This window comes from Calypte anna, chromosome 4A (assembly GCF_003957555.1).
Source record: "Calypte anna isolate BGI_N300 chromosome 4A, bCalAnn1_v1.p, whole genome shotgun sequence".
NCBI classification, from domain to species: Eukaryota; Metazoa; Chordata; class Aves; order Apodiformes; family Trochilidae; genus Calypte; species Calypte anna.
The window spans coordinates 27272969-27408075 of NC_044248.1; the positions used below are offsets into that span (position 1 = coordinate 27272969).

Sequence of the window (135107 nt, forward strand, 5' to 3'; positions counted from 1 at the left end):
TTGGAGCTGTCTTTTTGCAAAATGCAGCGGGAAAAGAAATTTCCCAAAGAAAAATATTCCTCACACACTTTATAAACAAAACTACCAGACCACCAGAGTTCTTTCCAAACAGGGCTTTTCCAGGGAGCAAAACGAGTCCTGGAAACACAGATACTCCCTGGGAAACACTTAAATGGGCAGCATGGGAATAAGCGTAATACACTTTTATTACATCTACTTACAAAAACTTAAAATTATTCATACTAAAATTCATTTGCAACTAACTGAAAAGGTGTCCAAATTCAGAGAAATCAGCATAATATACTCTCATTCCCACCTCTGATTTTTATCCCTGCTTATAGCCAGCACTGGGCTGATTTCCATCCACACCAGGCTCCCAGCTTTCTCCTGCAGCAAAGCACTGCCCTGGAACACTCTGTACTCCCAAAGGATAATCTCAGTTAAGGCACAGACTGCCATGGCCAGGATCCACACCAGAGTAGAATTTCTGTAAAAAAAGCAGAGCCAGCACCATGCATTTTGTCACCATGAAAAGGCAAGGGTGTCTTGTTCTGACAGCAGCTGCCTGCAGCTACCTACTCCCTGCCTTTTAAGTTGCCATGCTTATAACAGCAGTGGCAAAACCCACTGTGCCTGACACTTCTAATCAGAATTAGATGTACAACCATACATCTTTCTCTCTGCTGTCCCAACTGCCCATCTCCAGCAGAGAGGGTAGAATACTCTGCTGGATGGGATGACCATGAGTAGGTAGGCTCAGTTTCAAGAGGTTTGATTCTTCTAAGCACCTGTAGCTCTTACCTACCTCCTTGCTGAGGCAGCAGATGGGACATGTCTCTCTTACAGAAACCCTGGTTCACTTCTGGTAAGTGAAACTGTACAAGCACTGAGACATTAAGTTGTAAACTGAGGCAGCTGAGCACAAATACTCCTTACAATCCTCCTATTGGAAGCAGCTCCAACAGATGGAGAACTGCAAATTCTTATAAAGCAACAACGGAATCAAAGCAATGTGGACTAGAGAATGCAAAAATTACAGCTCACAGCTAAGGTATAATTATACTTCTCTATCCACATCACCAAATATATCCAGAATGGCAAAATAAAAGGAGGGCCAAATTGCAAAATTAATATGAGGACATACGCTTCACCCCCAAGACCATTTTCTCATTAGTATATAATACTTCAATTCCACTTAAGAAACTCATTATATGGTTTTTTTAAATCAGATAATTTGATTAGCTATATTAATCCAAAATAACTTCCTCGGAAATGCTGTTCAATGTAATGCTCAACCTCTTGATTAAATGTCCGTTCGGTAACTAACTCAATGCATAGCACGGCAGAGGGTGCTGTAGCAGAAGTCTGGTTAAAGTAATTACAGTTTTTTTATTAATTTAGTTTCAAAAAATTGAAACAGTCTCAAAGTATTGGAATTAAAGTACCGCATGATCTTGTTGGTGAAGCCTGTTCTTCCTGCCCAATGCAAAATGAGGCATCTGTCCTGCAGCAATGTTCTTCTGCCTGTACAACTTCAGTAGCCCACTGCTTCCCACTCCTCCCAGCCTCCTCATGCTGGGAAAATATAACAGCAAGACACATTTATTCCAAGGTTTATTTCCTCTTCCCCCATTCTGGCTGATATGCTTTGCTTTCTGAGAAGACACCTTCTCCTTGGATCCTGGATGAACTGATAATTTCTTGCTGGAAACAAGATGTTATTTTTTTTTCTCCTAGTCTAGCTTGGCAGTGACTGAAAGACATAGTTCTTGAAGCCCAACCTCTGGCTCCTTGCTGGAGAAGAGAACGTGTCAGTCACAGGCAGAAGTCAGGACAAACAAAGGGCTGTTTGTACAGCATCTCCCATCAGCCCTCCCTCTTCTCATCCCCACCAGTTCTCACTCTCTCTGGGTACATCTAAAAACATACAGCTGCCTGGAAAGTGAAAGGGAATCAAGAAGAAGATACAGGTATGTCTTGCTCCTGAAATTATCCTCATGCATTTGTTCTGCTGCTATTCACAGAATTTACAGAGTACAGAATTAGGAATGTATATGTGAACATGCAGGAGAAGACTTGGGAGATGCAGATACATTGTAAGCAAGAGATGCTGTTCAAGACAAATGCATGGATATGAGCCAGCTAAAGATAATTCTTTCACTGTCTGGCTATTCTTCACAGTAGGAATGCTGCATATTAACGTCTGAAGTCATTAAACATACTACATTGCCTTCCAGTGCTCAATATTATTGCAAAATTGGTGAATGTGGAGAGGTGTGTTCACAATGAATTGCTGTCTTTAAGAAAACTAAATGGGTTTTAATGAGAACTCAGTTTCTGGAAAGAATCATGGTATTGATGGTAATGACAAAGCACTAATTCACTGAATTCATCCTCAGTGGAATAGCTGCTGTCCTTACAATACATCAACTGTTCAAGCAAAACAGATTTGAAGGACATTTTTTTTAAATGGAAAAAACTTCTTCCTAATAATATCAGTTATATAGGTCTTGTGTCATGACTTCTTAGGAATGCACTAATAAACCTCACAATTAGCACTAACACACCAAAATATTAAATTATTAGCTTAGCATTTTACAGGTGTTTCTGGAATGGAAACTTGAAAAACAAATAAACAATAAAAGACATTTTATTTTGAATAGGTATTATTAGCTCTTGAACTCAATGCCCATTAAGAAGCAAATACATATTAAATTTGCTTCAGTTGGAACTTCTTAACCCAGCAGATGCCACTGGCAATGATCACACACACTGACTGACAAAGATCACACACCAAAAGTGTGCAATTAATGTATTCCTTGTTTTCAACATTAAGCAACTGGAGATGCAAACTTTCAAATTATACAATCTCGATAGAGCAGCTTTGTCAGGTTTACCACGACTGACACTACTCGTTTTTCAGATGTTATAAAATAAGGTAAGGAAGTGCTTGCTGGCAATTAGTCTTTAAGTCACCTTGGTAATTGGATTGACTCATCACATTTCCCTGATTTGTTTCTGCAGGATAAAAAACCAGATAAGGTCTTTGACACACATTTTGAAATAAATATGCATGTACTAGCTCTGCTCTTTACCTAGGCAATCAGTAACATTTCATCATCTGTGCAACCATATTCAGGAAAAGAAGTTGCAGCAATATGTCAGCAAAAGATGCTGCAGCTGAAAAGCTTGCTGAGTTTATCAGCATTGATCCTGTGCAGGGAGCTAATGAAACACTTCAGGTCCTTGGGTATCTTTCATCTATAAATAGGCATCATTCTCTCACAGGAAAGGAATACCTTTCAAAGAAAGGCCTTTTGACTAAAAGCTTATCTTTAGTCGCTGAAAAAAAAAGCAACCCAAAACAACAAAACCTAAAACAAAACAAAAGAGGAAATATTTAAGTAGAAATAAAACTATCATTAAATGAATACATTATTTTTCCTAAATAGCAACAATGCTGAGCAGGCAAGATTCGTAACTTACCTGACTGAAGCTGTCTATCTGTAGCTCACCAGCACATTGACTTTGCTAATACTAGTTTCAGCACCTATCCACAGAAATCCTCTTGAAAATGCACTACAGCAATATCTGCCTTAAATTGTAGGTCATGATTTGGGGATCCAGCAATCTGACATTTCATAGAAAATCTGCTTGTTTCCAGGACAGAGGGAGTTCCTAGAAATTTTGATCAGACAAACAGCAGGCAACAGAATCAAATGAGCACTTTAGCTGAACTCCAAGCAGGAAAAGATCACCCAAATTACTAGGCATTTAAAAAAAAAAAAAAATGTTCACAAGAGCAATATACAATGAATGCCTCAACTTCAAGGGAAGAACTGATAGAACTACCCCATCACAGGAAACAAAGGCATAAACTCCCTGCTTCATAAATTTCTCTCCTATGGAAATTTTCTTCCATTAAATATTTAAATAATTAAGCTCAAGTATTTGAACACAGGAATGTTAAATTTACTCCTTGACATTGGCATTTATCAAGGTATAGTATAAACACACTTCTTCTATTTGAGCATTAGATTTTTTTTAGCATTTAGCAGAACCCCCATAACTGTAGTGTTTATATTCCTACAAAATAAAACCATTATTAGAATAATACGCATTCTTTGCTTGAGTCTAAAAACAACAGTAGGCAAAGTTAGAACAAGGTTTACTTTATTTGAGAAGTAGTTCTGAGGTCTAAAACTAATAAAGACAGTATGATATTAAATACTGCACTCTAAGGTAATTAAAAAATAGATCCCCAAGGCTCTATTACTACTAGTTTATAGGAGTCTCCTACTCAAAAGTTCACATACAAGTTCATGGAAACTAAAACTAATCATTCAATTAATTTTGTTTCTACAACAGAAGTTAAGAAATACTCAAGAGCGTATTTTCACTTCAGTCATGTTCTTTAATATATTGGCCAGTTTTTAGTATCATATTGGTTAGTGGTGGTCAAGAAACAAGTTTGCACAAAATCTCATGGAAAAATATAAACAAAGAGAATTGAGGTATAGTATTTTATCCCTAATATGAATCAAAATTCCCAGATTTTTGTATAGTCTCTGGTGTGTCATTCATTGTCTAGAGAAATGGAAGATCAGAAAGATAGTGATATAACTATCCAGGAGTAATTACTAAAAAATATAGTAAATTTATACAAAAGCTTATTGTTTGTTAGCCAAGGGTGACCTCAGGAATTTTACAAAATAACACAAGTTGGAATCTATTAATTGATTTCTATAGCTGGTATGTCTTATTATTTTTCTCATCTAGATAATGACTCTGCTATCTTTACTTGTCCTGTGATAGTCTTTGATTAGACATGGCCTTGTGCCTAGTTATCTGGGGGGAGTGTTGAGCCATCAGAGGCCTCTATTATGCACCCCTACAAGAAATCCTAAAACCAGCCCACAAAGTGCCACTGGGGGATTGCTTCTGCAAAGCACCAGCAGGACACAGGCAGCAAGGTTTTCTTTGAGGCTAACACAAGTAAAGTGCAGAGCAGTCAGAGGAGCAGTCTACCTTAATGGGCAGATCTGAGCATTGCTTTACATTACTTTTCAGAGCAGAATTCCTATTTAAATTCAGTAAGGTACCAGATTCCTTTCATTCAAGCATGAGAAATGGTAAAAAACCTACTGTCTCTCCTAATACCAATAGGGTGAAGCAATGTTCAAAATGCTAATTTAAAAGTGAATGCAAGTTCAAGGATCTTATCTAAAGCTTTGTGGCCAGACTCTGTGCAAAGCAGGACAGGATAGCAGAGATAGAACTCAAAAAGCTGACACAGAGGTTTAGAAAGCCTACTCACCACCAGCAGTTTTGCAAAGGGATAATTTATCCTATCTTTTCAAAAGCAGCATCGATTAAACCGTAATGACCTCCTGTAGTGAGACTCAGCTACGAAGTCTGCAGTACTAGAAAAAAAAGAAAGATTAAAAAAGAGAAAATTCTCAGCAATGCTGTATCACAGCAGAACCTGCAGTCCAGGACAGCAACACCTGGCAGCACTGCAGAGAGCTTCAGCATCCTTTGCTGTTTAGCAATTCAGTTTCTCAAACAGTGCATGACACAAGATTCCTTCACCAGACAGTTTTTGCACAGTTTTGTGGGGGAAAAATAATTTTGTGTGAGTGACTCTTGTTTTGACAAGCAAAATGACCACAAAGGCAAGGAAACATGCCCTTGGTTTGGTAGCAATCAATACATTCACTTACACCACCAGGAGAACACAGCCAGCTGAAAGCAATTTTCTCAAGGTGAGAGGCCGAAGAAACAACAAAATTGCCAGCAACAGAAGCCTCTATTCCCGATGAAAGGATTCCCAAAGCTTTACAGAAAGTAATGAATATCAATTCTACTGCAATACTATTTATCTCCTAGGAGAAAATGCCCTCCAGCACTCAGGCTCTAAGCTCCAGAAGTTCACAGGAAAGAAAAGGAAAAGGAAAGTGAGAAAGCAAATTGAGGAAAGAGATTTCAACAGCTATACCTGTGTCACATACCTGATTTCTTTTTAGCACCCTGCTGCAGAAAGCTTTGCAAAAAATGAAGAGGATTTCCGTGCTGCTTCTGCTGAGCACCCTCCTGGGAACGCCAGCGGTACCTTCCCGGCGTCCCTTGTGTTACAAGAGGGCCCTCAAAGGCCACAGCTGTCACAACATCCCTGAAGGCATGGAGAACCTCCAACAAATCGACGAAGGTCTACAAGATCACTTTTGGGAAGGGAAGGGCTGTGAGGTGATCTGTTACTGCAACTTGAATGAACTGCTCTGCTGCCCAAAGTAAGATTATGCTCATTTCATACACACTTCTATATGGTCACCCACTCTATTTTACAATTTCCAGTGGAAGAATAAGCTATCATTTGAAAGAAATGCATCACTTCTGATGGTTTGAAATTGTATCAAGATTTAGCCAATCACCTGATGTGCTGCCACTTTTCAGTCTTTGTTTTTCAGGGGCTCGGCCAGAATTTGCTTAGTGTGTTTTGTAAACCTGCATGTCCTATTATGGGGGACTTCAGTATTTAAATCACCTCACTTTGAACACTTTTCTTTGATCAAAATTTGGTATGAGAACTACATCAAGTCCTCATTCACAGCACTTTGCAATGAAGGCATTTTCAGGACCATAAGCAAAACCATTTGATTTCTGGTTCACATAAAGAATGGTTTTGTGATTGTAAGGTGTATGCACATACATCAGTTGGCTCCATGATTCTGTAAAGAGAGTTGGTTTGAAAGTAGGAAAGCAAACAGGGGGCAACAGAGGTTCATAAATGCCTGTGAGGGAGGAAAAAGTTTTAGCTCATGAACACCAACAGTACTGCTGACAAAGCAGAATGAAGAAGTTCCCACTGAACATGCATTTTTTTGTTGTTGTTTTACAGCACATCTCAACAAATCTGACACTGAGTTAATAAACACTACCATCTCATCCTGGTTTGAATTAATAAAATGTCTTAGGAGGTATTATGTCATTTAGCTTTCCAGGAACATCTTTTCTGCAGAAAATTTAGATTACAAATATCAGCAACTCAAAATGCATCAATACTTCAGGGACACTGAAATGTGATGGCATTATATAGGCAGCACACATGACTTTTTATATGTTCCCATCATTACCTAAGTTTTTCATGTCCCCTAAAATCCAATAAAAGGCAACTTTTCATCCCTTCCATAGGAAACTAGATTTGAACCAAATGGGAATGATTTCTAAAATGAGAAATCTCACATTCAAACCAAGAGCAGGCGTTTTTTCACTTTCCCCAAAAAACAAACATAGTGTCCTCACCCTGAAGAACACTTTGGGTTTCCAGCTTCAACCTCTGAGCTTTGAGCAGCCTAAGAAAGCCTCTTACTTTGATATAAATACATAAGGAGGCATTCCTTAAACTATCTTCAAGTAGTGAGGACCTCTTTTGCAGGCCTTCTCTCAGGATAAATCACACTAAGCAGTATGTGTGCACATATGGCAGCTCTTTATTTTTCTAAAATTACGTATTGGGTAAGTTTACTTTCTCAAAGCTAAAATAGCAGGGTGAAGACCTGGCACTCTGGTCAGTCAATAAAAGTTTTGCCATCACTTCCAAACCAGGCCAGCACAGGTAGAAATACAGTATCTTCACACTGACCTACAGTTGCATTTGAATTGCTCACGGGACATCCTACAGACAGATTAATGCCACATAGACACCATCAAAAATTAACATTCAAACAACACTCTCACAACTGGAAAAGAAAGTAATGTTAAATTTCCGACAAAGCAATAATCTAATTATTTAAATATCTGGTAATATCTTTCAGGGATATTTTCTTTGGATCAAAGATATCTTTTGTGATTCCCTGCAACAGCAACTGATGGACATCGAGTTTGCCAGTGAAAACAATGGACTTCATTTACAATCATGTAATAATTGCTTTCCAGGGGAAAAAGAAAACCAATGACAAAAAAAGCTTTCTAAGAACAAGACAGTACCAGTGTCGAAAAAATCCATTTCCATACCTTTATGGAATCTCAAATATGTAAGAAATTATCTTTTCAAATTTGGTAGCTGCCTTAATTTCCATAATGGTGTAAAAGACTGTACAACCCTTTAATGCATCCAAATACACTCCCCTTCAGCACAAAAAAAAGCCTAAATTGTGTCACTCATACAACATTCTCAACTAGTTTTGATGAAGAAAACTACAAACTTAAGCCTTCTTCTGGTTATGAATGTGATTCTTGTAGTAACCTACTGCAAGCACAGCTTCCTGTTTCTTTACAGCCATCATACAAGATGTGTGTGTGTTATTTTAAGCTGAAGCTACTCAGTCCCTGGTATTTGTGCAAGCAGGATCCTATTTAACCATCTTAAAATACACGCCCATACAAAAGACACACTTTCACCATTCATATTTTAAAATTCTACTGGAAAAAAATAATTCAAAGCTCACATTAATAGTACTGTAGCACACTTAGGTCTTAATTATGTCTAACTGTTCGTTGCATAAACCATGCAATCTGTGAAACCCTAGATTGCTTAATCTTAACATTGAACATTTAAAACACTGGAACAGTTAAAATATTGTGCATTTATAGTCAGAAAAATGTCTAAAGAGGATGGAACTGATGACTCTTAAAGCAACATAAAAATCCCCACTTTCGTAGCACTTTTAACCAACCTCAAAATTAAAACTTTGTAGAAACTATTTTTAGGCTAGTCCTGTAAGGAAATAGCTAAGGAATAGCTAAGGGTATCTCAAAATACTAGCAGCCACCATCTTAATGCTTAGGAGTTATCATGATCTAGGCTGCAGATGCACAGTTGCCTCTCAACATCTGCCAATACCAATTGCAGTCAAGAGAAAAACATCCAGAAATTGATGTCCTTCTTTACGTTTAAAGAGATCCACCTGAACAAGCCATGCTTACAGGCCTTGGCTTCCTGTCTTGCATATAGAAACTCTTTAGCTATCAAATCAGTTAGATGAAAAGTCAGATGGAACGTGTGCAGTAGTGAAGTAACTATTTAGTCTTTTCCACTCAAAAAGTGCAGTTAAGCTGATATTCTTAAACCATTATCCCACAAAAACTACCACTAGTTAACCAGACTAACTTCACATGCAGCATGAAATATGATAACTTCTTGTCTTCCTGTTAATGAATGAGGGTTGGCTGGTGGGGGAGGGGGCTGATTATACATAGCTAATAATAAATGTTTCAAGTGAATCTGTGTGTGCTATTTTTGCCAAGTAATTCTTAGGCTACTGACTTAAACAAACACTTTGTATCGCCAGGGTTTTTTGTGTAATTATTCCTGAGTAATTTGGGCTTCCTACCAAACCAGCAATTAAGGGTGAAAAAACACTATAAATCTGGCAAGCCAGAATCAAAATATCCAAAGTCAGTGCTGTGCTAAAAAAAAGAACAACATAAAAATGGTATCTACTCTGATGCAAAATCCTCTATAAGCTTCTAGCAGTAATAAGGGCATGTAACTTCTGTTGTTTTTGCCATCTCGTTTCAACACAAATCACACTGCATATGCCTGGCATTCACAGCTTTCCATAGAAGCAGCAGCAAACAAATTTAAGGCAGATGCAAGTCTGGGTTGTAAAGTTAGTAGATGATTTTCAGTTACTTTCCTTCAACCACTCTTGGTTAAGGTAAATCCAGCTCTGAGGAACTTGGGGTTGATAGTAGAGCAGAAGCTTGACATGAGCCACCAATGTGGACCTGCAGCTCATAAAGCCAGACAGGTCCTGGGCTGCATCAACAGAAGAATAGACACAGCTGAGGGACGTGATTCTTCCCCTCTACTCTGCTCTTGTGCAACCCCACTTGGAGTACTGTCTCCAGTTCTGAGTCCCCATCACAAGAAGGACATAGAGCTCCCTGAGAGTGTCCAGAGGAGAGCAACCCCCCATGAAGACAGGCTGAGACAGCTGGGGTTGTTCAGTGGAGAAGCCTCTGAAGGGACTTCATAGGCTTTCCAATTCCTGAAGGGGGTCTACAAGAAAGTTGGGGTAGGACTTTTTGCATAGGTATGTAGCAAGAGGACAAAGAGTAATGGTTTAAAACATGAAGAGGGGAGAGATTTAGATTAGAAGTTAGGAGGAGATTCTTCACTGTGAGTGTGGTAAGGCACTGGAACAGGTTGCCCAGAGAAGCTGTGGGTGCCCCCTTGCTGCAAGTGCTGAAGGCCAGGCTGGATGGGGCTCTGAGCAACCTGGTCTAGGGGGAAGTGTCCCTGCCCAGGGCAGTGGGGTTGGAACTAAATGATCTTTAAGGTCCCTTCCAACCCAAACCATTCTATGATTTTATGATCTACAATCTATCAGTGAAAAAATTTGCCACTTTTCACATGCAGAAGGATGGGCTCAACTACTACTTCATGACTGACTTGCTATAAAAACTTGTTTTTATTTCTCTCCTAACTCTTTCCCTCCCAGAGCTGCTTGTACAGGTCCTGACAGGCCTAGGTGAGAATATTCACCCCAGCCACACACTCAGAAAAAGTCTTTCTTCTTCAGATGTCCCATCCACCACCAGGCTCCCTGGCTGCTTCTCCAACTAGTACTTTGAAGATGACAAGCTGCATTTTTGGAAAGGATATTCACCAAACAACTTGACAGTCACTCTAATGAAATGGACACTAACACATCTCTGAAGGAATCCAATCTTAGCTGCCACGAGCTAGGTATCACTGTCTTGAACTTAAGCCAACATTATAGAACTTTATTGTGGAACCAAGGCACTGCAAGTGAAAAAAATATCAGGGCACTGCAAGCTACTAGGAAGAGACAGTCTGAGGTTAGGGCTTATCATCATTCAGTTTTATGCAAGTATCACAGTGCAAAAGAGCAAAGTGGAGCATCTAAGTTGCAGTGACACCAGCAAAGAAGTAGTTTTCAAAAACTTCATGAGATTAACATTGAGCAGACTAGACAATAGAAATATTGCTTTCTTATTTTTCCCAAAATAAGAAAAAAACTTTCAACATCTTGTAAGGTTAAGAGTTGTAAAAAACACTAACTGAACAAGTTGAAACCGTGTTCTCCTCTGCGCTAAGACAAGGCCTCCTCTTCCTCTGTCTCCCTTCAGCCTATATACACAGCTTAAAGCAGAAAGAAATAATTCCATACACTACACATTTAGATTGGCACAAGAGTTAAACAGCAATACAAGAATCCATTCATAATATCATATTCAACATCAGGCTTTACTAAGATATTAAAATCAAAACATAAGTTTTGCTGCATATTTTTCTCATGTGTCACCATAAGTTTTGGATTGGCTTTGTTTCTTTGCATCTTGTTTTGAACAGGCCTGAGCTAATGCATTCAGTAAGAAAGAACAGTATGTGTATTAAGAGCTACAATATTGACTCAGCACAAACTCTGGCTTCCAATCTCCAGTTAAGTTCTTAGCCACAGTCTATATAGATGAATGGAAAAGCCAGCAGCTAAAGGATTTCTTACCAAGTGGAAGGATTTCTCAGCACAGTAAGCTGCAGCAGTCTTTTCATCTGTACTTAAAGCTTTGAAATTCAAGAGCTTTTCTTCATTTTAATATAAGAGCAGGAATGCCTTGGTGCACATATCCCAGCAAAGACAAGATGATTTAAAAAAAAAAAAAAAAAAAAAAGTATCAGAAAAGCCTCCATCAACTTGGGTTTCCAAAGGGGGAAAAATAAAATGCTATTCAGCCATTTTCTGCACAAGCTAATGGCTGGAACTGTTATTTAAAGCCTTTTACCTATTATTGCCAGATCTCCTACAGCTTTTGGTTTTTTCTCTCTAAAGACATTGCATCATGGGAAATTGGAAGTGCTTTCATAAATACATCTTTGGCACACTTTAATTGAAAAATATTTTAATATTATTACATAATCGGTCAAAGCTTAACTATTAGGTACAAGTAACTCACTAAATAAGTTAGACACACCCACTTGAGCAACAATATCAGTGATATTTATTTAAAATACTTTTGCTGAGGAAATTTGTTTCATATGAGATGTTTTTCAAACAAATCAGCAAGGTTATGAAAAATAAAACAGAGACAAGTCTCTGGGGAGAAAAAATTACAAAGAAAGCTTTTGTATATCAACAAAAACCCTCAGTCTTTTAATTGTGGCCTGAGTCTCAGTCCCAACCTTTGCCATCTAATGAACCCCACTATCCATTTTTAAGTCTGGTTTGTTCTTGTCATTCTTCACTGAGTAGATGAAATATGTTAAGGTGTCCTTTTCATTCACTGGAATAGTCCTAAAATGGCAGCCAATTATCTATAAAGGAAGAACATACAGAAATTAAATAAACACTTGCACAAGCAGAAAACAAATATTCACATTCAAATCAACTAGATTAAAGCTCAAAATCTTGATGAGGACTCAAAAAAAAAAAAAAAAGCTACCTCTACAAAAGTCTTTAATAACTATAAAAAAAGGTTTAAAGGAACAATTTTATTGAAAACTATGAACTAAATAGAACAGATTGTACCTTAGTTTTCTAAATAAAAAGTCAAGAAAAATTTCAGGGGGTCGGGGGGATGGACGTTCTCAAAACTATCATCATAGTAAAATTACATCTGGGTATTTAAAACTTGACTATAAAGCAAGTAATGACTATAGATTATCAACAGAGCTACAGTACAGAAATGAACACCTACTGCTCATTACTCAGTATGTGTGTCTGTATCAAGTCAGGTGTGCAAGCATGGAAGACAGTGCAAAAATATTTGTAAATTATAATTGAACATTTAACTCTTCAAAACAGAGCTATCCATGAAAAGTCACCAAGTTACTACCAGGTTGTCCACTACAACATGACAGCTTAAAACATGACAGAATCCTAAACAGTTCTTTAATCACTTTTGGCATTCCAGGAGCCCTTGTCATCAAAATGAAACCAGCTTTTTTTTTTTTTCTTTTGTTTTAAACATTGCACCTGCCTGAGTCTATTCTCTGGCTTTTTGTAGAATATTTTGATAGATTAAAATAAATCAGTGAGAAACATGTGACTGCTCATTTAACTACCATAGGATAGAAGCATAAGTGTTTAGCCTAGTCAGGAAGTTAGAAAACTTTCTAAATCTTAGCTCCCCAAAAATCACCGAAACAGTCTGACAGAGTCCACTGAAGTGGGCTTTAAGTACCAGCTAGAGGAGTGTCTGTTGTATACCAGGGAAGGTTACAAGGAATCACACACGCTGCCTCACAAATAACTACAAAAAGCAGCTTTGCCTATTTTCATAAACTAGTGAAAATATCTCATGAGAGGTACCTAAAGCAGGGCCTTAGAAATGCCAGTTCTGCAAAACAAAACCTGCTTGTGCATTTTTCAAGTCACAATTCTGCTAATTCAAGAGCTAGCTATACAACTCACACACAGAAAGACAGCTCGTTTTACATTCTTACTGGTAGTGGCAGCAGCACTATTTTACACCTGAGCCTTGAGATCCACCACACATCAAAGAACCTTGCCTTTAATCCAACACAAACATCTGCACTGAAGAACAACAGTTCACAAAACTGCAGTGCACAAAAGTGAAACACAAGGAGAGTTAAGAGGAGATCACTGGTTCTCCCATATATTTACATGAGCATGCTGTAGCTGCATCTTTGCAGTGCAGGGGTATTCTTATAAAATTACACTCGCATGCAGCAAAGACAATCCATGCAGCTGTACTAACACACTGCTTCAGTGCTTTTAGAAATATTGAGAAAAAAATGAATTTCATAAAGTTCCAATTTTCTGATGACAGATCTGAGTGGGTTTAATTAACATAATTGTCGATTGAAGACTCTTTTTCAGGTTTTAATACGAATGTAGGTGTTTCTGTGTATGTAACTACCATTTTAAACCAAAGTCTGAACCTTGATAAAACTTCACTGCCACTTCTCAGTTTCTAATTCTTTTCAGGAGGACACTTTGAGTGGAGGTGTGATTGATGCACTGAATGTAAGCCTGTGATTCCAAAATATTTAGGGGCATTCAGATCATCTCACTGTTATAACTCAGAACTTGATGTTTTTAAGCAGCACACGCTCCCTTTGGAAGTTAAGTCTTTCTGCCGGAAAGAACTTTTACTTTTGATTTACTTGGCGCAGGAGCTGCAGTCAATGAAGGAAGCTAGATCAGCAGTTACCTTTTGATCTCCTAAAATTCAGATCATATATGCTCTTCAGGCAAGGATCACATTGTATAGAAAATCATATGCCATAGCAAGTTGCATTTTCTATTATGGAACAAACACTTATACGTACTTCAACAAGCTGTGCTTTGTTAAGTCCTGGTCTGGTCTGTAGCTTGAAGTGTCTTTTGTACCTTCGAAGTGTATTTACTTGTAACTGATATAAATCAACCTAGAAGAAAAGGAGGGGAAGGGAAGAAACATTCTAAAGTAACTGAAAAGGATACAGTCATTAATAGTTTGCCTCTCAAAAACATTTTGGAATCTTACAGATATGTTAAGTGTAAACTATCTGCTCAGCAGATCTCAGTTTGACAAAAACCAAACTCCATCCCACAACTTGCAATAAAAAGGAAAACAGCCCAGCTCAAAGCTTTTTATTTTAATCGAGAACGACTCTGTCTTCCTTTAGCTGTGGACAATAATTGGAACTCATTCTATTTTAGTCAATTCTAAATTGTTCCCCAGTCCAAGCGGGGCAACAGAAAGCCCAGTAACAACTTTCATATAACTTCTACGAAAGTGTTGATTCAAAGGAGGCCCCTATATTGTGATTTCAGCCATTAAATCCTACACAAGTTGCAGGCAAGATAAAGCACATCGGCACCATGAGATACCACATACTAGAACTGGGAAAATGTCTAGAACAAAAATTTTCTTGGTTTGAAGAGAGAGAACAAAACAGCTGCTCTTGATCTCCAAACATGTATCCCTGCTACATGAGCACAATGCAGGCGTTATGTGCATGGCCATAGCTGTCCAAAATCACTTTTCAGCACGAGTTGACAGTTGAGAGAATTGCACAAGATCCTCTTAAGGATATAAATATACAACTTTAACCCACTACTCCTTCAGTTTTGTATCCCATGAACTCACAAGTCACTTCTCCCAGCAACAGCTTACCCTCCCACCCTCCTTGACAATGTAAGAGAGCTTAAGCAGATGACTGAGTGGGAAAGCAAGCTAAGGAAGGAAATTGAATGAGAAATTCTGATAGATCAGTTGCAATTACAGTAGTATGCTCCAAATTTACTGCATTAAAAATTGGTTAAGGCATTCACTTCCACTTTAAATTCATTCAGCAGTCTCAACCATAGAGTATTTAAACCATCTCAGAGCTAATGCATACTGGATAACCTGGGTAACCTTGATGCAATGCCACCTCGAGTGACAGAGGATGGGTATCCCTTAGCATTCATTTATCACAAATTCCAGTTCCCTAGAGCATCATGCAGAAGAGTAGCAGCAGCTTGCAACAAAGTCCCAGAGGCTACCAGCAGTGTAGATTCCTCTTCCCCTCCTGCAGGAATCACTGCTAACAGGTAATAATGGTCATGGCTGAGAAAGAAATTGGAGAGCCCTACAAGTTTTCAGAGGAAGGCTATTTCTTTTTATCTTAGTAAACTAGGTAGCACTTGAAAATAAAGGTAAAGAGCTGACAAGCATCTAAGGCATACAGTAATCTCAATGGATGAACATATTGCCATTGTCCAAATGGCCAGCTGAAACTCCTCAAAAATACTTCCTAGGCAGTTTTGTTTCCAGCAGTAGTACCATAACAAAAAGGCTTGCTTCCTTGTTCCAGATATCCATCAGTAGTGACATGTTTTATAGTTCTTGCATGAGAAAACAAAACAGGCTTGCAGGAGAGCTGCAATTACTACTGTGCCAGATAGCTACCTGAAGCCACATAGAACATTAATTTTAGACAGGACTTCCAAAGAAGTAATCCTACATATTGAACAAACACCACAGCCCAGCATCAAATTACTCCAAATCTCCTAAAATCCTCTTAGCCAGAGCCTTCAGGCAGAAGCCATGTGCTTTTAGGTAAGGACATTTGCACAAAGTGTCATCACTTATGCTGCTGGTATCTACAGATGCAGACCATAAGGATGACATTAAATGAACACTTGCAGAGCACTTTCTGAAGAATGCTTTAAAAAATCCCTCTTAGAAGGGACCAGGTAGGCATGACAGCCTCTGCATAAAATTAACACACCAAACAGCATGCGCCTGGCTGCAGCAGAAATAATCCAGAGCACATTTAGGAAAAAGAGCCTTAGGTGCAGTTTCTCCCTCTATACTACACAAAAGGTTTGAGAGTTGCAGTTTGCTTTTAGAATGGGTGATGTTTCACTGGTCTGCAGTTGAAAAGAACAGTCACTATCCTTTTCCACTCCTCTAGAACAGGTCCCCAGACGTCTCCTCCAACAAGGGGTAAGAACAAAGAGACATAATTAAACTTTCCTCATTAGACCAAGGCAACACAATAACTGCAAGAGCCATCTGCGACACATTTAGGATCAGAGTGATGGGGCAGTGGAACATTTATATCACAAGTCCCATGTGCAATTCCCTTCAAGTTGTCAACTCCTGCAGAAGTCAGAGTTTGCTGATAGGTAGCACAGCATGACTCTGTACAGGAAGCATTAAGAAGATGAAAATTGGAATTTTCTGAAAGAACTAGCAGACACTTAAAAAGATTGAGAATCTTGTTCACTTTACTCTGAACCATTAATACAGAAAAATCACCTCAAAATTCAGTTAAGTTTTGTGTGTTAGGAACTGAGTGAATCAAGAATCTTCCTTTCCCACATGGCCTCAAGTAAGAAGAACTGCAAGAGTTGGAAAGTGGTATCCATGCAGACTTGGCAGTCATTAAGAACAAGCTTAATGCAACAATTAAGAAACCCCAACTATTTAGCTACCTCTGGAGTGTCGATGTCTTGCACTGGTGAGTCACCATCATCATCGCTGCCTTTCCTCTTTCTTCTATTTCTCACACTCTGAATTAAGTTTTTGTGGAAGTCACAAATATACAGATGTCTTGCCTAAAAGAGTAATACGGTGTCTTTCAATCAAATCCACATAAATATCTCCCGGACTTATAATATAAATGCACGTACAGAGACAACCCATCAGCAACTACAGTAACATTAATCGTGTTGGGGAAGCTTTTCTCCTAGATCCTTCTAAATAAAGAACGTGCTGCGCTACAGAACAGTGCTACCGGCTTGGCCCAGGGGACAGAGAGTGCTGCCATCGACTGATTCCATACTAACAGGCTGCAGAGAGACAGAAGCACGGCGCTCCCTCCGGCCACCTATCGCAAACCGGGAATCAAGAAGCAAACAAAAAAAAAAGCTTTCAGTTGTTCTTTGAAAGGCAAAAAAACCCCAGGCTCTCGTTTCACGCCGGCTCTCATTCCCCATCTGTATCCTCCGCTCCCTGTTTTTTACTTTCGCTACTTAGTCGAGGTCAAGCAATGCACTTTTTCTTTCTTTTTTAAGTTTCCCTTTGTACAGACATGCACGCTTTGGGAGAACTCCTCACGTACAATTTCAAAGCTGCGCGGTTTCATCGCAAGGAAAGCACGGAGCTCCGTTTAGGGGACCACGCCTGCAGGGCGAGGACTCCCGGGGTAGGAGGCTGCAGGGGTCCCTCTGAGCCCACGGAATTCTGATCGAGGGCGGAGCAGTCCCGCCGGCTGCCGCTCATTTTCATCTGCATTGCCCCAACGCCGCGAAACCCTCTGCGGTACCGCGCAGGACAGGCAGCTCTCCGAGACGCCCGGGCAATTCGTTCCGCGCCCTCCGTCGGAGCCTGGGAGGGGTGTCTGCTCCCCCTGCCCGGCGGAACAGTGCCAAGCCGAGCCTGATGGCTGCCGAGCGGAAGATACAGTGGCAAAGGGAGACGTGCAACATTGGAACACGAGGCGGAGCAGCCGAGCGCTGCCCTCGCCAGGAACAGACACAAACTACCGCTGCGGGAGCCATGCAGGCTCCACTCCGGGGAGGAGGAGCAGCGCTTCCCGACCACATTTCTTCCCCCTCCAGCTACAGAGGGGGGACAAGCAGCCAGGGCCTGCGGCTCTTGGGGGGATGGGAAGGGACCCCTGGAACGGGCAGGAGGGGCGGACGCTCCCCTCTCCCGCCCGTTCCGCAGAGGGCGAGCACTTTCAGGCCGTGCTGTTGCAGCGCCAACTAAACTCCACCGTGCTACGGAAAAAGTGGGAGGAAGGGGAAACAACACCTCCTCGCCGCCAAAAAAAGAAAAAATTCCTAAACTTTATTAAAAGCCCCCAAACCAACCAAGCCATTGGAGCAACGAGCCGGTGCGCAGCGGGGCTGGCGCCAGACACAGACACAGACTCAGTGCCTGGGCACGCACCGCCGGGACCCATCGGCAGCTTTTGTCTGCTTGCCCCGACAGCGGCGGGAGGGGCGGCGGTGGCCCCATGTTTGTGTCCGCCTCTCCTGGGACTTACGCTCTTGTCCAGCTCGATCTTCACCTTCTTCTGCGAGATGCTCTTCTGGATCCGCTTGCTGAAGCTGGCGTTGCCGGCGGCGCGGCCGCACCGCTCCCCCTCCTCCCTCAGGCAGCACAGCTGCCCGGCTCCGGGGCCGCCTGCACCCCCGGTGCCAACCGCGCCCGCGGCGGCGGCCGGAGCCAGCCCCGGCAGCGCTGGCGGCGGCGGCACCTCCACGACGGAACCCGCATTGCTCACCACCGCGGCGGTGGCGGCGGCGGCCGCGGGGTCTGCCCCGCGCTGGGTCACCTCCTCGGGGACGAAGCCGTTCATGCCCGGTGCCACCTCCGCAGCAAGCGGGACGCCCGGGGGAGGGCGGCGGGATCCCGCCCCGCACCAAACTTCCCCGGCGAGACGCCGCGGCCCGGCGGGGCGCTGTGCTGCTCCGCTCCCTGCCCGCCTCCCTTCAGCGGCGGCACGGGGACGCGAGCCTGTCCTCAAGGGCGGGCAGCCCGCAACACCGCAGGAAGGAGCCTCCCCGCCGGCTGCCGCTACCCGCGACTCTCGGCTACCGGAGCGGGGGCGGCAGCGCCCCGCTGGTCGCCCCACTTCCTCCTTCCCCCCCTGTCATGTGGAGACTCTTCAGCTGTTTCCTATGTAACAACAGCAACCTGCCCGCCGCCCCGCCCCGCCGCGCATGCCGGGGCCCCCACCCTGGGGCGCCATGGGAAATGCAGTTCTTTCGCCCCTGCCCCTCGGCGGTGGGGGCGGCGTTAGAACTACAGCTCCCGAGGTGCCGTGCGGCGGCGGGAGCGCGGGCAGGGGGGAGCTCGGCGTGCCGCTCTGCGGCGCTCAGGCCGGCGCTGCTGTCCGGCGGTGGCGGCGGGGGAGCCGCTGCTCACGTCCGCTGCAGGACCCGCGCTGCGCTCCCGTTTCCCCGCCGCCAGGAGGCCGGGGGCGCCGGGCCAGGCCTGCGGCAGCAGCTCAGCCCACTTTTAAAAGGCCCCGTCCCTCTCCACTATCGCTCCGCCCCGGCGGCGCGGCCGTTGGGATTTGAAAGGCGGCCGGGCGGCGGCGGCTGAGCCCGGGCCTGTGGGGGCGGAGGCGGGAAGGCACGGATGGCGGGGAGAAGTAGGGGGAGGCTGGGCAGCTCTGGAGGGAGCGCGGGACGGGCAGCGTCTGCCCCGGGCCAGCGATTGCTCCTACCGCTCGCTCGGCCGAGCGCGTAACTGCTTCAGCGCAAACAAGTCCCGCTCCCACCTTTCCTCTGTCCCGTCCCGGCTGCACCTCTCGCCTCGGCACTGACACCTCCGCCTCTCTCCCTTCACTTTTGTAGCGGTAATGTCTCTGCCTGCGGCATCCGGTTCAGAATTTTCTATGACTTGTTTGCTTTTTTCAAATCTGCCTTGCATCTGGGTCTTGTGCCTCCCCGCCTCTCTGCCTTCATTCCTGTCAGCCATGGCCGGAGAACGGGTCGCGCCGGTCGGTGAAAGCACGGGAGGAGGTCCCGGTACCCGCCCCCACCGGCAGGAGGGAGCTCGCTCGCTGCCAGCTCCAGCGCTGCCTCCTCTGGGGTCTCTGGACCGAGATCCACCGAAAGTCGGTCCTTTGTTAAAGCTGCTTTTAAAACACGTTGTCGTCAGGGGGCTGTGTCGCGTTCTTTCAGTGAAGGTCTTTGAAGGCAAAGACGACTCGCAGTGCGAGTTTCCAGTTTAGTAATTTAAAAGGACTTTTTATTAATAAAGGTGACTTTAACAACAAAAAAGACTGAGAATGATGTGCTGGACAAGCCCGTGCTGTGCACACAACAAACTAAAATAGATACTGTGCAAATACTTGATAAAAGTAAGCAATTTTAGTTCTGAGACTTAGAAATTACGTATGAGATTCATTTGCATTAAACCACTTAACAATTCACTTGCAGACAGCAGAGCGGCACAAGCAGCAAGCTCTGACCTAGTATTTTTCTTCAAGCACATGCAAAGCACACGTACTGAAGGGTGAGGGTTTGCTTTCCTTTTGAACTGCCGTGAAGAGTCCTTTAAATCTCAGGAACTGCACCCGAGCCGACAGTGCTCAAAGCGTTAATGATTTAATCACAGAAATATTTGACCATATCGCTTGCCATGTGTTTCCAGCTTGCAGAAAGAGGAGAGGAGTAACGGGGAGGCCAGTGAATGATTAGAGGAGACACAGATCCTGCGTAAGCCAAAATTCTGCCTGAGCCGGGAACGCGATTATAGCGCAGCTCGGTTTGGGCTGCAGATGGTTCCTTAATCTGATTGCATAACCTGGCATTAGAGAAGAAAGCTCGGTCCCACTTCACGCTCCCCACAGCCGCGACTGGATGAAGGGTACAGTAACTCAAGCTGATCTGAGCATAAAGGCAGCGAGCAGTTACCGAGCAGGCAGGTTTCAGTGATTACGGAGGGGAACTGGGTAAGAGTTGGAAAAAGCACCCAACTCTTGTTTTGTTACTAGCCAAGTTGAAAGCTGTGAGAAGTGCCTGAGTTTAATTCCACTTTCTGCTGCTGTATAATCTCAGATGTTTAACTCACTTTCTGAGCTTCTTGTGATTTCACACTTTAAAGAAAAATGTAATAATGTTAAAATAAAACCCCAATAACAGTGACAGCAGGCCTCAAAGAAGAACATAGGAAGCACAAACTGGGAAAAGGGGGACAAGGGTGAGTTCCAGGAATTCTTCTGGGTCATGAGTAGCAATTTCTAGTCCCTTAGGCTATGTCTTTTTGAGGTCCCTTTTATTTCTTCAGATGGATTTGGCCTTATTGTGAGCATAAAATACACCAGGCTAGGTTTGGCTGCTGTGATCTGGTGTCGTGGAAAGATCACTTGTGCATTTTAAATATACTTCTGATCTTCTGTGGCCTCTTCTGATCCTCTAGTTTGTTAGCTGTTAAGGGCCCAATTATGTTACCCAGACATGCTTGCCAATATGTTCATTTTTAAGCAGGATTTTAGGTAGTGTCATAGTTTCGTGATTAGATCATGATAATTCAGTAGTGGGGTTCAGAAAGAAGGTCCTGCTTCTGCTGTATGCTGCTCATTTTCACACCTGTGCCTGTAAAAGCATTTCTGTGGCTGCACAGCAAACTGGATTGGGTTACAACTAGACAAGCAACAAGAAAATCAGTTAAGTTTAACCCAGATCTGCTTTACCATTCAGTTGTGTTATGTCCCAGAATACACAAAGGTCCAGTAGAAGGGCAGGGGAATGACCATCTCATTTGGTATGAAAGCCTGCTTACAGTAACAAAGAAATCATGTCACTTTTAATCTTGCATCATACATCATACGTGTTGTCAAAAAATACAAAGAGCTGCAGCTAGATGGGATTATCAGGCAGTACGAAGCTTACTACAGGGTTGGTTTGGAAACTTTCACAAAAGAGTATGTTACTTAAATTATGATTTTAGAACATAAGCTCTTGCAGTAGCTCGTAGAAGAATTCAGATCTAGCTAAAACATACATAGTGATTTTAAATAAACATAAAAACATGCAATATTGCAACAATACACTGATTAGAGTAAAACTTAAAAAATGAAATCAGTCCAAAGGAAACAGCAGCTCCAAACCAGCAATTCTGTACATGAGACTTCACTAGCACTTACAGGCCATGCACACAAGCAAAGCTGAATCGTATGGAAGGCAGCAGTAACCTACACCCCTCAAGGATGCCATAAACACAGCAGGGTATCAAAGTGGCATGCAGATTAGTAAGTGATATGTAGAAGGAGTAAGAGCTACAGCATCCTGAAAAGCGTGCCTGAATTCCCTGCTCCTAGGCTCCAAAGTCAGTGGGACTCAGTGGCCCCTCCTGGCACTGAAGTCGGCCAGGCACAGGTGGGAGATGAGCAGCTTGTGCCTCTCTGAGATACCATATGTCCCATCTCTTGTTAGCTTTTGACTGATGTGTTTTGTAATTTGAGAGAGATGAACAGTAATTGGACGCATCACTTTGGATATACTTGAATATAAATGCAACAGCTGCAAATGTACAACTAGTAATTAATCTTAGAAAGGAAATGTGGCTTGTAACTGTGAATACATCTCCACATGATAAGGTTCAACTAGGGATGACCCTCCAACAGGTACCATTCATCTGAAGTCTAAGTGTACTCTAGTGTGCTGGTGTGCAGCACTTGAAATCATTCTGCTAGCAAATGGGATAATAAGGAAAACTATTGGTATATATTTTTAACAGGAAATATACTTTTTCTTTGTTTTGGCTTCTAACTAGCTCAATGAAAAATCAAATCTTTTAAAGCACTTTTAAAATTCTGCACATTCCACCACAGACCCTGCTGTTTTTTTGATAAAAGAGCAACTGGCTGTGATAAAGAACAGTGACCAAAACACTCCTTTCCTATCGGAAACAAGTCTCATTCTTTTCATTGCACTTTCTTTCCTCTGATCTTTTAAGCTCTGATCTTCCTTTGCCACTCTAGCACCAACTAATCTAGCTACTGTCTGTTGCTCTGCATCCAATTTATTGTCCAAATGTGTTAAAGCATGGAGCCCAAAGCACAGAAATACTGGGAGTTACCTACAAATTAATTTTTTTAACTTCTTTATATGTTTTACACTACCATAGTTAAAATGTAACCAGATAGTTAATTGTATGACAAAACTTAGCCTCTGTTAGCACATGTAGAGATTATTGCATATGATTCAAGTATTATAGTAAGAAAAAAACCCCATACCTTTAACTAAAGTAGTGATATTGGTGCAAAACTGGTATTTCCAGGTCTTTGAGTAATCCAGCTGGAGCCAGTGTTATTTTTTCAAGCATTCTGCCTGATGCAATGGACACCAAGGGTGTATGAAAGACTATGTAACACGGTTTTATTAAAAGATTTAAAGTGGTAAACAGGGTCCAAAAATAAACACCATGTTTTAAGAATAATCTAGATGTTATGGGATTAAAACTGATAAGCCAGTGTACTGTAAAAGCTTTAAAGATTTGTAATACATGCCCCTTAACTGTTTGTGCCAATTCACTGTTGCAATAAACCACTAGTTACAGGAGGTATCAAAGGACCTTCTGTTGAACAGCTTTTGTTCTGATATGCAGAAATAGAGAAACGTTTCTGCAGAAACTTTAGAAGGCCTTTGTTGAATGTTCGTGACAAATGGTTTGCCGGGGGACTTAAACAGTGAAGTGTGACACCTACTTCTGGTTCACAAACAGTAAACGCAGCGTAAGGCAGAGCTCAAACAGAGCAACTGCAGAGAAGCAAAGAGAGAAGCCAACCCCCAGCTTTGCACCGAGGTACTCACTAGGTCCCAACTCCCCTCCTCCTTACAAGCCCCTGTTCAGCCAAGTTAGAAGTGCACATCCCTTTGCCTGCTTCAGTCACCCATCATTTTTCTACCCAAGCTGCTCAGATTAATGCTTTGTTTCACATTATATTATATCCCACAGTCAGAAAGAGACCCAACAGAAACATCATCTACTGATTTTCTGGAATGCAATGCAGTGATCTGGAACACATAACGAAAAAGTATCACCCTCAGAGGTTTTGTTTAGTCACACAATACAAATTTAGCTATGAATAACAGGCAGAGATTTGTAGTATATTGCTTAAGAGTTACTTTTTAATCCATTGGAAAGAAATAAAAAGCTTGCTCAGCTCTTGTTGTTAGTAAGAGAAACAGTCGTAGCTTTTCTAAAAATTTTGCTGCTGTCAAATGCACTCCTGATGCCACAAAAATAGCACTGTATACTCTTTATTACAGTCTTATTGGTGAGCCACTATTGTCTGCATATAGATAGGCAGCTTTGACACTGTCTTTAATCACTCACTTTTTGCTTTGAATAACATTTATTATATTATCTTCACAGTTCTGTCCTGGGATCCTAGAAACCACAGGGCTTTTTAACACCACCACGGCCTCTTCTTACCTTGGTTAATTTTACAGAAAGGAAAATGGGAAACTTCTGTATTCCTGAAGCCTCTTCCAGCACCCTTGTCTTTGCAGTACAGTTAACTCTAAGAATTTCTAGGTCTGACTTAGCTCTTGCTGAAGTTATCAGCAGGTTTTAAGTGCTTCCTGGGAGCAGGTGAACAGTTCTTCCACCTGAATCTCTAATGCATTGTTTAGAAGGTCTTTAGTGGGTATTTGGATTGTCAGTAAAACCAAAACAGAGATTGATAAAAATTGTGGGTTTGGGGCTTAATTTTTCTCCTGATTTCCTGCAGAGCTCTTTCTGGTTAAAAACCATAGGCTTTTATTCCAACATACTCAAATACAGTGATAGTTTTGAACCGCAGTGTTTTTTTGTTGATGTTACTTGACAAAAACCCCTTAACTAAGAAATATTACAAGCAAAGTATCAGACAAAATGTTTTGCAATTTGGTTCACAAAAAATAGCCACTAGACAGAATGTACCAGGTGCTATCATTCATTCAATATACAGCAGCTAATCAAAACCACTGCTTCTTCAGTATATATTGACATTCATTTTTAATGCTCCCCAAGCCTCAGCTCTCTTATTTGAAACATTATGTTGAAGTCTCAGCTTTCATACTGATCAAGGTTTTTTGGTTTTTGTTTTTTTTTTTTTTTTAGATTTTACAGTCACAAAGGTAAGTTGGAAGTCTGGTCAAGCACAGAACACAAAAAGAGACCACCACCCTCCAGTTTCAACATTGTTTTTTCAACAGATATCGTTTTAGAGGGTTTTTTTATACAAGTATTTGGTTGTTAATATTTCTAAACATTATAAAAAAACACTGATGAGACCTGATTCTGCTATTACAGCTATCCACAGCCACTAATATACTCTTACCTCTCCAGAAGTGACTGCTGAAGCAAGATTTTATATGATTTTACACTATCGTGTAAATTATTTCAGAATTAGGAAAATAACAATATTGATCTTTTACCTCTTTAAAAATTTTAACTTCTTTGATTTTTTGTGTTTCTAGTTAAAATGCCATTAAAGCTTGTTCCAAAAATGAATTACATCTTTACAAACTAAATTTGTAACTACTAGAACAGCAGAATGGTGGTTTATGCTTTTAATATTTGTACATATTTCAATAATTTAGCATCACAAAAATGCTAATTAGTAATATAAAATATAGTTACATAAAAACTGCACAATGTGATCAAGCCTACCATTTGAGTGTATTCACCAAGATAGTTTCTCTCCTGAAGATTTACGTTGAGAGAGAGTTTAGAGGTTTTAAGGATATATATATTTTTTTTTTGTATTTTAAAAACTAGAAAAGACATCTTGGGCTGCACTTCAGTTTCTCCTTAGCTTTGAGTAAGCCGTCTTTTCTTTGATACAAAACAGCTCTACCTGAGATATCCTTGTTTGTTTCTTCAAATGCACTACTGTGCCACTCCCCATTTCTTTTTCCTTTGCAGTAGGTGTTTATCCCTGCCAGTGCTCAGGGAAAGGTTCTAGTTAACTTCACACATGGTCACACTAAATGATGAGGATTAATTATAGGTCCAAGGATTCATTATCGAAGTTTCTTAGGATCTTTTTTTTTTTTTTTGCAAGAGTTGGGGCTGTGGAGTAGCAGCATTAGCTTTTGACCAGTCTAGCAGACAGACACATTTTCTAAGTAGCACAAGATCACTGAAACAACTTTCCTTGTTACTGTATAACAGTTGGCAGTATAGAGTAGGATATACAGAGGGATCTTCTAGAGAAACTACACTTTTATATCATCAATGGATGGAAAAATCCCACAGGATTCATGACTGAAAATATGACTGATGAATCAACAGTTTCACAATTTCCTGGGCATTTTCTTTCTAGTTTCAGATTATCTGTGTATCCTATAATCATTTCTACAGCACCCATGTCAGTATTATTGGCTAAAAATAAATTCATTATTCTACTATGACAACATCTACATTAGCAACTGCACAGGATGTACTTACTCCATTTAAAACTGGAGACCCATTTAAGTTCCCATTAAATGAGACACATTGAAATTCATTTAAGTTTTTCTACTACCTGGACCCAGGGCCACTGTGTTGACAAGCATCACAGCACTTACAAGGAACCAGGCTGTCACCAGCCAAAACTACCTCCTCCTCTGACTTTTGAGGCAGGAGAGCACAATTCCTCCTCCCTTTCATGGCTCATGGCACCCAGCCTTGTCAACTCATCCTATTCTTTCCTAATTAGAGCTGCAATTACATAGGAAAGAGCTTCTACTGACAGGTTCAGCTCAGTTTTAGATTTCTGGTCCTCAAGACTGTGGTAGACCACAGTCCCTCGGAATGGACAAGCTACAAACAGAATGTTCTGGTCTGTTCTGTAGAAGATGCAACATTTTTTAGTGGGTTGACACTTACTTGATTGTGGCAGCAGTGAGCACCTCACATGGGTGCCTGGACTATTTGGGAGATGGAAAGTGATCACAGTCTCCTGGGGTCTGCTCACTGGTGTCACACCTCCACAGCCAGACAGACACAGGTCTTACTGCTTAGAAGGAGAAAAAAAAAGAATCCTGGAACTATGTTCTCCAATTCTCAAATGACTCAACTATTTTAGTAGTAATTTCTTAAGTCATGTATACATTTCAGGTAAAGTACCAATTTGAGAGTTTGGGGGGTGGTGACAGAAGGATAGAAACTTTTTTTATCCATTTCAATTGATCTCATAGCGTAAATTAAAGCTCTACATATTTTAAAGCCTCTATAAAACTCCTGTGAAAATATCTGATGTATGAAATATGTTAAATTACAGTTTTCTTCTCATATCTGTAAAAAGGGATTAACAACAGAAAATATAAAGAAGTTCTATTAAGTGCTTCAGGGAAAAAAATATCACGAGTATTGTTTTGAATGTAAATATGAAATAAATGAAAGTGTGGTCTAGGAACAGAAGAATAAAAGAGGAAAAGCACATTAACCCAATGCAAGTGGAAAAAAGTTCTTGACAAATTAAGATTTTAAAAGTACAGTTAACAATTATTGTGTCCAAGAACAGCTGGTGTTCCTAATATTATCTGAGAGATTTGTTGTATTTATTTCCTATCATATGACTGCTGCAGCTCAGTCTCTGCTCCGCAGCTGTCCTGGGTAGTGTCTAATGTAGGCTGCCTTTGTTTTAGGTATTTGGTACACAGCACAAAGTCAAAACAAGTTCCTGAGCTTTCTGACATTGTTTTCTGATGAGCTGCTTAACTGGTTATGCAGGCTTTACAATAGCACATATAATAAAACTGTAATGTTTAAAGGGTAAATATATTTCATTTTTATAAAATACATATTATTTTCATGTTATACAATAACAGAAAAAAATGGGATAAGTTATAATATCTTCAAATGCCATTATTTAATTTACTAAAGTTTTGTGAACTTCTGGGCAGTTGCAGTGTTTTTACCAAAGTATAAAGGAAGTACCTGCTTATAACCGGAACACTACAGTAAAATATGTTTTGTTTTGGATTTAGGTAAGCAGTAACCTAGGTAGTTATGTTTTTTGCTTTTCATCATAAAGCTCTTACCATGTATCTTATATGAGATACTCAGGTGAAATAGGTCAAAAAACATAGTTGCTGTCTGTAGACTTGGTAACTCACATTAAAAGAGTTTTTTTCTTTTTAGAGCAGTGACCCATTTAAATGCTTTGTGTGTCTTGGATTTTAATCTTTTTCTATAGCAAAAAATTATTATTCAAGCCAAATTTCCTTTGTCTTTCATCATCTTACATTACTATTAGTGAAGTTAGGTGACATTAAATTTAGAGCAGCTCTAACTCACTTCATTATTCTTCTGGTAAACACCAGCTTCTCAGGTCCGTAAGACAGACCCTTTCAGCAGTAATCAATCAAGAATGATCACTTTCCAAAGCAGAATTTTATTGCCATTAAGGCTATATAAAGGTATATTTCATACAGGAATTTGGATAACAGCAATCTCTGGGGAGAGACAGAAGAGCTTCTTGATTGAGCTGACTGAATTAAACCTGAGTGTCACCATCTAATGCACTTACACCAGAATGAAAGTTTGGTCAGTCTTAAGGTCATGCAACTGCAGTTTGCAATTTCCACATTTGAATGGTATCTGTTGCAATGGATCTGCTGGTGGACACATTAATTCAAACAAAAGGTCTTTGTGACTTTCTTCCACACTGACACCAGTATTTAGAAAAGCTGCAGAAGCTGCCCACAGAAGCCAAGAGTACAGCGTGATGTAAAGTATTAGCAGTGCAATCACACATTTTTGTTGGCCATAACATTTCCTTAAACCCATTTCTTAGCTCTGCAACCCACCTGGTCTTGTCCTTCCACCCAGCATTTCTAGTCACTACATTGCTTATCTCTCCTCACGCATCTTACTAAGGATTAAATGAAATTAAAAATAGCACCCAAAATTGTTATTGTGGAGCAGATTTGAAACTCAAAAGGCCTTGAAGCCAGGGAGCTATAAAACTAAACAGTCATTTCATGAGCTGAATTATTCAAGCAGAAGTAAGCTTCAAGTCTTGGAGTTTATGCTTCTTCCCCACAACTGTCACCCACATGTGGTTAATAAATTAACCACACGGACCGACCAAAGTCACTGCTGCTTTAGAAGAGTAACAATGACTGAATCTCTCGAGACAGAATTTGTGGTTTTGTCTAAAAAGGAACAGTGTAGTGTAATGAAAAAACAGTGACAGCTTATTGTGGAACCGGGCACACAGAGAAGCACTTTTCCAGGCATGAGAGTGCTGGGAGGAAAGCACAGCTTTAGGACTGACAAATTTCTAACATCACTGTTCTTGTGTGGAGCTTTCAGCATCAGCAATGCCATGGAAAGCTTCCAGTATCATGTTCAAGCATGGAAAATTTTCAATACTGCCTTGCTTGTTGGAGGACAGACATGTTAAAGAGTACAACTGTTTGGTTTCTTATGCTGCCCTATGTTACATGACATTGCATATCATAACCCTCTATGCATGTATTTAATTGTACAAAAGCTTTCTCTGAAAGAGTACAGAATCTAGTAAAACAGTATCTTTAAAAGAACCTGATTTCTTTAAAATATTTGATTCAATAATTTTAAAGGCAGGTCTCATTTTTTTCCCATAGCAGTATTTACATTTTCTTACCCTACCTGCTTTTCCACAATCATTTGCTTCATATTCCAAGAACAGATATGAAAACAGATGCGACACAGGAAGCCTCACTGCAATTATATTCCTGAATTTCAAAAGACTGTTTCAAAGTAATTTTTCCATGAATTTGGCACAATAATGTTAAAAGGAAGAGTAAAAATATGCTAATAGTAAGTTCACATAAAACTTCCCCCACCACTTTTTTTTTTTTTTCAAGAACTGACCAAGAATGGATTTCAAAGGGTAAAATGAGAAAAAATCTCTTCGCCTTTCAACTGCTAAAAATCCTTTCTGGTTCCTGCAGTCATCCTGATAACTTTTCAGTGACAACCTCCTAGCAGTTATGATTTGCTATTTTAACAGTACTGACACACAACTCTTTTCCTGAAAACTAGCGGACCACTTCATTGTTCTTTCAAGTGTATCAGTGAGGATTCAGAGGTAAAACTGATTTTGATGGTGTTAACCTACATTTTTACATGGCTGCAAAAACCACAGAAGGTACCTAGGAATTTGTTTCAACTAAGTGATGTGGAAAACTCTAGGTAAGTCTGATGGACAAAGCATGGTTTCACACCAAAGATACTAAAGGCTGTACTAGGATTCTTTCAGTACACACTAGTATTGTATCTGTTACAAACCCACCGTCATAACTAGAAAATACTTTGCAAGAAACTGTCATATACAGGTGGTTTACCACAAAGTGAATGAGTAACCTATCGGACATCTTAAGGTGCCAAACAAAATAGTGCTTTCCAAGTAACATACCAAGTTAAAAGGCATTTTTAAAGCTACATAATGAACTAAAATAACTTGCAAAGTGGCTAGGCCTTCACAGAATTCAGTAACATTAATCTGCTACTGAGAGGTAATGAAATAGTTTAGAGTAATAAAGAGCCAAACTTGGAACACTGAATATCCTGCTGTGTAAATGTTTATTTTAGAAGATAAGTGTAAGCTTTGTTTGTAGGTTAAACACTATTAAAAGGAATGGCCACAGAAGTTAGCTGATATAAGAATTCAGATAATTGGCTTCCAACAGGCTTTGACATCTGCAAAGGGAATATGTATCTCTACATTGCTTACTCAATTTACCTCCCAGTTACTCTCTGTTCATAGAAGATTGTGACTAACTTTTTCCAGTTTACATTTATGTCTCTCAGGGCTGCAGTTCAGGCAAACAATACATTAAGTGAAAAATTAAACAGGGATAAAGGATAGGCATACTACCATATTAGTGAACTCTTTTGCATGAAACCGCCCTTATGTGATGGAAAAAAAGAGCTTGAAGGACTGGACCTGGCAAGTGCTTACTCAGTGCTCCTTACACTGAACAACTGTGGAACAGAGCAGACTCTAGAGATCAAAACATTGACTGCTCTTATGCCTGCAGCTACTCAATAACCTCAGACAGCTCAGGCATTCTTTTATTCCTGCTTTTTTATGTGTTTGTTTTTAGTGGGTTTTGTTTTAACCACTACTGAAGGCATAGCATCTTCAGTAAGCAAAGTTATAGCCTGCTTTTCACCAGTGCTCTAACCTATACCTGAAAGTGTTAAGAAACTGGTTAAATTACTGTTTGCCTAAGCCGATGTTAACTGAAGACCTGGATGAAAATAAATCAAGCCGAAGAAAACCAACATCTGCGAAACCCGTCTTTTTCAGACCAGGGTCAAACCATAAAACAGACCAAGTGTGTGTACGGGAACTTGAGTGTTAACCCCGAACCCAGAGGGTCCGATTCACCGCCCGCGCTTCACCTGACAGCAGTAACGCAAACCACCCCCAGCGATACAGCTGCGGCTTCTGCCCCGGGCCTTCCGCTGCTCAGCGGCCACAACACGGGGAGAAGCTTCCCCTTCCCAGCCTCCCTACGTCTAATCCGGCCTGGGAGGGAAAAAACACCCCTCACCCAGCCACGGCCTTCCCTCCGACACCCCGACACCCGAGATACCCCCCCGGGCGTCTCTCCACCGCAGGGCTGCTGCAGGCCCAGCCCAGCCCCACACCGAGGCCCCGCCGGCGTCGTCGTCGCGGGGGCAGGGACCGAGGGAGGTCGCTGCCCCCGCCGTCACCCCTGGGCGGGGTCCACAGCCACCGCCCGCTCCCCCCAGCCGCGATGTTCGCTGGGGGCTGCTGCTGCCAGGTAGCCGCCGGCCCGCCGCCCCCGCAGCGAGAGGGAGAGAGCGACAGCCGCGCTCACCGCCGCGGTCCGCTCCTGGCTAGGGGAACGGGGAGCCGAGGGGCCCCCAGGCTCGCTGGCGGCCAGACCACTCCCGGGGCAGCTGCCGGCACGAGCCGGGCAGACCCCACCCGTCCCGTCGGCGGCTCCTCTTGTTTTGCCCGCCCCGCCGGCCTCTCCCCGCCTTTGTATTTTTAAACCACGCTACAGCATCCCGCTCCGCCCAATGAACACACACACGGTCCCCGGCGACCAATGGGGAGGGCCCCGCGGTTTTTTAAACCGGCCCTCTCCGCCAATCACCACCCAGCACTTTGAATTCTGCCCCCTCCACTCTCCTCACCCCAACCGGTTCCAGCGAGTACGAGCGCCAACCACCCCCTCACGCTCGACCTGGCCCGGGAGCTGCGCGGCCAATGACGTCGACACGGCAGGCAGCGAATCCCCGGCGGCCCCGGCCGTAGGGGGTGGGGCCACAGACGGTTTGAACCGGCGCGGCAGCCAATCGGCTGAGGCGGGGGGTGGGCCGTGCGCGCGGCGGGTCAAGTTGCTGTGGCGGGTAGGGCTGCGGAAAACAAGAGGCTGCAAGTGCGCCGCCGGGAAACCACTGAGCAGCAGCTGCAGCAGCAGCGGAGGGAGCAGAGCCCCGCGCCGCCGCCCGCCTCACCCACGCACCCAGGCAAGGCCCTGCGCAGTCCTCGCCGGTGGCGGCCGCCGCAAGGCAGGGGAGGGTGCCGAGGGGTCGGGAAGAAGGGGGGCGCCGCCGCGGTCTAGGACACGAAGGGAGCGCGGGGCCGGCGGGGCGAGCGGCGCGCCCGGCGCTGAAGGGGAATTCCCGCCGGGCCGGTGGCCGGGTGGGGCCGGCGGCGCGGGGAGGGCGGTGGCGGCCCCGGGGGGGAGGGCGGGCTAGTGCTGGGGCGCGGACGGTGGCGCCACTTGGGTCGGGCGGCGCGGGGGCGGTGGAGGTGCCTGGCGGCGGCAAGGGGAAGTGCTGGGGGGCGGGCGGGAGGGAGGGCCGGAGAGGGGCAGCGGCAGCGGGGGGGCGTGTTTGGGCGGGAAGGAGCCGGCGGGCGAGAGGCGGGAGCGGCCTGAGGCGCGGCCCCGCCCTCACGGCACTGCTCCTCTCCCATCCCCCGCAGGGACCCTCCGCAGACCTCGCCATGGGCAAGGGCGACCCCAACAAGCCGCGGGGCAAGATGTCCTCCTACGCCTACTTTGTGCAGACTTGCCGTGAGGAGCACAAGAAGAAGCACCCGGACTCGTCCGTCAACTTCGCTGAGTTCTCACGGAAGTGCTCGGAGCGGTGGAAGGTGAGCGGGGCCGGGCCAGGCCGAGCTCCCCCGGGCCGGCCCCTACCCCTGACGCAGGCTGCTGGGAAAAGATCCCCGGTGGCAGCTGCTGCTTAGACATTACTGGGACACCCGGCGCTTTGTCTGATCCCGACCCTCCTCCTTTCCCCTCCGTGTGTCCGCAGACAATGTCCAGCAAGGAAAAAGGGAAGTTTGAAGAAATGGCTAAAGGAGACAAAGCTCGTTATGACAGGGAGATGAAAAACTATGTTCCTCCCAAAGGTGAAAAGAAGGGAAAGAAAAAGGACCCCAACGCTCCTAAAAGACCACCGTGAGTGTTTCTGTGACCAAAAAAAAAGAAAAATGAAAAAACCCCACCAACTTCCTAATTCTGATAGTCTGACACTTAATTTTAATCACCGTCTCTCATTTTAGATCAGCATTCTTCCTTTTCTGTTCTGAACACCGTCCAAAAATCAAAAATGATCATCCTGGCTTGTCTATTGGAGATACAGCAAAGAAATTAGGTGAAATGTGGTCTGAACAGTCGGCCAAAGATAAACAGCCATATGAACAGAAGGCTGCAAAGCTAAAGGAGAAATATGAAAAGGTACAGTGAAAGTTAAAAAAGTGATGGTTAAAGCTGTAAAAGTCACTGTAAATGTGTTGTTACTTGTTTTATCAGATCATAGGTAGTTCATAATTACAAGTGTTTTATGTCGACCATTGTCAGGCTTCAGAATGCAGGGAAAGGTGTGTTGTGGAAGGTTTCTGGAACTCTTGGTGTCTCTAGATTTAACAGTACAAAAGACAATCTGAAAACAGGTCACCTGTTTAGTAAAATAGACAGTTATACTCCAAAGCACTGCGCTAATCAAGTTCTTAAAATGTGGATCATGTGGTCTCTTGCTGAATGGTGTAAGCATGCAAGTCCTAGGTTTAATATTCTACTTTTCTGCACACACTGTGTTTGATCTGCACAGTACAGTATTATTAAATTATTGAAGCAGTATAAATTAATCTTCACAGTTACATTGCCAGCACCTAAACAGCATTTATCTTGTAGGATATTGCAGCATATCGTGCCAAGAGCAAGAGTGACGCAGGAAAAAAGGGCCCAGGTAGGCCTGCAGGCTCTAAGAAGAAAGCAGAACCAGAAGAGGAGGAGGAGGAGGAGGAAGATGATGATGAAGAGGAGGAAGAAGATGAGGATGAGGAATAGGTGAATGTCCTGCTGTAAAGATTTATGCTCAAAATCCAATATTTTGCTAAGAATGTGAACTCAAGTGCAGCTCATTGTTAGCTTCAGTATAAAAATCTGTACAGAATTGTGTATAGGTAATGTGGTTCTTTGTAGGGAGACCTCTATTTTTAATGTAAGTAGTAGCCAAGAGCTGCTACAGTTCGGTTTTCAAAAGAAGAAAGTTGTGGAATGTTTCTGCATATTTAATGGTTTTGTTGAAATTCAGTGACTGATAGCCAGTTGTTTTTAATAGCTAAGTAAGAGAAAGGAGGTAGCTTAATAGCTGATCTTATATTTTGTAGTATATTGCATTGTATTACTTTTTTAACAATTTTGTAATAAAATGTTGTACATGATTGTTGTTTTATTTGTGGTATTTCTGAGAGGCTGGGTACTATAGAATGCTGAAGCCCTGCAGAGGGTATTTGCATTGTTCTTTGGCTATGGCTGTTACTGCAAGACTGGCAAGTCATAAAAAGTGTTAACTCTTGAAGTTTATACTAGATATTAAACTTTTTTTTGCTCTTCAGTCACAGTTCTCTCTCCTACCCATACTATCCTTAGTGGCAATTAATGTTTTCCTTATGCTAGCATTTTCTTATGGTACCTTCTGAGTATATCTCTTCTGAGTATCTCTTCAGTACTGGAGTTGTTAATTCCTGAACTGTTTTGTTTTTTCTCCCTGAAACTACTGAAGCAGAAGGTTTTAAAGTTTTGTCTTGGTGGTTTATTAGCTGATAGAGACTGAATCTCAGAAACTTTCCCAGAGGTCAGGTTCACTGGTCAGGTTCACAGATGTGGTTAGAGGTATGCCTTCCGTGATGTTCCCTACTCCTTCCCTCTCTCCTTGGCCCCCGTATTTCGTGGCTTCTCATAAAATACAGAGTTTGCAGAACAGCATGAAAAATGCTGGAATGTTATGTCCGCACATGCCAATAAATTCCTGCAGGAAAGAGAAGGAGGCATTTGTAAAGAACCTGTGATCCTGATATATTCTGTTTGTGCACCAGTTAACGCTGTTCAGTTGCTTTACAGATGTAACTCAGCCTTTAGTGGATTTAGATGTCTAAATCTAGATACCTAACAGTATTTGTAACTGGGGAATTGGTGATCCCACAGCAGAACTGATAGCTGAAGTTCAATTTGTTGAGATAAATCCTAGGCAATAGTTTCTAGTAGCCCTTGAAAGCCCAGTACTGAAAAACAGCTAATGTCTAATATATTAAGTATTATAAATGACAGCTTTCCACTTCTTTTTCCTTTAAAGTGTCTCCCTATTGTCCATTGACTTCTGAAATAAATTTGCATACATTGTATGTGTGTAAAATGAAAAAGGGATTTCAGCACCATAACCATGGTAAAGTGTCACTTCAGTGAACATTTTCTCCTTTAGAAAGTTTGCAGTGCTAGAGCACCTTTATCCTTGATTTAAAAATTCTTCCAGGTAGAAGAAATTCCTTTTCATTTCATGCAGCCCCGACCATGCTGATCTCTCAGGTGTTTAGCATATTCTGTGCAAATCTCCCTCTTGGAATATATCACCTCCTCTTAATTCTCAGACCTTCCCTGAACAGAATGGGGATGTTTCAAGAAGTCTTTCTGATTAGATTTAAATTTGCAGTGAAGCAGTAGCATCAGACTAAATTGACTAGTCAGATTATTTGAAATGTTTTTTACTTCTGCTCAAGTGCCTTTAAATTGAAACAAAATATAACCAGATGAAAGCTGTTACAGAATTTTAAATACTGTGTCAGAATAAGAGCCTACCTTGAGATAATTCAGAATAAAGGAACTCTGATATTTTCCATAGTGAGGTAAAACCACTTGGGTTCAATTTCATTTTACCCTTTGGCTAATTTAGCTTGAGCACAACTTCTGCACAAATTGGTGCAGAACTGCCATGTCAGCATGAGCTGCAGCAAGACACAGCAGAGCTCTGCATCAAGTTGATCTATCAACTGAGAATGCTGCCATGACCAAAGAAAAACAGTATTTTGCCCTTTCGATAAGAGTGATGAATATATTAGAGGCATATGGGAAAGAGCATATGGAAATTACTACTTTCAAATTAAGCTTTAATAAGTACAGTATGTCTGGTCAGAGGGGTTCAGATAGTGCCCATCTGTAAGCACTGAAGGAACTATCAGTGGAAAGGACTAGCGAGTGATCAAAGTACAATGGAACTGTTCAGAAAAGATAAGGCAATAGAAGAAAACCTGGATTATTCACATACATGTTCAATACGGACAATGTTAGGAAATTACTCATGGGAAAGTTTTCACTGGAGATGAACTGGGAGGTCTGCCTCAAAACAAAATTAAAATAGACATCCAAAATAGTTGCAGGTAGTTGGGTGACTTTTTAGCATACCACCCAGTATAGCAGACTAGGACCACAAAAAAAAAAAAAAAAAAAAATGTTGGTAAAGAGCAGGTATGAGAGAGCAACGAATGTAGGAAGATGGTCTTTAAAAAGTTGAAATTATTTCTAAACTGGTATACGAGAGGAAACCTGCACCCTGACACAGGCCACAAGCACCAATGTGTAGCAGAGGAAAAAACAATTAGAGCAATGCAAGAAAACAGAGATTAATGAGAACTGACAACATCAGAACCAGGTTTGCTAAGCAGTCCTAGGGACAATAAGTGATTACGATATAGGAGCAATGCCTAGAGAAGATCTCAGGAAAAGAGAACTTTTTTTTTTTTTTTTTTTTTTTTAAACCTTGTAATAGAGCTTCAGGAAGTTTTCATGATAGAACATTTTAATGGGAGAGGCATGGTGGAGCATCTGTCTCAAATCCAAGGGTAAAAGGTTCTGAAACAAAATGACAGAACAGATGGTATTCATCCAAGAGTTCTAAAGAAACTCAAGGATGAAATGGCTAAACTATGAGCCATACTTTGTAATTTTTCACTTAAAACTGCCTTAGTACTAGAGGAGTGGAAGGTCACACTATTTGTCAGAAAGCATTCTGTGGAAACACAGGGAACTTCAGTAATGCCCATATGGCAGGCTGGTAGGAGCCACAGTACAGCTGTGAGTTGCTGGACAAATGGATAAATAGGACTCTGTGTTTCACAAGAGGAAATCCTGCTCCACAGATCTGTAAATATTTGAAGAAATCAGTGAACACAAGGGTAAAAGAGATCAGGTAGTTCTAGTCTGCTTCAATGTGGCCTGCTTCTCATAAAAAAGGTAAGTTATCATTAATGGCCTTGCAAGATTAAATAGCTGGTTAACAATACAGGATCATAATAGGAATTTGACATCAATTTCACCAGTGGAGGAAAATCACCTATGAAATCCCATCGGTTATTTTTGGAGATGGGGTTAATGGCTGGTGAAAATCGTTTAATATATACATAGGTGACTTAAAAGTGATGAATGGTGCTGCAAGAAAGATGAGAGCCAATAGTGAAGAACTGCAAAGACAGCCTACAGCCTGAAGTGACAGGATAATAAAACCAGCAGGTAAAATACAGCATTAATACGAAGTGTATTATATGTTAATATGTGCTCCTTCAACACATGTGAAGGGGAAAAAGCAGGCCTAACATTTATGCCACAGATAGAGTGGGTGGAAAAGTATGTTACCTTAGCCTGGAGGAGATGCTGGAACTGTAAGAAATAATTATGTGAAGATATAATAGATGCTTGCTAGAAATAGCATGTTAGGTATTAGTAGGTCAAGAGATAAGAATACAAAAAGTATTTAATAATTTCCTTACAGTCTTCCTGAAGGAATATAACATACCTTTTTCTTGGATTGACTTTTTGTAACATCGGTCTTATTTTTCCTATTCAGAATTTTAAGTATGTCTATTCTGATTATTTTGTTTTGGCTTCTTGTTTGGTTTTGGTTTGGTGTTTTTTTTGTGTGTGTTTTCAAAAGGAAACGATTAGGACAGCAGCAGACAAGGGAACTGACTGCAGTATATACAGGCTTTTCAATTCAAATAACAAAAAAAATTGCAAATGATTGTGGAGAGAAAACCAGAAATTAGCTAATGCTCTATTGAAATGTTTCCTAGCAGTGTATCTATCACAGGCTTCTCATATATAACATCAGTATATAATTGGGCTATATTGCTCAGTGATGGATCACGTGCTGTGCTGCTGCCTGTCACTGATTCTGCTTCGCTTGCCTTACCATCCTTAGAATATATTTATTTTTCTGCCTGTTTTCGTGTTTTGGCTTGTATTTCTTTCCATGTCTTAAAATATGTGTTTTGTCAGCAGCCCCCGCATTTCCAACATTGCTGGGCCTCTTGTGTGAGCTGCATCACAGACAGCCCTGTCTGCTTTTCTGTGCTCTCATTTGAATCCAGTGTCCAGAATCCCATAACAGAGCCCAGATGTCGAGCTCCCTGCTGCATTCTCCAATGCACGCAGCCCTTGAGGAACACATAACTCTGCTGGGAGATGTACAAGAAATTCAGACCTACCCAGTAAAGGACTTGATGCCAATCAAATTTCTCTTCATCAGTGTGGTTAAGTAATTGTCACTGGCCAGCACCAGTTAATTGGTGGACCTGTAAATTGCTCTAATTATCCTGATATTCTGAGATCAATGATCCCCTCCAGCCTCAGCGCTGGAGAGGTTTTTGATGCTCCAGGGCTGAATATGGAGTCAGTCACTAGAAAAATCTTTACATCCACAAGCTTTTTGGCTATTCTATATGTTTCTTGGCTCAGACACGTAATAGGAATGTTTGTACCCATAGATCAGTTCTCCAGCAGAGCTGAAGGGATGATGTTTTTGTGTGGACAAGACCACATCCTTCTAAAAGGTCCTTTGAAAAATCTGCTGTCATGAAGTTATTGTCAGTGCTGCCACCTTGAAGCCAATTGCTGGCTAGCTAGACACAGTACTGACCTAGAATTAAGACCTTTATGAAGCCTTCATAAGTCTCTTATATCACACTGACTTCACAGTAGAGGAGTGAACTGCACAGCCATCGTGCCTCCTCAGACACCTTTAAACTTTTGCATAATCAGATGTGATGGATGACCAAAGTCTGCATAGGTTGAAGGAGCGGTTGAACAAATTCTGGACTATTAAATAGAAAATACTATCTCTAGCTCAGAAAGTGCTTGATTTGTGTATTTCTGGAAATAGGGACAATGTTAATCAAGTATCATTGCCCCATCCTTTCACTCTGCCCTGAACTCCTTGATCACAAAGATCCTACTGAGCACTGAGGGGACAGGCTACTGAGCTAGGAGGACCTTCTGACTGATCGTCTACACACTTTTAAAGTTTTTATCTTAGTCTCAGTTCTTACCCTAAGTCAAAATAATTTCCAGCTTTGTCCATCAGAGACAAAGGGTCCTGCTATTTCAGGAGTGTGGACTCCATTCCTCTCATAGCTATCACATAGAAGATAACGGGATACTGTAGCAAGGGCAAAAAAAGAAGCAGGATGAGTGGTTCCTATCTCCAACTGGGAATAGTCCACTTCAACATTATTTTACCCCCAATAGGTTTAATATCAGTAATCAGTAATCAGGCCCCACTCTGCCACAAGATTACAGAACTGTTTTCCTCAGTGGCACCTCACACCATCTTACCTTCACTCCCAGACGGCAGGACAGGCAGCTTTCCCTTCTGTCACGAGGCTGATTAGCTTTGTCTCTAGAAATTCCTTGGCACCGTCAGGACATGCAGGACTTCAGGGCATTTGTTGGTGCAACTGAAAGAGTAATATGACTAGAAATACTTTCAGAGCATGGTGTACTTTTTCTCTTGGTCAGCCATTCCCAAATCTTCCTTATGAATCCACAAGAATCCTCCAGAGGACCCTCAATCATTGTTCCTGCTGCCTCAGAAATAAAAATAAGAAAATTGCGACTGTAGCTGCCTGGTGGGCAACTGTGATGACCCTGAGGACTCTGGCAAGAAAGTGTAACCCTGCTGTAGGCTCAGGCTAGCAAGACATCTATTGCCAGGCAGGGCAGGGGGTCTCCCAGGCCCACCAAAGAGTAACACAGAGGTTCCCCAGTGGAATGAGATCCCTGTCTGAGTATAAGCACAGCTTGCAGAAGGCACATTTTCACTCATCAGCCCTCAGAAACACAAGCATCAGCATTCATGGCTCTGGTGCAGCTGTTATTAGAAGCCTTAATGCTGCATCTTCTGACAGGCCTAACCCAGAGAACATGGACCTGCACACAGATCCAGAGGACTCAAAGATCCACCACTGACTAGCATCAGGGGTTGTTCACAGATCCTGGCCTACACTAGTTTCCTGGGAAAATCCTCCCACAAATTTCAAGGGAAAGAGCTGAATCGTGATTCCTATTTCCACGGCAGTGCCTTCAAGTGATCCAGAAAGCCTATTTGAAGCAGGGCTTCTTCATCTTCTTCATCTGAAGACTCTGCTTTACCAACAGTGTGGGCCCACTGCTTCCTTGATACTATGCCACCAGCAGTCCTTTCCTGGAGAGTAAAGTGTCATCTCTTCATTCATTTTCCATTCCTCTTTCAGGACCCCCGGGATGCTCAGCCAGAGGGCTGCCACTGCCACCATGCACATCCCAGGCATTAGGTTGTTTAGTTTTGTTTTGAATACGAGTTGGTGCTACGCTGCCTCTCTCAGCTTCCCGCTCCTTTCTTGTGCAGGAGACTCAACCCTTCCCCAAGAAGCACAGCAGAGTTGTTGGACCTGGCAGCCCGCTGGCATCAGTTCTGCTTTCTCACTGAATGATGGCATTGATGAGATCTATGGGAACCTCCTGGTTCTCAGCCCCGGTCCACCTGCACTCCACTTCAGAAGAGGCACAGCTCTTGTCCCTAAAGCAATTCCATTTCTTTTAAATTTAAAAGTATTAGTGAGAAAAAGAGGGGATCTAACATGCAAACATACCTTTTCATCTTGGTATTTGAATAGCACCAACTCTTCTCCTGACAGGCTTTGATCCTTCAGGTCCCTTTCATGGACCTGCTAACTGAAGGAACTTGGATTTTTCATCAGTCAGTTAAGGTCCATCAGACCCTAAGCTTTGCCACTTACCTTGCTGGAGTCTCCATCTGCACTGCTGTTCAACAGTGCAATGCAGTCAAAAGCTCAAGTATTGTGCAGACTACTTTTTTCTTTCACTAGGACTCCTGTTACATGGCAATGGAGAACACTTCATTTGTTTCTCAGAGTAAAGAACAGACCATGTTTTTAAGATTTAGAAAACAAAGGTCACTAACCATTAATGGGCTAATGCTATGTCTAATTGACACAAACACCTCTTCCCACTTTTGCTGTGCTCCATACTAGCTAACAGAGCCATGGGTGTGATGAAGGAGGCAGCACAGACACCAATGCACAGACTCATGGCAGAAGCATGTGAGGGAAGGTGGCCAGAGGCTCTCCAGTGAAAAGGGGGAGCAACATTGTCTTATTCTTCAGGGGTCACCCACAGTTTACATACTTTAAAAAACAAACAAACAAACAAAAGTTAAAAAAATCTCACCTACAGTTCTTGGTAGCCTATTGCTTTTCCTACTCAGACCCATTCCATATAGAGCACTACTATACAGTGCCAGCCAAGCTACACAACTCACCATTCCAATACTACAGGAGTTCAGAGGAAGCTTGTAGGGTAAGTAAAGGAACAACCTGAGGACTAAATCCTGGCAACCACTTCTGATGTTCCCAGAGAGTAAATAGTATGTTGGAGATAACCACTGCAGCTTCTCAGCGATTACTCTCATAACTGTAGCAAGGTAAGATAGCAGAATGCTGCCAGTCCTAGCATTCCCATGCCTTTTATAGCAGGGAAAAGAACAACCAAAACCAGAAACACTGCTAATTTGTTTCTCCTGAGCTGCTGCTTTTCACCTATTACAACTGACAGATCTAAGCTCACCACCAGGGAACAAACAATAAATGCTTTTACAAAAAAACAGCTTGGTTTTTTTAATGGTGTAGATAATATCTTCTGCATGTTCTGAAATTCCTTTGTCTCTATGGATCTTACATAAATTGACCTTCTTTAATCTGAACAGAAAATCGTGTTTGATATACAGCAACATCTTGCAAAGCATCTTTTGTGTCTTTGTAGGTGGCTTGTGTGATTTTTAAATTTTTTAAATTTTTTTTTTTTAATCCTTGCATAGATCAGAGACATAAGCATAAAATTTTTAGATCCCTGGCATGGCATGGCATAATAGATCTTGGGCTTCTGGGTCTAGTTTCAGAGCAGTAAATTGATCTTGACTTTAGGAACTGCAATTTGGAGGTACAAAAGAAGCAAAGAGTAAAGGAATAAAGGTGGCTGACTGATATTAGAGAATTAATTGATTCTAGGATGCTGTCAATAGGATGGTGTCTTTGGTATTGTGGGTTCTCCTGGTGCTAGGATGTCTGGTAATGAGAAAGATGTCACTTCCTTACAATCAGTCCTTGCTTCTATACATAATAGGGTATTCCCTACAGGAACCTGCCACTGCTACACCCCTGGGTTTTGCCAAAGGAGCCTTCTGAAATCTCGATATACAAAAGATCACTGACAGACACAGCTGGGAAACAAGAATCCCAGCTGTAAAAATGTGCTGGTTTGTTCAGCATTTAGGCTTGCTCTTCAGAACTTGTGTCTTCCATGTCCTGATTTAACTACATACTTTTTGCTAAAAAACCTTCTCAGGAAAGAAAAAAAAAGGTTGATTGAGACATGTTTGTTGGTGGAAACATACACGGACTAAGATGAAATACAGAGTCCAAACACTACCAACTAGTCCTAACATTTGGTTCTACTTTAGAATTAATTCTTAAGTTCATTTCTATTAGTATATTAAATCTACCTGATTACATCAGGGCAAGTGACAAAAAAAAAAAAATCCAAATGTGTCCATGTGGCAGCTCTCAGTGGGTATTTCATTTTTCACTTTACTGAAAAAAATCCTGAGTCCCCACAGATACAATAAAGGAAAATAAAATACTTTTAATATTTGCAAGTTTGCAACACTGAAGTTGTATTGAAGAGATATGGGGATGCTATAAAGACAATAAACCATTTTTACTCTGTAAAAGTATAGTAAACCCAAAATTTCAAATATTTTATTTACCTGACTTAAAAAACAAGCAACCCATAAGTAAGATATACATAGGTTTCCCAGATTTACCCCTAATAAATTTAAAGATTTATACAATTTCTACAGAAACATACAGTGTATCAAAATCTGCATAAATCAAATTTATAAAATATGTAGAAATGCATAGTGATATCATCAACTTACAAAGCAAGATTATGGGAATTATTTTTTTCCAAGCCAACTATAGTAAGAAAAAGTCATTAGAGCAACATCTTCTTATGATCTCATGTTTTGTAAGGTTTCAGTCTCACATACAGATTGGTATTCACATACAGCATCAGTTTTCAATGAATTGCACAAAATACCCATTTAAAATATACACCTGCACAATTTATGTGCCACCATTCTTTCTCTTATGCATAGTTGTATGATTAAATTAATCTACCCAAAACACAAAAATGGAGTCAGTTTTCATACACACAGGGAACAAGTACCGGTACACAACCTTATTTTCCTTTTTTTCCAGTTTCTCCCTCCCTTATTTTCAAATTTTTTGTAGCTCTGAAAGGATAGATGAGAATTTTAAAGAAACTAGGAAAGATCCCAAACTAACAGATCAGTGAAATCAGCCCTATAAAGATCAAACTCTGTCACCAAATATGATACATAACCCTTGCTAACATCAGTGGAAGATGCATGCAATGCTGTTCTAGATTTGGTCATATTTAGTAGTGTGACATGTTATGGGCATAATGCTTGTGAAATCACTACTCTGATGGCAACATTTAACAGTCACAAAATCTGGACTAAGGAAGTGAGGATAAACTGTTTCTTCTCCACCTCTCTTTCTTTCAGAGTAAATACTTACACTCCTAAGGGAGTTTGCATCAACTCCATCGCAGAACTTTTTTAGAAACATTTTCTTTCTTTTAGAAACATTGTAGTCTGTACTCCATAGCACCAAGTGGTTGTATTTATGTTCATAATCCCTCAGGGAAAGTTTCCAATGACAAAAATAAGAAGAAAATTAGCATGAATAAATGCGGCTTCAGTATTTCCATTTCTCTTTTCAAATCTAAAGCTGGCATCCAAACTAGTTGACAGATGTCCTTGTAACACATATGTGTTAAGAAGCTGGATGTTTTTTCCTAATTAAAAGTTTTAGTCCACCTATAAGTGATTTACATTTAAAATGACAAGGTAAATGAAGCACTGGTTTCTTTCTAATTTTTACATAATTGTGCAGCTTAAATTTTATTTTTTTTCATTTTTAAAATTATTTTTATGTAAGGCATGGCTTAAACAAGCAAGTTAGTGCTTATATGTTCTTAACTGGAATCGTGAGGGTGCTTCCATGAAAATGTACCACATGAGTGCTAACACTCAGTACACAGTGTCCAGTTGAAGTAAAGCAGCCAAACTGTCAATAGAAATTGGTCTTCAATAACACAGTAATTACACAGGGGAGGTACAGTTGGTCCCTAGCTCTGGTGACAGCTCAGAAAAATCCCTTGTATAATCTCCAATGAATGTTTTTCTTGCAAAAGACGGAAATGAAAGAGGCACTAAATATGTTGAAATTCACCTTCCAAAAAAGCAGCATGACTGTGAGAGAAGGCCACCCTGGCTAATAACCTGTGGCAGTGCTTAGTAAGATGCAAAATTAAATAAAATATACAACAGGTTGATAATCACCAAGTTCTATGAAAATCTGGTTACTCCAACCTTTTCAAGTGTGTGTAAAAAAACTGCCTTCAGACCCCTGAGTGTAATCCCAAAGAAGACAATGCTCCTAACTATGTTCCTATGAAACATGGCTAGCAGCACATTAATTTACCAACATCTTAAAACAAAAAGATGTAAACATCTACAGAGTTTAAGGTAAAGCAGTTTTGTAAACATTAACTGCAGATGATAATGTTATTGTAATAATCAGTTCGTCTACGTCCTTCATCCAAGCCAGGAGGCTTGCAGCTGTACAAAGTTAATAATTGCAGCAGTTTTCAGGCTATTTTCAGTCCTGTACAAATTAATGTGTCAGTAGGTAGGTTTTATTTGTCTACACACTAAGGATGTTGTTCATTTCCCATTTTTGTGTTGCTTTACTGGAGTCACACTCTGAAATGAAAACTTGATGGAGGACTTCAGAGCGATCCAAGCACTTCCCTGACGGAATGTGAGTAAATCTGTGCAGATTCTGGAAAACAAAACCATCAGGAACATGTGTTGGTTTTGGGGTGGTTGTTTCTTTACATTCTCTTCACAACTGCAATACAGCTATTTAAAAAACACGGTTTCAGGTTTCCAGAACACATCAGTTCTGTATGAATTTTATTATTTGTTCAACCTAGACTTTCATAGCCTTCATATTATGAAATGTTTGATATATGTAGGTCCAGTTGAGATTACTCCCATTTCTCTTAGGCAAGAAAATGTTAAGAAAATCAGCAAAACTGTGTGTAAAATTCTTCCACCCTTTTCATTGATACTGTAACAAAAGATTAACTTTTGAGGACAGCTCTGTGAGAACTGACTTACCTGGGCAGATCCTTCTTTGATTAGTCTTCACATAAAGCAACTGCAAAACACCAACAATAACCACACTGAGGAAAAAAAAGCCCACTAGCTTTGCTCCCTGTTTGGCTGGTAGAGGAGAAGAGGGCATGAGAGCAAGCCTAGCCTCTGGAGCAACAAAGTGCTGCCTAAGAACCTGCAGACCCATTGTGCCTGGCACATTCAGGCTCAGACCTGTGCCCTTGGCTCCTTCCACATCCCTTGTGCTACCATGCCTTAGTCCCAGGCATTTGCAAAGCAGCCTGTGGCTCCTCTTCCACATGCTGACCCCTGTGCCAGATGCAGCCCTGTCTTGCTGACTTGTTCATCTGGCATGGAGAGCAATGGAGCAGAAGCAAAACAGTGGCACTACAGGTGAGCTGGGGCTCCAAAGCCCTGACCTGTGTGTCCAGCCCTGCCTGGCACGGGACCCTCTTTGTCACTCATCACTCCCACACACACGTGCACACCCACGTGTTGGTTCAGCTCGACACCTGCTCCTCCTGTGTGGCAGGACATGGGGGTCCTCTGCTTCTAGAGGTAGCATGCCCAAACAAAACCACTGAGCAGACAACCGCCAGTCCCACATTTGTTGATGGGCCCTGAAGCCCTGCTACCACTCAATGCTCAGGCAGCACAGATGTTATGCTCACCAGACTAACACGCAAATGTTCATTCCAGAAACAACCAACCAACCAGATAAAATCTCCTGGCAGCTTTCATTTATGTGAGACTACAACATCTTTCAGCAGCTCATAAGCATTTAATTCCTTACACCCTCTTAATCAGAAGAAATGGTCATACCCTCTGTACTGCACAGCAAATTATGCCAAATTTCTAATATCTACCCGGTTACACACCCTTGGAGGTCCTTTTGCTCTCACCCTTTTTTTTTTTTCCCCTTTCTGGAAGCATGTTATTGTTTTATTCTACAGCCCAGACCATGCCTACTAGGCAATTACACAGTCTGATACCACTGTGGAGAATATGGATCTTTTTTGTGTATAAGAAACGTGGTCTCTTCACAAACAGCCTAGTAACATGCTGGGACCCACTAGAATGGCTGGAAAGTTAGCACGTGCTATATATTATTCCAGTATTAAAGTAGAAATAAGCAAGTAATGGAACACTGCTTATTAATTTTTAAATTTCAGGTTTAAAGATTTTTTTATGCCTATATATATTCCACCCAGAAAGCTGGGTGGAAATGGCATTATGGTACTTGCTATTTCTTAGATCTATGCAAATATCAGAAAAAGCTGTGTGGTTTAAAGGATAACAAGCAGATTTTGCTGCACTCAGCAGCACCTACATCTTTCAGACAAACACAATCCAGACAACAACTTAACCAACACACAACACACTAGATACACTGAAGAACATTGACACAGAGGAAAAATCAGCTTCTTAGACATAGAACCAAGTTATGTGGAGCTATATCCAAGGATAACACTCAGACTATTCAGTCTCATTGTTTAAGAAACAGAAATATAATCTCAGATTTTTAAAAAAACAACACTTTCAAACCCAGAATTAATAGAAGACGTACACACATAGTGACTAAACAGACTGTAGCTGCCCTCACGTGTATCAGCTAACATTCCAAATCTTTATTAAAAATTCATAGATTTTGCAATATAACCGTATCGGTCCTGCACCCAGAATTCATGAGAGCATGTTATCAGAATGGCTAACTAACACGGAAAAGAAATACTGAAGAAGGCACAGACAACACAAAGAGGCCAAGATTAACACTATGTTTACCTGCCTGTTTCTATGTAGTCTTAAGAAGATCTTCTGTCTTAAAGCAGAGCGACGCTTCAATTTAGCGCTTCCCAACTGGCCTTAGCTGCTAAATGCACCTCACCATTTAAGTAATCTTCTCACAGTATCCATTTGATAAAGAAACTTTCTTGATAGAAAGCACGCAAGTAGAGAGGGTGATGGCACAAAAAGCTTTCAGGAACTCTGTCACTGAGAATGGACATCCTTTTTGCTTCCTCCAAGACAAGTGCTAGCTCCTAACACTCCTTTGGCAGCGCATGTAACCTCATGAGATTATCCTTAAAGATTTTACTACACAAGACAGCAACTAGAACTGCTAGTAAAATAATCTTCTTAGAGGAAGCCTTTCCAATTACCATGGATTTCTGAGAATATGCAGATAACAAATTTATAGAATCATAAAATAATTTGGGTTGGAAGGGACATCTAAAGGTCATCTAGTCTAACCCCCAATTTACTCTTATTTGATTCAGTTAACCTTGTCGTGGATCTGTATTTTCAGATATACTTTAAATAATAAAAAACCAGGATGAAAATTATAATTTCTTTTCTACTATATATCTGTTGCATACCTTGAAGTATTGCCAATCGTTGTATTCACTCTGTTTACAGTGTGTAATCATAATTTTGGATCCATCTGGTCCTTTAGTTAAGCACTGATCGTACTGCATGAGTTGATTAGCTTCATTGATACGGAAAAGCTAGCAGGGAAAAAAGCCATATTTTTAACAGTTGACTCAAATGTTTTAGTAACACAGAAAATACCAACAAAATTGCATTATTCAAATCGTTGTCTGGTGTTATTACACCTACATTTCAGGTGAGCTCTTTATTTTACATGATGTAATGCCCTTTTACTATCATAACACTTAATTTAATAAAGAACTTTCCTTTAGGATTTAGAAAGCTAAGACACTTAACAAAACAAAAGTGAAAAACATAAAGGGATCTCTATTTGGAAGACTTTTGAAAGTATCTGATTAAAAGCTTTTGTATGGTTTGATGGCCAAACAATCCACTACCAGTCTAAAGGTCTGGTAGCAAGTCCTTGGTCCTAGACAGTTAAAACTTTGGCATTTTACCTGTGCAGGAAATCAAATGCATACAGATAGAAAAAGATTACCCTGTACCTGCTACTTATGAAAAAGCAGCTACAGGGTTTCTGGGGCAACATACACAAAAAAAGTAGTTTGTTGAACTTTTTTGTTAAATATCAAAATGAAGAGATATTTCCAAGTGCTACTAAGTGCTAACCTGAATATAACTTTTAAAGGCATCATCCTGCATGTGATTTCATTACTACTATGACAAAACTTACCTCGTCCAAATCTACATCAGCATAAAGGAAGACTTCAAATACTGAAAAGTTTTCCAACTGAAAATGGAGATGTAAATACAGAACAGCATGTTTGTGTGCTAGTGTGAAGGTTTGTGAAGACCGAGGTCAAACATGATAGCAGCTTGGATTGCAACCATCTATTAGCAACTATGGTCTGCCAATTAATTTGTAAATAAAGCAGAGACAAGTTTGTATTCTATTTCTTGTCTCCTGTAGTGGAAGATGAGTTACAGCATGAAACTGTTTTGTGCTTCCATTAGAGAAAAACAACTCTGTGAAATAATTGAACCAAAGTGAGGAAGGGGATCATTTCCTGAAGGATCAATTATTAAGTGAAGATAAATGATGAACTGACAGCAATGCTAAGAGCTGCAGTTGTTCTAGTGCAGTGATACGGTTGCTTTAAAACACAGTCCTTGCTTTCTCATATACCTGCTTTACTGAAAAAGAGATTATTAATTTGACTTCAGTTTTGTACCACTTGAGTTTGAAATGATATTTGCAGATTCCCCTATTTTAGCCATGTCAGTAAGCATATGGAAAATCGTGAACTCCCCTCTTTGTATCTAGCACTTAAGTTACATTGCATAGAGGCTTAACAAAAAACTGGCCTGTTAGCATCCGCAGCAAGCAATTCTCCTTCAGGCTTGCCTCCAGGCTCCTTACCTGATTTCCTCCCATTCTGTGGCATGGCCCAAGCTCAACGAAGCCCCCATTGGTGTGCCCCATGCTATCAATGCAGTAGGCAGTTTCAAAGCCTCTAATCTGGAAAAGAGGTATTGCACTTTAAATTAGTCTCAAGGAGAGAATAAGAGTGAAGGAGTTCAGACATTTCCCGCTTATCTTTCAAACCAAAATCAGATATCTGCCAGAAAGATATGAGACAAACTTGTTTATGAAATTTAAATACTGATGTTAACTGCTCTGGGAGATGGAACTTCAAGCTTTCCATGCTAATTTGCTGACTCTTATATGAGTTAAGAGTATACTGATGAAGCTAGAGTTGCAAAGCTCATTTCCAAGTTAATGACACTGAAATGTAGGCCTTTCAAGTATTTTAAACGTATTCAACATCCTCTCAAAGCCTGCTCAGTCCCCTGGGTCTTCATAAATAAAGCAAGAACTTGGCTAAGTTGCTCTCATGCTGTGATGAGAGAAATGTGATGCAGAGAAATTATACTCAGTTATTGACTGCAGCCAGGCCCATCCTACTGACCTGGCTGCTCAGAAGTACCTTCTGCAGCAGCAATTACATGGGAAGAAAAAGAGATAAAATTGGGAGAGGCAGGCACAGGCACAGGGATAAAGAACACAAGTCCTGTGAGAAAGCATGCCTCAACAACTGATTATACCATGGCCTCCTTAGGAGAGCCAACAAACAGCTTTACAAAGACTTTTTGATGTAAATAACACTCTTTCCAGATATTCTTCTTTGCCAGAGCCTCCTTTGTGATGGAGGAAGGAAGTCTGGAGGACTAAGCTTAGACCTGACTTCCAGAGAGAGTCAGGGAAGATGAACCCTGTACTTTCAATCCAGTTGAAAGTATACTTTCATTTCACTTTGGAAATGAAGCTGGTGTGGTGTTACAAACAAGTTAAACCATGACAAGTGGGGAAAAAAATTCTCAGTTGTAGGATACATAGCCAGGCAGTGAGTAGGATAAAGAGCAGCCAGTGAAGAAGAGTTAAGGAAACTTCAGAGATGTCACTGAATTCCAAACTTCCCTGTTGCTTCACCACAGCCACTGACTTTTATCAGGGATGAGTTCCTGCAAGGTAGTCATTATTATTTTATTCTCTTCAGAAAATAAGAGATTTACTGAGTCTGTAACTGTATGAGTACATCCCAGGCTACCAAACATTGGCAGGATGTACTCCACATGAATTTTGTGATCTATTCTCTCTATACCTTCACTGAAAAAATCTCACCATGCACACAGAATTACTTTTTTATTTTAAAAACCCCAAATTCCTATTATGGAAAAAAGAGCTTTAGATGGAACTGAAGACAGGGCTAGTTATATAATAATCCTTTAAGAAACTATGAAGCTAATCTAAAAAAAAAAAAAAATTAAAAAACATCACACTTCTTAAAGGATATAATAATTTTTTTTTCCCCAGGGTTGTATCTCTATAGCTCCCTGGTTAGTATCATATAGCTTAGTATAACAGTAATCAAGGAGCCTGTACTCAAATTGATGTTACATAAAAAGTGCTTCCTTTGGGGTTCCTAATTTTTTTTTTTTGAAAACTAATAAAATAAATACAGGCTATATGCTGTACTTACCTCTCCCCAGTCCACGTTTTTAGCTGGTAAGGGATAATACGAAGGTATATCATATGCTATCTCTTCCATAAACCACTTAAAACTCTTGCAGTTGTGATCCTCACGGAATTTTTTCAGCTCAGATATATCTCCATAGGGCAGGGCTTTTGTTTCTGGCCGACTGGCATAAAAGTAATCTTTGTATTCATCCCACCACACTTCTACAACTCTGACATAGTTCTGTAAAGACCAAGGACATTTATTCTACCTAAAAGCATGCACAACAGGTGAGAAGCAACTGCATATTAATTCCAGGAATTTAAGGATTTCTCCTCTTAAAAACTGACAGCATGAAGTCATTATATAGCACTAATCATTAGTCACCTGCAGCAAATTATACAAGACAAACGCATATCATTTTCAAATGGAAGCTTAGAACTGAAGCCAGCAAAATAAATGGGCTTGCTTAATGAGGGTATAAAGTCTTTTTCTAAGTTGAGAGAATATTTGAAAATAAAGACTCTTCAGTAATGGGTGCAATGAAGAGTTGTAATACTTTCCTGTGCACCAGAACTGCAATTTAGAGTTTGTATTTACTTTCTACAGTTTTAATACAGAGAAAGATATGTACTAGTCCACTAAGGGTGAAAAAATTAAGTCTTAAATGTGTCAGCTATGACACATGAAGGAGATTTCTATCTTCTCAAGTAAAGTAGTTTATTGCTGCTTGAAGAAGGGGAAAAATGGATGGCTTGCCTGGTGAACAAGTATCTCCCTTACATCTTTTAGTTTTCTACCATTAAGAATGCCTGAGACATTTCCTTTCAACAGAACCAACTGCTAGCTTGGCTCAAGCCATGCTCTGTAACCCTACCAGTAGTTATTGCCACAGAAAATGGCTCAGTTTGGAATTTACAAAGAACTGGGTCTTTGGGAAAGGGATTAACCAATGCCAAAACACTGCACAAGAGGAAGCTTAAACCAGGCAATAGGAAACCTTAACAGGAGGGCCTCTCTTCCTGCTGGTAGGTGGAAACTTATACGAAACAGTTTTTGTTGATTCAAGTTCTGTTTATATATAGACATGAGATATAAATGCCTCTTGAGGTGATATCTACTTTCAATATCATGGTTCAAGCAGAACTTCTCAATCTGAGGTGCCTGAGAGTTACCAACCTTTATGGTGCAATTATGATGCAGAGCACCATATATATATATTATGTTGCATATATATTATGATGAATAATTACATCATAAATGGGATGTTCTGCAATTACGATGAAGAGCATGCCATTTCCCAGGTGTTGTTTACTGATTCTTAATTAGCAGGTGAAGCCACAAAGCTCAGAGATGCTTAGATTACAGCATTCACTAAGTCTGCCTCTGATCACATCTTATCAAGCCAAAGAGGGATTTAAAACTCATGATCATAATCTCCAGGAGTGTGCTGTATTTACTAGAGTTGTTCAGACTTCAGTTGGGCACAGGGAAGCAAAGGCTCAGGGTGCTAAAAGAAGTAATAGGAAATGTGATTTGTATCTCAAAGATGGGGATGGGTGGAGCAAGAAGATGGGTTTCAGGAATCTCTGTTCTTAGTAACAGTAGAACTTCTGCAAAAGATTTCCCTCCCATGGAGGGAAAAAATTTCCCTACCCATCTTAGCTTTAAACACTCAATAACTTTGGATGAAGTGCTCTCTAAATTGCTACTGACAATTTAAAAAGATTTATCTTAACTTGTTGTTATCTAAGAATCAAAAATCACTCTCAAGGTTGCAGGAAAACAGTACCTTTAATGTAGGAGAAGACCCAACATACACTGGGGGTGGATTTCCTTGCCAGCCCTGGAGACGATAGATGTGTCCAACACGAGAGCAGGGAACAAACAACAGTTTTCCCCCACACTGCCAGATCTAAAAGTTAAAACAAAGGTGGTGATATGAAGATACAACAGATAATAAAGAATGGAAGACATGTCAGCTACTTTTCTGATATATTGTGATACATTTACATATTTTCACTTCAGATGGGGTTGTTCAGCTTGGAGAAGAGAAGGCTCCAGGGAGATCTTAGAGCAGCCTTTCATTACCTGAGGGAGGCCTACAGGAAAGCTGGAGAGGGACTTTTTATGCAGGCATGTAGTGACAGAACAAGGCGTAATGGCTTTAAACTGGAAGAGGGCAGATTTAGATTAGATATTAGGAAGAAATTCTCTACTGTAAGGGTGGTGAGACACTGGGACAGGTTGCCCATATAATTATGTATAACCCTTCCCTGGAGGTGTTTAAGGCCAGGTTGGATGGGGCTTTGAGCAACCTGGTCTAGTAGGAGGTGTCCTTCCATGGCAGGGGGTTGGAACTAGATGTTCTTTTAAAGGTCCCTTCCAACCCAAATCATTCCATGATTCTGTAAGCATATAAATAATGAAATGCTGCATGGAGTACATCTGCATCTCAGCCATGAAATTATTCAGCTAAATTACTTTTTGAAAAAGCTTTTAAAATTTTTGCCATCTCATTCTGCTATTTTAAAACAACAATAATGAATAAGTGCACAAAATCTGAGTAATTCTTATTATTATGGAATTAATAATGTTTTGATTTTATTAAAACAATTCAAATCCCATCACAAAGATGGGTTTTGATTAGATGCCCATCACATTTAAGTTTTTCTCAATAAAGACTTGGAGAAGATAAGGATATCTTTGGTAAAGCATTGTACAAGCATTTTTTAAAAAATTATAGTAGGTGAAAATAAAAAATGGATAAAACATATTACAATTCTCAAATTCCCTCCCACATCCCTGGATAATCTAATAATGGCAAAAAGCAAACATACCTAAATCTGATTTTATTTGACATATTTTTGACAAGTTTGAAATACAGCATCAAATTCAAATCCAAGCTAACTTCAGGGGTGTTACAAATTAGTCCTGATTCCAGACTAAAAAATACGACTTCACAGTTTTAGAAAAGAACTATTTTTTGCACAATTTTATTTGTTTTCTTAAGTTTCATTTAAAAAACCCTCATATATACAATGCCATCATACTGGCTATCTAGGAGTCAGCATACAAGATGGATATATGATATTTAGTTCTTTTAAAGATAGGTTGTGATCTACATGAAACCAATTTAGAGCTCTCTATATAAGCAGCACTTCAATTACAAAACCACTGTACTTTCAACCATGATTTAGCTCTAAGCAGTAAGGAGAACTGGAAGGATAAAGACCCTGTATGTGAAACATCCTTAAGGACTCCCTTTTGCATACGGATTTACATGTGAGCAAGTGCTCTTAGAGCTTTCCTTAAAACCATGAAGTGCTAGAGTAGCTAGGGGAGCTCTGAATGTACTGGCAGTAAAATTCAGCTATGATTTCACAGATCACTGCTGAGAATATTAGGTGTCTCCACTTCTGTTTGTTAATTGGGACAGATTCCTGCTGTCTACCACTTGTGTCATTATGAATACTGAAGCTACAAGAAGCTAATGATATCCTACATTTCCTGCTAACTGAAGAGCATGCATATGCTGAGGAGTGAAAATGAAATCTTCCGCAGTGATTATTAATTGTGCAGTTTGTGTTTCAATTATGAAGATTTTTTTGTAAAGAAGTTTTGAAATTTTGAAAAGTATACAAGATCATAGAAATGGTATAAAAATAGTAGGGAGGAAGAAGCCAGGGCAAATTAGTTCTTGTTGCATCATTATATACTTTACATGCATCTATGCGTAAGCTGAGCACTCCTTGTTCTTTATAATAACTTCTATTAGGAACAACATTTTTCTATACTCACCATGACAGCATGCAATTTATCCCCCTAAAATTTCCCACTCTTATTTCAGATTAGGTATTTAGGAGGGAAACAGGGAGGACACACACCACTGCCCCAACATTCCCTTGCAACAAAACCTACTGGGTTTCATGAGACAGAGCTGGTGCAGCTCAGAGGTAGGGCTGTCTGAACTCTGAACAAATATATTTGCATAAAAAATATACACTGAATGTAATAAGTTTTCAATTTTTAGTGTTACCTTGTAAGAGATTTCAAAATTTTCACCACCCCAGATTTGAAGACCTGGATCATAGAGACCCAGTTCAAAGAAGAAATCACGTTCAATGGCAAACAATCCACCAGCCATTGCAGGCGACCTGAAAGAGGAAGACAGTGTAACCTCTGCTGCTAAAAGGACAAGATAATGCTTGTGGAAGGCATAAATTAAGGAAGCAATTCACTGATAATGTATAATAAAGATTAGATAAATGGCAATACACTGAAAAATCATAAAGCTTTGTCATCAGCTTCCAGTGATTCTCTGAAATGACATCTGTATAATTTGTACTGCAGTCACAAATTGAGTTTTGGTTGGAATTGTCCCTCCAACCAGCCAGTTGGAGGCTCAGGGGTTTTTTTGTTTGGCTGGTTTTTTTTTGTTTGGTTGGCTGTTTTTTGTTTTTTAAAAGGTAAGAATAGGTGTGGCAAGACATTTCTGTCTTGAAAGTCATGCAAGTTTTTGAGATAACAGGTCAGACTGCATAGCAGACTTAAAACATGCTCTAAGGAGCTTCCACACTGAAACTTGCACTAGGGACACAGTTTTTCTAGCAAAACGATACCTTTCCATCTTCTTCCTCTGTTCTTTTTTCCTGTCACTGCCTTATGAGGCACTTTTCCCTATCCCCAGTGAAATTTTAAAAGGGCTTGAATCAAGCTGTATAAGGTTTCCATTGTGGTTAGTGATTTTGTGTTGATTTTTTGTTGTTGTTGCTGGTTGGTTTTTTTTTCCTTTTTTTGTTTGGATTGTTTCGTTTTGTTTAAATGGTTTTGTATTAAGTCCCTTCCATTATGGCAGGGTTCAATTATCAAGTTTTAATGTGTCAAAAAAGACAAACTGTGGTTTGAATTAGAACATTTTTGCAAAATTTTGGCTTTAACCAAAATTCCTTGGTTGCTTGCTCACACTGAAATAGAGAGTAGTATATGTTAAGCCATTTCCAGTGCACATACCAAGTATTTGTCACCTGGGGATCAATATATAAAACCCTCATGCATAAAAGCTGAGCTACCCCACTAAGTTGGCAATTAAAAAAAAAAAGAGCTGGTAAGGAAAAAGTCAATTTTTGCTTACATTAGATGATCTGCAGCACTGAAAGAAGGAGAATCTGAGTCTGGATCACTCTGGTGAGCCAAGTAAAACACAAGTGAAATACTCCTTCATGACAAAATTATTGAGATGGGCGATTTCTAGCATTATTTGGTCTCTTAATTCCATTAGATTTCTAACTTAATGGAGCTCCTTTTAACAGCAATGATTATGTATTTCCCTTCTGCACATGAATGCCTGAAGGAGGAATGCCTAGGAAAAAGTAACCTGCAGGGTTAACTACCTCCGCATAGCAGGGAAAAAACAGGGCAACAACAAAACCAGAGCTGCTGGGTCTATCAGATGAATTAAGCTTAATCATTATCAGTTCAGCTGCTCTTCCAATCACTTGGTCAGATGCTGAATTACTCCTAAATGTCCCTTTGGACTTTGCTGCTCAGAGGGCAGGGAGCCAAGGAGCCCATCAGGGAGGAGCAGGCTACGGAGCTCAGCCCTGGGGCTTTCCTGTATGTTTGGCTTTCCTCAGCACTATAAAGACTTGGCAAGCACAGAGGCCTCAGGTGCTGCAGCTTCAGTCTTGGACTCCAACATGCTGTCAAGAGTGTTAAAGAACACAGTAAAATCTGCATAAGCTCGGTAGTTTATTTGATAGGAAATGAAGAGGTAAGCACAGTATTACTGAAACAGGGATTCTGTCCCAGGGCAATTCTCATGTTACAAAAAGTTTGTTTCTGTGCTCTTGAGAGTTATTTTGGTTTTGTTTTTTTTTTCTATTTAAACTCAGCAATCCTGACTATTGTTTCAGCAAGACTTTTACTTGGTCTTACTCGCCTTGGTATTACTGCAACAGCATACAGCCTGCACCTAAACAGATGCAGGGAATGTCTCTTTTAAAAAGAAGCATTGCAACTTTGAAAGTACTATTTAAAATAAATTCATCTTTTAAAACATTCCAAGAGCATGTGTTCTGTGTTTCTGTGAACGGTTTAAAGGATTTTAAGACCTGTTTGGACAGTAAACACAGAACACAACAGCAGTGTTTGAAATAGTTTATCCCCTTCTAAGCAAATATTAAAGTTCCAATGTGGACAGCCTTGTCAAAAAATGGAATTATTTATGCTGTATACAAAACAGATCAAAGCTTCATAACTTCCTTGCATGTGTTGCCATTTTAGCAGAGAAAAATCATGGGTGAGGATAAGGGAATTACCAACACCAGTTCTTACAATGTTTAAATCATATGTATAAGCAATAGAAATCATTAGACTCTGAAGATGTGAGAATTGCTTTCAAATGTAGTAACACAATTAGTTAAGTGTGAAGGGGAAAGTAATAAAAAATAGCAGAACCACAGTCTCCTAGTCTTGAAAAGCTATACAGAAACTCTAGTTCCTAAGCTATGGTTTCTAGGCAGTTTCTGTTTGCTGGGAAGAAAACATAGACCCCTGCAAAGCATAGGAAAAAAGTGGGACTTTTGTGAAAGTTACTGAAAATTTCCCAGAAAATAAGGTTGTGGTTTGTGTTTGGTTTTTTTGTTGTTGGTGGTGGTGGTGTGTTTGTTTGTTTTTTCATGGTGGTGGTTTGTGTTTGGTTTCTTTTGTTGTTGTTGGTGGTGTGTTTGTTTTTTCATGTTACATATATTAAATTGAAATCCCCAAATATTCTGAGACCTTAGAAGATATCTAGCCAAGACTCTTAAACAGTATGCTGCTTTGTCAGATGTGATCTACTATGAAGCAAGTGGGAGAAATACAACAAAAGGGATTTTTTTTTTTTACACACCTGTAATCCACAAGCTCTATGCATGCATCAAGCCATGAGAGCAGGCTACAGATTTTATGCATTACTGGCTACTATAAATACACACAGCATGCTTGTTACTTCAAATCAAATGGTTAAATAAGGACTGTTGTTTCCACCACTACTTTTAAAATATATCATAGCTAAATAAACTTTTCCCTAGAAACAAAGTCATACTATATCTTATTTTTCCAAACAAAACCAAGTTATTCAAATGTGTGTCCTATTAACCACACAAGAGCAGGAATGGAGAAGAAACACAAGCTAGCAGAAGTATTTTGAGCAAGTGGTCAGTTGTGGCAGAGATCAGAGTAAACAAAGCAGCTGGTATGGTTAGAAATATGAAGATTTTCAGGCTAGAAGTACATGCAAGTTTTAGTGGATCAATATTGACTCCAGAAAAAAAGGAACGGGTAAGTGATTTAGTGATTACCGATACGGTTCGGTTTTTGTCTTTCTGCTTTCCTTCTCTTGCTTGGTCAAGGGAACCCTCTTCCATAGCATACTCCAATCCCACGCTCCTCTAGCAAACCCATCTTCATCACCACCCCCTTGGGGCACAATCCTATAAGTGTTGCCATCTATGACATCTATAAGCGGCACAGTGCATGTGGTTCTGCCGGGTGGCGGATGGTGGCAGGGAAGATGTGGTTATGTGCAAGGACCCGTGTGGCACATGTGCACCGACCGTAGATTGTGGGAAAAGAGGGAGGAGGGGGGGAGAGGGAAAAACGAAAGGATTTAGACAATTGTTATAATTCACAGCATGTAAACAGCTTTCTTTACCGATAAGGTTCAGTTTTATGTTTGCGTTTGGACTTTTCCTTGTGGTTTAACGGAATTCGTTTCCATAGCAAACTCCAGTCCCAGGCCCCTCTGGCAAAACCATCTTCATCCCCACCTTGTTGTGGCTCAATGGAATAATCATTCCCATCTATGTAATCTATTAGAGGTACAGTACATGTAGTTCTGAAATATTTATAGAAGGGAAAGAAAGAGCAAAATACAATTTCAGAAAAGTAATCTGTCTGATCTGAAATTTACACCAATATGAAGCTTACAGAGCAGCCCATGTGAAAAGTCACTTGTAAACATATTATTAAAAATGAAGCCTCAGAAATAAAAATAAATAGTCCTTTACATTATTTTAAGAGGTTCTGAATGCAGAAAAGTTAGGGCTGAAATGCTAATACATCATTTATCAGTACTTTTCCTTTATGTCTGCTTTTTGACATTGGTCTTCTAATACAGCACTGCTGGAGCAATAGAAGAGCCTTTAGAGGGCTAGGATTCTCACAGTATTATTATGCCCCATAATTTGTATTCATACCAAATCTTAGCTGTCAACTACTATGATAAGGTCTTAGCTTTTATTAGTGCAAACATGGACTTTCAGTATTCTGTCCTATTCAATTGCTCTGCAAATCAAACCTCTCAGAATAAGAAAAAACCTTACTGGTGCTTTCCTAACAGCAACCTTGAGATGAATTTTTCCTGTCTGAGTTGCAGCATGTTTCTCACTGAGTTTGATCACATACAATATTCAGCAGGGAAAAGACAATATCGTGTTACTCTCCCCAGGTTTTCCAAATGAGTTTCCTGGTGACCAAACTTGGAGCATTATCATGTTTTTAGATTAAATCCTATGCGACATAAAAAATGGGGGGGGGGGGGGGGGGGGGGGCGAGAGGCAAGAAATGCTAATGCTGTGCTCCTTTTAGAGGCAGAAGCAGCACAATACTGAGCTTAGGATACCAGGGCTTGGAAGAAGGCTGCTGAGGCACCACACACCTCAGCTCCACTGGTCCTCCCCCTGCAGCCTCTGCAGGTGATGCTGGAGGATGCGTCTAAAAGCTGCCGGTTCTCACTGGCCCTTCTCATGTAGGAGAGTAACACACTCAGTGGAAGCACAAAAGCACTTCCATCATCTCTTTAAATCATGGCCCAAATTTAGTCTTTGATACAGTTACAGCCTTTAAAACACACAAAACCCATGTCTTCAGGAGAAGTTCTGGTAGCATGACAGGTTGACAAATAGCTTTTAGTTATTTTATGAGATTAAAGAGTTCAAATAAACACACGGCTTCCTAAACACAAATACTGCCTGACCACACAAGCTTCGTATGCCAGCAGCATTTCAACAGCTGGAAGAAAGTAAGCCCCTGGTGACCTCTCTCCTCTGTCACCCCTTGCAGATCCCACGCACGCTGTGCAGGCGTTTCCACCACCAGCTCCGAGCAAGTGCCTGGGCTTGTGGCAAAGGCAGGCTCAAGCCCTGGCCTTGGCCCCATAGAGACAACACTCCAATGAGCTTCAGAGGAAAAAAGAACATATAGCTAGACCAAAGATGAGAAAATTATAAAACTCTTGGCAACAAAGGGGCTTTAAATCCCTATGAAATCAAAACATTTACTGCTACTTTTCCTTTACCAACTATCACATTTTTGTAAAGCAATTTTACCTAATCAGGCTCCTTATTCAGCCAGAATAGAAGATTTTTATAAACAATCTGTCAGACCACTGCAAAGAACAAGAGTTGCCTTATATTTAATCTACACTATGCAAAATACTCAGTATGTCTAACAAAATAAACTATCTAGAGATTTATTTGCCCATTTTTCTTCCTTCTTGCATAGCTTTATGCTGGGTAATAATAAAATCATCATACAGCAAATACTGATATGGTTTGATATCAATATATATGGATATAGATATAAAACATATTGACATTAGTTAGAAAAGTAAAGATTACTACTGTGACTTTTTCCTCCTAACAGGCCAGACACTGATAACAGGAGATACATAACAGGAGAACATTACCTGTCCTTAGATATAGGAGCTATAAGTGGTGCATACCAATTAATTCCCACCTCACAATGGGCATCCAGATAAACCAAGACCTTCAAAAGAAAAAAAAAAAGAAATCAAGCAAACAGTAATTTATATTTCTGATTGACAACAATGACGATTAATTAAGCTTATGTACATTGGAAGCTTAATTTTACTCATTTAATGCTTTAAAAACAGTAGCAATAATACAACATCACATTTCAACACATCTATTTGAACATAGAATCACCACCACCTCTCTCCCTGAAAAAGAAAAACAGCTACAGACTTGTGTGTGAACTGGCTTCTACCTGTCCAAGTTTAGCCTTCTGGGCTCCAATGCTTCTAGCTTGGATTAAACCTTCTCTCCTCTCATTTCGAAATACTTTTACAAGGCCATTCCATTGCTTAATATAGTCATCCAGCCTCTCTTTTAAGTGTGCTATCAAAGAAAAAAGAAAAGAATTATTTTGGTAAGGTTTAGTAATTGACAGTTTTGTACTATTAGTACAACCCAAATCCAACTCTACTTAAAAATACCTACAGACTACCTAATGAACTACCCACTCACAAATGCTAAGCCTGCAAAGATCAAGATGTGAAGCTATCTGACTTAATGGCACAGGTTTGCTTCTGGCACATCTGAAGAACAAGTAGCTAAAGTGGCTGGCCACACCACAGATGAGCTGGGTGGACAATTCCCAGTTACTTCAATGTATATCACAGTGGCTTTGCATTTCCACCAGACAGAGAAGTTTATATACTTCAGCACACAGTCTTCTTTCCTCAGAGAATACAATGCGTACATTCAAAGGCACCCCTTTTCTGTTAAGTATTCCTCTCACTTTCTGCCTCACAAAATGTGCTGTCAGTCTTTTAAATCTGGAAACCTGAGAAAGAAACCCACCATATTAAAATTACGGCTGCCCCTCATCTAGATGTGTTTCCCTTGGTGCTGCGGTGCTCTTATGCCAATCTTCTAATGAAATTAATAATAATTAGAGGGCCAGAATTTCAGTGAACAAATTGTAGCTCATCACACTGATGAGATGAGAAACTGTTAGCCAGATGGACTTACTCAGTAAAGGGATGAGTAACTGCATAAAAAGTCAAGATGGGAGCTATGCTCATATAGTTACAGAGTTGGATCTGCACATTGGATCACCAAACTAATCTGGAAACAGCACTCTTACCACACAGCTTGAAATAAGTGTCCTGGTGTTGCACAGTATCTTTGCACAGATGATTCTGATGAGAAAACTCACAAAGGCAGAAGGGCTGGCACTCAGGCACTTGCTGTTTGAGGCTACACTGATTTAACTACTGGCATTCATTTATAATCTATTTTTGCACCGAAAGCCTCAAAAAAATTGCCTACAGCTTCACTTTCTCTCAGTCAGGAAGCAATGTAAGCCACCTAGGCTGAGGCATCCATCCACTGGTTTGCACCAGTTGAGCACCATGCTGCTAGATGCCATGCCTGCCTTGATCTAACAGGAGAGGGGATGGGCAGAGGTGGAAGGAGAAGGATGGCAGAGGTGGAAGGAGAAGGATGTCCCTTTCAGCAGCAACAAGCCATCAGGCTGCTTCAAGCAGCAATATTTTCCACACCACAAATGAAAGTGAATGAAGTCTGGAGCTTGCTGCAACTTATGTTTCAGTATGTTTTATACTCTTGCCCAGAGTAATAAAAAAATTCTAGTTTAAACAAAATCTACATACAAATAATTGAAATGGAAATAGTGTTTTTTGGAAGTGAAGTTTCCAAACCTTAATATTCAGCAATTCTACCAAAGAACAATCTTCTGAAGCCATTCTCTTTTCATACTATTATTATTCCTCCTTTTCAAATTTCTAAAAGAATTTTTCAACTAATAGTTCTATACATCCTCATCTCCATTCCCCACACACATTTACAACTTATTTTGTAAATCCTTGCATGATATAGGTTTTCATAGGATAAAATCAACAGGAGTTATGAGGTCATACTTAAGTGGTACTGGAAGAATCTTTATACCACACCATTATTTGTTCTGTAAATTCCAAGCACATATTACAGAAGGACTGTCAGGAATGGTTTAAAGATTTAAAACCTGAAGATATTTCCAGTTCTCCTGGCTATAGAAGCCGAATGTTTTAGCTATCAAATGCTCAGCTATGTAAGGCTCAGAGGGAGCTGTAAAAACCTGTCATATTGATTGTGTAAAGCTTTTCTACAGTACAAGTCTCAGGGCTTTGCAGTCCATTATCTGAAACTTTGCCAGGGTTAGCAGCAAGTCCTATTTCCTACAGGACACCTGAATTTTCCCTCCTTCCCATACTACAAAGCCTGTACAACAGTAGTGAATAAAATCCTGATACTTCTGCAGTTAGAAAGGCTCTTTGGCCAGTGTTATATTTTGCCCATGTAGAATGTGTATTTATGATATCTGTCAACAGTCTTACAGCATACTGGGTTTTGTTTAAAAACGTGTATTTTACTCTTCAAAATATTATAACCACCAATCTGGTCTTCCCTTGTTTGTATTCTTCTCTCATCTAAGTGTATGACTAAAGCATGCATCAGTGTTTTTTAAAAATACATCCTTTCTCCAAACGATCTTAGGCATTGCAGATTACAAATAAGGGGAGGAAGAGGAAAACAGTTTTTTTTCTCTCAACTCATGGCCACCGGTTTAAGATGCAGAAAAATGACGTCGGAAGACCTCCCAAAAGCAGCTACCTCCAAGTCCCCTGTATTGTAATACTATTAATGTGAGGTTCTCAGCTCTAACACAAGTACTGATTGATGCTTCAGCTTCCTCACTACAAGTACTGTTAAACGAGTTTATACTGTTAATTGTTAAATACTGTTACCTGTCCATGCTCATTACCTCCCCTTTGGTTACCTTATGCTGCATATGTGGGAAACATGGATAGTGATACAGGAAAAAGTAAGGAAACACAAAAGGTTGACAAAGTCCTTAAATAATACTGGGAACACCACTATTTACTATGGAGTCAATCTTTACAGGTGCATGGGCTAAAAAAAAACACAACTGCACTAGATGAGATACTGACCTCTGTTTCAGAAAGAAATAAAATCTGATACTTAAAAAGTAGTTTTTGAAGACCCATATACACAACCCTAATTGTAAGGAGCTTCTGAAAATCTGATGTTACAAATTCTCATTGCCCTTCCAGAACAGCTGTACCCTTCACACAGCTAGAACTCACAGCAAAACAAGCTGACACAAAGCAAAACACAAGCAAAACACAAGCAAAACACAAGCAAAAAAGGGGGACAACTGCCCCCCAACCCCATGCAGCAGCATGACTACACTGACACTGCAGTAGAAACTGCAGCAATGTTTCTTGAACTCTAACATGCAGTAATACAGAGGTCTCCATTGAAAATACCAGAGCTAGCATCATCCCATTATCTTGGTGTCATCTTATTACTGTTCCCTTTGTCATCTGACAAAAGGAAACACGCCTGAGCAGACCTCAGCCCATCTCTCCACACAGTCAAACCCTGCTGTTTGCAGAAGAGATTAAAGGAGGAAGGGAGGGTGTCATTCCGCAAAAAGACTGCTCCCAACAGACTTTATACAAAGAACTGTAACGAAAAGTACCTTTTTCAAGCATTGCAACTGTTCCTCCCTGTAGGGCATGACATATATAAGCTTCTGCTTAACTGTAACTCCCTTCTGATGAAAGAGGATTTCTCATAAAAAAGGACAGGCAGGGCTCTTTATGAGCCAGCCTTTGGAAGTGTTTGCAAATGCTATGCTCCATTTTAATTTCATACCACTGGAGAAGGCAGAAGCTAAGAAATATGGACAGTTACATTGTGTGTTAACAAACGTCTCCCCATTCCAGCATCTTTGTCTCCCAGCAGTGGTCTCAAGGAGTGTAAGACACTCACTCTTTGCTGTGTGGAAAGGCAGATACGAAGTGTGCAGTCTAAAAGAGGGTGAAGAAGAAGAAAATCCCGTATCTGTGTTGTCAGCACTGCTTTTTTTCTGGCTGAAAAAGCAAAAGGCCACCAGCAGCTCTGCTGTGATTAGAAGTGTTTGTGTTTTGCAGCTCTCCTAACACTGGAGATCTCTTCAGGCAGCTTGGCACACTTTGCAGCCCATACTAGTTTATGCTTCTCTCTGGGGAGAAAGAAGTGGAACAGGATCCTACTCAGCCATTTTTCATCTAGAATGCGATTTGAATTACTGAAATTAAGTTAATTATATTTACCAAGTAGTAGCCTAAAGCAGTTTGAAGAATTACTATAGTGAAACAGTAGAGTTGTAGCAAGGTGTTCAGAGCCATTCATTCCAGTCTGTGCTTGTTTTCAGTCACTCATGCATGGAAAAATTGCATCTTGAGCTTGTTTTACTGAGTCTTCTGATTTAAGGAAGTTATTTGGGAAAATGTTGTATCTGCAACCATTCATGTAGAAGCAGGAAGCAGAAGTAAAGTCATGTATTTAAAAAAAAAATAGTGCATTTATTTAACAATTGGTTTATGTTAGAAAACTGTGGTACAAGTTGTTAGGCCAGACAAACTCATTCCTCAAATCACAGAGACATAACTATTTGTATAACAGCCACAACTCATGGGAAACCCAAGTACCAAGTGTCTTCATTAGTAAAAAGTATGGTAGGTTTTCTAGAGACCATCAGCATCATAGTGATTTTATACTGCTCAGTCCTTGAATAGCTATGAAGGAAAACTGTGATCCCAGCTAAAAAGGAAAAAACATATCTCCTGACTCAATTATTAAAATTATATCCCTTACAAGAGAAGATATTCTTGGTTAAAGCAGGTGTACATGTAAGCCAAATTCTCAAAAGTTGTAAAATTATACAGGAGACTATAATGTAGTAGTCAGTATCTTTATTAAACTAAGTCAGATGTAGTCAAGTTTACAATACAGGTAACTTTTCCTCTCCTGTAAAAACAAACAAAAATTGATACCTACCTACAGGTATGGTGTAAAAATTAACATACAATAACTATTTTTAATAGTGATTTATACTCAAAAAAGGCAACTTCAACTATACGATGGGCTCAGTTTTAAAATTTATAGTGGGTATACCCACAGAAAACCATGAGGTCAGAACTGGGAGAAGTCCAGACCATTTGGATAAAACCAGGTAGTTTCAGAACAGAATCTGCTTTCCAAGGCCCTACAAAATTCAGCTATTTTATACAAGATTTAATATAGTTTTATTATATATCAGAGGAGAGTAATGTGAACATATCCTATGCTGCTGACCAGTTCAAACTTGCCTGTGATGCTAAAAGTCATCCTCCTCTGACAGGATACCATCATCCCACACACTCAAAGCTAGGTTTTTATTTATGCATGTACTTTTTTTCTCTCTAAACTTCTTTTTAAGAACTATGATGCAAGAAAATCTTGCTGAGTGTGCAGTATTTGTGCACTACATTGAAATTTGTTTCAAGTTTAAAACCACAGATATCTTCCATATCAATCATCTTATCCCTACCACAGTACTTTCAGCTTTCCTCTGTACTCAGCCTTGACTTGTATTAATGCTGAAGGTATCTCCATTAAAGGCAGAAAGTCAGTTTATAAGAATAACACAGAAGTACATACATCCTGACTATAAACCAGGACCAGAATGTGAATTACAAAGGAAGAGGAAAATCTGTTGACTTATGAAAATGTTGACATGCAAGACTCAAAGAAAGGCAGAAATTGAAATATTTAAATTCTTAAAAGTCCCTCCCCTAAATAAGAAACAAACACCTTAACATGATCTTTAATTAAAAAAGGATGTCGGATATTAAAAATGTAATGAAAATTAAGCAGAATAATTCAATAGCCATAGATATGTTTATTAAATTCCAAGAATAAAGAAATTCTTCCTAAAAGGCTTAAGTTCTTCAGTACTCTTAAAACTACTTGTTTGTATCAGAGCTAAGAAAGGCATTAGCTATCCCAGCTTCCTACTGTATACTACTGCACAATTGTGGTAGAGAGCTGGCCACTAATCTCAAGTTTCAAATATCTGAATACATAGAAAGGATTGCAAATACTTATGAAAGCAGTTTACTGGAAAACAGCTTCCGCTTCACTGGAAATTGAGAGGACTATGAAGAAGCAACTTACTTTTCCTGCAGAGTCAACTCAATCCTTGGCAGGTAACAAAAGAAAACTACTAGAAGGGGAAAAAAATAATAAAGGTTTTCTTTTCAACAGTAGTGTAAATATTCCAAATGTACCTTTGTTGCTGAAATCGTCAATCAACACAATTTCTGCCAAGTATTTCCTTGGTGTTCTCTTAATGACACTGTGGACTGTTCTCATGAGTGTGGACCATCCTTCATTATGGAAGACAATGACAACGCTGGAGGTAAGCAGGTTTTCATCATAATGCCAGTATTTGCATCTGTAAAGAGATTTTATTTCATTAGATTTCACATTGTGATTTATATATTTGTGCAAATGAAATCTTTACTGATGACCATCCTTCCTTTCCTCTTGGAAGTAGGATGCAGCTTGGGATTGAAGACCCCTGCCTTCAAAGCTGCATACTTCTTTCTGTGGAGGTGGATGGCATTGCATGGACCTCCCCTGGTCCTGGAGACATCCCTACCACCACCATGCTGCTGAAAAGGCCCAAACTGGCTGCCAAGAGGACTTCAAGACATCATATCTCAATTTGGGATAGACTGTGCATTTGGCTTACCTACTGCATACCACAGAGTTAAGACAGTGCTGTTCTTATCTAAGTTTCTTTAAATCAAATTTATGCAGTAAAAAGACTGTCCATAAAGTATTTCTTTATACAGTCTACATGCAGAATCTGCACTACTAACAAAGTTACAAACATTGTTGTGGCAAGGCAAAACTCATTAACTGCTGTCCTTTCATAGTAAAATAAATTTAAACATATTAAGAAAACTAGAAGTACAGCAGCAGCATGTAAAAAGCTCATGTCAGCAGCTCTGTATAAAGCTATCTCAATTTATAAACTTGTCAGAAAAGCATAGTTGCTTTGGGGAAAAATTGTAATCCCATGGCAGACTTGATAGTGATCTTTACTACTTATTATTCATATTCAGGTGTAACAAATGTATTTCAAAAGGCAACACTTTATCAACCCCATTCAATCCTCTGCTCCCCTAGCTGAAATGCAAAGTCATGTACTTCACCAGATGTAAGAAGGTAACAGCTTTGGCCAAATTTGTGTTGTTGTACTTGTATTTTTGAACAAATACAAGTAAATATTAAAAAAAAAAAAAAAAAAAAAAAAAAAAAAAAAAGACTGCCAAGGACAAGTTTCCAACCTGCCTCAATTTCAATAGGCTCCTTCCTTGAAAGAAAGGGAACAAGAGAGGAGAGAAAACAAACAAAAAAAATAGTGGAGAGAACTCAAAGGAATAAAGTAAAAAACTGAACAATTGTCAAGTTTTAGAAAAACACCAAGACTTTATAGATAAATTAAAAATCTAATGCCTATATAAAATTTGACAATAAATGCTATCACAATGTCAATTCAAATTTTGATTAAAATAAACAGTTTCTAACCCAACTAATGCACTGAATAGATATTCAGGTAATAGGTTCAAGTATGTATCTGGCTATAACATACATCTTTCTAGTAGCCAACATGACAGATCATAATTGCATCAAACGAATGTGGAAGACTAATCGACATCAGAAAGAGTGACACAAGAAATACAACTATTGCCTATATTCATTCTTATTAAATTTTTTCAGTTTAAGCATTTGTATCAGTGGGTTCCAGCTTGGTGAGCCATTAAAAGCATTCATTTAAAATATGTTGCATTTCAATTTCATTACGAATGTGAACTGAGGTCTTTATTCTTGAGGCATTATAGATGATTTAGAAGCATGTGATATGAATAATTCAACTCCATACTTTCCAGTATTTATTAATGGTATTTATCAAAAATAAATTTCATTTGCAAATGTAACATCCATTTCCTCAGCTTCATCCCTTAATGAGAATTTTCAGTCTCCGTAATAACAACCAGCCCAGGTGTTTCCTTACCCCCAAAGTTACCTGATCACTAGCCCCTTTGCCAACATTAATACAATGTTTGAAATTATACAACTCCTATTAATGAAATTAGAGGCATACTACTTCTGATTTCAATGGGTAAGACTACCTTTTTTCATCTTTCTGCAAGTCTCAAAGTTTCAAGTAGAGACTTTAAACCTATGGATGCACAAACTTCCAAAGTTGTATTTTATTTCTCTATCAACAATAAAAAGCCTAAAATGCATGCAAACATTCTTGTTTGAAAAGAAATTACCCTAATAATTAGAACTCTCCAGAGTATTTAAAAGTAAATTAACTTAAATGTGTAAACAACTCACATAATGGATCTATAGATTTTCAAGAAGCATTTCTTTGGTAAAGAAGGATGTATTTCATTTATTGTCAGAGAACTGCAACACGCATTTCTCACCCATCAGGAAAAACCCCAGTTAGAAACACACTATTAGGTTTAGTCCTGTGGGAAAAGAAAATTACAAAATCAAAGCAGTCTATAACTATGTCTGATCTAATAAGGCATTTCTTCTCTTTGTCAAGCATGCTGTAAGCAACTTCTAGAACAGCACATTATCTACGGGTGTGGTTTACTAAAATCCTCCAGCTCAATTGCTTTTATGCCTGAGGTAGCTGCAGATGATCATATTTATAAGCTACCAACATACAAGTGCTCAGGTGACTGACTAAAATGCATGGTTCAAGCTACTGATGCTTTCCTTCCACAGATTTCTCTCAAAAGATTTCAGCTGATCACAGACTGCAGTACTTCCATTTGTAGCACAAGCATTTATGCTGTTGACAACTTAGGTAGCCATATGCAGACATAATATGGATGTGCTACCTAGGTGAATTAAATCAGCTGTGTAAATGAAAACTCTTACATCATGTGTTTAATAAGACTATTAACAGCACTGTGTTGTTTTATACATATATTCACCTGGATTAATTCTGGTGATAGTTATGTTGAAATGGAGGTGTTATACATTCAAAATCAGCATGCCAGGTGAATGCCATTCAAGAATCCCATGTAAAAGGCCGTGGAAATTAATGGTGCCTTTTGCTTCCAAGCAGAAGGCAGTATCTGATGCAGGTTGCACTGTGCTGCTGACCTGTACCTTCAGCGGTTTAGCTAGGAAACTTTTTTTCTCTCCAGTTAAAAAGAAAGGCAGACTGCCTTTACAACAGAAACAGAGAAAACACTCCAAAAACCCACAAATATTTTGATTTCTTATTTCTCCCACTTCCTGCAGTGTAGGCAAGTCCTATTTAGGACCAAAATGGTGGCAAGCATAAAAGAGACAGTAAGTAACTTAACATAATTTTAACAGGCCAAACCTATTAAAAAACCTTAACTGAACAACACATCTGTGAGCAATTTGTAAGCATTTTTTGATCTGTATTTAATAAGTTTTAAAACATAAAACCAGAGGTCTAGACAGGCTTTTTTGCTATATATCCAACTTAATCTCCTCAAATCTGTCAGCACATTTTACTTTTTAAACTTGAAAAATCATGTGTTGCTAAATGTGCCATTTGCAAGCAATAAAAGCACTACATTTACACCTCTAGCAAAATCATACCTTTATTTTTTTCCAGAGGCTTTATTGCACTTGTTTGACAGTCCACAGACTGACTCATCAAGCCCATAAACTCCAACAGACTGCAGCTAACTCCTATGCACAATTTCTCTCATCTTGCAGCGACAGTTAGAGGTTTGAAACATAACAGCCGTTTCAGATCCATGAAATTAATACATATTTTAATCCCTGTGGCATTTTTTTTTCAAGAAATGCGAATATTTCTCATGTATTTGAGTGACGTGAATAAGGAGGGTCTGTTCCCAATTCCTTCACATACACAGGGAAGGAAAAGGGAAAGATCCTTTCCTCAGTGGAGCAGCACTGACATCCAGTGGCCGGCAAACCGAATACCAAGAAATCACAAACGCATTTTCCTTATGTTTGAAGCTCTACTTTACAGTACTAGTTTCCCTGTAAAATTTAGGCACCAGAAAAGGAAAACAAAAAGCCTGAATTTCCAGACTCATAATTCAGTTAAACACATACGGGCATACAGGCAAAAGCTGCAGGCTATTGAGAACTAGCACGGGCAGATTCAAAGTACTAAAGGGTCTGTGGCAAAGAGGATTTAAATCCATTTTATCCTCGAGTTTCATCCCTGTACAGTGCCCTTTCAGATGTAGCCTACAGGCCAGATGTGGTGATCTGTTGTGAACCACATTACCAAACAAACTTACTTTAAAAAATTAATTTGTATTCTTATTGCTATAGCTGAGAGGATGGCAAAGCACAGCAAATAGGCAGGAATGAGAAGGTAGCATCCTTAAACTAGTTTACTTCTAGATGCTTCACATCACTTTTCCTAACCCCTGTAAAGAGTTATTTTATGAGGCAAGAAGAAGCAGGTGTGCACAGATACCTGTGAAGGGCTGGCAACACCTTCCCCAGGCTGTAAGGAAGTGACACCTTCAGATCAGCCCATGAATAAAAACTGTCTGTTCCCAGATCAGCACTGGTATTACTGAGCAAAACCACAGACTGAGTCATCACTGGAGCAAGAAGAAATCTTCAAAGACACAGTAGTGATCTAATGGAGAAACAGGGTGAGTAACATTTCTCCTGACTACTAGCATGCATACTTAAGATGTGTATTAGTCCAACTCCATTCTCCCCCTCAGATGGAACAGCAGTGTTGGAGACCACACCACACCAATGTCTCTGCCCCTAGATCAAAAAATTTTGCATCAGCCACAACAGAAGAGCCCTTTCATGGGAAAGCCCTCTGCACAAGAAGTTGGACATCTGGACTGAAGTGATCCTTGGCTTGAGGAAATTTTTTGCTCTTAGATCTTTGTGCCCTATTCACTCGCTTGCTCTTACTGATGTTTTATTTAATGTTTAAAATGGTATGAGATTAGTTAAGTATATAAATTATCACCTATTAATAATTGCTTTATAGTGCATGCATTTTTTTCACTCTTTGACCTGAAAGAGGTCAAAAGTAAGTTAGGAACTCTGTTTCTGATTGTTATTTTCAATCAATTTATTATGATTACTGCAGTAAACTGCATCTAGAGAGATGGGTGAGAGTTTCTACCACAAAACACATTTTGCTCATCTGTAGGGTTGACACCACCAAGGTCCAAGCTGGGACCAGCTGTTTGATGCCTCCAACTTAGAGAGATCGTAGCTTAAGTCTAGAGCAAACAGAAACAGATTACAGAAATGGGGGGTTCTTTGTTAAAATATGAGTAAGTAAATCTAATATCAGTACTGGGTTTGTTAACTATGAAGCCTTACAGGATATTTTTATGAAACACCAACATAAGATTATAATAATCAACTTGCAAAACAGGGGTACTGGAAGAGAAGTGAACAGAGAAGCCAAGGACAGTTTGATCAGCAGAGAGTTTTATTTTTTTTTCCCCCTTCAGCAAACAGCAGCAAAACCTCTACTATACACTACTGAACAGCTTCAAACCTCTGCTGAAACACCATTTCCTAATTTTACCTTAGCTGCTAGCCTTGTCTGTTTCCATTCCTGGAAATGTCTGCAAGGCTATGTGACTAAATTTTGTTATTAGTGACCCTGGAAGCACAAGTTACATCTCCTGCTATACTTCTGAAACAGACATGCTCCAAATTCGGGGCAAGGTTTGTACTGAGACCCAACATCAGGGCTAACAGGAAAATTAAAGAAATAAACTTCATATTTTTAAAAAAGTTGAAGTAATAAACACTCCAGGGCAGGAGAGCTGGGGCAGCTAGAAGGCTAAAGCAAAATCCCTTCCTCTGGGTAGGGGAAGCCACCTTCCAGAGAGATAGAGCAAAAGCCACCTCCTTTCTGGTTCTGAAGCAGTGCAGCATCTCACACATCTCCAGCCCTTCTGTAGCACCAGGGCATGCCAGGCACTACCACAGGGAGCAGAACAGGGCAAGCAGATTGCTTGGCAGCAGTGCTGGACATCACCATGGGGGAGCTGTGCTGCACCCTCAAAAAACACTGATAAGAAGATACAACTTGCTACATACAGAAATTCTCCTCATTTCTCCACTGAGGTGACCACTAGTTGAGGAAGTCACGGCTTAATATATCTGCTTACATACAGCTCAAAAGAGCGCAGGCTGTGCATAATTTCGGATTTATCAAACACTGACAGGTTTTACCAAACAAGAGACAAGAAAGAAGCTTGGGGCAGTGGGCTCAGTTCCATAGAAATACTTACTTCTATCATGCCTTGCTCATCAGATACTAAACTTTGAAGTTCCTGCCCATCTTTAGCTGGACTGGTTAACAGGGACATGACAGGGAATAAGAAGTTAATTTAATTTTTTAGCTTCACATTCAAATTACAACTAATTTGACAGAATGCTTTCTCCATTTGTCCCAAAATTTCGAAGATATAAAATGGCACCTGGAGTGCTACAGAAAGAGCTGCAAGAAACCTGTCAAGACTTTTCTCTGTTCAGTCCTCGGAGGTCAAGGTTTAAGGCAGAATTTAAATATAATCTCAATACTGAACTACACATTTATGTAAGATGTCCTGTTCAGAGCTCAGCCTTCTCATTGCAGATGCACACACACAAGGTAAGTAAATCAAACTACAAATAACACACCCAGTGGCTCTAGCAACTTCTTTGTACTCTGTAGCTGAATTCTCTGTTGAAAATTAAAATTTAAAATGCTAGCAGCCAACAAATAAAAAGATACACAAGATACATCTTTACTTTCATTTTCACTACTGACTTGAAATGTGAACTGTTGAGTGATCTTCCTGATTTTCCTTTAAGACCAACGCCTGGAATTTGTATCATTCCTCACCACAAGGAGGTGCTCTGGCAATACATGGCTATAATATTTTATTTTTTTAAATGATATAAACATGCATTCTTTTTTTCTTCAGGCATCTTGCCAGAAGTAAGGCAGCTGATAAGCTGCAGTGGAAAGGCAGGAGAGGCAGCCTTCCTTATTTGCTGTGACCACTGTACTTCATCTGATTCTCAACCTCAGCTCTCACCGAGACAAACAAAGACTTATGCACATACTATAAAATTAGTTTTCTTGGCTTCACAACAATTCCAGTGTACCGTGTGGCACTTGAATAAAAGATTTTCCCAAAGGTACTATATGAAATGAAACCAAGTCCCCAGTGCTCCATTTCCAGTGACACAGATACAAATGGTAATTACTGAAATCTTTTTTCATACAATGGTATCAAATATATAATTTGCACAGTGCTATAATTAAGAAACTAATCACATTCCTGAAGAAAGCAGGCTCCACTCCAGAGCTTTTCTATTAAATCTCAAGATTGACTGGACAACTAAATTCTTACCATAGGAGAACATATTAAACTCATGTTATTTGCCCAGAGTAAAAAGACCATCCATTCCCAATAAGCAACCAAGATCCATCTGCCTCATTTAATACCCTAAGTGTTCACAACTAAAGATTTTGGTGTGTTTTCAACCCAAGTCCAGCACCAAAACATTTCTGTGCCATTTCATATTTTTAATAGCACTTGGACAAACCAAAGAGTTCAAACTGTCACTATCAAACTATGATTGGATAAAAGTATCTTTACTAACAATTCTGCTTTATTAACACACAGCTCTGCATAAGTATGCATTCTTAAGTAAATTCAGTAGTCTTTATTTCTGGCAAAAATTCCCTTCTCTGCTTGTGCTAAAAATTACCCTTCAAAACTACACGTATGTTTTTAAAAAAAGAATCAATTTTCTTTCCCTTTTGATTTGTTTTATAAAATGTCATGAGCTGCAAAAATAGTTATCTAAAAATACATTTCTGTACACAAAGAAAACTGTTCTCAAGCAAGGAAGAGTTACTTTTCCAGGTTTTTCAACAAAAGCTTACTACTAGTTGCTCTGTCAGAAAGAAAATTTTAAGTGACTCATGGCAATAGACACAAGAATTCATGTACAAATTTGTATGACCAAGGGGGCATGCACTGTAATAGCCACTAGAAAGGAAAAATCAAACTGGATAATACACGGAAGGAAAAACACTTTAAAATATTTATTTTGCCATGATCAAACTGACAGATGTGTGTGGGAGATGCAGCTGAAACTCTGACTCATGCTGGTGAGCAGACAGCAGCTATCTTTTGTCATATTGAAAAAAAAAATCCATTAAGAGATTAATTTGTCTCATGCCATAAACATTCACAAAGCATCACAATGCTTCCTTTCTCAGTCAAAGTACTCAAGATCAAATTCCTGCAACATTTTTCAAAATGAAGCTGTCAAAAAAAATCTAGCTTAAACATAGTTGTAAGACCAAAACCCTCTGGGTCAGTAAGAGTAATTCGTAAGCAAGTCTTCCATGGGTTGGATAAAAGCAGCATATCAAGCCTGAGCAATGCATGTTGAGCACTGATCCTTACAGCCAACACAGTTAATTACCCTGGCACGAAATCTGATCAACAGTATGAACACCCCTGGCTTAAGGGCTCTATAGTAATATGTTAGTTAATAGGACAGATAGGGAGTTTCACAGAGCATCACTTACAATATTTTTTTACTTTAAACAAATGCTTCTTGACTTGAATTTCGACCCAAAGTCAGTAAGAACAACACAAGCCCAGCACAATATGCCAATGGAAATTGTAGACCTGGACTGGAGTATTCTAGCATGAAAGTGAACTTCATAAAGGAAAGTCTACATTGCTCCTTAGTAGTTTTGAGATAAAAGAAACTGCAAAGAGACTACTGCAACTAATGCATTTGAGATACATATTTTTTTAGAAATGCTGAATATAGATTCTTTGGGAGAACTTGCACTGCTTTGGTGTATTGTACAAACAGGTGCAGCTCTTGCAATAAGCCATACACCAGACAGCTTGGTTGAAATCTGTGAGATGGGAAGGGCACAAGGCTGGTTCTGCATGGTTCCATTTAGAACAATGACCTAAAAAGCAAAATGCAGTTTGACTGCTTCATCAGAAGGAGACCAACAATGACAAAATTTAACACTGGGATTTGCATTAATATTTTTTTAAGCATACTGAGACTATTATACAACACTTTCTGCGTAGATAGTCATGCAGTAGAACTGTCTTCCATGAGAATCTGAGAAAGGACATTTGTCATTGATTTGACCTGACAATTAACCACAGACTTCATGTAATTGGACTTCCAAGAGTGACAATCACTTCATTTAGGTCTCTATTTTAAATCTCTTGAATTGGAAGAGTGATACTGCAGCAGATCTCTTCAGGCTTTTACTCACAGCTCCAAATGCCCTAGCCCCTTTTGGCCAGCACCATGTGTGCTTTGCCATCCCTATCTTCAGCCTCACCATGGAAAGTAATAACACAGATTGGAAGAAGCAGAACAAAACATACCCTCAGTCACGGGGCTGCAAGGACATGTATAATTTATTTCTGATTTGGTATTTTTGTTTGGTTTTGTTTGTTTGGGTTTTTTAACATGGAAAGAGAAAATAGATGGATTTACCAAACTTCCAGTAAGTGAGAAGAAACAAAAGAAGCAGATCCTCAGTGCTTGGATGAGAAAATGGAATAGAGCAGCATGTTTACAGTTCACTAGTCCCTGGTGAAAGTTTTTGAACTGATTAACTTTATCCAGGAAGGACTGCCTGCTCTAAAACCAGAACCACATTACTAGAGCTTAAATGTACCGGGGATCTTCTAGCATGAAGACAAGGGGAAGCCATCGATACAGCTGCACAGAAGCAGGACTTGGACAGCACCTGGGAAGCAAGGAGGAATTTGCAGAGGGAACCACGGACAGGGAGGAGACTTCCACCACTTCAGGGTGCACACTAAATATAAACTGTGTTCCTGAGGGTACTGTTTTGGGCATCACTAGCTAGTGTTTCCAGAGAACAGCACATCAGAGCACCCACAACAGAAGCAGGACATTGTGAGTCCTCAGAGCAACGTGGAGCTCAGCTGAAGGATAAACCTGTATAAGCCACGCTCTAATTGTAACCACTACTCACTGAAGTCCTAATAACTAAAGAGAGATGTTTGAATAACACCTCCTTCTGAAAGGGGAACTATAAATGAGTAAGTCGGCTTACTGAAAAGATAAATTAAGGGTAAAATGATTTCAGGTAGCATGCAGCTTTTTCAAGGACACCATATTAGAAGCTGAAAGACTTTATCATTAATCATAAAAAAAAGCCTAGACAGGAACAAGGGAAAGCCAGCAGGATTAAAAACCAGATGCTCTTAGCAGTGAGACAGACATTCATTAAATGCACAGGGAGTTGTCCAAACAAGGGAAACAGAAACGAGCACTAATTCAGGTAAACTGAGTGTAAATAATAAGTAAGATTGAAAAAAAAAATAAAATTCAATAGCAGCTATTATACTTCAGTAAGCTTTTTTTTTTTTTTTCCCTTTTTTAAAAAACACCACAAGTAGGATGCCTGTCAGAAAGTCTGCTGGGCTGATAGATAATAAAAATGAGAAGAGACCACTGTGGAAGCAGGAAAGGTAAATTAACTATTTCCGTTCAACTTTTAGCAGTGACCAATGGTAGGTGCCCAGGGAAGAGAACAAAAACAGGGCAAGCACATGGTCACACTTCCCACTGTATGCTCCTCTCCAGTTATCTAAAGCTCAGAGTACTTTGTAATTCAGATACCACAGATACCTGCACGATAGCTTATGCAGGATTCTTATGCCATGAATAGCCTGATTGCTTTTTTTAAAAATAAACCCAGTATTTTTCAAAAGAATACAACATAAATCAACAAACTACAGTGGTATGGCACTATTGCTGACACCAAGCTTGTTATCAAACAAATAAGAGGAAAACATGACACCAGTTTTTAAAAAAGGATCTGGGGAGCTAAAGAACTGCAGACCATTAAGTCTGACTTCTGTCTTGAAAAGAAGTTGGTAATAAATGAAAAAACAAAATAATAAGCCACAGACACAACTTTCATAGAATCATAGAATATGCCAAGTTGGAAGGGACCCACCAAGGATCATCAAGTCCAACTCCTGTTCCTGTGCAGAGCACCCCCAGAATCACACTGTGTGCCTGAGAGCATCATCCAAATGCTTCTTGAACTCAGGCAGGTTTGGTGCTGCGACCACTTCCACGGGGAGCCTGTTCCATTGCTCAGCTGCTCTCTGGGTGAAAAAACCTTTTCCTGACAGCTAACCTAAGCCTCCCTTGATTCAGCTTCCACCCACTTCCCCGGGACCTGTCTTTGGTCACAGGAGTGAAGAAATCAGTACCTGCCCCATCTCTTCCCCTCATGAAGAAGCCATGTGCTGCAATGAGTAGTTTTGGGGAAAACAAACATTATCACCACATACTATAACATAGAATTGTGGGAAAACTACAATTATAACAAATAATAAGAATTGTGGAAGACAAACAAACATCACCACAGAAACATTTAATCAAAATTTAAACAAATCAAATATGATGTGGACACAGGGGAGCTTATTAATATAATCAAGGGAGGTTTAGACCAGATACTATGAATAATTTGTTTATTGAGAGAGTAGTCTGGTGTTGGAATGGGCTGCCCAGCTTGGTTGTTGGCTGGACACAGTGATCTTAGAGGTCTTTTCCAAGCATGACAATTTTCTGTAGCAGAATAACTGAATTTCTAAAGCCTTTGATGAGGTTTTTGCTTTCTTCACAAGTAGAGTTTATCAAAGAATGGCAGCGTAAGATGCAAGATCTCTTAGATTAATAACTGCTAAAGTGTAAAAATTTTTAATTTTTTTTTTAAATTTTCAAATTTTTAAAGCAAGTTTGCAATGGTAGCAGTGCAAGTGTTGGTGCTGGAAGCCAAGCTGTCCAACTCTTCTTCCATGTCACTACTGAATAATAAAATAAAGTTTTTGGTAGTTGCAATTAAAATGACTTACAAACAGCTGCCGAATAATTCAAGGACACTACTGAGGAAATGAGCTCATTGCAAGTGCAAATGAATGTAGACAGAGTGTGTATACTCAGTGATAGATCCTAAACTTGGCAATACCACTCAAAAAAACAAACAAACACAATCTTAGAGTCAAATGTGGATAGCAATTTGAGCAGTTATCTCATGGTTAATGAAAGGGCAAATAGAATGGTAGGAATAATAAGAAACATTTATATAGTAGCTTGATGTTAACATTTCCAATATTCCCATATCACAGGATGGCAGAGTAACAGTATTCTATACTGGCAAAATGAAAATACTGATGTACTTGACAAACTTCAACATGCCATCCAATGTCATTCCTCTCTACAGGGTGTAGCAAGAGTTAAGACTTTTTATAGCAGCTGAATCTGCCCAGAATCACCAGCAAAGTTCCTGCTCAATCAATAAAGGCAGTTGGCAAATCATCTTGGACATTTTGTTAAAGTCAAATCTAAACATAGCAGGATTGGATCCCCTTTTATTGGCATTACTTCCCTTTCTCCCCCCCCAGCAGGGACAAGCCCTGAGGCTATGTGGTGTTTAAGCTGAGGAAGACAGCTCTTGCAGTGCTATTTCACTCCAGTTAGCACTGCCTGGGAAAGCATTTGGGATAATTCACTGAACAAACCTAACTGCTTAGGGTGATGCTTGAAAGTTTGCATGTTTAAAGGAAGAGAAGACTTAGGTGAGGTCTACCTGGATTTGAACATCTATGCAAATAACCCACTCTTTGCCTGAAAGATTCTCAATATCAATGCCACAATATCACTAACAAAAAAAGATTATTATACTGCTTTTCAGTAGAATTCAATTGAATGTTGTCCAGCTTCATCAACCAAAATGGCTTCTGGATATTTTAAACAGATGAGGGGGAGGAAAATAAATGGCATCCAACAAACAACTTGCTACCTTTTCCTGCATTACTTGCTGGTATCAGAGGTTGAACAGGCAAGTTGAGTATCTGAAAGCATCCAGAAATACCTGCCAATCCTACATTACTTCCCTTCTCCTCCGCTGTTCCCAGGAGATGCATGAAGTTATATAAAGCTTTAAACAATTTAGGGCAATTAAGTATCAGATACATAAAATATTTTTGTATGAAGTTGTCTTGAAGATGCCTTTTGTTCACTTGTTTCACTTCTTTTATTTGCTTACTTAGAGCATTAAGTAATAAAACTTAATTTTATTTAAGTTTTATTTAAGTTTATTTAAGTTTTATTTAAGGATTTAACCTCCATGAAAGACTTATCTGCAAGTGTGATGGGAGGAAATAGTTTCTGAAATTCATCTTTTCTGCTCTGGTCTCTCACATGGCTGTCCCTCAAAGTATGCAAAGCAATTCTTCTTTGGGAATTTCTATTTATTACTCTCCTTCCAAACAGAGGTCTTCAGAATAGAGTCATTAAACAGAAGTTAAAAACTCCAAGATCATACCAAAAACACTCCAGGAAGCTATAGGTGCAGAATTATTGGGCATCAGATACACTCTCTGATGCCTTCCACCTTGGGGGAATACAGAGAAAGGTGAAAAGGAAACTCAGGTGAACCTCAGAATAGCCAGTGCTGCAAACAGCCCTCTCCTCTGACTGTCAGCAAATGGAAACCTTTAGTAAGTCACTCAAGGAACACAGCACGAAGGAAGGTGAGCACTGTACTCTGTGCACTTTTTTTGCTTTCAGCAAGTACACACCAGGTAAATTCAAGCAGCCATATGTGCACAGGCATGAGTCAGACTCACAGCTGCCCAATTGTCTCCTACCAAAAAGGAAAATCATCCACTGTACAAAGGCCCCAGCAGAGCCCAAGCAACCAACCAAACCGAGCAGCTGCCATGGCTGGAAACATACAACCCAGAGGTGGGCACCTAACCCAGGCTGAGGAGGAAGTGAAAACAGGCAAGTACTTTATTTCATATTGGAATTCGTACGCCTTCCCCACCAAATGTAAAAAAAACCCCAAAAAACAACAAAAACCAACAAACCACAAACCAGTGACGTAGCTGGCTCAGAGACCTGCCTTTAGCTGGTGTTTAAGAAGTAAAGTTATTTCAAATGCAGATAATCTTGAGAGTAAATTTGGCTTCAGCATACACCAGAGATCAGAATAGACTGTGTAAATCTGTTACTATTCATTGAGCTTATGTCAATAGCTTCACAAGACACCCTTACAGCAAATAAAAAGTGTTTTTTCTAAGACTGCTTCCTCTTCTATAACAAATGCAGTGAGAAACTCTTAGAAGACTATTCTGTCAGCTCCAAAGCCCAAACACCACTACAGAAGATCCACCCTTCACTTAATGAAGGTAATTTAGGGGAGATATTTAAAGGGAACAATATTTCTTTGTTTCTGTTCCTTCTGTTTACTTAGTTTTAATTTTTAAAGCATCACAGTGAAACCAGAACTAACTAGTATAGGGATTTCTACAGGAAATATTAAAGAAAAATCTTTCTTAATAACAAATCTTCAGTAATTATGGATTGAAAAATGAAGATATGACAAGGAAGACTGTGGCTGAACCGGGAACATGCAAGTACAAGCAATTAGACACTAAAACAGATGACTTCAGAGATAAATCAATATAGATAAAGTATTCATGAAAGGAATTATTGCAGCAGTATTAAGAATAATATATGGAAACATTTGGTATAATACAACACTCTTTCCTGTTAAGACAAGAAGCCTTTTTAGCCTAATTATTCATATTCTTTAAGCATCAATTAGGATAAATGGAAAGAAAATATTTAAATCCCATAAACAGAACTTAAACAAAAAATATGCTTACTCTTCCTGACGCAAGTCATTAACACTCCGATCCAGTGAGATCATATCACTTGCCACCATATTAAACCCAAATTCTTTAATGCTGGCTTGAATGGATTCTTTGTAATCTGGTCCTAAAACATATGGCTTCGCTTCCTCTCCGGGGCCACCAACAACTCCATGAGGTTCAGGTTCTTTGGGTTCAAAATTACCAAGGACTCCAGGTCGTAAAACAGGATCTCGGTATACAAATGTCTGAGGCTTGAATGTGAGATACTGCCTCTGGATGATGTTTTGCTGTTTGTTATCACTGCCACCGTGATGATTCAGTTCATTTTTGGCCTTATTTTTCCTTCGAATGGATTCCAAGTCCACTTCCACACCTTCCACATGAGGCCAAGGTACCACAGGTTTGAACTTCTCATTTCCCAGTCCATGGTCTCCTTTGTTTGGCATGAGCCTGTTGGCTTCTTTGTCATCCTATAGATACATACAAACAGCAGGCGATCATATAAATTGATGATCTTTTATTTAATTAAATCTAGTATATTAATGCTTTCAGCATGGGTACTAAATACATGTTAAGCAAGAGGGAGAAGACTCTGCTAAGTGGCTCAGTGAACACTTTTTATTAAAGCAGCTGGCTCCTTTAATAACATCACCAGCCATTGTCCAACACTTACCTTAATCAGTAGGTCCTGGAAATGGCCTAACACCCAAAGCATTCCCAAAGACCAAATAGATACATAGGACATATGTTTACTTGAACATAATTCAGGCTGCACACAAAACCAATGAGGAGGGAGCACTGACAGAGCATTTTATGGAGGAGAAGGTGGTATGGAGGCAGACAATACTTGAGCATGGTGGCCTTGGGGCCATTCTTGGATTCAAGGTGTTTCTGAGGCTACACGTACAGTCTGCTGAGACTTCTCCAGGGTCTCAGTGGCTGCTGGATACCACCTCAACATGCTCCTGTGCTGGGAAAGAGTTCCATGACTACTTGTCATCCGGCATGATCATCTGCAGCACCCTCGAGCGACATCTAATCCCTACCCTTCACCCCTCCCCAATTTGCTCCCACCAAGCATTACTCACTCTGAAGCAAGAACAGCACTGATTCTTTAGAGCTATGAGGTAAGTTGAAGGCACTGGGAAAGAAGGCAAAAATGAGTTTTGCAGTCCTGATCCAATCTTCTGCACAGCCACATAGATGGGCCCACCTGGGGAATCAGAGCTGGGGATGAAAAGAGCTGCCACTGGCACCAGGATCTCCTGCATCCTTGTTTAAAACAACTTTAGCACTTCATAGCACTCCTCCCTGCCTCCCTACCAAGAGATCAGAAGTTCTCACTGAGAAGAAAGGCTGGAATTTTGAAAACTGCTTGGCAGATTAGCAAGGTTGGTCAGGTTAGAACAAGGGTGGGTGATTTTGGAAGGAAGTAGACAGAAAGGCACTGAAGTATCTTGAGTGTGAAGGCTCAGCTCCACCCATGAATGCTCCCCAAAACATACAGTCACTGCTCTTTCCAATACTACTGTCCAAGAGGACTAAAAGGAAAAAATGCCAAAACCTCACATTTCCTGCTAACATTATTTTTAAACTGGACAGATGTTAGACCACACCAAAATCTGCCAAGAACAATGTAAACATTTTAGCAACATCTCACTATCTAGTCAGAAATACAGAATCAAACAAAAAAAATGAAATCAGAAGGATTATCACCTATTCAAGCCTGCTAGAGGCAGAGACAGCTTCACAGTTAATCAGCTTTCTCAGAGGCTCATTCACACCCCAAAGTCTCTACGATCTCTGGACAACCTTTTCAGTTGCCTAACTACTCACACAAGGAAGGTATTTTTCCTTACACCGCAGTAGAAGTTCTGATGATGTATCTTGTGATGACTGATTCTCATTTTTTCAGTGTGTACTCCTCAGAAGATTTTATTTCCACCTTCTCTGTAACCTCACTTTTGAGGGTGAAAAGATGCAATTAGATTCCCCATTAGACCTTCCTCCAGCCCAACCAAGCTGAGTCCTCTACCTTTTCCATGACCACATCACATGCTGCAGCCCTTAACCTCCTTAGAAGGTCTTTGCTAGGTCATTTCTGTTAACATCTGCCCTGTGCTGGGAGTGCAGGAAGAGAAACCAGGTGTAGTGCACCAGATACAGGCTTGTAAGTGCTGTGTTAGGAAACAAATCACATCCCTTTGCTTGGTGGCTGAGCTCTTCCTGGTGTAACCCATTATGCAGTCTGCCTTTACTGCAGCAAGGGCAGGATGCTGACTCATGTCTGTGTTTAACTAAACCACACAATACTGCTATCTTACAGTACTTTGCTCACATAGCATTCAGCATAATAACACTTCAGAAATTAAGAAAAATCCAGTATAAAATGTGTCTAGGTTAACATGGTAACAATGGGAGTCAGACTGGCTCCAATTCAAAATAATAAGACTTTATTCAAGCAACCTTCTGACAGCACTGCTTCTGGTTTCAACAAGGAAGACATACAAAAGGCAGAAGTGTTCCATTATTCTGTTCTTCCATCACAGTTTCTTGAAGAACTTCAAAATCAGCATGAGAAAGAGAAGGATAAGGGCATGTGAAAAGGCATGGCTGCCATGGATCTAAATAAAGCCCTGAGAGAACTTCTGAAGAGAGCATCATCTCACACTTACCCTAGAAATCAAAAGGGAGGCTTTGCCACTTGACTAGCAGAACACTGCTGAGCACTCAGCTCTTACAAACTCACATCTAATTCCTGCTCCAAGTGCGGAGGCAGCTATAAAACCCAACAAAATGATGAGCATCATCATGAATGATGCTTAAAGAGAGCATAATTTGGACTGCATAAAATTTTAAGGCATTCATGTCTTCAGTAATATTTAGTTCTGGTCTATGCTTTTCAAAGGATTAGAGAAAGAACAGAATAGGGCAACCAGAATGAAGGAGAAGGCAAATGGATGCCTTGAGGTAAAAAACCAGAAAGGCTGTCTTTTTATTTTAAGATTCTGCAGTTTGGAAATGTGATAGCTGACAGCTATACAACCAAAATTTATTAAATCATTAAAGTAATGAATAAATTTAATACAAATCCACTGTTTACCCCAGCTCCAAGGAACGGGAGGCACTTGACAAAATTTGTAGGAAACAAGCCAAAAATATTCCTTGCACAGTGATCTGGAATATGCTGTACAGGAGGCTGTGGAGAGATATGGTATGAACATTTGAAAAAGGGATGAAACATTGTGATGGATATTGTCCAGACAGATTCAGAAGTGGATGGTAAAAGTGCTTGGCAGCAAAGTACCTTTTAAAAACTCTAATTCAACAGCTGTGGATGCTAGAAGAGTCCAAAGGGAAGGGAGCATAGAAAGCAGCTAGGTTTTTGTGCTGCCACTCAGACATGATCCTGGATCACTAGTCTCAGTCAGGCAGGAATTTCTTACGCCCCTGGCCTACATGAAATTAAATACCCTTTCATTCCATTTCTATTACCTATAAAAATTAGGAGCTTCCACTTAGGCACTCCAACTGAAACATGACACTTCTCAAAGTATTCTTTTTTAATTTTGCTGTTGTCAGAACTATGATTTATCTTGTATTACACTTAGCCTCACTATAACTGTTATGCACAGTTTGCATTATAATGCATTCATTTATTGTATCCTTCCAGACACTAAATATTTTCCATTTTTGCAAGTTTGGGAAAACATTACATAAACAAAGAAAATATACACAAACACACTGGCATACTCATTCTCCTCTTTCCTCAAATTTTTATGTACCTAGGACAAATACGATGGAAGGTCCTTGTTGTGGGTTGACCTCTGCAGGCAGCTCAGTACCACACAGCTGCTCACTCCTCCTCCCCAACTCCTGGTCACAAAACTAAAACACAGCATCATATGAGATGCTAAGAATAAAACTGACTCTGTCTCAGCATCTTACGGGCATTTTTACAAATATGAGGAACTATCACTGCTTAAGTGCATGGTACAGACCATGACTCCTGAAGATTATTAATTTCTCAGGAGATAACTGAGACAAAAGTTTTCCAAATACTGTCTGGAAAAAAAAGCAAAGTCAAACCACAATCAAATAACTATTTTGGTCATCTTATAAGCCAGAATACATTAGTCAGTAAATTTTAGAGCTTCTTTCATGAATTATGACTTCCTCCCTCCTTTAAAACAACAAAAAAACCACCCACAACACACTATTTAAAGACATACTTTTAAGAATTAAATAATTTTTAATCAGTGTGCCTTACTGATTAAAAGTGTTCCTTATCTAAAAATGTAGTATACAATGTCTAAAAGATTCATACAACAATGCCACTCAAACAGGAAGACATGCATATTAAAAAAACCCAAACCACAGTGACCTTTCTAAACTGGAAAAACAATATAGCCTTAAAATTCTTTTAAAATCTTTGGAAGAGACAAATCAATGACAATAAGGTGAAAGGAGGACTTGGAGGAAATGAGCATGACATACATCTGAACAATGCACTTTTACACTGTCCAAAAGTAAGGGGAGAGAACCAAAAATCTGTGAGTTCTCAGGTCTGAAGGGAAATAGGAAAAACTTACAACATCTTTATGAAGGACGCCTAATAAGCTGTTCACATACAGTAATATAGAAAAAGTGTCTTTTTTTTTTTTATAAGGCTAGAACTGGGATTTCCAGATAGTTTTTCTAGCTTCAGTTTAGTGCATGCTTCTTTATTTTTCAAATATTCTTTCCACTCCCTAGGGGATTATGTGTGAGTCACTGTAATGGGTGTTGCGGAAACAGTGAGATGATATAAATACAGTCAATCCCCAGCTTGAATAAAAATAGGAGGTATTTGGTATATTTTTATTTTTTTTTTTGCAGATTAGGTTCTTACCTTTTGCAAAAACGAGGAATGAAATGAAATGTAAAGGGAATATAACTGTATCCCTTTGGGAACGTTTCTAAATTACACAAATACAAAGAAAAAACTGGGAGAGGGCTTCATGGGGCTGCAGGACTGGACAGCTGGTAGGAGGACTGGAGATGTAGCTGGCAATAAAACTGCAAATGTAAAATTGCACAATCTGCTTTTCTTAAGTCAACTAGTTCAAGACTGGCAACTCCCTAAAACTCCCTATGAAGTAATGTCTGAAGCACAAGTTGATGTCAAAAAAGTGCATTTGCTTAATTTCTAAAATGGAAGATTGTCATACTGAAAAAAGGAAATTAAAAAAAGGAAGCATTTTGAACAGAGCCTCTGCCACACTCTGACAAAGACCACACAGCTATCAGTTTAGCAAGGATTTCAACATACTTACTTTGCTTTGCTTGCCTCAATTTAAAGCAGCTACACTCCTAGTTTATCAGAGAAAAAAGGCCACTCGAGAAATTATACAGAACCTAGAATTTCAATTATTTGAGAAAACAAATAATTTTGTTACCTTGTTAATTTAGTTACCTTGTTAAAAAAAATAAAAGAAAAAGAAAGGACTAAAAGCTGGATTCACAGATTTCCTTATTGACTAGACTCATGCTGGGAAGATACTAAAATAATGCTTGTTTTCAGCCAACTTCTAGCATGATTCTGTTCTGTCAGCTAATAAAAAGAAAAAACCCTAACACATAGTATATTTTGGTTTGCTTTGAGTCATTGCATGTGGGTCTTACTTACCAGTTTACAGTTCATAGTACAGATGGAAAAAACAGTGCCACATAGAATTACTTAGCCCTGCAACTATATTTGTGCCTCATAATGGAAGAAGAATCCACAACCAATGGCCAAAAATCTGGAAGACTTTCCAGTGTATGGGATCAAACACAGAAAAAAGGGAAAATCAGCACACCACACAATGTATTTCTGAATAGATTTTTACCCTACATACCCACTAATAAATGGAATAAACAGTGATTCCTATGACATAGTCAGCTGACTGCCAAAGGGACCCTGTAAGACTGCACATCTTCCACCACTCTTGGTAACCTCCCTCTAAGCAATCAGAAGTTCTAGCTACTGCAAGACCACCTGCTGCAGAGGGGAAAGAAAACCAAGAGCACATTCAAAGAGAAAAACACAGCTTTTGAACATGGATAAAAATTTATGGCACAGTTGCCATCACTTCTTAAAATTAATAAATAACAAAAAAGCCCTTTGTATTATTACAGTTTTTTGCACAAAAAAGTCTGCTTTAAGCTCCACATGCAGCATTGCCTTCCAGTCATATTCTTATTGCAAAACCTTCCTTCAAACAATTTCATCACAAGGCAACTGCATTGACTAGAATTAGGGCAAAAATTGCACCTGGAGAAATTCCTGTGTTGAATATGAGCAGTGGCATTCAAGTTACCTGATTCAAAAGGGGCATTCATTGCCACAGTGCCTGGGCAAAATTCTCTCTCTTGCTTTGTCATCTTCTCTCTGTATTTCAGAGGCACTGCAAAGGTGATGAAGTCCACACTTTCACACTCAGTAGCTCTTATAGCAACTTTTTAAACTTGTGTAAACTTAGAACAGAGCATTTAGGAGAACTACAGAAACAAACAGTTTCACACTAAATTACAGAACTTTTTAAGTTTAAAAATAGACGTTTGTAAAAATAACAGATTGCTAGAACACCGGAATTGCATGCTTTGTATAGTCCAAGGGAAAAAACATACTGCTGATGGCATTTGCCTCCAGCATTTCCAGGAAAAAAGTATGTCTCTAAGTTACATTCTTACATTTATAGCTGCCCTGAATTCTGACAGATACACTGACAACATAGAAGTCCATTTAGATATTCTAGGGGAAACAAAATATAACTGAACAAAACCCAAATCATACCAATTAGCACTAAAATTGTTTAAATTGTGTTATACCAACCCAGAATAAGTTACAGTAGACAAAACTAACGACTACAGTTTTGTAATACAAACACATTACTGTGACGGCATCTCCAAAGAACAAATAATCTTCCCAGACAATGACCACAGCAGTCTACTTCTTGGAGTATTCAACACAGGACAGGGTCAGAAGAACAGTTTAAAAGAACTTTTTAAAAGGAGCATTACATTTTATGCATAATTTAAGTATTTTATGCATTTTATATATACACAGACACACACATATATATATGTATGTATGTATGTTCTAAATCTGAAGTATAATTAAGCTGCAAGGGCAATCAGCAGCTTTGGAGAAATGTGTGTTCAGAAGTAGTTTTTTGCTGCTGTGTACTGTGTTCCCACCTACATATGAAGAACGAAAACCAATTTTTGTAATTATTATTTTGTAATTTAAACCAAGCATAGTACTTTTGCCCTTCACCTGCCTGAGCTGTGAAGCTGACTGATACATGATGCACTATTCATTGCCCTGCACCATTTTTATCCAGCTTGCTTTCTCTTGCTCCCTTTTTCTCAGCTTCCTAGTATCTCCAGAGGGAACCTACAATAAAACTGCTAGTCAGCAGCATTAAGAAAATCCATTTTCTCACATTTATTCCTTGTATTCTATCTAATAAGGCAGAACAGGATAATTACTAGTATTTAAACTTCTACAGTTATAGAAGTAACTTAAGTTTTCAACAGATACCAGCAGACCACAGTCATTAATATCAACCTGGGCCACTGAAAAAGAAATAAAAAATTAAGTAGAAGAATCTTTGAGTCCCAAAATTACCTGACATAGCTGACATAAAACATCTTAGAGGAGTACAATCACAATTTTGTTCTTAGAGCTGACATCCCTGAGATTTGAGAGCATTGCTTATGGAAAAGCAAGTGGTATGAATAAAAAGAGCATGTAATAAAGGAGAGGAAATGTGAATTAGACAGCAACTACACAAGTCGCTATCACCTATTAAAAAAAAAAGATAAAAATAATTTCATGTTACTTAGTAGCAAGTCTAAAACCTAACAAGACTCACTAACATCTGAGGTCATCTCTGATGTTTGAACCTGTGAGTGAAAGACTGACACTGAGGAAGATAAGGCACAGTTTGTAAAATTTATTTTTTAAATAGTTGCTGTTGATATAAATGTTCCCTGGGCAAAAAGACTGACTAGTTCTCCTTGTCTTCTTGGATTCTGGTGAAGATACTGTCTACTTCATCACAGCAAAAGCACTCATGTAGGACAATGACTTCAGGCTACTGCTCCGTCCTGCCACAGTCTGCAGCCAACATCTCAGGTCATTGCATACAAAGTTGTTTTATGCTATGGAAGCCCTCAGGTAACAAATCATATGAAGATGGCCTCTGCCCCTCTTGTCTTTTCCTTTTTTTTCTTTGATGATGTATCAGTAAATATAAGTAACCCTGATATTCAGATTTCTAACAATGCAAAAGTACTTTTTTTTCAGCTGAAATAACTTGATTGCCCAGCTATTTGCCTAACAGAGGAGAACACCATAAATCTCAAGTTCACCTACAATATCTTGCTTAAAGATACACATGCACAGTTAGGTAAGTCAGTATGACACCCATCTAATTGAAAGAGTTCTGTTGCAGTATTATCTTTCACTTGCAAGGGGAATTTGTCTGAGCAAATGACACTTGTGTCATACTCTTCAGCCTTGCTGTACACATACCATTTAAGCTCTTCCAGAGCAATGTAACCCTTCCACAAGTGCCACTCCCCTTTTCCAATGTCCCTCCTCCTCCACAACCTCCTGCTGTACCTGTCCCTCTTCCTGGAGAAGCCTGGACTTTCTGTCAATGCAATGGTCACACTCATATGCATCTGGTTCAGACTGAGTGAATCCCTTTACTCAGGAGAGCTCAGTTACCTTCATCAAAAGCAGAAACTTACAGGACACCTGGCCAAGAGTGCTTTGTGCCAGACACAGGCTCTTACCAATGATGCCACTGGCCACCCAAAACTTGCAAACTCCTGTCTCTCTCACCTCTAGTGAGGTTTAAGAGCGGAAAAAAGACAGTGAAAACATGGCCTGCACCTGACTTATCTGTTGTACATGGTTCCTCCTTCAGAGAGGTGCAGCACTTCTGGAATTCCTGTGCACAGCAGGTTCACAATTAGACTCTGCCTGACTGAAAGCAAATAAGAATAAAGATACTGAGTGCTTCAAAACAAATAACTGTCAAAAATAGCAATATTTGTCCTTGTTTTTACTGGCACTCCAGTGTTTGGGGAATATCGAACTAGCTGTTAAACCTCCCAACTTGCCTTTGTCATTGCCTGAGAATCATCTCTTGCGCATTTTTCCACATCCCATCCTTATGTTTCTTGCACTGCCACAGGTTTTTGTTCCATACTGCGACAGTTCCATCTGTAGTTCAACAGTCATGCTGAGTAGAAGAGGATTTGCCAGAGAGATCTATGATGTGGAGACACTGAAAATATGAAGTTCACTTGAACCAGCAGAATGCTGGCCTCGACCTGCTTCCACAGGGCTATTTCCAATTAACAGATTACCCTCCACCCCACTAAAATCTCATCAACAAGCTTCCTCTCCTCTGACAGGATTAAAAAAGATAAGAATGCTAATCAGAATGGCTCCTGATAAGACCACCAAATAGATAATGCAAATAGAAGAACTATAGAATTCCAGGAAAAACCTGAATATCAAAAGGAGGGTCCCAAGTCATCAATTTGCAACCTGACAATAATTGTTGGAAAGAAAGAAGTTTTTTACTATAAAATTCAGAGGGAAAAGAAGAAAATTCAGCAGCTGAAGCAGCATTGGCAGCGTATGCTGTAGATCATTTGAGGTGCAACACACACTAGAAGTAAAGCAGAGCAGGAACTTCACCTGTGACTTGAAGAGGACAAACAGCCTCGAGGTGGCAGAAGGTGAAAAGACAAATAATTATCTATTCCTTTTCTTCCCTTTCTTCCCCTTAATAGCCCCTTCCTAGGGTGATTAATTTGTTTAAAAATACCTTTTCTCTTGTGGCTTTTCTCCCATTAGAAACCTCTCTTTTCAAAGTGGTGTTATTTTCCCCTGAAATAGACCACTGTAGTTCACTTAAACCATAAAACCTGTTACTTCTGCAATTTGTGTGAGGTAGAGGAGCAGTGGCTTGTAGTTCCTCCCAAACAGAATATAAAATAATAGTTATGGACCGTAACAGTCTCCTTCAAACCCGCTCAAGAACTTTGTGGGGGTAACCACAAGCAATGCTCCTCTCCTTGAGGTTCCAAGAGTACCATGTGATGTGGGATAGAAATTAAGAACATCTAAAATAGAACAACTCAGATAAATACCTGAATAAACAGATACTAAAGAAATTAAGTTACTGTGTAAATTATAGCAAGTTTCAAAGCAGGCAAAGTAGCCTCTTATCATTAAGATTACAATATTTTTCAAGTAACACAAATATTCTTAAACTGAATCATAAACGAAGCTGCTATTTTGCCCTAGGTGGTGCTGTATTTTAATGTCTCCCATGTTCTAGAAATTAAAAGATGCTGGCACTAGTAGCCTGTGCAATTAAAAAAAACAAACCACATTTGTAGCTGCTTGCTGCAGAACAACAGAAAACTGTTAGAAGACCCTGGATAAGGCAGAAGCATCATACAGAGCCTCCTAGAACATCAGTTTACAGATGGCACAACAAAGATGAAAGGCTGTTAACCTCAGAATGGCAAGAACTGACTACAAGTTTTATTACAACTAGATTAATCAACATTTTCCGTAGAAAAAGCCAAAGCGATCAAGTGGGATAGAACATATATAAGAGTATAAATTCAAGTTACCTTCCTACATATTGAATCTTTTTAGGTGGGTTTTGCTTCTTGTTAACTAAGTAGATTTCTCTGTTGCATTGAAGTGCAATTCCTCTGGTTCCCAAGAAACCAGAGATCACAAGGCTTTCCTTGCCTGCACTGAAGCTGGCCAGCTTTTTGTGATGGAACATAACACATATGAAGAAAAGATCAACACTGGACATATACAAGGTAAGTCGGTTTAGGTTAAATATTTAAGACTGGTCTTATTACCCACCAGCTGACTCAGAGACTGTGCTTCAACTCTTAAGAGTCTGCCATCAAGTGCTTTTGCAAATGCCTATAACTTTCCTTCTTTCTCTGTGCAACAGACAAATTTCTACTTACTGTACTGCAGCCTACATTCTCACTAGCATGTTTTAAGCATGGTATTTTACCTGCAACCTTCTGTGAAGCATCATTCACAGCAATGCATTCTCAAGCAGAGACTTGAACCTTCAAGACAATGCTGAAGCACCTGTTCAGTATGCACCACCTCACACTATACGGCTTCCTATACCATAGATGAGACTCCACACAAATTAAAACAACAATAAATTAAAAAATCAAATTTTCATGGCAGTTGATTTAATCCATGCTACACTCAGCCACTTTATTTCAGTGTAGTTTAGTACATCTGAATGCTGTTATGATAAAAGCCAAACCCTAGAAAGAGGCTAAAGAGCAAGGAGAGCACCAAGCCTTGAGGCACAGTTACCATTCCACAGTTGCACCAGGAAGAAAAACTGTCCCAGGTAAGCAAAGCCCACCAGACACCAGCCCCCATCTTTCCAAAACAAAATCTAATTACTTGCCTGATCTTGAGAGTTGAGACTCTTAAGGACTCAATCACTTTCAGTTTTTCCTTTTTTTCCCCTGAAGCAATTCTCCACCTGAAGTCTTAAGGGATTTCAAGATGCACCTATTCGCATGAAGGGCAACACTTTCTGCATAGAAAGTTATATCTTGCCTTCTCTTAAGAGACTTTTTTCAACTTTTTTCAACTTCCCTACCTGGAGGCAATCCATGGGGTACCTTACTGTGTAAGAGGTTCAGCAAGGTGATTTGCTCCTTAAGCAAATCTGCCAGCTGCTGTAGGTATCACAGGAGTAGGAATGCAGTAGATGAACTAACGCATTTCTGGACAAAGTGCAACCAACTGGCTTCCAGAGACACAGCCAACCCCAGAAAAATATTTAAGCAGATGAAGACTGTGGGAAGTCTCCAAATGCTCAAAATTCTGTCTGGCTATAATCAATATTAACATCTCTCATTTCTGCAAAACATTTGTTGTTATGTATTGTGTTCAAATGCAACCTTCTGTTCTCATTTTAATTTCACTCAAATTGTTTACAGTGCTTTGACTGAGATGATGCCATTGCTAACCCTATTTTAGAGAGTAGAAGGTAGAGGCAATTTTCTTTCCTACTTTTTCTTCTGAAGAAAAACTAAGCATCAGAAAAACCCTACTGAAAAATGGATTGCAGAAATTGCATGATTTTTTCCATGTCTCCTTTCTCCAAGTGATTAAGTGTACTACAGTTGTACATGGCTACATGACTTGGAACAATGCTATGTATTCAATCAGATTTTGAAAACAGTGTTGAATCACTCATGTAACAAAAAATTACCTCTTTTCTTTGGAGATCTCTATGACTATTCAGCTTTAATAATTAACAAAAACCCAAGAATACACAGTCCTGAATACCTGGAAATAAATAGTGTCATATTGCTCTCTTGTCTATTTAGTACATGTTGATCCAGGTAGTTTAACTCTTACAGTAGTATACTACTACTGCCACACACATATGCTTTCACATGCTAGGCAAACAATTCCAATAGTTTTTGCACTTAAATCGAAGACAATGGGAGAAAACAGCCATGAGAATGAATCACTTCACTGCAATATTGCCATAATCCAGGACACACTCCTGCCACTAAAACCTTCTCTCTGGTACTTACCAGTAGCTAGTCTGTCCCAATCCTTCATCTATGTAGCCTCAGGGCATTGCTACACTTGCTAAGAACTCTCTTCCACACCCCTTAATGGTTCAGCAATAACAAGCCATCTCTTTCCCATCCTGAAAACCTCTTTCACCTCCACCACCCCCCCACCCCCCACCCCGGAAGTTGTACCCTCCGAGGTGAAAGACATTAGAGAGAGCATCACCAAAGAGTTTTAGTACAAGAGTTGTTCTTGTCTCTACATTTCAATGTCAAGTGAAGCCAGTGACCTTTCTAGTTAAGTCACTAGTTGTGTCGAGTCACTTTGTGTCTCACTCAAGAAATATTCGTCGGTTTATGCATATTTTCTATAAATATCTCAAACTCATGTTTATTCATACAGAGACAAGAGATTTTTAAGGACTCCTAAGATGTCTTCTGTCCATCTTCACATTTCTTTCCATAAAGGAAGGATTCTCCTTTCTTTCTGTAGTAGTGTTACACAATGGCGTATGATGGGGCAAGGCTTTTAATTTTACTAAGACCAAGCCCCTTTTAAGAGTGTTGTCAGTAGACCAAAGAACAAAATAGATGAAACTTAAACAAACTTAAACAATCAAAATTGAAGTAATAAAATTTTAAACTGTAGAGGTAAAGCAAGTAAAGAGCCCCATGTTCTTTACATTTACAAACAGACCAAATAGTTACAATTTATAGTCCTCAACTTCGATACTGAAAATATCCAACTTCTTTTGTATTTCTCTCCAGGTCAAAAAAGCCTTAGAAAGTAACAAAAACTACCATCAATCCTCATGTTCTAAGCAGCCAAGAAAAGCTCTCCAGACCCTTCAGGCACCAGCTATGAATACTCCACTGGTTAAGCCCACAGACAAATTTCATCCTTGTTTCTCAGTCGTCTGAGACAGATGGATATTTAAGAATCATGCATTTGTTTTATATATCTCAGCAAGTAGATGGCATTTACAATACAATAAATCCATCACTAATGGACACGCTTGATCGAGGGGTGCAAGTTTCTGTGCTATATCTTGTCTGCTTCAATTTTTAAAGACACATATGTCAATCTCATTTCATATTTCTTGCTATTAAGAAAACTGCATGATTAGATTTTCGTTTATCTTGAAATATTTTTACTGCTTTCAAGCTTTAGCAGTCTATTTGGTTTTTGTTTTTTTTTTTTTTTGTTGGGTTTTTTTAAATTGCATTTCACAATTTCACATTGCTTTATCTGAACTCCTAAAAGATTTAAGAAATTCAGGGTATTTACATAATTACCTTGTGTACTGCTTGACTAGGTAAGTGAGGGGAAATACATTATGATTGTGTTCTTTGTCTCATCCTGACCCTTCATTCCTGCATCTTTTCTATATAAGATATTAAAGAGAATCTGTGTGGCATTTGCCAATAAATTAGTTATATTCTACTGAACTGTTGACATAAGGAAAGCTCTTGTCTGTCCTAAATACTTAAAAGCACATAAATAAATTAACATAATGAATGCATTTGAAGCACATGAAGGAAAAAAGATCTGCAAGAATATTAAACCTGTACAAAACTAAAGAACCAATTTATTGAACAGATAAATTAATCTTGGTAAATTGACTACTCCTTCTGTGACAAATACAGCTAGTGACATTACTTGTTTTGCTATGAAGTAAACAAACACAAGTATCAAAACCTATTTCATAGCTTTGCTTTAGAAAACATCGCATGCAAGTACAGCCAGGTTCTTTGCATCTTAGACAGCCAGCAGGAATACTATAAATATAACCTGCAAACTTCTTCAAATGAAATTCTGCTGAACCTGTCTGCTCTCCACTATGCTTCCAACCTTGCACTTCGTACTGTACTCTGCACACAGTATCTTTTATTTCGACTATGAAGGCACCATGTTTGCATTGAGACCACAAGACCTAGAAGGGAAGCAGACATACTGTGCTTGGACTTCAAGAAACGTACACCTTGACTTTTACTGGGTTGTGCAAACGATCCACGGTGGTGCCAGCAATCTAAACTCAAAGCTGCCTCAGACAAACTTTTAAAATACTACTCTAAAAGTTGACTTTGGGAACCAGCACCCTAATGCTTCCTCTGGCACCACGGATGAACCTCTAGCCCTAACCAGCTTCCAAGGGACCCAACTACAGATCCTGAAGGGAGTTTTCGCTTGACCTTTGTGTCTCCAGCTCAGATACACTCTGACTGACATTTCTTACTGCATGTCTGGAGAAGATGTGCATGGACATCACCCTCCTGCATGCAATGATTTCTTTGCACTTGGGCTGTAGCATGCTGCTGTTTAAATTACCTGGTGTACAGCACAGGTAAATAAAGATGTTTGAGTATCCTTCTTGCTTGTAATGAAGGAAAGACAGTGTTCTTGGAACTGGGTCTAACTGCAGGATACCCCAACCACCCAAACAGCATGGCATTTCTCTGGTGTCCTGTAATCTTTCCAACAAGTGTTCACTCCTTGTAATCATTTCTGCTATGAAACCAGCAGTCTCAACAATTTAGACTCTCCGTTTAGATGAGAGTGGAATTTTGGTTTAAAATTGAACTAAAAATGACAGTGAACCTTTCCTCCTCAGCTTATTCTCACTGCAGTAACACTGTACCCTCCAACTGCAGTTGGAGCAATTTCCACAATTCCTAAGAGTGCAAACTCCTGGTAGGCTTCAAATGAAACTGCTAATAGCTGCATTTATGAAAACTCTGTCTTTTACTTACTACATCTAGAACAGAAAAGATATTAGCAAAACATATTTATGATCTATCCAGTACAGCAAGTGTGTATTCAAATTGGAATGCAGTTAGCTGAATCAAGACCTTTACATAGGAGCCTTGCACTTTAACTTTTAACAAAGACAATTTTGTTAAAGCCTCTCAGAAAACTCATTTCAAAAGCCCTCTGCAGTCCCTGAGAAAGAGGCTGTTGTATCTAACAAGGCAAAATCTGGCCAGCAGCTGCAGAAGGAAGAGCGAGTAAGGCCATTCATACTTATCTCTGGCCGAGGGGAGACAGTGCTTCCCAAGAGGAAGCACTGCAAGAGATGAAGGATGTCAGTATTTCTACCTTCAGTCTGAAAGAGAAGCTACATGTATAAGCCATCAAATAACAGAGAAGGATTAATTGTTGGATGTACCATGACAGTAATAATACAGATAGTAACAATATTTTTTACTGCACATCAAAACAGAATTATCACAACAGACCCAAAAGCCCACAAGAAGATACTCTAATCAAGCTATGAAAAAACCCAAAATCCACTGTTTTCCTTCCTTCCAATATGCTGCAAAACTATTATATAGAAATTGGTAAGGAAAAGCAATATAGAAGTGTCTCTTAGACTAGACATTCGCATTGCTGTCAGCCAAGCCAATATTACTACTGTCACTGATCAGTAACCTTTTGGGATGAGGTGCTTTCTTTTTTAAGAGTTTTGCACAGAAGCAACAATAGCAGATCAGAAAAGATATAGTCCATTTAAATCTGTTATATGTGAGTTACCCAAATCAATATTTTCTCAAAACATTACTTCATCATAAAACATAGACTTGGACAAATCTTTTAAGTTAAGACAGAAAAAATTAGATCGAGTCACTATCCCACTAAAAAGTTCCAATAAACACAAACAAAACAGAAAAACAAACCGATGCCAAACCCAAGAAAATCCACTATTTTTCCCCCCCTTAAATTACAATTAAACACTTCTACAGTTTATACTCTCGTGGCAAACTAAAAACATCAGGGACAGCAACTAGGAAGTGTCAGCATGTTCTTCAGTGGTACAGAAATCTCCAACTGGATATAAAAAAAAACTTTGCACCATCTGAACAGCTAAATAGTGGGACAAGTTAGGCAGAGCAGTCGTGCTGCATCCCTTCTTGGAGGTTTTCAAAGCTCAACTGGACACAGTCTCAAGCAGCCCATCTGACTACACAGCTGATCCCGCCTCGAGCAGATTGGCCCAGGGACCTTCCAGTTTGAATATCCTATGATCTTAAGCTAGAAATTTGGATAGCCTTTCTGATATCACTAAAGCTGATTTTTTTTTTTTTTACTTTTGAACTCACTTTAAGTAACAACTACAAATGCTACTATTCAGCTTTCTGTTGTAATTTCAACAGAACATGAATAGCAGAAAGTCTGTGAAGCAGAGAGCAGCTTAAAGCCACAAGCAATAGTACTCACTTCAGATGTAATATTTTACCTGGAAACAGTGTGGTTTCCTTCTCTTTAGTATGGCATTTCCAGTTCTATACATTTTGACAGTATGATAATCCTAGATTTGTAAAGGAAGTCAGATTTATGTAAGATGGAGCAAAAAAGAGAATCACTTGCCTATACTTCATACTGAGTAAAGGGACTCAAGGCTGAAAGGCTGACTTTCCTGTTTTATTTTACAAATAAAAGTTTGGAAGACCTCTGAATGTCAATACTATGATGCATTACATTGCACTCATACAGTAAAATCTGAAGGTGGTATTTTTCACTTTTGCTGCAAAGTGAACTATGGAATACTAGCAATATGAATTACAAGAGGCACCTACGTCTTGCACAAAATTAATAAAAAATGTATTTTTTAGATGGTGCAGATGTATGTCTTTACCTTTTTTTTTTTTTTTTTTCCCTAATTTGTTGTGGATTTAAACTTCTGTCTGATAGGTGCTGGATTTTTCAAGCTGACATTCCAGAGAAGGATGGATACATTTCTACAATCAGTTTATTTTTCTGCTACACATTTTTGCCCTGCCTGTGCACCAACACAAGCATCTTTGCACCCACATACTGAGCTGGATAAAGGACTCCCTGCAGCCAGCTGTGGGGGCAAGCCAAACAAATCTTGCATCCAGAAACAGGGTGAATACCAGTGCCAAGATGGTTCAAAACAGGAGCATGAAAGAAAAATAAATAAAAAAGAGCTGTTGAAGTGCAGGGTAGGTGAAAACACAAAGGAGAGTGCCCTAGCAGGAAAACAGTCAGAACACAGCTGCCTCTCCAGGCTGCTTAAAACCATTACTTGAGCATAGGCATACAGCAGAGACAAGGACTGCACAGTCTCTGGCACCTGTGATCTCTGGCCCTCACTGTGAGGGTGGTGAAACCCTGGAGCAGGTTTCCCAGAGAAGCTGTGGATGGTCCATTCCTAGAAGTCTTCAAGGCTAGGTTGGGAGGGGCTTTGAGTGGGAAGTGTCCCTGCCCAGGCAGGGGAGCCAGAACTAGATGATCTTTAAGGTCCCTTCCAATCCAAACCATTCTGTGATCCTTAGAGCCCTTCTTAGGACCTCTGTGCAACTTCACCCCCCCAGTGCTCCCTGGCCATCCCCAGAACCCTCCCTGGCACCTCTGCAGGGCAACACTGAGAACAGAGATCTGCAGGCTGTCAGAAGAGCACTTGCTTCTTTTGTAACTTTAAAACAACATAACCCAACTAAACAGAAGAAATAACAAAGGCAGAACACTTATGTGTCTACTGAGTTTAGGGCCAGACACTCATGGTGTGTGAAGAGCATCAGAAAAAAACCAAACATATGGGCTTGCACATTTGCATGGTTTTCTGAGCCACCACACCGAGACCCCATCTCAGAAACAACCCAAGCATGGCTATGCAGGGAAAGCCCATAACAGTAAAACAGCCTGTTTGGGGTGCTCTGGGCAATGGCTGCTGTTTCCCTTCTCAAGGCACCCTGAATTGTTCTTCAGTGTTTCCTGCAGTTAATGGTAATGCTGGAACACTCCTATACCCTAAACAAAAGGACATCTCTCAAATATTCTTAGCAGTACAAATCTCCCTTTCTTCTTCTAAACCAAAGCTACAAAAAGAAGATTATTTCCCCTCTTACTATAGAATTAAGGAGACAGCTGCATGTTCTTAAACTCTAGGAGGAGAGAGAAGATGTGCATAACCAGCAGTTGCCCTGCACTGGTTGAGAGCACTTCCTCCTTTTCAGGAAAGCTCCTCAATAGAGTTCTCATTTAAATACACACAAAACCTGTGACTTTTCACAGCATGATGATTTTAACATGTATTTCTAGACCTCCAGTACTACCTTTTCCTTAGAAAATGCACTCAAAGGTCAGGCTGGACTCCCTTCAATAGAAGCATTTTCTCATTCTTGAATCCAATCTTTTATTCCACTAATGCTAGGTAAGAAAGGGTACTAAGGAACGTGCCAGTCTAGTGCTGACCACATTTCTTCAGTCTACAGACAAAATAAAATCAAAAGTAAATAAACCAAAACTTTAAAAGGAAAAAATGTATGAAGGGAAAGGAACACTGCAGAGGCTTACTTGAATTGGGATAAACCAAGTAGGGGTCATACAACATCAGAGTTGCCACAACCAGCCTGTTTCATAAAGTTTAAAGTTTCTTGAGTCCTGTAACTGATACAGCGTAACAACACTTAAGCAGCATTAACATCTAACAAAATTAACAAATTCGGGTGGTGAAAAAAGACTTCCTACATGAAAGTTGTTGCTAGACTATGAATAGATCTAAATACACACAGCTGGAAAACTATCACTTGTAAAGCCAAATTAACTTACAGAAAGTCAACTACATATGACTAGATACAGGAATATTTAATGGGTTCAGCTATCAGACACTGATTCTGATTCTGCCTCTGAAACTTTAACTTTCTCACCAGTAAAACTGGACTTAGAAATAAATGACCACGCACTCTAGCAAATATGTAAAAAGAATATTATTCTGGACGTGGGAAATCACAGGTTAGACGAAGGAAAAGGAAGATGATAAAATACAATTATTTCTGATATGTGAAAGCATTCTCACCAATTAGCTTTTTAAGGCATGAGTCAAGATTATTCAGTTAAGATATTAAAAAATATTTTTAAAGCATCAGCCTAAAAAGTATAATGGATTCTGTCTGCAGCATTATGACTTTGGTAACATTGAGTAGTACATTATGATTGTTAGATAAGCCAAATTAATAGATAAAAGTTCTTCCTGTTTCTTAGAAATTCAGCTGTGAAATATTCCTGAAAATTAGGATTGTTTGGATTAGATTGCAAATTATATTTTGACAAATCAACAGTACAGACTAAATTCTTGCAAATACTGTGCAAGATAAAACCTGTTCAAAATGCTGTTCAAGCTGCCTCTCATTTGCAGCAACATTAGCTGGCCAAGTCTGCCAATGAAAACTTTGGTGCTTAGCATATATGGATTTGAAGACTTCTTTAATGACAGATATGAATTGTAGAGCTTAAAATGAACACTTTTTCCCCCCCATAAAAACCTTAGAATTTTATATCCTGTGACAAGCCTGGCAGAAGATAGATTGCCCAAGCTATTACAGAGGATAAAGTCAAGAGAAGTAGACTGATCATTTATCTTTCATCCTTACTTTCAGATATCCTTATCACTTACTATCTTACTGCAATGGAAGAAAACTCTTCAGTCGTTGCACAGTGGGTTTTAAGAAAGTGTAATTAACTCCACAAATCCCCACAAAGAATGAGAAAGGGAAAAAAATTGCCAGGAAGAAAAAAGAAAAAAAAAAAATTGATTTATTCAACCTTCAGTTGAGGATGACAGTGGAATAAGAACTTGGAATAACAAAGATCAATGCACCACATTACACTAACATGGACTTGTGTGGGCTGCAGTCCATCAATGATCACCATCAAGCCTCTGTGTAAGGGTCTAATCATACCTGCATCACTCAGTGCAAACATACAGGACTGTTTAAACATGGTGGGGTTTTTGTGTTAAAAATAACTTATTGTTTCCAGTAAATATAAAACCTATGCATAGACCTGAAAATCAATGTCTTGCATGTCTTGCAGCAGCCTCTCTGTTCTCATCTTAACAGCAAAACCTAACTAGGTACCTCTGATCACCCACAGTCCCTGTGCGTGTTCCACCTCACGAGCGCAAGCAAGTCAGCTTGGTTTTAGAAATTACGTGCCCTTGGGAAATATCACCGAAACAAACACCTCCCAGAGAGGCACGAGGCATCTCTCAACCACAAGATCTAGACATACAGGAACGAGAGGGAGGGCATGTAGGACAGATGAAGTGTGCTCAAGGACAGCAGATTTCAAAGAATTCTAATTATTTTTTAAAGTAGGCCAACCCCCAGGACATATCCATTTCATCCAGAAAAATTAATCCAGCCTGCTTCCTGCTATCTTCTTTTCCCAAGGCCCCTCAGGCATACACAAAGATTAAAGGCTACATGAACTATCCTGGCAGTCTGCTCCCTTTTATCACAACAGCTTGACAACTCCCCTGTCATCACCAGCTCTTGTAGAAGATAATAATGGGAGCAAAACTTGTTAACTCCCCAAGAGGTGACTGACATGACTATTCAGGGAAAAGGTAAATCTGCTCTCTAATACAGAGACTTCATATCTTACAGAGATGCCTCCCTCTGTTTCTTTACCTGAAAATATGGTGATGGTCTTGACACTTTCAAACATCTACTCACTGCTCTGCTAATCCACACTCCAGGGTGTGGATACACTATACATTGCCAAAACTAGGCCAGAGTAACTGCCCCAGGTTTGACACCAAAGCCTTCTCCCAGTCTTGATTACAGCACTATGGGTAGCTGCTTTCCTGAAGGATGTTTTTTTCTGCTAGTGACCCAAAGGAGGAACTCATGCCTGGACATGCTCCTGAGGCTTCATGGTCTCACTGTCACATCGACATTTCCTGGCCTTCCTTAGCTTAGCCTTTTTGTACTATTTACATAATTGAAAAATAAGCAAGGGTTCAAGACAAATATTTTAGATTGATACTGGACAATACAGAGAGGGAGGGAAGACATAAGGCATCTTCAACCTTTTGACTCTAAGAACCCACAAATGCATCCTAGAAACAAATCTGCAGTCTAACTTCAGACACAGAAAGTACTCAAGACCACCTTACACATTCAGTAAACCTCATGCCATTTGGAGTATCTTGCATTAACTGAACACTATTTGGAGCCAAGGATATCCAGAAAGTGATACAAGAGGCAGCAGTAGATTCTTCTCCCTCACCAGCAGGAGCTGAGGCAGAGGGAACCCACACACCATCCTTCTGGACTTGAGAGCTGCCAGCTAAGAAATCCCCAGTCAGAGGCAGGTGATACACTTACAGATAATTGCTAAAAGCTCACATTCCATCAAAAGAACAAAACAAAGCATACAAACCAACCCAAAAACCCCATAAACAAAGAAAAAAAAAAAACCAAAAAAACCCCAAACAAAAACCCAACCAAAACCCACCTCTTACCCTTTCCAGTTCTATAGCTTACTGAGATCCTATTTTCACCATCAGTGAAGTTCTTGGTTCTGTGCAGGAGGAACATATTTCAGAGAGTGGAAGGAAATAAGGGTAGAAAACATGGAAAAGGTGAGAAAACCGCAGAATTTTTCAAAGATGCTGTTTAAAGCTTCTCAGAGGCTTTGGCATGCTAGAATAACACTGTTGAAGATGGATTAGTAGAGCCAGAGCAGGTGAAGCAGCCTGACACATGCACGGCTTAGAAAAGACATACATTATGAGCCCGGAAGAGCTGACTCCAGTGCCTCATTTAAGTGAGAGTGTAGCAAATCTTGTTTCAAGACTATAGCATACAGAGAACAATTAATTTGTCTTCTCTGAAGAACATGTTATCTTAATATGGTCTTTTTTGGTCTTCCCTTCTCAATAGGAAGAAAACTGACAACATTACCATCCCGGATGATTTTAAGCCGTAGCTTGGTTACTTTTTTCCATTTTGTTCAAAATCTTATTACAGATGAGGTATTCCTGACACACCACTTAAACCAATAAATACCTCTTTCTTTGACATATTTTATTAATATTCTTATTAACTATCTCAAAATAAAGAAATTGCTTAAATATCTAAAATCCATAAAGGCAAGAATTGACAAATAAAATGTGGTGCTGCTATGCCTCAGACCTACTGAGCTGCTATTTCTTGTCTTCTTCAGTCATCCTTAAAGGGAAATCTTTCATTTCAGGTTAAAACCAAAGAAAATTTAAATTCCCAAGCTGTGACAAAAGTATTAAAATATGGAAAAATATTATTCAATCTACTTTAAAAACTTGTATTTTTTCTACAGCGTAAAGTATTTAATATAATACTTTCTGCCTTATTAAAAAAAAATCAATTGTATTCACTCAAGTCAGAACAGTTACTGCTGAGCCATTTTTATTGCCAATTTTTAAAAAGACAACAAAGTAAGAAACTTTGTGGGCTGCACACCATCTGCTTAAGCTTTAATTTGATTAACAGTTATATTTTGAGATCTTCAACTGTAAAGAAAGTTTTCCAAATGCAAACAGCATGTAAACCAGCATACTGTTTTTACCTTCTACCCTCCTACAACTCTCTCCTGCTGCTCAGGGCTTTACTGCACACCAGGGCCAACTGCTGCTACCTGAAGCTGAATGCTCCACAAGGAAATCAAAGGAAAATAAGTTGTACTTCAGGAAAGCCAGAGCAATACTAAAACACATTACTGGAGCTGGCAATTAGCATGAAGGATTCAAGAAGATGTGGTAAGAGAGAAACTTAAAAGAAATACAGATCACTAAAGAGCAGTAAACAGTTTATTCTAGCAAAGGAAAAAAAGCAGTTTGCTCTGTGAGCTGCAAGAAAGCATGCATATGCATGAAGAAGCATGCTTAATTCCTGCTTAATACAATCCTTTTGCCAGTATCACTTCTTGAAGACAGAAACTAGCTGGTTTTGTTTTAGTAATAATGCATATACGTATCTCAGGAAGAATAATATTTTTATTCCTGCATGGGAAGTCAATGGGTTTTCAGAAAATAGGAATATATAAAATGCATCCCTAGGAAAGAACCAACCTATTTCAAAAACAGCTTGCACTAAGCAAAGAATTTGGAATTTTTTAAATTTCAGATCTAGCAATTCTAGTGATAGCCTAATGAGTAAGTGTTTAGTTCCAAGAAGGGGGAATACAATAAGGATGCTTACTGGAAAAATAAAGTTAGAATAGAAATATGAGCCAGCTCCTCATCTTATATATCTTTCTACAACTGTTAACAACAAAACAATCCTTTTCCACAGAAGCACACACTTTCTCTGTGCAGTCCTTCAAGGAGTAGTCTACAATTGAACTGATAAATCCCCATCGAGAAATTGCTGTAAAGCACAATCTTAACTGTTGGTTTAAGTTTACCGAAATCTACTGAGTTTAATCCATTTTTTCCTAAAACCTGTACTAAGGTGAAATGCAGTATGCTCAACAGTATCACAGGTTGCAAAGACATACAAGCTGCTGGCTGCTGACTGTTCCCTTTTGCTGGGTCATTCTGGCAACATTTTCCCAACTGAATAGTTACCTTGGCATCCCTGTTTGTCCCGGAGAAGAGGGGGGGGGAACCTCAACAGTGGTCTAAACACTGTTATAACAGTGTCTAAAGCTGGAGCACTGTGGGGCTGAGGTAGACTGCCAAAGGCAGATTCAAGCAAGATAAATTCCCTTTAATTCACAAAAAGATTAAAGAAAACTGATGGAGGCAGCAGCCTTTTAAGCAGCATGTTGCTATTTTTAAACTAATCGTTCACAGTAGACGTTTGTTTTCCATACTTAGTGAGGAAATGTAGTAATTAAATGTAACTGTTACCAGACTTGGAATCCTTCTATCAGATAATATGGCCTAGTTTCTGCAAAGAGCATCCCCCTCCTCCCTACCCCCCCCAAGGTAGAAGTCAAACCTATTAATGTAACAGCTTATCCTGCCCTATTTCCACTTGGCAGTCTCCTGTAATGCTGATTTAGTATCTGACAAAAATAGGACAAAGATACTGTCATTTTTCATTAGGGAACGTTAGCTCAACACAAGCAATTTTAACTCTCCTGAGCTTGTGTTAGGGAAGGTGGATGGTGCTTGGCCATGTGGCAGAAAAAGCACAGATGAACTTCTGGGCATGATTTGACTTCTCTCAATGCTGGTATCCTGATGATCCTGCTCTGGTAACTGAATTTACTAACACCAGAATTTCTACTACTAAAACTTAACCGTCATACCTTAATATACCACCTCCAAAACACAGTTAACTATTACCTAGATTTTTATCTTAGAAAGGACTTCATTACATGCTATTTTTAATGCCTCATTGCATGCCCACTGAGCAGCACAAATGACTACTTCTGTTTGGTTTTGTAGGTTTTTGAAAACAAATTACTGCCTACTCAACCCATTACCTTGATTCTTCCTGATTTCTGTAGTCTTACTCACAGTTTCTCCATTTGGTATTGCAACAGTAGAAGAGTTTTGCCTGTACTATCCCCAAAACAGACACAACAAGTTTTTTGTTGCAGAATCTTATCTGAGAGTGAAGACTCATCCTGTGCTGAGGATCCCAGAGGTTCCCTGGATGCTCTAGATGCCATTCTCCTGCAATGGGATTCTTGAAAAGCAAACACCAGCCCTAACCTACTAGCTTTGATTTTTTTTAGATGTTCAGCTCTTTTACATCACTTAAGAATGATAACACTTTGGGCCAGAATAGGACAAAAGGAACCTTGTCACATACATTTTATTCTTTTATAAAAAATTGTGAAACTGTTCTCTCTAGAGGAGTAGACATTTACATAATAAATAGTCTTGAGATAGTTATTTACCTAACTCATTACAACGGAACTTAATGGCAAAGGAGTTTAAGTTTTAATACAACCTGTGTATGTATACAGAAATCACAGGAATTATCGAGCTGATTTAGATGAAAGCACACATTTAAAAAAATAGCATTTAATATCTCAAAACATTTTACCTATTAGTGTTGCTAGCAACACTTAGGATTACTCTGATAAACAAGGGGGGAGGAGGGGGGGGGAAAGAAAGTGATGCTAACTTCCTACAACGGCAATACTTTGGCTATAGGAAGCTCACTGCCTCCCTGTGCAGATTTCAAACCAAACTTGTTGCACACGAAAAACTTTCCAAGGTGTTACTTTCTGCTGAGTGTCACACAAGGAGGAGTGACTTACAACAGTTTTGATTGGTGGCGTGGCTGTGTCCAGCCCTGCACCTGTAGCAAGCTTTTCAGGCTCAGGTGATGGATTATTGCCTTGAGCTTTCAGGTAATGCCAGAGTGGCAGAGCTGACGTGGCACTCCTTGTGCTATGTCTCACCCAATTATAGAAAAGCAAACCAATAAAAAAGGTCAGCTTACAGATAACTACACAAAGCAATTGGAAACAGATTATTTTACTACTTGATCACCAGTGTACCACAATGCACCATGTTTCTACCAAACTCAGATGACCTGAATCCCTTCATTCCTGAACACCACTCTACTGTTCCATCAGATTTATCATCTTATTCTGATTCCCACCTTTTCTCACATAATGATATCAACTTCAAATTATAGCCTCTCAGTTTCTCTTCTCAGCACATTTGCTGCTGCTCTTTAAGGGAAAGTGGAGTATTTCTGCTGGGACTTCTACTGCAAAGAATCTAATTTAAACCACAGTAACATTTCAAATTTAGTTTGCAACTTGTCATTAAGTTCTCAGTGCCAATCCAGCCAAGACATACAGGATATTAGCAGACCGTAAAGTGAGGGAGAAAGGGTGTCACCAGAAAGTTAAAAAAATACCCATTCAGCTTTTGTTTCTTTTTTGTCTAACTCCTCCGTCTCCACATCACAAATTCTCCACCTTCTAGTGGCCACATGGGAACTGCAATGTTTAAACCTAGTGGTTATTCAGGGGCCACAGCCCCAGCTGCAAGCCCATCATCTAACTTCCTGGATCAGAGGGAAATGCCAGAATCACCACCTGCACCTTGGCACAGCCTCCCTTCCTGATCTGAGGGCAACCACAAGGCTGGCCTGACATGTGGCAGCAAGGACCAGCTAACAGTCCTGGTGAGGAGATGAGAGTATAAATGGCTAAGGATAGCAGATTGTTACTTCCAAAGCTCCTGTTAAGTTACAAAGCACTGAGAACACACTCAGTGTAGGAGATGCATGTGCTGTCAGGGTTGGTAGGAGGAAGAGGACAGTTGTCCGATTGCTTATGCACACCAAAACCCTCATGGGAACCCAGGCCAGAAAGTCTGAGAAGTGTTGATAAACAAATGCTCCCTAAACAAGAGCTCATTAAGAACATGTCACCTTCAAAAATGTAAATGCCTTCAGTAAGGAGTAGGCAAGGCAACAGCAGCCCATGGGTAGCTCAGGGGCAGTGGTGATGGGGTAACTAAAGTTGGGAAATGTGGCAAGTATTGTAATCCTTCAAATCTGAAGCACCAGGTTCCCAGATATGAGACCAGGCAACCCATACTGAGATTTCAGGAAGTTCTCCTCACTGCATCATGAGAAGGGGGCAGAAGAGGAAATCTATTCTGTGGGCTTTGCAATTTTGCCACCACATTTGAGTTGTGCAAGGTCAGCTATACACTACAGGCTCCAGGAGGCGATAAATAACACACTAAAGACTCTTGCTTATTTACTGTCTTTCATATGGACAAATGAATGGAGTAATTTCTATCAGTTTCTTGGACTGCTACAGTGAAGATTAGAGGAAGTACAAAACCACTGACTATAGTATTACCACATAGACTATGATAAAAAAAATATCGAGCAAACCCAACAATTTCAATTAGCTTCTGAATACTAATTTGGTCACTTTAACACTTTGGTGAGATTTGGAGAATTAAAGTTGACCTGTATGACATCGACTCCTCCAAAGAAGCCATCTTCATTCAACCTGTCAGTAATGAATCTTTCTTTGCTGTTTCAGTCCACTGGTTCTGCCTGCTGTACTACCCACTGCTTGGTGATACCAGCCTTTCAGGCTGTACCTCTGAGGCTGACCATTAGCAACACATTTTGCAGGAGACCAGCAAGTACTATAGTTGGGATCCCTAGATCAATCTTCTTAAAATGAATAACCTCAATCACATCCTGCTAGCTCTAAAACCTTGATGCCTTGACCCAGCAGAACTTTTCCAAAAGTACTGGAAAACCACAAGGCCCCACAACATGCACATGATAACCAAATCAATGTTTCTACCTAATCTTTTCTCACAGCCGTAAGCAAGTGTTCCTGCCTAAACCTTTGGTCCCCTTGTAATCCTTTCTATCAGACAGGAAAATATCCTTACTTACAGAGAAACAGATACACTTTTAAAGACTCCCAGGACAGATCTTACTATATTTTCATTGTTTCTGTTTGGTTTAGATTGGAAACTAAAAGCTCTTTACAATAAGGATTATTCTGTTTGGGTATTCCTGGAAATGAAGATACATATTTAACTTCTCTGTCTGAATCCCATAAGCATTTTTCCCTCAAATGGTGCTTTGCAGAAAAAAAGTTCCATTGTCAGGTTACCTTGGGAAGGGCTTTGTCTCCCCACTTTCTGAATATGCTTTCAGTAAGCATTCATATCTGCATTAATCTTCTATCAGATAGAAAGGTCTTATCTCCAGCTGTCTCTATTACTGTTGCCATTTCTGCCTTCTTTCATTTCCTTCCTAAACAGCCACTTCTCAACTTTCACTTTTTCTCTGAAAACTTTGTATAATAATCATCTTGCCTCTCCGAACAGTCTCCAAAATCCTTTAAAATCAGCAGAAAAAACCATAATACAGTATTTGAAGGAAGAAAGTATTTTCTAAAGGTATAGAATGATAACAATATTACAAGATCTTCAGTATTACTTATTATTGTCTGCTGCTGTAGACAGGAAAAGATTCAAGGTTGTAAACATTGAAAGTACTGCTGTCATTCTTTTTTTCTTTGCTCCTTTAATGCCTTGGTGTTATTAAAAAGTGCCCAGGGTTATAGTGCAGAGAGGGAAAGGGTAGTGCCTGAGGTTATCTATTAAAAGTTAAAAAAGAATTTAAGATTGTACCATATGGGGAAGAATTTTACATTTGTTGGCTGAAGCTGTCAGTGCAGGTGAAGGGAAGAGAGTGTTGTATGGGAAGAAAACAAGTAATTCCATTATGTTTAATTTAACAAACTTTCCAGCAACTAACAGCAGAGTAAACATACACAATTCTTTCCATGACTGAACAAAGTGCACACCAGTGCATTTCAAAGAAGCAGTTATGAGTACACCATTAGTTCCAACATACTGAAATGCATTATTTCCAGGGGTTGCAGGGAGCATGCTCCCAGTTCAAAGTCCACCCAAAAGGGTCAGCACTGCCTCACATAGGAGGATGCAGGACATGCAGGCCTTGACTTCTGGATGAGCTTCTCTAGCAGCTCCCCAGTGCCAGAGCACTGCTACGAGCACGCTGGCTCACTGCTGTTTAACTAGAAATCCTCATCTGAGCAGCTTCTGAGGAGGAAAGCAGTCCAAACCAAAACACGAATTTAGTAGCAATAATACTGTTTCACAGAAAACAATGGAGCAGCATGTGTTACCCACTCTCATAAATCTATCACAATGACAAGTAAAGAGCTGATATGGCTAATTAATGAGATATTCTGTTTAGATTTAATCTTGGACAGTGTTTACTTCATATAACTATATTTGTTTCCAACAAAGACTGAATTATTTCCTGAGGTGTCTGACATGGGTATTTCCTCCTCCAGTCAAGGCAGGGGTAAATCAAGACAGAATACTGCTTTATATGGGGATGGACTGTAAAACCTCTTTCAACTCCTTTATCACCACTTGCACCAGCTAGAAAAGGTTTCCAAATGAGACCTCACACACAAGTGGAGGTGGATATTGTACATACACCTCTGAGCAGATCTCAAGCTCATGAGAAAGGACAGCGTGATTCATTACAGCACCTGAATAAATTGGTACACCACACACGCTGTAGGACTGCAATATTTCAGCTGTCACCCCAGAATAATCATCTGAAGATGGTCACTGCCCTACACAGCAATGCAACAGTAACTGCTTTCTTTTTTCTAGAGGATGTGACTTTACAGCTCTGTCACTCTTTCCTAAGCAGGAAAAGCAACTCGACTAGTTTTGACACAGAATGTTTACTGCCTGACATTTTCTTGGGAGGTACTCAAATCGAATTCATGAAGATGTTTCTGTACACAGAAAAGCCTATGTTGTGTCTAGAAGAACAGATTACAGAAACTTCACTATTTAATAAACCCTGTATCTCCAAAAGAACTGCTATAGCCTATTATCTCAGCAGTAACTGCCAAGTTACAGTAAACTGTAACGGCTTCAAAAGACAGAGCATCTGCTGAAGGAGTCCAAAGTAATTGCCAGTTTTCAAAAGCAAGAATTCTGTCAGCTCACTTGCCTTCCACAATTATTCAAAGCAGACCACTAGAGAGGGGCACGATCATTAGCAAACATATCATAAACAATCACTTTTAAAGGTAATCACTGTAAAATTCTGTGACTCTACCAAGGTTATTTTAATCTCAACTAATCTTACTTCAAACAGATCTCCTTAAGCCGAGCTACATTACATAGCTCTGAAACATCTGGTGAAAACGGAAAAAGCACTTTTGACTCCTGAGAGCCTGGTGTCAAAGGGTCAGATTACTCGTGCCTGACTAACACAAGGCCACAGCAAGGCTCGCTCCGCAGACCCCTTTTCCTGACCTCCTGAAGCATTTCTGGAGGTTATTCTCCTTTCAGCCCAAGCGCATCCCACCCCACCCCTCGCAGGTTACCTCACCTTTTCGGGGTGGGAGATCTGCACCCCCCGCACAATGAATTCAACACCTTTTGGCTTTCCATGAGCTGTTCTTAAATTACCTAACCTACTGCTTCTCCTTGGCGAAACCTGCTTAGTAAAACTCCAGGAAGCTGAGCCATGGCAGCGGGGAGAGGGGAACACCTGCACCCCTTCCTCAAGCACCGAGGCGGATCTTTGCAGGATACCTAAGCAGCTTCACCAGGGAAGGAGGTGAAAGGGACGCAAAAGCCCCAAACGAGAAACCGACCCGCGGGTTTGTGTGTCCTGGGGGAGCTACCGGCGTAGGGACCGGGCGGGGCACTCCCCGCCCCCCCGCACGCCGGCGGCGGGCTGGAGGGGGCTGCGCAGACCGGACACTCACCGGGCCCGGCCGCCAGGGCCCATCGGAACGCGGCGCCCCCGGGCCCCGCCGCGGCCCGGCGCAAGCGGACCCACAGCGGCAGAGGGCCACGGCGCGGCGCCGCCCGGTTAGGGACGCCGGATCTGGGGGACGGCTGGGGCCGGCCCCGCCGCTCTGCGCTCCCCTCCCGGGCCTACAGGCGCCACAGGCCGCAGCCCGGACAGCCGCCCCCCGCCCGCCCGCAGCCGCTGGTCACATCCCGTGCGGCGGCCCCGCCACCCGCTCCGCCCCGCCGCCCACCGCGGCCGCGCACTCACCCGCGTTCGTCCCGGGGGAGCCGGCTCCTCGGCGCGGGGAGACAGCGAGGACCAGAGCAGCAGCAGCCCCAAGAAGCTGCCCGCCAGCAGCACGGCGCGCAGCAGCAAGCCCAGCTTCAGCCGCATCCTCCCGCCCGCCCTCTCCCTCCCGCCGCCGAGCACGCAGCGCCCAGACCCGCGCACCGGCGGGCTTCCGCCCCCCGCCCGGCGCGGCACGGCACGGCACAGCCCCGCCGCCTCTGCCTCTGCCTCCTCCTCCTCCTCCTTCTCCTTCTCTCCCCCTCCTCCCCCGGCCGCTGCTGTTCTCCAGCAGCCTCCTGCCTGCGGAGGTTGGGCTGTCCTCCCACCGCCGCTGCGCGTACAAACTTTCTTTTTCGTTTTTTTCTTTTCGGTTTTTTTTTTTTTTTTTTTTTCGGTTTTTTTTTCCTCCCCTTTTTTCTTCTCCCGCCGCCCCGCCCCGCCGGCTCTGCTGTCGCGGCTGCCTCCCCGCCGGGTAGGGGCCGGGGTAATGCGGAGCAGTCAAAGGCGGCCGCCGCAGCCCTGGTTCCACGTGGCCGCCCTCACCGGCAGGAGGGGGTTTGGGGGGGGGGGGCACCTACCTCCCACCGGGCCGCCCCGGCAGCCCCCGCCCCGCTGCACCTGTTCTATCCCGGGGTGCGGCTGGGGCTAACGGCGCCTGCATCGCCCGGGAAAACGGGCAGGGCTGCAAGAGCTCGAGTTGGGGATTTGTCTTGGCTCAGCCGGGTGAGCAGCCCCGGTCAGGCAGCAATTTTTAAAAAAATAAGGTGCCAACCCTTAACTTCGATGATTGACATAGAGTGGAGTAACGCAGGCCCGGTAATTGCGGTGTGCAGCCTGGGCAGAGCACCGCTGAGAAATCAACAGATTTTTCACGAGGTTAGGAGATTAAGTGTGAGATTACAGAGATGTTATCAGCCCTTATCGTGTGTGTATTTTGTTACTAATTTTCTGCACTAAAAGCTAGGTGTCCCATTTCCTCCTTTAAGGAGTCCCACACATGCACACACGCACAATTTATGTGCGGTCTCCACAAAGCAGAATGATGCAAGAACAATACTTCCAATATAATACATTTGCCTTTTCTGTGTATTCAATACTATCCGTTGGCTTTTACGTTTTTCAGATCGATTTATTGTGTGCACTGGAAGGATATTGGGTCCAAGGAGCCTGAACATTAACTTTCTATCATAAGCCCTATAGAAATAAAACAGGATATGATACCCTGAACAGGATTACTTTGGAGGAAAAAAAAACAAAACTCCACACCTAAGTGACTTTTGAAGAGGGACACACCTAGACAAAGAAGTCTTTGTTTACTCATATAACTTGTTCTATAGCTCTGTGTGGATTTTCCCCCCCCCCCATTCTGTGATCTCATGGCACCAGACATAGACAAACGCAATATTTTTAAAGTGTGAGCAACGGTTCTCATCCTTACCAGTGTTTGCACAAACCTGTGGCTTCCATGGCTCTCCAAAGTGTTTTTCCCAAAGACATTCCCTGTCTATGGGTCCACTAAGCACACAAACATTCCAGCACAAAGGTTTACACCACCTCTTTATGTAACAGCACCTGGACAGAACTGGGAGGAATTGCTTTTCTTTGCTGTGAAAGGCATAGAGCTGAGGTGCCTGGAGCTGCTCAGATCCTTTGGCCCACTGAACCCAGTAGGAAAAGGCAGGTTGGGGCTATAAACTGAAGTTCTGTAAGCTGGCAAAGAGGCATGGAAATGTTCCCCCCAACCCTTTTTTAACTGCTTCCTGGAGACCTCATTGTGGTAAAAGGTGCTCTTTCCTCCTGTTGTTCAATTCATAATTTTTTATGATGTTCTGTGCTGGGGGTCTGAGCCCACTCCAGAAGAGTCAGAAGAAAACAAATAAGTTACTCTGCACTGAACAGAGGGCACTGTTAAAACTGGCTGCAGCCACCTCATGTGATACCACTCTGCTGCTGCTTGTCAAAGCTGAGTGACAGGGACAGAGCCCTCTGCATGCCAGTCAATACTACATGAATTTACATTTGTAAAGCTGCCCACTGAGGTTTTGTTTTTGGTTTGTTTTTTTTTTTAATGGAGGGTTTTGTTCTGCAGAAACCCACGGGTGAGCCATGCCTTTGTGACTGTCACAGAGAGCCCCATGCTGGAAGGTGACCAAGAGTTTTGTTGCGGTTTGGTTTTAGATACCAAAAGATTTACAGTCAGTGAGTTCCCCCATTAGTTGTCCCGGGGACAGTGGTTTCTGTATTGGGCATTTTAAAAATCCTGCCTTTGCCCCCGAAGGAGGAGTTGATGCCCACTGGGAGGCAGTGCGGGCCAATGGACAGGGTGATGGTGCCAGCCAGCCCCCCTCTCACCTGGACCTGCCACTGATGGGAGACTGGGGAAAGCATTATGCTTTTATTTCATTATTAGACCTGCCTGCCCTGGTCCCTCCACAACAAGGAGCTTCATCCACCTTTCTTTCTTGCACATAGGACATATGGCCCTAGAAGTATCAGGTTAATACTGACCTTGGAAGTAGTTTGGTTTTGGTTTTTTTCCCAGTTTCGTTCTCATTAAGGATGCACAGAAGTGTCAGATTCTGCACTCACAGGTTTTCCTATATAGTAAAGTGCCTAAAAATGCATGCAGAACTTACTTTCAATTTTGCCAAGTTCATACTGGCTAAGACAAAATTCAAATTAAGTTTCAATTGTCTGCAGTCGCATTCAAAACCATTTTGGGAAGTCTTTACAGCCTGGAGAGGGAGGGAGATAGGGATAAACACAATGTTTTGCCTCTCTCATTTGCAAAATACTGCATAAACTATGATGCTTTTACTATCCAGCTTGTACTAAACCAAGACATAATTCTGATTGTTATCAGGGAGTTAATCAGCCTCTGTTAGACTGATATTCTGTCTTCCAAGCATTTCTAACAGACTGGCAACTGTCACAATGTTTGTGTCTGGACGTATCTACTGCTTACTGCACAGAAAGCATATGTTCACTTCACCATATGCCTCCAAAAAATATCTGATTGTGTTTAAGTCACTACAAAGCCTGCTGCTCTTGAACCAGGGACCTTTGATGACCTGGAGGTGAAGTATCCAGTTACCAATCCCCTAAGCCATGCAGTAGCCTTATTGCTAGGGATTTGGGGGATGGTGTCTGGAACAGTTTCACTGGCAAACATCAAAATCCCATTCAGTTGCTCACACCAGAGAAACATCAGGATCTGGATATGCCTCTTACCTTGTCCTGAATATTTGGCCACTAGAAAACACTTTGGTTGTTCATTAACACAGCATTTGAAAGGAAATTTGTATAAACTCTCATACCAAGATGGAAAATCATGTAGTACAAAGGTCCATAATACAACAAGCTGCTGTAAAGGCTTCACTGTAAATAACCCCACCCCCATTTTGCTCATCTGCAGGGTTTTTTTTCTGGCAACCCATAGGTCTCACATGTAACACCTGCAGGTCAGAGAACAACTTCCCTTTCTACTGAGAGCAGTAAGTAAAATAAGTAAAAAACTTCTGTAAGTTTATAAAAAACTTTTACTTACTTTATAAGTAAAACACAAGTGGTTTGGTTTTTGTGGGGTTATTTTCATGTAAATAGGTTCTTTGAAATTAGCAATACATTGTAGAGCTCAATCAATTTCACTTTCTTGAGAAGTTTCTGGAATTGACTACAAACATTTCATTTCACCACATGAGATACTCTAGGTTTCATCTAACAGAAAAATCGGTCATGTTTTCATCAAAGAAGAAAGTGCCAGAAAATGCCTGCCTGCAGGCAGTATCTTGCTTTCCTAAACTGCATACTCTTAATACAAGCAACACCTCTGCTCCTGTGAAAATTTTCAGCTCCAAGTGATCCTTCTTCCTATCCATTCTGACCTTCCCTGCTCTACCATCAGCATTCCTCAGGTTATTTGCATTTAAGTGGTCACCTCTGAACAAAGCTTATGAATTTTCCCATATCACTGCTTTGGATTTAAGGCAAGCTGGCTACTGACAGGTATGGAAAACTCATGTAGTGTATAAGCACTATGGCACATTTTTACTGCTTCCTATGGGAATTCAGGGATGTCCAGGTGGAATCCAAGACATTCCTTCTCAAGCTTGCATCTGAGATCTGGGAAGGCAGAAGCTGAAGGTGTGGCTGGAGAAGCCTGACCAGATCTACCTTCATTTGTTGAACAGGCTCATTCTCCCTTTTCACTACTGTCCCCAGCACTGGGGGACTTGCAGAGACATTCTGGATTAACAAGGTGGTTGCTGCTTGGAATAATCCAGAACAGCAGTGTTTGGCATACACTACAATGGAGACAAAACTATTTGATCTCAGAACTGATGTAAAGGAATTAAGTACAGGTTTCTATATTCTGTGATTGTATAAATATACTTTATTCAGATTAAGTGTCTCTTGGTGCACTTAACACATGCTTTTGTAAATGAGACCAAGATGTGCTTAACCTTCATCATCTCTAGTCTTTATACCATTCTTCCTATTCTCATTTACCATCCCCTTTTCCTTCCTTCCTTCCTTCCTTCCTTCCTTCCTTCCTTCCTTCCTTCCTTCCTTCCTTCCTTCCTTCCTTCCTTCCTTCCTTCCTTCCTTCCTTCCTTCCTTCCTTCCTTCCTTCCTTCCTTCCTTCCCTCCTTCCTTCCCTCCTTCCTTCCTTCCTTCCTTCCTTCCTTCCTTCCTTCCTTCCTTCCTTCCTTCCTTCCTTCCTTCCTTCCTTCCTTCCTTCCTTCCTTCCTTCCTTCCTTCCTTCCTTCCTTCCTTCCTTCCTTCCTTCCTTCCTTCCTTCCTTCCTTCCTTCCTTCCTTCCTTCCTTCCTTCCTTCCTTCCTTCCTTCCTTCCTTCCTTCCTTCCTTCCTTCCTTCCTTCCTTCCTTCCTTCCTTCCTTCCTTCCTTCCTTCCTTCCTTCCTTCCTTCCTTCCTTCCTTCCTTCCTTCCTTCCTTCCTTCCTTCCTTCCTTCCTCTTCTTCCTCTTTCTCTTTCTTTTTTCTTCTTGCTTTTCTTTCTTGCTTTCTTTCTTTCTTTCTTTCTTTCTTTCTTTCTTTCTTTCTTTCTTTCTTTCTTTCTTTCTTTCTTTCTTTCTTTCTTTCTTTCTTTCTTTCTTTCTTTCTTTCTTTCTTTCTTTCTTTCTTTCTTTCTCTCTCTCTCTCTCTCTCTCTTGCTCGCTCTTTCTTTCTTTCTCTCTCTCTTTCTTTCTTTCTTTCTTTCTTTCTTCTTTTTTGCCTTTCAAGATAAACACTTTCAGATTTACAAGTCCTCAAAATATTCATGCTGTGATGAGTGTTGATAATCTTTGACAGGTTTAGATCCTGTTGAAATAGTGGATGGAATGGGCTGTTGGATGGGTGTTTCATTTTGAAAGAGAATTGGAATTATTCTAAGCCAGATGCATGAGTAAGTAGTCATATACCTCAGGTCCAAAAATATCCTTTCCCAAGGTGTCATATTTATAAGTACTTTAAACAGAAATTAATTTGCATTGTTTTCCTGAATCTAGGGCAGAGAAAACCAAAATAGGTTCCTGTAATTTCTGCTATGCTGAAAAAATGAATGGTGTAAACACCCACATTTCAGATGCTGATTTATTTTTTAAAAAAAAAAACCAACCAAAACCCAAAAAAACTTTTGAAGTACGATAAATTAGTGGGCTTAATTTGCTGAATCTGTCAGTCTGAACAAGTTCCACAGTGCATTTGAAGAACCAAATGGAATATTTTATAACTATAAATTAATTAGATGTTCACATTTATGTGGATTTTGCTATTTAATGATAAACTGTTGATAGTCTAATAAATAACTAGCAACTTGAGTCTTATCACTTCAGTATTCTAGCTTGCTATCTCATCTGTAAATCTTCCGTATGACACCCGTTTCTTGAGGATTCTGTTATGTTCAGAATTAAAGCGAATGTAACCACCGAAGATACTAAACAATTACAAAGCATTGGGTAAGTTAAATAAAGTCAATGTTTCAAAGGCCAAGATACAGCCATTTGAATCTTCATAGACAAATAAGACAATCTAAAGTTGTCACATAGAAAAGTATGGATGTGCAACAGTTACTAGTCCCTTAACCAAGTATCTTCGGTTGTTCCTGAACTTAGTCTCGGTAAGTTGAGCAAGGTGCTCTGCCTCATTTCACATAAATGTGTAAAAGGTCAGTTAATAATTACTGCAAAAGTCCAGCCCTGTGCATACACTTATAAATTTACATTGGAATACTAGAGAATGAATAATATCATGGAGATAAGTTACGCTCTGATTTTCAAACTGCGGTTCCTGAAGGTGTAGGGAATGGGGGGAGGTGTGTGCAAAAGAGAACAACAGCAAGACTATTGCCATCAGTCACTTAAGGTTTGCAGTACCAAGCCTCCACAACAAATTGGTAACTGGAAGTTTCGATTCTTAGTAGTAATGAATCATAAAAACCTTGCTCATAAAAGCAGCTCGATTGTTCCCACCCTCAGATCATAAACAGAAAGTTGGATATTGCAAGTGTTTGAGAACAAATGTGGGGGGCTCTTATTAAGCTGCTATTTGGGGAGAAATTTTTAAACAGTAGATTATTTCTATTATGTATAATCTGACACCAAGTTGTATTGATTAATAATTCAATGAAATGCTTCTGTTATAAAAGGCATGTTTTGTGGGAATTGCTTGTAGAGTCACAGGCCATAGCAGGTGTTGGATCATAGCATTACACCCATTCAAGGCTTTTACTATATATAATCATAACATAATAGTTTTCATACAGCTTTTAGTACAACATGCAGATGCATAATTTTGTAGAAAATCTTATCTTTTCTCAGGTCCAACATTACATACAGATAACCCTACCTGATATGAACAAAACTATTTCTGGCTTTCATGCTTTTAGCTCAGGGATTGCTATAAATGCTTACCTTTTTTTTAATCTTTTATTAAAATGTTTTTTAATTTTTAAAATTTTTTTATTTGACTATGTTTTCCACCCTTTCCCCAAATGGAAAGTTCAATAAACCAAACCAAACAAAAAACAAACAAAAAAAACCCCCACCCCAAAATAATTGAATAGAAAAAAATTCCTAGACCTGTCAAAAAGACTTTGAAATAAAGGTTAAGAACTGTAATAAAGTTATCATCTTGTCAAGCTGAACTCTGTTGCTTTTTAGTCACCTGTGACAAGTAATAGTGACAATGGCAGGATCTCATCCATCTTCAAACACTGCAGTTTTCCAGATCTCTCAATTCACTGCCATTCAAACCCCTTTTCTAAAGTATAACTGCAACAACTTAAAAACTAATTGGTTGAGTATTCCAGGTACACACACACAAAATCTAAAATTCTCAGGTGCATACAATTAGCATGAAGCACATCTCTAGATTGTATTTCTCTGTTAATACTGGCTTAACAAAATCTTTGTTCTAAGAAGTTTGATAAACTCAGCGACATAGTTTAGATTTAGGGGTTAGTTGAAGTTTACAGAGTAAATGGGAAAAGATTAATTTAGAGCTTCATCATTAAAAAAATTATTTCAGTGGTTACAACTTGGAAAGCATGCTTATAGAGCAGAAGACTATTTCAATTAACATTATTTCAAATTAAGCTAGAGAATCACAGATTTATTCTAATTCTTATTGCCATTCCCTAACCTTCTGAGTAAGGAAAGCTGTTTATGTAAACTTTAGGCCAAAGTGAAGTTGATTCAGTTCCTCATTTACTATCAACACCTTTGCCATACTGGAATATAACTGGAAATGATCATGGAATTTGTGTAATTCATTATTTTTTTTGGAAGCCTTTGTGGGTTTTTTGTTTGCTTGTTTGGTTTGTTTTTTTTTTTTTTTTTTTTTTTTCCATGAAACGGTGGTTTGAAGATGGTTTCCTATTGCAGAAGCAATAGAAAAACTTCACATTCTGTTAAAGCGTGGTGATCCACAGAAGGGCTTTTGTTGACTCTTGGCTAACTGCCTAAAAAACCTGGTTAAGTTCTGTTTAACCAATAAGAGATGAGAAGCTAAAAGATTTTTTCCATACACTTTGGATTTAAGTAAGCAGACTTAAAATTTGAATAAAAAAATAATGTAACAATTTTCCTCTTTTTCAAGCTTCTATCCAAATGCTGTCTTCAGACTTGCCCTGGTAAGCCTTTGGTGTCAGGGCTGATTAACTGAAAGGAGAAGGCACCGTTCCTCTCAGCATTTAGGTCAATGCTGATGCTTTCTGCTGTGTATCTAGGCCATGTCTAATTAATCCCAGAATATTCCACAACTGCTGGATTATTTTTGTCAGCTTCTCCCACAGAAATCTGGCAGCAAAGAGTTTTACCTTAGGTAAGGAAATTCCCTTTCCTAAAGGTAAGTGGGCGTTGTTTCTCTTTCATGGTCTAACTATGTAACATTTATGCAACTACTTATAGAGCCCTTAGGATATAAAGTATTTAGTAGAGGTGAATATCTTCACTTTAAATTAGTGGAATGTTGCCACTTATTTAAATAGAGCCAAGATTTTGCCATTGTTTTTAGAGTAAAAGTTACCAGCCAGTGTCTTCTCAACTCTAAATTTGATGTTGCTACTCAGAATAATAATTTTTTTTTTTCTTTTTCTAAGCCAAATGTGTATGTATGTATAGAAAGTGTTTAATCAAATTAAGACCAGAAAACAGAGGAGACCTGCAAAATAAACATGATTATTACATAAAAGTCTGTTGCAGCTCAGGAGAAGTTGTAGCTGTGCAGTTTTGTAGTATGCAGATTTCCTGGTTATCAGCAGAAGAGCACCAACAGTTTGCCGAGACATAGGTTAGCTTGGGGAGGTGCTTAAATCAAGATGAGCTGCCATTGGGAAGCAGTGCATACACAACTGGTGACCAATAACGATAACCTGGCACATTTATTGAATTAAGAATACACAGCATCCATGTTCTGTGTATCATGATAGTGATGAATGGAATCACAGTACTAAAACCAGAGCATTAATTAATACTAAATTTGCATGCAATAATGCAAGGTTCTGGGTGTTTCAAAAAGCACCACATTTGCGTCCTGAGGCAAAGTATTGTGACTTCTAAAATCAATGCTCTATAAAAATACACTCATCTACTATTCACAAAGTCAGATGATTTTATTTTTTTTTAATGCTTGATGATGTACTAGAAGACAAGACAACTTATGACTTGCAGAACAAGAAATACCTGCTATTGTAGATCTATTCATAAAGCACAGGCCAAGAACAGCACAGACATTTTTGTAGTGGGTGAGGCAAGTTTTTTAACCCCACCCTAAGTTTTTCTAATTATGTCCTTAAAATCTCCTTTATTTAAATATCAAAAGGTTTTTCAGTGCATTTGGTACAGGGCATGCTGTCAAAATTCTCATTTAAATGCTTCTACTGATACCTTCAGAACTTTGGAATATTACAAATGTAAATAAGGTGCAGCTTTCTCACATACTGTTTTCCTTTAGTATGTGAGTTTATTACTAAAGCAGGAAATGCTATTCATAAAGGCTTGATACTAACACACTTAAAAAAATCCATAGTGCAAAACTTCTTTTTAAAATTTAATCTGAGAAATCAGGATCAACTGTGACCTTTGCCTGAATTAAGATTCACCTGCCCTTCAAATGTGTGGTGGTGTGTCAACTGATGCCTGCATTGATGTGTCTCACATCTACACACCATATTGGAGAAGTTATCCTATGTCTTAGCTCATGTTAAAAACAGGAAAACAGATTTCCTTAGATGTAGTATGAGACCACCCGCATCAGAAATACATATAGATGTACTTGTGCATTTTGTAGCCAGTCCTGTGAAAGCACCAAATCCCACTCTCTTTTGATTAATGTTTTAGGAGGAACCCACAAACAGGTAATAAAATGTCATTTTGACAGGTAAAAAAATACACACAGAGTGGTAACATGATATTAATAATATTCCAAGTTAGCGTAAGCCATCACAATTCATATCGCCCCTCCACCAAGGTTCCCTGCTACCATACTGGACTTTGCCATAGGACTGGGATTCTCTTCTATCATGGCCCATGTTTTTGGCTGTATCTCAGAGTCCTACAAGAACACACAGCACTATTGTGCACTGGGCAGACAGGTTCTGCCTGGATGCTGGTGACGCAGCTCAATTCAGAGATAATGGATGAACTACATTTGCTCAAGTGTTTCCAACAGTGATGGGCTTCCTGATGGTCCCCATTAAATAGGACACCAAAACAAGCTTGATGGTGTGGGACAGAATACAGTTACTGAGAAATGACACTACTTTTGGAGTTTTTGCTTTAGGGATATAGCAGTTTAGCAGTTTGTTGTGCTTCTTCACTCAGTTCAAATATTGCACAAGCTCTGTACACAAGTAATATGAAGACACCAGAATGCTCTTTGATATCATCATTCCCCATAATATGCAATGACCACAAGGCTACTAAATTTTCATTGCTTTTTTTGGACTAGTCTCTCAAATTCATCCTCAAGTAGCTCAGCAGGTTGTGGACTATCAGTGAAAGTTGCAGTTGTTTGAGTTATCTCTAGTTTGAGTTATCTCTAGTCTTCATGATCTCAGTTTGGTGGGACAGAGATAGATGGGCACTGGAGAGGGGAAATTATTGTGCAGATTATACAGATTCTAAATTTGCAAGTGTTATCACAAAATTGCCACAGTTGCCACCTCTAAGATCATCAAGTTCAAGAGTCAATCCAACACCATCATGCTGGCTAAATCAAAAAAGGCAAAGAATAGGCAGATGCATGCAGATGCATGCTTTCATGGTTCAAGAACTTACAGGAGGCATCCTTAGCAAATACCCACAGCCTATCCAAGTTTATGACTTTGAGGTTCCTCACTGTCTCACAATACCACATGCCTTCATTACAACAGTCCTTGGGTTGAATGTGCTGCTACCTGAATTCTAAAGAAGTGCCAGAAATTAATCTGAAAAATTTTCATGTAGCTATCTGAACACACCCAGCTTTCTATCAAGCAAAAGGTCAGGGGTTCTGGGGAACGGTCATTCCGATGAGTTTTGTACTGAGGTAGAAAAGATGAGACTTATTTTGTTTCTTTTAATATAATAAAAAGCCTGGTGCCCATTGCTGGTTACAGCAGATCTGAAGCACTGTCCTTTCTGACCTCTGAAATAAAGTTACCTATCTAAAGAACAGCATTATGTCGATTGATCTGTCCAGAAATGCTTAGCAGATGTACCTGGTTTCCTTCGTTCTCCTGTGATGTCATGTTTCAAATTCAATACATTACTTTATGTATCCTGCTGGCAGTGTTTATTTTTATGACTGAATCTCTCAGTGCTTGCCTATTCTTCTTCAATGCTGACAGTGTTGTGAACATGGCACCGGCTCACTGAAGCAATGAAAATGAAATGAGCATCATCTTAGAAATGATTCTGCTTAATGTCAGGACAGCCATTCCTTTGCCTTCTGGTTTTGAAATGTCAATGTGCAAAATTCAAAAAAGATCCTAGGAGATCTGCTGCTCAGCAAGGGAGTACAAAATCTGGGTATTGTTGTGCTGACATGGTTCAGCTCTTCATTCATCTCTCACTGCTGCTTCTTTGCTTTGTACACTGTTGAGTATTTCTGCCCCATGTTTGCTCAGGGCCTACCACAGCTAGAGCACCTACAGGATGGTGCATGTACTTACGGTCTCTTAATCCTAGAATATATTGAGACCTCAAGCATTCACACACAACTAACTTACCCAGGAGTTTCAGTATGTTTTCTACAAATACAAAAAAGCTGCAGGATTTCCAGGTGTGTCTGCACTTAACTTCAGTATCATTTGTATGCCAGAGCTTTCCTCATCACCTCCACCTGCTCCCCCTCCCCACTTTAATATTCATCTCATCCAGCTTCTTTATGGACACATTTGAAAATGAATTTCACATGCACAATCGATCTCTAAAGCAGTTATAAATCCTGTGACAATTTTCAGTTTCAATAAAGCAGCTTGCATAGCAAGTCACAGCTTACGTTACTTTTAAGTTGCTTAATTCACAAGGATCCCTTAGGCTGAAATACTTGTGCTTCCTACACCTGTTCAGAACCATCGACAAGATATTTAATCTCTGAAAAATATAAGTACCTTTGGTGCATCAAATACTATGTACTGTTTTTTTCTGCTTGCATTTTAATAAACTTTCATCACTATTTTTTATCAATCACTCTGAAGGTTGGCAGGCCAGGTGCTGAATATATTTAAATCATGCAGCTCCAAATATGTCAAAGAAACTAAATTAATTTGCTCCAGTATTTGGCTTCCTCCTTCCAGTTTTACCAGACTTTTCTTCAACTAATCTTGTAAATGCTTGAACTACATCCACTTCCTACTGTACCCCTCTCAATCCCTTTCAATTACCTCCTTCTTAACATATAACCCCTCTGTAATTCTTTCCTTTTAAATCCTATTTTTTTCTTCTTCCTTAAAAAAAAAAAAAAAAAGAAATAGCTAATTGTTAGAAGCATTTGTAACTCTCTGAAATTGTGCTTCTGAATGCATTGTGGTATGTTGACTCCAAGGACTAAAGTTTCTAAGCAGCTTTCACAATAATGAGATTTGTGTGCTGTACTGCTTTAAAGATTTACTCTTCAGAGTTAAAAGATTTTTTAAAAATCAGTTTCTTTGTGCTGCTGGCTTGTAAACACTGCTCAAAGCATCCATGCTTTACAGCACAGTTAGTCTTTTCTTAGACACTTCTGTGCTTGAAGAACTTGTGAATATCTACCCTTGAAGTGTAATTTATAACCTAAGGGTGTGTCATCCTTAGCAGCAGCTGGTAAGCATTGCAGTTTTTGTCCAATTTGCCTCCAGTATCACTTAGCATTTGTATTTGTAAAATATTTGCACTAGGCATTCCTTTAAGAGGTGACACATTCTCTTGCTTTGCACAACCAACGCTTCCACTGATAAGTGGCAGCAGCTTGTAGATATCTTCTGTAAATTGCAAGTGGCTGCAACGTGTAGGTATTTTATGTAAAGTTTCAGTCCAATCCAAACCAGCAGACTCACATGCTATGTTTTTCAAGTTAGCAATGCCTAAACATTAATCTAAAATGCCTGTTACTCTGTTACACTTTGGATTACTATTTCACATCAAGTTCCATGATAAGTAAACCTGCCTAATTATTGCCTGCAGTTTGCTTGACCTGGTAACTTGGGTAGCATTTCTGAGCCTAAGCCTGGGTGCCTTTGTTCACTTCCCCACTGGTGCTGTAGCAGAGGAATGCCAGCAGGCCAGGTGGCTGGCTGGCTGTGCCAAGCCAGGTGGGTTGGCTTCACTGGCTGTGCAGGTCCCTCCAGGAGTGTTTGCATTGTCTGAGCTGACCCTGGCACTCCTCTGCCCACACTGCTGCCGTGTGGGTCCTCCTTGGGTTCTCTGTCTGCCCATCCAGCCCAAACCCAAGTGAAACAGGGTGCGGCAACCACAAGTTGTTGCTTTTTTTCCTCCTTCACCTGTCTAGCCCAACAAAACCAGTTCTTATCCTGCTGTTTTCTTCAGAGCTGATCAAAGCATGTGCTGAAGCATTTTGCATCCCCAAAAAACATGCTCTTCTGCAGCTTCTTATATAGACTGCATTTTGAATTCCAAGGTTTTGTCTCATCCTAAGTTTTTTGGTTAATTAGATGAGTCTTCTAGCAATAAGCTATGTGAAAGGTCATTACAAATAACTGGAGACTAGAAATGCTACCCAGGTCTGCTAGGAGGGAAAGTAATAAAAGGGCTATATAGTACACATACAGGTTTTCATGCCTGGCCTCAATTGCCCTCCCCTTTCCTCAGGGATTATGGGGTAGTGACTTTATGATAACTGTGTTCTCACAAAGTTACACATACCTAACTCATAATTTAAGAACCAAGGTACTAAGGCTTGTGCTGGGTCTGTGCTTTAATTCTTTTACACTGCCTGAAGCTGTGTAAGTGTATTGGCTTTTCCATAATTAAGACAGCAATAGGCACTGATGGGATTTAACTGTTCCTTGAAGAAAAAAAAATAACTACTGACTTCTTAAAGACCCTGGAAAATGCTAGAGTGGCAAGAACAATGTGCATTACAGATAGACATGAAAAACTGAGCAACAGGTAGGAAGATAAAACATAAAGAAAATTGAGACTGTTTATTTCCATGTTAAGATGTTTAGAAGTGTTCATTCTTATCTGTGCTCTATTTCTCCTTTGTAACAACTGTGCTTTTATAATTATTTTTTTAAATCCTTAGCTTCCTAGTAATGCAACTTTAACACCAAACATGTTCAGCAGGTATTTTAAAGCATTTTTGTTTTGAAGAAAGTGTTTCCTGCATTCAGAATCACCTATGTGCTTGGTATGCGTGGGGAGTACAGGATGCCGCAGTACCAACCATGTGGCTGAATTCTCAATACACAGCCCCATCTAGCACCTTCTAGTTTATCCTCTTTGAACACAGAGGGATGGAATATGTGTCTCTCTCTCTCCCTCTTTCTCCTCTCTCTTTTTTTTAAAAAATTTTCTTTATTCTTTATTTTCTTGCCCAGTGTGGTTGTTTGGCATAGACTCTTTTGGAAGAGGCAAAGGAAAGGAGACCAGAGTCAGGCTTTTGTTCCTTGGCTAGTGCAACATTTCAGGTCAGTGAGCCAGGCTGTGCTTGCTGCTGTGCATTCATTTTCTCTGTTAACCCCAGCAGTCTTTCTTCTCCTTCTGGGGGTAAAAATGCTTTTCTTCTCAAAATAGTTACCTCAGACATTCAGTTGTGGTTTATACAGGTTTAAGCAAGCATTACGCAAGTGCTGGAAGCACTCAAAAGTGAACTCCTGCAATCATATACAGCCTTAAGCGTGACAGGGTGCTTCAAAAACTGTAATTTTTCAAAAAGCTTTCCAATCAGAGGATGGTCCTGCCTGCATCCAGTAAATGGGCCCAGCAGTTCCCACAAAGTCAGCCTGTCATAAGCAGTAGGATTAAGCTCTCCCTGCCAAACTTAAATCTGGTACTGTAAGCAGCATCTCCAAAAGCAGTGTGCCATGTTTTACATCTGCTCTGCGAAGAGACGGAGTGAGACAGTACAGAAAAGAAGCCAAAGGAAAGATACTTGTCTCCTTTTCATGCAGCATTTGCAGCTCTCGTGCGTTTTACTTAATGCCTCCAGCCCTGCGGCTTTATGAATAACTTCTAGCCATGACAACTAAAGAAAAACTCATTCTCCCATCCTCATTTCCCAAGCCCTCCACTCCCCAAGAAACACACTGAGAGCTGAAACACCCCTAAAGTCAATGCAAGCACATTAAGAATATACTTCATTAGGTGAACTGGTGAATTTTGGATTCTTGCCACTGGCAAACTGTTTTGTCTTTCCAGCTTCAGAGTTGTGCCTCTTCATCCTTCTTTGAGGATAAAGCTTCCCAGGCTTTCTAAAGGCCTTCAGTGACCTCCTCTGGACTTGACTGGCTTTGTCAGCAGAACGGACTCCTGTTGCTATGGCAGTGGGAGCCAGGGGCCCTGCTCCACCAAAAGGTTTGGGGAATTTCTTCTGAGGCATCGCTACCACAAGTAAGACTGTAACTAGGTGAAGCCTTCAGGTATTGGAAGGTTATATATATGCTGCCTGGATTATTGGACATAGCATAGTTGCTGCAGATAGGTGGCTGTGTAGCTTATGAAGTAAATGACTTTTTTTTGCTGATTTGGTCACTCAAAAGGTTCATTTGGGGAGCTCATCTATATTTAATTAATGTCACTGTGGCCTGTGAGGATGTGCTTCAACACAGTGGGTGGTGGCATAACCTGCAGGGGAGTTACAGCAGCCTTCCCCACTGGTGAGGTGGGGACAACCTTCTGGGCCCACTGTCTCTAGAGCTGAGCCCGCACCTTTGGAAGCCCTGGCACCCACACTTGAGTTTGTCACCTCCCCCTCGACCTCTCTGCTGGGACAACACAGTATCCTGTGGCCCTTTCAAAAGCAGGTGGTGTTAACATTTCCTTCCATGGTGAACACATTTTTATTTACAAAGAGAAGAACCCCTCCCCACCTAGAAATCTTTAATCTCAAGCAACACAGTTCTGGGCCCAGATGCACTCTAATGGGACAGTACAAAGCTCCCACTTCACTCTGCTCAGGGGACACAACAAGGGACTACGAGAGTCTGCCTGAGGGCTACACATACACTGAGTCCTTTTTTTCACCTCCTTCCCTCACTTGTCATTTACCTCTACATGTTCTTTGGAAAAAAGGTGATGCAGGGAGGCTTCCTACTCCAGCTGATCAATAAGATCATAATTTTTTTTTTTTTTTTGAGAGCCAGAGAGAAAGAGAGGACTAAAATCTGTTCTGGCTGAAAATGTTCCTGTTTGGTGAATGGTCTAAGATGATCAAAAGCAAAGAGTTTAGGTTTCCTACCTTGCTTAAAAGCAGACCACTTATGAGTTTATGTTCACCCTCTCCAGGAAAATTAATAAGGACTACAATTTATTACGAAATAACCAACCAAACAAAAAAACCCAAAACAAGCCTCACAAAACCTAAAAAACTCCACAAGAAGCTAAACATGTCTGACATGCCACATGCTATAAAAAATCTTAGATCTGAATCAGTACTGCTTTTGGAAGAATTCAAATTCAAATACACAAGCAGGCCAAAATCTAATCCTTTTTAAGTAAACTTTTAAGAAAATTACTTAGCACACAAACAAAAGCCTTAATTAAAAACAAAGATGTAAGCTCTAAATGTATACACATACTGACATTAAAACAACTTAAATGGCTGTTAAATTGTCTGTAAATTGCTGCTCTTCTGTTTTGTGGTATATTGTTGCCTCTTCATCTGAGATGCAAACTGTTTTCTTTATTACTGATACAACAGTTATGCTTTTTAAAAAAATGAGCTGCAATATTTACACATGCCAACTGCTGTGCTCAGGCACCAAGTGAAGAATATTGTGGCAGGCAAATGAGAGAAATGTTTAGTTTATCTTTGTTCAAGTATGCGTTTTAAAAGGGAAAGTATTTTCCTCCAGATTTATTTTGATGGATGCTTTCAGGTGAACTGAAAATATTATAGACCTTTTTCATGGCTAGACTGTCCTTAATTTCTTCACACACACATTGACAGGTATGTTCTAAGAATCACCACAGCCTTTAGAGAGTGACTTAGCTGAAGAAGATCTCAGTAATGGGTCAGAAGAAAAACTGATGAAGAAAGAAAAAGATTTTTTGCATGGGAAAAAAGTTCAGGGACATCTTTTATACCAAAAGTAGCTAGCATAGAGTACATGACACTTGGCTTTTCCTTCTCATTTAAGGGAAGCTGGAGTGTAGTAGCTCCTAAACCAACGTTTGCTCTTCAAGAACTTTGTATTTCTTAATGGAAGAGCTATGTCAGAAAGAGGGAAGAGGCAGGATGATGTACTCTAAGCTTTTACAAAGCACTAAACCCGTAATTACACACACATGCTTAATTATATGAAAAATATTTGCTAACCTGCCACACAGCATTACATTCTGCTAGATGTACTGCCCAGCAATACACATAAAACTGTCTTTTTCCATCTGTAATTCACCTCAGCCACGCCAGGTAGCCTATCGGCCTAAGGGACTGCAGGCATGGCCAACAGAGAAAAAAAAAAGTATCTCCTTACCTTAGCAGAGATTGTAACAAGCACAGCAGCAACACAAGTACCACTGGACATGCTGGCAGCGAGGGACTGAAAACAAATGCCATTTTGCATTTGCTCAGCATTTGCACATGTTACACCATCGTTCTTCCCAACTGGCCAGCATGTAGACAGCAGTGGGCTGTAATTTCTTGAGCAAGAGCCTTGAGAAGCAGGCTGGATCTCAGCTCCTGTAAGGTCAGGGCCACAGAACTTAGATTTGGAGTGTGCTGTTTAGAAGAAATAAACTGAAACCATCAGTTGCAGCCTGCCATACATTTTTATAGTCTTATGTCCATGGTTATGCAAGGCCTGTGTGCCAGTTTGCTCCTGTGCCTCACTGCTACCACATTAATAAACTTTTAGGAGCATAAAACCCATCTGCGTTCTTTGTGCATCACACTGCAATTTTGTCTTCCCACCCATCCCTATTTCCCCACCTTTTCATCCTCATCCTAGCTGCTATTTCAGAGACAAAAACAGAGTTCTTGACCTGAGGTCTAAGCAACATCAGCAGTTGCCTTCATAAACTCCTTTGTGGTACAAACACTTGACTTGCCAACACCAAATAGCTCAGTCACTGACCTGATTTTGGGATAGCATGGTCTCCTTTCAGTTGTGTGTGCCAGTGCTTGGAGAATCAGGGTCATATCTTCTCAGAGGGCTGCAACTGCAGGTTTCTTGGCATGAAAATGGTGGAGCCACAGCTCAAAAAAGCCCTGAGATTGAATTTGTATAGGTTTTATATAGCCTTTGGTGTGGTCTGTTCCTGTATGAGATTGCTGAGAAAATGGTAAATGTGGAACTGAGCAGGTGACAGCCATTCCCACCCTCCAAAATTCTGTCCTGGTGGTATTGCTGGTGCCAACATGGACCCTCCTGGGTCACTTGAAGTGTGTGGGTAGGCCTAAAGAGGTACCGAGGATATCAGGATAATCCATTAAATTGAATATAATGTTCACCTTCTACTAATTCAGGCAGTAGCTACCAAATCAACCTCACTGGTAAAGAGCTATGACTTACTAGCTTGTACATACCACCACTGGGGCTAGTCAGCTGGCTCTGCTCTCCCTGCTTGTCTGCCTGCCTGCTGGGAGCTACTCTTCTTCTATCAGTTACACTTCCCCCTGACAGAAAGTTTACCCTGGCGTTTCCTTAAAGCAGGAGCTTATTACTTCCAAATCAAGAGACACATTTAACTATGACAGTGGTGAAGGTCACTTAAGAACTTAAGCAGAGAAAAAAAAACCAACAACCAAACAGTCACCTGTTTTTTTCCCCACTTATCTCAATGGCAAAAAAGAGTCTAGAGCAATCCAAACACAAACATCCCCCCCAAACACCCTCTTCTGCTTCCTCTACTCAAGGCCTCCAGCTGAAGAGGTTACTCTACTCCTCCTTCACATCCAAGGAGGATGCCCCTCCTTCCCACCCAGCTGGAGCAGTTTGTTGATCAGAGCTCCTAGCATTGTTGGCTGTGCAGACAGGTAGCACACCTCCAGCTGGTGCAGGGAATCAGCAGTCAGGGAAGCAGGGATTCAAGTGCTGCCACTGAGGTAACAGGCAGCAACTGCACAGAGCTGGTGCATGAGCTGGTGGTGTCAGAACTGATGGGAGTCTAGTGATGGAAATTCAGACTGTGTGGCTGAACTTTGCAAGTGTTTCATTTCTGCAAATGTGGAGCAGTATCCAAAGGCTGAAATCTTGTTCCTGCCACAGACCTTTGCTTCCAGAGCAGTCCAGGACCCAACCAGGAGGATCACAAACTGCCCTCACTTTTCCCCATCTGTAGGCATTGCAGAGGAGGGAGGCAAGGAGGTAGGAGCTAGGAATGGATTCTCCTCTGATTCCAGAGAGGCAGGAAAATGTGTGGCACACGTCAGCCTTGAAGAAAAATGTGTTTCTGCTTCTGCCAAAGCAGAAACTCATTCAGCCTCCTTATCCCTCTTGCCGTGCTGAAACATTGAGCTCCAAGACAATAAATGTGTTCTAGCAACTCCTGCCTCTCCCTTGTCCCTGAGACCAGGGACAAGCCACTCATTTCAGAACAAGGTGCAACCCCTTCTCCTTTCTTTTCTCCCCACTGTAGACCTTCCTGTTCTCCTGGTGTGTCCTTACTGTGCCAAACCTCTTTAAAGCTTTTTCCTTGAAGGTTTGCACCTGATGTTATCAAAGGTAATTAGATAATTGATACAGAATTCACATAGGGTTTTCTGGTTTCTTTATGTGCTGTGCTTTGCTCAGGCTGGGAACTTAAAGTGATGCAAGTGGCAGAATCCTTTGTTGTTCTGCTGTTGTTTCACTTTGGGTGACATTAAAACTAATGCCTAATTGTTCTAAAGCACTTTATTGTTCTTATAATAATAATTTTTATTTCTTCCAAGTTGTTCCCTTGCCAAGGGTAGTGCCTGTAATATTAATGTCTCCAGCCTCATTAGGGATTTGATAGCAGTTTTTGTTATTCATAAAATCCCCCAGACTTGTATTTTGTTTTGTTGCTGTAATCACCATTTCAGTTTATCATTCTGGAATGATGTTTACCAAACTGCCTATAAAGACTTAGTCCCAAACATTTTAGGTGACAAGTAACAGGGTTTTTGTTGTTTTGTTTTGGGTGGGGTTTTTTTGCATCTGGGGATGCCTTCAGTTTGCATTTGACTACAGCACCCTTTTAAGCTTTCTAGACAAGGCAGTCATTTTCATATTTTCTGTGTATACTGTAAATTTTCTTATTTTTGCTACTTTTGACCTTCAGAATTCCTGACAAGCAATGTTCACTTTAACTGTTCTCTCAGAAAGCTGCCTGAATGAATAAAAATTAGCATGTGTCAAGTTAAATCCTACCATAGGTCTGCCATATGCAGTGGATGTCAGAGATGAATGTAAACAACTATTTTAGCATAGAAAGTTTTATGGTAGAGATACAGCGCTGAAAAACTGAAGTACATTGGTACTCATAAAATGCAGTTATAGGACTTAAAGAGACACAAATTAAAGAAGGAACCCTGCTTAGGAAGATGGTATATTTTGTATCTTAGCAGTTGTAGACAGTAGAAGTACCAGAGGTACCGTGAATTTCTAGTGTGGAGTTTGTTGGTGGGTAGTAGTGTGGGGTATTTTTCCCTGGTGTGGAGTCCCTTGCTGACCGCTCCTCTGCTTCTTCCTCACTTGGCAGCTTTTGAGTGTAGAGCTGTTTTGTACTCTCTTCTGTATTAGCCTCATTTAAGTGGCCATTCGAGACACGAGTTTTCATGTTGCCAGAGCTGACAGTGCTCTTTGCTGGAGAAGCTGACTCTGTTTCTCTCTCTGTTACTGCAGAGCTGGTGGGGCTGGGGCTGTGGTGATGGCCCTGGGCAGCCCTGCAGCGGGCTGGGCTGCTCCTTTACCCACCTGACAGAGCAGGTTATTGTAGTAGCAGTAGGTGTACAACAAATGGAAACATTAATGCTGTAGTTTCTGAGAGGTATTTATTCATTCAGATCATCGTAATTTTTTTTAAATTGTAGTTCAGCAATCTTTTACTTTGTATTCTGTCACATAATATATCCGAATATAAAATAGGACAGGTGTACAGTTTTTATTCCATAATTCAGCTTCTTAATTACAGTCTAGTAATTTACAGGCATGTGCTCTCTGTAAATCCTTTAAGCATGTCTTGAACATTAATATATCAATAAGTTGGTCAAAGCTTCTACAGCTGTTGTTTAATAACACCTAAGCCAACTAGACAGTACAGAAGTGTATGTTTTCCTTTTACTTATTATAATATATATATTAGTACTTGTAGTCTATTGTATAATACTTCAATGCACATACCTGAAGATATTTTCCCCATTTTTTTTTTCTGAGAGCTATATATCCTAAATTACAACAATAAAATTTTTTCACCTTCATTCTCAGAAAACTAGACAACTCCTTCTATTTGCTGATTGAGCTTTACTAGCTGCCTGTCAGCTCAGCTCATCACTGGCTGCCTTGCCTACTATCACATTGGATAAGGATTACACAAAGTTGTCTCCAGCTCTTCTTGGCCCTTTAAAAATAGTTTGTCATAGCTGAATCACCAGGGAGTGTTTTGTCCTGAATGTTGCTTAACAGCAAGTGAAGGCTGTAATTCCAGACTCTCAGAAAAGTGAGAGAAATGGATATTCTGCAGGATACCTGCAGGAAAGGGTGCTTATTCATAGAGACACCTGGAAAACCCACTGACCATCAGAAAAAAAGGCTAGTTGGTAAACAAAAGCACCTCAGGGGCTCAGAAGGGATCATCATTTTCTGTTTTCCACCTAATGCTGGGTAAGCCTTGTGTGTGTTTATGTGGGCCGGACTGCTGGGAAGCATCACGAGTTGTGCAATGAACCAGACCTTCTGAAGAGCTGCTCAGTACCAAGCTACTTTGGCCAATAGAGTTTGAAGTGGAAAACTAGAGGTCAGGCCAAGGTCAGAAGGAATGTACCTACTTCAGTGACAGCAGCTGTGGAGAATGACTTGCAACTGCAAAGATCAGGCTTACATAGTCACGGTACAGACTTGTATGGAAAACTGGCAGCAGAACCCTGATGAAGCATCATTATGCTTCCAGATGTAGATAAACTATGAGACATTTAGATGTAGAGCAGTAGCTGCAATTTGGAGGCTGATAATACAGGAATAAAGGAAAACAAACTTTAGGTGGGTTTAGTTTTCTTCTGTATGAAATCCCTCTTCCTTGGCTGACAATCCTTTCAACAGCTCATTTGTACAGCCCACAGTGGCACTCTTATTTCCTAGGAACTTTTTTAGTGAGGGAAGAAGAT

The 135107-nt window shown here is 40.2% G+C and overlaps 4 protein-coding genes across 4 annotated transcripts; 2 read left to right on the forward strand and 2 right to left on the reverse strand.

Annotated features, from left to right (window-relative positions):
- The first annotated feature begins 6054 nt into the window (after positions 1 to 6054).
- Positions 6055 to 7895, forward strand: SCRG1 (stimulator of chondrogenesis 1). The gene is made up of 2 exons (XM_030450206.1): positions 6055 to 6290; positions 7815 to 7895. The coding sequence occupies exons 1-2, from the start codon at positions 6055 to 6057 to the stop codon at positions 7867 to 7869; spliced, it is 291 nt and encodes a 96-aa protein (XP_030306066.1). The 3' UTR covers positions 7870 to 7895.
- Positions 7896 to 11944: 4049 nt separating this feature from the next.
- On the reverse strand, positions 11945 to 19077 carry SAP30 (Sin3A associated protein 30). Its single transcript, XM_030449845.1, has 4 exons — positions 18458 to 19077; positions 16899 to 17021; positions 14261 to 14359; positions 11945 to 12280 (listed from the first exon to the last, which is right to left on the reverse strand). The coding sequence occupies exons 1-4, from the start codon at positions 18770 to 18772 to the stop codon at positions 12158 to 12160; spliced, it is 660 nt and encodes a 219-aa protein (XP_030305705.1). The 5' UTR covers positions 18773 to 19077; the 3' UTR covers positions 11945 to 12157.
- Positions 19078 to 32250: 13173 nt separating this feature from the next.
- HMGB2 (high mobility group box 2) lies at positions 32251 to 34609 on the forward strand. Its single transcript, XM_030449650.1, has 5 exons — positions 32251 to 32400; positions 32861 to 33031; positions 33196 to 33341; positions 33446 to 33620; positions 34077 to 34609. Exons 2-5 carry the CDS (start codon positions 32882 to 32884, stop codon positions 34230 to 34232), a joined length of 627 nt encoding a protein of 208 aa, XP_030305510.1. The 5' UTR covers positions 32251 to 32400; positions 32861 to 32881; the 3' UTR covers positions 34233 to 34609.
- Positions 34610 to 45197: 10588 nt separating this feature from the next.
- GALNT7 (polypeptide N-acetylgalactosaminyltransferase 7) lies at positions 45198 to 112782 on the reverse strand. Its single transcript, XM_030449886.1, has 12 exons — positions 112657 to 112782; positions 81712 to 82169; positions 67189 to 67355; positions 61272 to 61402; positions 60952 to 61031; positions 58565 to 58747; positions 55261 to 55378; positions 53014 to 53136; positions 51246 to 51464; positions 49625 to 49723; positions 48192 to 48320; positions 45198 to 45478 (listed from the first exon to the last, which is right to left on the reverse strand). Exons 1-12 carry the CDS (start codon positions 112780 to 112782, stop codon positions 45341 to 45343), a joined length of 1971 nt encoding a protein of 656 aa, XP_030305746.1. The 3' UTR covers positions 45198 to 45340.
- Between the last annotated feature and the right edge of the window lie 22325 nt (positions 112783 to 135107).

What these genes read in the sequence shown, in the direction of transcription:
- HMGB2 (XM_030449650.1), top strand. Translation starts at nt 32,882, where the DNA reads ATGGGCAAGGGCGACCCCAACAAGCCGCGGGGCAAGATGTCCTCCTAC. An exon ending in AGTGCTCGGAGCGGTGGAAG is followed by an intron (nt 33,032 to 33,195) that starts GTGAGCGGGGCC and finishes GTGTGTCCGCAG; the next exon opens with ACAATGTCCAGCAAGGAAAA. An exon ending in TAAAGGAGAAATATGAAAAG is followed by an intron (nt 33,621 to 34,076) that starts GTACAGTGAAAG and finishes TTTATCTTGTAG; the next exon opens with GATATTGCAGCATATCGTGC.
- GALNT7 (XM_030449886.1), bottom strand. Translation starts at nt 112,782, where the DNA reads ATGCGGCTGAAGCTGGGCTTGCTGCTGCGCGCCGTGCTGCTGGCGGGC. An exon ending in ACAAAAACCGAACCGTATCG is followed by an intron (nt 55,379 to 58,564) that starts GTAATCACTAAA and finishes TTCCTCTTTCAG; the next exon opens with GTCGCCTGCAATGGCTGGTG. An exon ending in ATTTTGAAATCTCTTACAAG is followed by an intron (nt 53,137 to 55,260) that starts GTAACACTAAAA and finishes TTTAACTTTTAG; the next exon opens with ATCTGGCAGTGTGGGGGAAA.
- SCRG1 (XM_030450206.1), top strand. Translation starts at nt 6,055, where the DNA reads ATGAAGAGGATTTCCGTGCTGCTTCTGCTGAGCACCCTCCTGGGAACG. An exon ending in GAACTGCTCTGCTGCCCAAA is followed by an intron (nt 6,291 to 7,814) that starts GTAAGATTATGC and finishes AATATCTTTCAG; the next exon opens with GGATATTTTCTTTGGATCAA.
- SAP30 (XM_030449845.1), bottom strand. Translation starts at nt 18,772, where the DNA reads ATGAACGGCTTCGTCCCCGAGGAGGTGACCCAGCGCGGGGCAGACCCC. An exon ending in AGATCGAGCTGGACAAGAGC is followed by an intron (nt 17,022 to 18,457) that starts GTAAGTCCCAGG and finishes TTACTCTTTTAG; the next exon opens with GCAAGACATCTGTATATTTG. An exon ending in AAGACATCGACACTCCAGAG is followed by an intron (nt 14,360 to 16,898) that starts GTAGCTAAATAG and finishes CTTTTCTTCTAG; the next exon opens with GTTGATTTATATCAGTTACA.